The sequence below is a fragment of the Sceloporus occidentalis genome, unplaced genomic scaffold (genome assembly GCF_023333645.1).
Source record: "Sceloporus occidentalis isolate IW3139 unplaced genomic scaffold, rSceOcc1.0.p SCAF_40, whole genome shotgun sequence".
NCBI lineage: Eukaryota > Metazoa > Chordata > Lepidosauria > Squamata > Phrynosomatidae > Sceloporus > Sceloporus occidentalis.
The window spans coordinates 6,358,177-6,502,355 of NW_028317020.1; the positions used below are offsets into that span (position 1 = coordinate 6,358,177).

At 41.6% G+C, this 144,179-nt stretch overlaps 7 protein-coding genes and 3 non-coding genes across 11 annotated transcripts; 3 read left to right on the forward strand and 7 right to left on the reverse strand.

The window, feature by feature from the left end:
• Positions 1-710: 710 nt before the first annotated feature.
• Positions 711-27,601, forward strand: BICDL1 (BICD family like cargo adaptor 1). The gene is made up of 10 exons (XM_089489673.1): positions 711-1,016; positions 4,387-4,602; positions 12,164-12,280; positions 17,454-17,600; positions 18,359-18,538; positions 18,913-19,131; positions 20,160-20,303; positions 21,128-21,258; positions 22,955-23,075; positions 27,407-27,601. Exons 1-10 carry the CDS (start codon positions 711-713, stop codon positions 27,599-27,601), a joined length of 1,776 nt encoding a protein of 591 aa, XP_089345799.1.
• A 1,931-nt stretch (positions 27,602-29,532) lies between these two features.
• Positions 29,533-37,433, reverse strand: RAB35 (RAB35, member RAS oncogene family). Its single transcript, XM_089489596.1, has 6 exons — positions 37,382-37,433; positions 33,534-33,584; positions 33,087-33,210; positions 32,484-32,608; positions 30,260-30,384; positions 29,533-29,661 (listed from the first exon to the last, which is right to left on the reverse strand). The coding sequence occupies exons 1-6, from the start codon at positions 37,431-37,433 to the stop codon at positions 29,533-29,535; spliced, it is 606 nt and encodes a 201-aa protein (XP_089345722.1).
• Positions 37,434-41,888: 4,455 nt separating this feature from the next.
• On the reverse strand, positions 41,889-66,697 carry GCN1 (GCN1 activator of EIF2AK4). 2 transcript variants are annotated; one of them, XM_089489529.1, is made up of 57 exons: positions 66,680-66,697; positions 64,598-64,700; positions 62,107-62,170; positions 61,889-62,020; positions 61,695-61,803; positions 61,416-61,514; positions 61,197-61,331; positions 61,020-61,088; positions 60,832-60,940; positions 60,674-60,748; positions 60,404-60,532; positions 60,276-60,326; positions 59,766-59,864; positions 59,354-59,527; positions 58,850-59,002; positions 58,488-58,580; positions 58,323-58,398; positions 58,041-58,200; positions 57,731-57,917; positions 57,525-57,646; positions 56,894-57,072; positions 56,613-56,706; positions 56,377-56,490; positions 55,940-56,138; positions 55,692-55,841; positions 55,338-55,516; positions 54,982-55,062; positions 54,734-54,877; positions 54,479-54,606; positions 54,157-54,346; positions 53,989-54,059; positions 53,630-53,795; positions 53,047-53,241; positions 52,720-52,966; positions 52,516-52,637; positions 52,311-52,425; positions 51,319-51,498; positions 50,981-51,201; positions 50,786-50,854; positions 50,543-50,681; positions 50,252-50,448; positions 49,933-50,075; positions 49,728-49,845; positions 49,255-49,470; positions 48,929-49,093; positions 48,617-48,778; positions 48,389-48,481; positions 48,160-48,303; positions 47,327-47,596; positions 45,815-45,928; positions 45,499-45,729; positions 44,874-45,182; positions 44,091-44,187; positions 43,550-43,698; positions 42,754-42,861; positions 42,445-42,663; positions 41,889-42,014 (listed from the first exon to the last, which is right to left on the reverse strand). In XM_089489529.1, exons 1-57 carry the CDS (start codon positions 66,695-66,697, stop codon positions 41,889-41,891), a joined length of 8,001 nt encoding a protein of 2,666 aa, XP_089345655.1. The 2 variants fall into 2 exon arrangements, with proteins under 2 accessions (XP_089345655.1, XP_089345654.1); XM_089489528.1 differs by having other exon boundaries at positions 64,598-64,694; positions 66,674-66,697.
• Positions 66,698-70,294: 3,597 nt separating this feature from the next.
• Positions 70,295-70,428, reverse strand: LOC149290262 (small nucleolar RNA SNORA13). The gene has a single exon (XR_016277251.1). It is a non-coding gene; the product is annotated as a small nucleolar RNA SNORA13 (small nucleolar RNA).
• An 825-nt stretch (positions 70,429-71,253) lies between these two features.
• On the reverse strand, positions 71,254-71,382 carry LOC149290263 (small nucleolar RNA SNORA13). The gene has a single exon (XR_016277247.1). It is a non-coding gene; the product is annotated as a small nucleolar RNA SNORA13 (small nucleolar RNA).
• Positions 71,383-71,712: 330 nt separating this feature from the next.
• Positions 71,713-74,043, reverse strand: RPLP0 (ribosomal protein lateral stalk subunit P0). The gene is made up of 7 exons (XM_089489534.1): positions 73,952-74,043; positions 73,633-73,808; positions 73,453-73,540; positions 73,224-73,370; positions 72,515-72,700; positions 72,282-72,422; positions 71,713-71,869 (listed from the first exon to the last, which is right to left on the reverse strand). The coding sequence occupies exons 1-7, from the start codon at positions 74,003-74,005 to the stop codon at positions 71,714-71,716; spliced, it is 948 nt and encodes a 315-aa protein (XP_089345660.1). The 5' UTR covers positions 74,006-74,043; the 3' UTR covers position 71,713.
• Positions 74,044-84,703: 10,660 nt separating this feature from the next.
• On the reverse strand, positions 84,704-100,904 carry PXN (paxillin). The gene is made up of 11 exons (XM_089489510.1): positions 100,892-100,904; positions 93,547-93,761; positions 92,292-92,380; positions 92,085-92,210; positions 91,676-91,888; positions 91,447-91,597; positions 86,551-86,721; positions 86,301-86,474; positions 86,117-86,198; positions 85,434-85,582; positions 84,704-84,970 (listed from the first exon to the last, which is right to left on the reverse strand). Exons 1-11 carry the CDS (start codon positions 100,902-100,904, stop codon positions 84,704-84,706), a joined length of 1,650 nt encoding a protein of 549 aa, XP_089345636.1.
• On the forward strand, positions 100,903-123,765 carry SIRT4 (sirtuin 4). Its single transcript, XM_089489467.1, has 4 exons — positions 100,903-101,113; positions 120,123-120,273; positions 121,149-121,443; positions 123,616-123,765. The coding sequence occupies exons 1-4, from the start codon at positions 100,903-100,905 to the stop codon at positions 123,763-123,765; spliced, it is 807 nt and encodes a 268-aa protein (XP_089345593.1).
• Positions 117,915-118,055, reverse strand: LOC149290267 (U4 spliceosomal RNA). The gene has a single exon (XR_016277248.1). It is a non-coding gene; the product is annotated as a U4 spliceosomal RNA (small nuclear RNA).
• Positions 123,766-127,602: 3,837 nt separating the features above from the next.
• Positions 127,603-132,421, forward strand: LOC149290268 (hydroxysteroid 11-beta-dehydrogenase 1-like protein A). Its single transcript, XM_089489613.1, has 6 exons — positions 127,603-127,687; positions 127,905-128,035; positions 129,575-129,686; positions 130,425-130,613; positions 131,957-132,100; positions 132,207-132,421. The coding sequence occupies exons 1-6, from the start codon at positions 127,603-127,605 to the stop codon at positions 132,419-132,421; spliced, it is 876 nt and encodes a 291-aa protein (XP_089345739.1).
• The last annotated feature ends 11,758 nt before the right edge of the window (positions 132,422-144,179 follow it).

A 144,179-nucleotide genomic window follows, 5' to 3' on the forward strand; every position in this document is an offset into this window, starting at 1 on the left:
CTCCAAGCTGATCGCGCAAGGTTTGCGGGCCAATCGCAGCAGCCCACAGAACAGGTGTTAGTGACGTCACGGGGCTGCGCACGCATTCCCCGGGTCTTGCAGAGATGGGTGCGGGGGAACGCAGCGCAACCCGGGGCCTGCGGGGCCGGACACACGCACGCTAAACTCACACACCAACGGGCGAAAAAAGTGGCAGCATCGGGGCAGTAGCCCGGGAGAGGGGGGAGGGGGCTGGGGAAGCTTAGGGTCCGCTCGCATTTCACGTCTAGGTTTGTCCCCGTTTGGCATGATTTGGTGACGGGCTCCAGACTGGGTGTATCTGGGGGCAACAAGACCTGGCTGAGTCTCTTACAACCTGCCGCCTGGAAGGTCTGCTAGCCGCCTGCTGAGGAATGTGTTAGGCTTAGTTAGACCCGTAGAGATTAGGGGCATCGGGCACATTGACCCCTGCGCTTCCCCTTTTAGGGCCCCGTGTGGCCCCCTATGTGGGAGTGTTAGTATCAGTGTGGGTGGGTCCTACTTCCATGGACGAGTGTTGATCCAAATTGAGGGGCATCCTATCCCCCTCTAACATAGGCCTTTCTGAGACCTACCCCTATTCTGCCGGCTGTGGCTCCGTCGCCCAGCTTGGTGGCCCAGGGGCCCGCAGTGTAAGGTCAGCGCTGTCCGAGGCTCCCAGCTTCAGCACCATTGGCCTGGGACAGCGCCCCATGGAGCTTCCCATTAGCTTCCTATCAGACAGCAGCCGCCCTGCACCTTCCCCAGAGCGGGCAGAGGGCACAGACCTGGGGGACATAGACCTGGATGAAGAGCTGGTGCTTCTGGCCACTCAAGAGGACGGCGATACCGGGCAGAGTGAGGGCCCCACCGAGGAGCCCGGCCTGCTGTCGGTCATCAGGCAGAAGGACAAGGACCTGGTGCTGGCGGCCAGGCTGGGGAAAGCCCTGCTGGAGAGAAACCAGGACATGACCCGGCGCTACGAGGAGATGCAGAGGGAGCTGACGGAGCGCTTGGAGGTTAGAGTCTAACCGCTGTATCACCCAGCGCATGTGGTGCACAACTCCCATCATGCTCAGCCAGCCCCATCTAGAAGTGTAGTGCTGCTCTGCAGCTGGCTGTCCAGCTTATCTGTAACCGTGTATGCAGCTTGCATGCAGATACTTCTTTAATTCAGTACGTGGTGGTGGTGATGATGAGAATCAGAGCTGATCTGTATCCTGAGGCAGGGGTGTGCAGTCATTTTAGGCTCATGTCTTAGGATTTCAGGCATTTTTTGGGCACTATGTATTATTTTGTATTGATGCTTTAGGGGCACTCAGATATGCAGTCTTCTTCATTTCATCTTAAGAAGCCAGTGATTCAAACATCAAATGTATGTCGATGGCAAGTGTAATTTATTTTAAAGCCCCATCACCAATTAGGATTCAGCCCCTAGGCCACGGGTTTTCCCACCCCTGTATGGGGTACAAGCAGCGATGCACCACCTCATTTCTACTTCATTAAGGTTTAGGCTGAAGCAGCCATGCTGGACTATAATTCCTTTAAAGTATCGCTATCTGGCTTGCGTAGACTTTTATATGGGTTTGAAGCTATACGGTTATTTGTTTGATCATTTCGTATTTGTGAATGTTATAATGCTTTATAGAAGCCATGTGCTCCCTTTTGGGAAATTCATTTTTACTGATCAAGCCAGTTTTTCAAATATGATCTTTCCTCTGACTTTCAATGTATATAAAATGCTTTACAGAATTTAGCATATGTCTGATTTGTGATTGTTTTCATTATTAATATGCGATACGAACGCCTAATCTTATCCTATTCCCTACCAAGTGTATTTCGGCTTCCATTGATCAAAATCAAGGGGTTTTAAGCACCGCAGGACAAGAATTGTTAGGAGATAAAACAGTTGATTGGGGATTTGATCTTTGTATACGTATGTTTGTATACTTCAACTGTATACCTCCTGTTTGCGTCAAAAATAAAAGTTAAAAAAAAAACAAAAAACAGTTGATTGGGGATTGTTATCAAAACATAGAGACATAGAGATATGGTGCAAAGCATACGTTTATATATATATATATGGCAATGGAGCCATATTAGGGTCAGGCAGATAATTTATGAACTCTGGAAGGGGACAGCTATATAATAAGACAGTAACAGTAATAACGTATGATTACTATATGTTAAGGGTTTTTTAATGTATATGTTTAACCTCAAGATGCTTTTAAATTTCATGTATTCATAATAATACGATAATGTGGGTTTTCCCAGTACGGTCTCTATTCACGTAATCCACAAAGCAAAGCTTTTTTTGTGAAATATCCTTTGCTGTTTAATGTAGCGTTATCAACCCCCCCCTTAATTCTCTCTTTCAAGTCATGCATGTTCAGCTATTTGAAGAGAAACTGTAGCTGAAAGATCAGGCTCTCCTTTCTGAAAGAGCTTTAGCAAAGTTCACATGCTAACTCATGTAGTTATTTACCAAACTAAACATGATCAAAATATCCTTGGGTGATCACCGGTAGGGACGTGATGGGGGCTTTTGATCCCCCCGCTCTTTGGAATTTAGCCTGGTGAACCCGCAGAGCAATTTGACGGTGTTGGAAAGCAGCCAGGGGTAGTTGCAAGGAGGAAGAATTAGGTGGTCTGAAACAGAAAAGGAAATCATTGAATTTACTGAAACTGAAAAATAAATGCTGGATGGAGGAGGATGTTACGTTGGCCGGATGGAGAAGACATCACATTGACCTTGGCTTTGCGCCCTTGGTGAATGTGTTTGGTTGTTCATGAAAAGACTGGTGCTTATCAACAGGTAGTGCAGTAGGAACTTTCTTCCACTTAAGTACCCAACTCACATGAAGTGAAGAAGCAACCCGAGTCTTTTTATTAATATAGAAAATATATATTTGTATCATTATTATTATGAACTTTTTTGGTCCAGTCTGAAGAGAGATGAGATCAGACCTTCGATTCAGACATAAAGTAGTGAATTTCTTTATAATGTAGCATTGACCTGTATGGCGCATAGTGTCAATATTGCATTATTATTTTTTTGTTGTTTGTTATGATATAAACAAGATTTGGTAGATTTGGTCTAGCTGGCTTATCTAACCTGCCCATACATAATGTAAATCTAGGATACAAAGCAGTCCTGTATGTTTCTTTAAGGTTTGCCCCAGCCATCACTCAACTTGACTGAGAATGCGCTGAGCTGAAATGGCTTAATTCATTTGGCACAGAGATGCTGTTAGATTAAACATAGATCGAACCCTCTAATATGTTAAGCAAATAAACCTTAGCAGATCTGTCCTTTTACTATATCCCCTGAAGGTTAAGGTGCGTTAAAATATCACGTGTTTCCAAAGTTCTCAGATCCTGTGCCTGCTTTTTACAAGTAAGCGTTCTTGGCAGAAGAAGGGTTTGGACATACAGTAGTACGAGGACCTTATCATTTTTGAGCTAGTCATAGTTTAAGGTAAACTGTGATATAACAAGACTAAGGTAAATATATATATATGATATACATATATTTTCCCCATTGTTTGTATTATGTACCAAACCAAATTACATATTATGTAGAATAGAACAAAATATTTTTCTTAGGAGCCCCAACCCTCTGTCTGGTTTATCCAATAAATCCATTTGATTGTAGATGAAGCCCATGTGGGTGATAGTACACAACATATCTTACGAACAGCCACACATAAGATAGACTTCTATAAATATATATTGATGAAACGCAATCAAGGCAGACAATACACATTTCCACATGTATGACAGCCTGCGTTTTTTAGACCGTCACTGGCGTTATTGTCCGCGAAAGCTCTCCTGCCATTTTTAATTTTCTAAAAATAAAAAGATCTTTGTTCTTATAGATATAGGTGTGTTGTTTTTTTCTTTGTTGATCTGACACGTGGAGAGGCACTTAATACGTAACAACGTCTCGTCCCTGCGTGCATGCAGGGATCAAACATGTTTTGCAGGAACTTTTTAACAACTGTTGCCATGGTAATAGACAGTCGTACTAGGCTGCCGGCTCCATGTACCGATCCCTGAAAGAACTGAATTGTTGTTTTTTTTCAAATATGCTCTGCTATAACATAATGCATTTCACACAATCGGTTTGGCTCAACCATGTATCCCATAAGTCATTAGCACTGTAAGGCTGAAGAATGATAAATAATTACTTATTAATAGTCAGTGCTATCAAATGCATACTTTTTTTTCACGGTACATATAGTTATTCTTCCCAGTGAAGTGATTTGCACATAGAACATACCATAAAGTGTAGATATATGTTATACAAAATGTTATGGTATGGAAAATAATTCAGTTGAAGTGAGATCTCAGAAATGGACTAAAAGTATGTTTTTGTTGTTTCCCCAGCACCTTGAACAAGAGAAACATGAACTAAAACGAAGATTTGAGAATCGGGAAGGAGAGTGGGAAGGGCGGGTATCTGAACTGGAGAGTGATGTGAAGCAGCTACAGGAAGAGCTGGAGAAGCAGCAGGTCTGCCTGAGAGAAGCAGACCGAGAAAAATCAACCGCTGTGCAAGAACTTTCCGAACAGAACCAAAAACTCTTGGAGCAGCTCAACACAGTGAGTGGGCAGTCAGTTATAACTGAATGGGTTTAACATGCCAACTCTGGTTAATATGCTGTTTGACTACACCATTGGCAGGCAAGAGGTAGCTATTAGACTATAATCAATTTGGACGAATCCCCAGTCTGTGTCCCTGTCTCCTTTCCTGCAGTTCCTCTTCTTCTCTTGCCCCTTCATGTCCTTCTGCCTACTTTCTTCTTCCGCTTCTCAACATGTCTTATTTCTTCTTCTGCTTCTCCAAGAATCAGGCCTTCCAGCGCACTTCCATGAAAGGACAGAGCCTCTGGGCGTACCCTGTCCCAGTGGTTCTGCCCTTTTGGAGATTCAGGGAGAAAAAGATGTGCAGAAACACTCTCTTTCTCCACGAATCCGTCTTCTGTATTCTAGCCACTCAGAGTACTTCTGCAAAAGGGCAGAGTCACGGGGACGGCCTCTCTCCTGTTCCTCCAGTCAGGGGAGAGGATATGCTGGGAGCCTTCGCGCTTTTGCAGAATGGCACCGGGAGGCCTGGTTCACAGGGAAGTGGACGAACAAAGAAGACATAGGTAGAAGCTGGCGAAGAAAGAAGTACAAGAGGACGCAAAAGAAGAAGCAGAGCTGCGGGAAAGGAGACAGGGACACGGAACCTGTCAGCAGAGGAGGTAGGAAGACGTTGACAGAGCGTGTAAGAGTGGGTGTATGAGAGTGTGAGAGGCCGTGAGCGGGGGGAAAAAAACTAAATACAAATGAAATTCGGAGTTCTCTGCTTTGTTGGAGTCCCTCCTGTTTTTTGTACATTCATACAAATTGACAAAATTGGTAAATTTCCTGAAAATTTAAATTTGTACTAATCTGGATGCAAAAGTCTAGTAGCTAGCTAGCTGGTAATGGGAAAAAAACTACCTGTGGGTTATGGGCAAATGTTAGGAGCCACATAGCCATGTCCCCTAAAATTATATAGCTGCCACTTAAGTTTGTGTGCTGTCTTCCATTGATCTGCATGGATCACTTTTTGGCTCCTAGAAACATCAAAGCCATCTCTTAGAATTATATCTGATTTCTAAATTCTGTATAGATTTTTTTGGTTATGGGAAATACATTTTTACAACAGGTGGATACTGCTCCTGGAAAAAAATCCATATCTGATAGATGGGCCTCCCAGTCAGTGCTTTCACCTCTAAAAGGCAGTGACGTTAAGCTCCATCCAATCCTGCTTTCTGCCCATTTTCCCTTTTGTGTTATCTTTGTCCAGTCTGGTACTTTAAATCCTCTTGTAGTTCCCATGTGTATGGGAAGGAGGATGCTGCCAAGAATGGCTGTACTCCATTAACTGCTGATAAGAAGCATGCTGCTCAATCCTAGTTTAGAGTAAATATTGCGGGTAGAGAATCAGATTAGAGTAAATTAAATAAGCAAATATGCCAGGTAAATTGTCCGGATGGTAGAAATGACTTCGAATTATGTCATAACATCCTACATTCCCAAGGTTTGGAATTTTAGCACATTGTATGACCACTTTGTGTTAAGACATCAGCAGCCTAGATCAGGGGTAACAAACCAATCAATAAGTTTGACTCTAGCTGTTAAGCATACTGCCAGAAATCCTAAAAAAGTCTTAAAAAAACCCTGGCTCATATTCACTGTAACCTAGTGACAAAAGGTAAACTACTTGCTGGCTGTGTGTGTCCACGGATTTCAACGTCCCATAAACATATGAAGAGTAGCAATGGATTGTTTGATGTGTTCTACCCACAAACCATAGGGTATTGATGCCAGAGGACAAAAACTGGTAGCCTGTGATATAGATTGCCTGATTTTGATCTTTGTATCTGGAGAAAGCATGAAAACCAGTTGTCTGTCAGGGTGACTGGCTGGGACTGACTCATGGATGGCAGCTGTAGGATGTTTCAGAATATGCAGGGGATGTGGTTGTTTCTTATCTGCTCAGCACATGGATCAGGTAAGATGGCAGTTGGCAGCCCTGCCAGGGACAGGCTTGTAATGCTCTAAGATAACTAGGACATGTTAAAACAGGACACCCAAGAATCATCCCCTGGATTGAACTAATACGCTGTGCCATCTTACTGCCAAATCTATGTATATAAATAGTCGGAACAGATGCACATATCACATTCATTAAAAAAGGATCAACCCAAAATCCTACAGTTCACAGTTCTGTATATTTAATAAACCAATATGATGTTACTTACTGATAAAATATTCAGGATATAGTTATAAGAATTTCATCGTATATGTATACCAGTGGGAGTAGTGATCATAACCGCTTGTTCCCATTTTTGTGGCTGTTTTAGGAACTTACTCTTAGAAGTGAGTGAGAACGATAATTTTTAAAGGGACGCTCCAACCATATACACCAGCCATTGTGTGTTTTCATTTCTTTGGTTGCTATGGTGATAAGACTACTTTGAAACATTTGCACCAGAATTGCCCTGTATAAATAAACCTTGAGCATATTCAATTCCTTTTCAACACATTCAGTTGACATACACCCAAAGAAGTTAAAGTGTGTTTCGTTCCGTGGCTGGGACACTGGCTTGGAGGCCATAAAGAGTATCTCAGGGAACTTTCCTCTAACTGAGCAAGGTACCGCTAAGTTTTTACACCATGTAAAAATCCTATCACTAAAGATCTCATTGTGCAGTGTACTGCAACTGATGACCAATAATTGTGTAAGAAGTTACCAGAGCATGACATAAAGTATTCTGACTACTTTTGCAAGATATGTTGTATGACATTTAATTTTGATTGTTGCCTTTGAGGTCCTTATTTGGATATTAAAATCAAATTAGTATAATGCAAAATAATGTAACGGCATCTTCTATGTCATACGGTACCAGTTATCACATTTACCAGTGATTTTCTCATTAGATCATTGCTCACATTCTTGTGATGTCATAACGAGTGATTATGACTATTTTCTAAGGTGGCCTGTACTGTTTTCTCTTTCTGCAGCAATGACGCCTGTTGGCTGTAAGAGATGCTGAAATGTTCATCACGGTTGCTAGGCTACTGCATATTATACTGTCACAGTCTAGTGATGTTACCATGGAGATGTGTTTATTATTGCAGTTCTCTTGAGTTTAAGCACAACCTACCTGTGACATCAGAATATTACTCAGACATCACTCACTCTCCAAACATGTATAGTTGATGTAACCTTTTCAGTAATGGGGGTATGTGTGCTATAGCTAGTTTTATATATAACTGTGTTCACATTAACAGCAGGAATAATTCAAATATGTTTCCTGTAAATATAAAAAAAACCACAAGAATAAAAAAATAGTTCTTACACTTGTGACACATGTCACTGCATTTATTTAATTAATTGTTAGTAGTTATAATGTAGGGTAAAATAAGCTTTACTGCAGAGGGATAGGCTTGTTTAGTTGGTTTGTTATTCAGGAATAAACTGCTTAGTGCATAGGGTGATAGAGAAGTTCTTTTCCACGTATCAACACCCTCTATCATACTTGGAAATGGGTTTTACCCAAAGGTCCAAAGTTTGAAAAGGCAGAACATGAGATGTTCCCAAGTATGATAATAGGCTTGCTGTTCTTCTGCCAGCAGTGGCCAGCTAGTTGCCACCTTGGCTTATATTAAAGCTTATAAAACATAAATAAATCAACATCTTATTTATTTTCTGTTGACAAAGGCTTGTCTGTTGTTTGCCACTTATTTTAAAGAGCCGCTAGACTTTCAAAATATACTTGTTTATGTTCTATAAGATATTAGGGAACATTTTGAGTAGCCCATGGACATGTCAGAAAATGGTCTTCATCTTTTAAAGGGGAACAGTCACCATCCTAGTATTAAGCCTAACTGTTCAATAAAACAACCTGTATGTCATGGAAGCCGGGATCTGCTGCAGTCTGTGGCAGGGCACACGTTATTTAATCCATTTCTTGTCCCAAAGTTCTCTCCCTTTTTTCACCCCACCTTTACAAATGCTGCCAAAACCAGTTACCATTCAGCTATTTAAGGGGGAACTTCCACTGGTTTTCTTCTTTCTGTTGGTGGCATAGCTGGTTTGTCAGTAGGTTACCTAGTAATGCATTCTCAGTAGTTATTAGCTAAACCAGAGGAGCAGGAAAATGCATAGATGTCCTTAGTTCCTGGTTTTGTCCGTGTGCACAGCCCAAGGCAAATCCGGTCTTTGCTACACTTGAGCTTCACCTTTCCCAGCGGAACTTCACATGGGCAGTACTAGCTACCCCCTAATGTTGTTATTGTTGCAGAAAATAAAGCCACATTTTGGGGTTCGACCACCATTTGCTGCATATATATGCTGCAGGCTGCATGGCTTGTGACATATTTGGTGCAGCGTTCCGATCTCCAGGAGGCTACCAGGTTGTCAGGAGTAGCTTCATAAGTAGGGTCACGGGTAAGTAGTAATGTGAAACATTAAAATAAGCGATCAATTACTATTTATGGAGGCTTTGATATTAAGTATGGATTACTTACGTAGTTGATGTGGGAAAATGGTGGGAGTTCCCCTTTAACAGTAGTGAGATCATTTACTGGAAAGGAGTAATCATGCAGGACCTGAGAACAGAACATGAAGGTGCAGAGAATGGCCTTTTTTTCCAACAGATGTTAAAAGGCACAATGAATTTACCAGCGATAAGAGAAAACATAACTCATTACAGTTGGATCTCAAGGGCTTCTTATGATATCTTGTATAAGAATAGCAAGTGACGTTGAAAATACAAGAAAATCCAAATACAGGGTACAATTCATGGTATTAACCTCAAACTAGTGACTTATTAATGCAAGCGACGTGGTAACATTTAGACATGGATATAGTATCCATGTCTGCGGACACAAATTACAGACAAAGGATCCCAACTCAATGATGTGGATCATAGGGAGTGAACAGCAACAAATGTGTGGAATTGTGAAAACACTATATACAAAGTAACTAGAGTGTTATTGGCACGCTCTTTTTTTTTCTTTGCATCGCATGCTCTATACCTTCTTGATTGACTTACATTTCATTGATAAGAAAATGGATCCAGCTGTATTCATACAAGAGAAAATGACGTCATCAGGTGGAGTTGATATCTTATCTGGCCAACATGGAAAAAGATGTTAAGTTAGATGTGCTTTCAGGACCTCATAGGTCTCTACTTTTCATTCTTCTCATTACATCTGAAAATCTGAGACCTCTGAGGTCCCGAAAGCGTATGTCATTTGGCTTTCATTGGGCCATCATAGAAAAAAAAAAGATGTTACCAGCAGAAGACTCTAGAATCTTCTTTCACACACAAGTCCTGAAAGCAGGAGAAGCTACCCTGAGCCGCAGAGGCGATAAACTATTTAATCTGATGAAGTCTAATTCTGTGTAGCACGATAAGGATCTCAAACTGTTAAATTACTTTATAATTACTCTGTGGTAATTGCACTATATTAAAGTCCATCAAGATAACAAGTTTAGCACAAAGTGATTAGGGTAATTTTAATAAAAATAATTAACAAGCCTTTACCTGACACACATATTATAACAATGTTCTGAAGTCAGCTATGCTTTCTTGTAATACATTGTAACATCCTTGCGCAATACCTTGAATACAATACAATTATATATGCACTAAAAGGCCCCTCCATGTTAATTAATTGGAATAAACGTCTCTGGATGTTCTCAATGTTTTACTTAGAAATCAACACTGCGGATGGAAATACTAATTCTATTGTCAAATGCATTCTTATTCCATGTGAAATACTGATTTATTGTGAATATCTAACAGAAAGCTGGTAGCGTGAAGGCAGCTTTAAGCCATTTTGTCTCGCTTGCCTTTTAATAGAAATAAATGACCTCTACGATGTTTACTAACGTCAGAACTAATTTAATTAAGTAGCTTTGAAGCTTTGGCTAGTGAGTGCTTCCATTAATCCTCTATCCTTAACAGACAAGGCTGCAATGAAAATCAAGGTAAAAACCTTAACAGCAAAATCGTTGGATGACAACCTTAGCTGAACCTTAATCTTAAACGTTTTGGGTTTTTGAGTCAGAGCTTTCATTCTGGAAGCACTCACCAGTAATGTTCTAGACATATGAAATATGTTAAGGTTCCGGAGCTTTCGCTTATATGTATGGAATGTCGCAGTAACCATCTTCTTCTAAAGTCACATCTTGCAGTTTGCTTTGTTGAGACTCTGCTGTGATCTATTGGGATTTGTGCATAACAAGAAATTATAGTTTCGGGGAAGCCCCATCAAAAACTAAATATATTTGTTTGAGAATTAAATATAATACTGCGTACAGTAATGTAGTTTAGCAATGAAGAAAACTCGGTTTTATTATGTTCCAATAAACGTCATTAATCTGCAGAGCTGCCCACTGCCATCGTAGGCAGTCATGTGATATTATTATTATTATCAGCCACCTTAACACACGTACAACAGTATGGCTGTATGATGCGTTTGGTCATTCTCTTGGCTTTATGTTAAGTTTGTAATTGTTTTATGTTATTGTCAAGTTATGTTCTTTAGATCATGGGCTAAAGCACTGCAAATCTGCCTTTTGAATCAAATACAATAAATTCTCTGATTATGATGTTTAAAATTGACTGGGAGAGAACAGTTGGCTGTAATACTGAAATACAACTGCATAGCGACAGCAGCACAGGGGTACATAGTACATCCCTCACTTCACCTCGCTCAATGCAAGGCAGCCACAGAAAACATGGAGGAGATACTGAGAAGCAGTTGAGGAGCTGTTGCTGGTGAGGAGGTGCTGGGGAACGGCTGCTGGTGGTGGTGCGAAGTAGGTGGTGGTGCAGTACTGGTGGTGATGAGGGGCTGGTAGTGTGGAAGAGGAGATGGTGGTGGTGAGGAAGAGGTGATAGTGAGAATTTGAGGTGGTAAGGAGGTGAAGTGGTTTGGAAATGAACTGTATTTGTTATGGATGTATGTGTGGTAGGATGATTGAGTCCTCATGTCTGATGGAGCCAATATTTGCATTGTAATTTGTAGGGTCTTAGGCACCTGGAAGACAGATAAGAACCACTCAGCTTATCTAGATTACCTGTTTTCCTAATGTAAGGACTCAAATTTTAATCAGCCCTTGGTATCCTATTGGATTCTGGATAAACATGTTAAAATCCCCTTATTATATTAGCTTTATAAAATCCTTATTATATTACCACTGCTGCTGGGGGTCTGTTCGACTTTACCACTTTCTTACATTGCATCTAAGCTTCTAACCCTCTACTTCTTCTAACATTTTCTCCTTTGAAATAAACTTCTCTTCTGTACTTTGTATAATCGATGTATGTATTTAAATATTTTGATATGCATATTAAGATCCCTTAGTCTTTCCTAATATTTTTTAACCTGAAAATAAGTCAACATTCTAGTAGCCATTCACTGAACTGTCTTCAGGGTTTCATTATTATTATGTAATATAATTAACACTTATGTTTTTTACGATCTAACTTACTGATTTGGCTCAGAAAATGTTTGTCCTGATGTGAGGTTCTACTTGCCCAAAAATGTCAGATTAACAGGACTCTATTCTCAACTATTGTTTCCAACCTAACTGGAGTCCATTTGATTCCAGGCCACAGAAATGGAGAGGCAGCTCTCGCTACAGGTGAACATTCTTCAGGAAGAATTCCGTGAGAAAAACCAGTCTACAACCCAGCACATTTCACGGCTGGAAAGTCTCCTGGCTGAGGTGAGCCTGTTCTCACTTGTAATTATGGAAATTTTTGTACCGTACTGAAATAAACAAAAAGCATGAATGGTGGAGCGACTTATGGCATGTCTTTGAGGTCCTTCTTTGCAATGCCATTTCGTTAACTAGAAAACATGAAAGGTCCATAGAGTTGGAACAAAATGTGTTTTCCTGAAACTGAAACTTCAAACAAAATATGGCAATGCTAAATATTTGCATTTGTACTCCTTTATCGTATATACATGAGCACTCAGGTATATCCCAGAGTAAATATTAATTCAGCTCCTGTTTATTGATAGGTATATGCCACTAATACACATACATTCCACTTTTACTGATTAGTTTATCATCAAGTTATCAAACTGTATTTTGTCAATTTATTAATATCTTATTGTCCGTGAAACAGATGATTTATTATGTTTAAGATATTTTCAAACATGATTCTAGTTTTCAATGCTATATATACAGATATATGTGTGTGTTTCTTATCGCTTAGTGTTGCACATAAGTCGTCTGCTACCATGTCCATGCCTGTAGAATTCTGTACCTTCCACTAACCTCCTTCACCCCCCTCCCCTTCAATCAAAGCAGTGTACTGAAGAATTCGAAACCCCTTGTTTATGATGGAAGATGAATTTCACTGCCCCTTACCCAAATACTGCTGGTTGTGGGAAGGTCTTTCTCTGAAGTAACCAGTTTGCCAGAGAGGCTATCAAATATGCCAGTGCGATGTCCCAAAAAAAAAGAGTTTTGTCTAGCTCACTGCAAGGTGATGGACTTGGTCTTGTTCTCGGTTCTGTAGGCTGTTTCATGTCTCACCACCAATAAACTACTGCCAGAGAAACCGTTCATGACTTGTCAGGCTGGACAATAGCTTATGATGAATAAATAGCCAAGCACTGTACTAGCCAGAAACAGTAAAAGAGGCAATGTTTTTCTCCAGACAGGCTTGGGCCTGTACAACAACCTGTATGGCCTTGTTCATCCTCTGTATTGTCTTGAACAGTCTCCTACTGAAAAAAGATGGTAGATGCTGAACAGTATGAAAAATTATTAGATTAACTATTAAATTATCAAGAAATAGAAAGGTATTTGGTGACCACAGTCAACCATCTGATCCATGTCCTTTAGTTTGAAACAAATACCTTTAACTACATACATATTTATGATAGAGACCCCAGAATAACTGTTTTGAAGCTCAAAGGAAGTAGATGCCAAGCTCACTAAAAGTTGAGTTCAAGACAGAGCTTTAATTTGAAGTGATTGTGCCTCTCGGAGATTCCTTGTCACTATTATGGATGACGGCCCCAACAGGATTGTGTGCCTTTTAGACACAACCACTAGCACACAAAGGTTGTCGCTAGTGGATATACCTCAATCCAAAGTACCATTGCTTTGAGACAGGTCAATAATGCTTGTAAATGAGATGTGCAATTTCAGATAATTTCTCAAACAGGAATAATAGAACCGCAGAGAGGTGTCCCCAGAATTGAATACTTAACTCTTTGCAAGGAATGGGGAGATGTAGCGTGGACAGGCAATAAGGAAGTGAGTTATTCCTTAATCTGTATAATGTTCATGGACAGCTTGGGTTTTAGAAGTAGAAGAAGAGAACAAAGATGTTGAAGCTAGCAGGCTTCAGCAATAGGGCACAGGTAACAATCTTAAAAAAAAAGTTTTGTAGTAGAATTCTAAGATAAAAAATGTAGCTAATCATTTGACTGTAAAACAAATGAAACATCAAAGCAATTCTTTAAGGGTCTGGTTTGTTTATTCAGTTTCATCATTCACATTTAACAATGGTGAGCTTCTTTAGGCATGTCATGAAGGCAGACCCTTTCTGTGATAAACAACTGCACTGTTTCTATAGCAGAGGAAGAATAAGAAAATTCTGTAATTTTTAGAAATCAATAAACAGAAACTATATCGGTATTACAAAAGTGTCACATCAACAGTAAATTTACGGAAACCTTGGAAACCGGGTGGGTTTAAGAGATTACGAGTATTCATACCGAGGGAGTGCATAAGCCTTTAGTCTTTGCGTTAGAGTAAAAGCAGCAAGGAAGGACATCAGGCTCACCATTGTTTGATCCTGGATGGTAATCTTTCTGAAAAGATAAGTAGGATACATCTAACTTGTCTGGGACTTTAAAATCACAAATGAATGACCAGAATGTGAGACCATGTTTCTACAGCATATTTAATGGAAAAAAAACTCTCTATCCAGAGAGTCATATCTCTGTTCACATAACGTTTTTGTAGAGATTGGCACAATGGATGATCTATTTACGTTTATACTTCTCTGACAGAATAGCCTTAAACAGCAGTTTCATAAACATGATCCCTCGAAATGTAGTGAGGATCGATGTGAGCATAACTAAGGACAAGCTATAAAGCATATTGATTTTTTCCCCATAAATTAAAAGTTGGCTGTTGCCTTGTAGTCAACAAGAAGCAATAATGCTCACTGGTAAGTTGAGTTATGCTAGGAAAGGTTTTAAAGGCATCTGAAATACATCTCAATCAACCTTCCTGGTGGACATTACTTCACTGTGATTTGTCTGAATGTGGTGATACTGTGTGCTAAAATTAAAGGGACAATCTACTATTCTATGCAGCCTCACCAACAAATACTTAAATATGCATTCTTAACTATAGAAAACCTTTAGGAGAAGCTGCAGCTCCAAAGACCACTGAGTTCTGTGACAATTTTGACCAATTTCTGCCTATGTGTGCGGCTGGGCGGGAGGGGGGGTCTCAGACTCACTGGAGCTCTCACGTGAGCCTGCAATGGAGCTAACTGGCAGTGAGTATAGTGTGTGTACTGAACTGAACTGAACTGAACAAGCCAAGGAGGCTGCAATCACATGCAAATAGTGCAAATATGGGGGAGATTTTCACGAATCACAACATCTGTTTGTAAGGGAGCAAAAACAATAATTTAAAGGGCACACTTAGCTATCATATTCATTCACAAGTGGATATGATGGCTGACTTGTCTCTTTGACAGTATCTCTCTCAACAATCTGCAAGTTCTGGAGATGTTCAGAAAGCTGCACGGACTGTTGAAGACCTGGTATAGTTGTGATATGGCTGGTCCTCCAGCTCTTGACCTTTAGTAACATCTTTGGTATTGTTAGATAGAGGCAAGTATAAAAAACCCTCCCTAGCCAGCTGGGGTCACTTGGCCCTTATTGGTGGCATGTCTACATGCTCGTTGGCTGGATCCTATTTTAGCAAGCTTCACCCAGTGCTACGAACTGAAGTCAGATTAAAACCAACTGTTTGTGAATTATGGATTCTGCAAGGCACCAGAGGCAGGTATTAAAGTGACGCCCTTTTAGAAGTTATAAAAATGGTACTTTAAAATATATGGAATAGAGGATGAACCTTGTGAATCTATAGGTTTGTGTTTTAATAGGTTCTGCCCTATGAGCACATGAATGTATTATTATATGTCTTGTGTCTACTGCATGAAAAGGTTGAGATTGCACCGGACAAGGCTGTTTTGCACCCTGCAGATGTCATATGTTACACATAGGTTTATCTGCAACGAAACAGTTGTGATCGGGATCCGTACTGTATATGTGAGATTAATGAAATAGATTGTCCCTCAGTCACTGCATCCCCCCTTTCGCCTATTTTTACCCATTCAATCCCGTTTTCCTCTCTCTTTCTCTTTTGCCTGATACGGAGCAGCAGATTGTTGAAGTAAGTACCACTTCTATCTGGGTCTGGAGTGCATGATCAGGCCCAACTGTTTCATTCAGTCATTCTTTGTCCGCATGCAGTGTTGGTTACCATCTACTCCATGGTGCGTTAAAAGAAAAAAATATATATTTCGGTGTCTTTCCAGAAAGACTATATGTGTTCAGTGTGAAATTGAACAGTAACAGGCCATAAACCGTGTGTAAAAATATTAAGGAAAGACAATTTTAGCTCACATAACATCATTTCCTTATTATAACATTGCCGCGGGGCTTAAATCTGGTGCAGCTCTGACGTCGAGCTCAAAGACTGACCTCATTTACAGTCATTTATTAGGGAGTGAAAATAAATGATAATGTTTCCTTTAGTCACTATTTCAATAGCTAACCACATTTTGTAATGTGTGGAAATTCACCATTTCCCAACAAGTGTAGGTTACGGTCCTGTGAATTTCATTATCTCACAGATGAGATATTAATACGGCCAAGGATTCTTGGTGGTTAACAGAGTGGTGAGGACATTTAGAAGAGATCTTCTTACAAGCGTCACGCTTTTGGCATTCTTCTTAGCGCGGTCAGTAGTAGATAACGAAAGGTTGCAAGGTGTGTTTTTGATCCACATGGTTTTATTTTAATCGACAGCTTTTATTACCTAGATTAAATAAGTATTATAATTTGTGGTGATGTATTCCATCGTACAGTACAAATAGGGGATTATTCCCTATTCCTGTGCTGCAAGATTTTGGAATGCTTGGCTATAGATTACTTTTAGGTGCTTTAGTACATATGCTCCAACAGTATAAGGAAAGTGTCCTTGGACAGTCAGGCTCGTTAGTGTTTATTTCTAATAGAACTAGCCTGGATGACCAATGACTTGTTGCTCGGAATGTGAGAAACAACTCATTTGGGAGACAAACAGTTTTAATAGAGACAAACTATATAGTTACACATCCCATTGCACCGAGATCTGTACAGCAGACCCTCTGTTCCGAAGCTCTATTTGGATGTATGTCTCATTTGCATAATAATGATCATGGATTGTCTTGGCAACGCGGTCAGATTTTGCTGATTCGAAAAGCTATTTGTGTGACACTCTTGTTGTTGTTGTTTTTGCTGGCAGTGCAACACTGTACATATGACTAAGTTTAAATACGTCTGTGCCTGATTAAAATCCAAATTGCACAAGACCCAGAACTGGGCAGAGAAAGTTGTTTCAGATGAAGGTAAAGAGTTAACTGTGGGATGTAGTTTATCTTGTGGCATTCCTTTGCACTCCTACACCTCCTGCTTGTTCCTGGTCCCAGGTTGCAGGCAAATCACATTCTTTTTTAGCTCACCCCCCCCTTGTAGGGATCTCCCAGATTCCAGGCACATTACTCGCCGTTATTTCATGCTGGGTATAAATTCCCTGGTTCAGGTTCTTTCTCCTTTCTCCGTTTATCTGACCTCTGCCTTCTGACTTTCAGATTAAAATGCTTTCAGATCGGAAACGGGAGCTGGAAGAGAAGCTGAGCACCATATTAGAGGAGAACGAGCACCTTCAGGGATTAGTGGAGGATCTGCAAGACCGAGAAATAATTCTTAGCCGACAGAGTTGTGCGAAGGAGCTACAGGTATTCATATCTCAGGAGCGATAAGCCAAGTGTAAGACGAGAGGGGCCCTAGGTAGTGGTGGGGCGGTTTATCAACCTTCTCTCATGCTCTAAAAATGCATAGTCACGATGTGAACATATGCGACTAAATAAAAATGACATCTTGTTGAGCAATTTATAAGGGATTATGTGAGGATTTTATTTAAGATCTGAAAGAAGAATATGCGTCCTCTTCACCTGTTGGTAAACGACAACTCCCATATTCCTTCATCTGAAGATTCAATACTTGTAGTATTTGTATTCTAGGATTCGGATTTTGTATATATGGGAATGTTATTGTGGTGGAACTTGTCCCAGTATAGGTAACTATAAAGGTGGGATAACAAGAGACGGAAGGGATGCTTGGACTGGGACTTTATATGCGTAAAGGGGTAGCATGGGGTTTTGTGCCTTTGCTAAGTCCTAGGGAAGCACCTCGCCTAGAGGTATCGCTCTTTTTTCGTATGTTCTAAGTATTTAGGGCAGGAATAGGCAATACTGGCACTTGTCATGGACAACAGCTCCTATTATATTCAACTAATAAAGGTGTACCGACCAACAGAAGATTTCCAGGGGTCAGGGCTCTATGTCCCCATTATTATTATTATTATTTATGACTAAATGAAATTAAAACCACAGTTCTTCTGTGCTAAAGAAGGACATATCCACAGGTCAGCACAGATCTCTCACTTCGTGTAAACGTTGAACAGTGGAACGTACTGTTTCTGTTTTGTTGGCAGCTGGGAGAGAGCCAGCTTGAGTTAGAAGAGCTGAAGCATTCATACCGGCAGCTGCAGGTGAAAATGGAGGAGCTGAGAGACGAGAAGAGCCTCCAACATCTGAACAGCACAAGCACCTCTCTGCTGTCTGAGATCGAGCAGAGTATAGAGGCTGAGGAGCAGGAACAGGAAAGAGAACAGGTAAATACCATCTCCTCTGTGCGACGGCTCCAGCAGTGGGGATCTGATACTTTAATACTCCCAAACCTATCTCATACCAGGAATGTTTGTTCTGTTGTGAGCTGCTCACCGTCACATTATTTTGGTACCTTAATTAATATAGATACAAAGATCAGGATGGTAACAGTAGATATTGATAATTGGTATATTAATGATAAATAAGTTTATTACTCTTATTGATGGACTACATTTGTGTTTTAGTGTTGGTTCGACTGCCACTTAACAGGTTAAGCCACTAATGTGCTTTCGGTTGATTAGTTTTTTCTAAATTCTCGGATGGCTGTTAATATTCTTATTTCCAGCTCCTAATCGCTAATTTGTTGTTTGTATACTAGTTGCGGTTGCAGCTCTGGGAAGCACATTGTCAGGTCCGATCTCTGTGCTGCCAACTCAGAGGTAACGACAGTGCAGATTCAGCAGTTTCTACCGACTCCTCCATGGATGAATCTTCGGAAACCTCATCTGCCAAAGACGTGCCAGCTGGGAGCCTCCGTACAGCCCTGACTGAATTGAAGAGCCTTATACTGAGTGTCCTGGACACCTGTGAATCCGCGGTACATGTTATCTCATGCTTGTCCTGTACTCATCCTGTTTGGCATTGCCAAGTGTACAGTGTTACATAGTATGCAAATTTGGCTTTATAAATCCTTTACATTTACCGTATTTGCTTGATTATAAGACAAGTTTTTTCAGAGCAAATGCTCTGAAAAATACCCCTCGTCTTTTAATCGAGGTAGTCTTCTAATCAGACCTCAAATGAGGTCTGACTATAAGACTAAGATCCAGATCCCCCGCAGCGCTGCAGGGAACCTGGATCCTCCTGTCTGGTTACCTCAGCTGCTGCTGGCACTTCCACCAGGGCTTCTATCAGAGACCGCAGGTGAAAGCGCCGGCAGCAGCGGAGGTTGTCTACGCACATTGCACATACCTTCCCCGGCTGCCAGAGAGGAGAATTCTCTTCTCTGCCAGCCGGTGAACGTCCGCTTGATGAACGCAGACAACCCCTGCTACTGCTTGTACTTCCACCGTAGCTTCTATGATGCAGCACGGGCGTCAGATGATCCTCCGGTGCTCATAGAACACCCGCTGCCCCCACCAGACACAAGGGAGTCAGAAGCACTGGTAAGTTGGGGTGGGAGGGTCATTTCTGGTTAAAAGACATTTCTGGAGGCAGAGTGGCATAAAGGGGGTATAAGGGATTTCTGGAGGCAGAGTGGCATATAGGAGGGTATAAGGCATATCAGGGAGGCAGAGTGGCAAGCCTGGGGGCAGATGTGCATAACTGGGGAGCAGGTTGGTAAATAAAAGGAAATAAAAACAAAAAAATGTTTTTTTCTCAATCATAGCTTTTATTAAATATGAAAAAATAGTTTTCATGAATTAATATTTACTGGTAAAACTTTTTTCCTATAGGGTCGTCTTATAGTCAGGCTTTTTCTTTTTTTCCTAAATTAATACTCAGATTTACTCACTTTACCCACTTCTGTACCCTATTATGTTTGTCAGCGACCTGCTAATAATCATAGGACACTTTTGGTTCCATACGACTGAAGTGACACCTTGTCTGTGTTGGTCTTTCCAGAGCTCAAGAAAATCTGAGGATGATGGTTTAGAGGAACAGATCAAACGGACTAGTGAAGACTCCAGAGCTCTGCGGGAACTCTTGCAAGGTGAACAATTGAGAATGAAGCAAACCTTCAACGAGTTGCAGCAACTTCACGAACAGGTAAAACACATATCATTAAGTGCAGGAGTAACATGGCTTTCCATTATTAACTGATACAGACCATTGATTATGATATTACTGTTCCAGATAACACATGCCAAATGCAGTTTCAGTTAATCTCATCAATATTTAATATGCGATTTACAAAAATAAAGACCTTTTCAACAGAATTTCAAATGTAATTTGGGAGCTGTTTGTTTTAAAATATTGACATAGCTCTTTGGTGTTCTATTGGCCAGTAACAGAGCTCCGTGATACAACCATATCATGGTGACTTGTCGCAGTCATTTTTATAAAAGGAACATTTTCTAGCAGTTTCATGGGTGCCGTGTCCTGAAAAAGGAATATGCTGGATATGTTTGCTGCTTTTGTAGTTGTAAAAGAAAGTTGCAACTGTTTAAAAGTTGTTTAGTATTGTGTGTTTGTTGCAAAATAATGGTTTAATTCTTAATCACTAGTTTATTTTGCCCAAAGAAAACCGTGACATTAGGAATAAATGTGCAAAGAGGGCATTGGCATTAAATAAATGCTGCAAACTAGTGTGCCAGTCACATTGAAGAAAGTATCATTTGATGAAAAACCTGTAAACTGAGAAAATGCTTTTAAATGTTCACACATAGCTACTGTTCACCGGCAGCAGTGATGGCACCGTGAAGGGGAAGTTATTTATTATTGCATGGAATATATTGCTTGGAAATTTAATTTCTTTCAAAACCATTTAAAAATCAACCAATGATAGATGTCTTTATGGATATATATGGCTATAAAATATAACTAATCTTGTCTGTGTTACCAAATGGAATGATTTGCTTTTTACTTCCCAGGTGAAGCTGCTGAGTGTTGAGATGACTGCGCTGAAGAAAGAGCGAGATCATCTGCTGATGCAGACCCAAAATACTGAAACACATGAGCAGTTACTGAAGGCAATCAGGGACCGGGATGAAGCTATAGCAAAGTAATGCTCGTATCCTCTGCTACCCCTCCATATAGCCAGTGGGGTTTATTTACTAAAGTGTTACTTTGCAGGAACATTGCAGCTTCACCGTAGCAATTTCACTCCTCATTATGAAGGTCCAACTCTAATAAGCAGAACTGTAGCTAGGACTTCTAGTGCCTGGAGCAGGGTTCTAGGTCATCGCTGACATCACATGCATTCCTGAAAGTGGAAGGGGGTGCAGGGGTGTTTTCAGCAGGAGGCTCCATCACACCTCCTCCTTGTACCACCTAGAACAGCTGTCCCTCTTACCCCATGAAAGTTATGGCCCTGAGAATGAGCTTCTCCTCTAGAAAGATCTTTGCTGAGCCTTTATAATGTGTTGTTAAATTAGTGACATTTCTTGAAAGTAATTTCCCTGGTCATACCTTACAATGTGCAGGGTTAAATGGTTAGTCATTTATGATACATAATGATGTCAGTAAAAACAAATCTTTCTCAACTGTAATCTCCTACTTTGAGGATAAACCCAGCAGTTCCTTAAGCACAGTAGCCTCTTAGAAGGACCCAAGGGCTGTTGTGTGTCTGGAAGTGAAGGTTTTAGTTCTAAAGCATTGAGTTTCTCATAGAAACATCGTGTTTTGCTATGTGAAAGAGAAAGAAAGGCTCCAGCAGAATGTAGAATAAAAGAAAAGAAGACAAAATTATAGGTTACTCTTTCTGCTATCTTTTGAGGACCAGCTACTTAGGGGATAAGTACCAGACAAAGTTAAGATGACCATCTACCTATCTTCTACATAGTGGGACACTCTCTGCATTAAAAAGGAATATGTTTCTGTTAGAAGTAAATTTCTGTAGTGTAGTTGGGCTGCAATCTTCTCTCCAGTGGCAGTTGCATATTTAAATTTTATCGCTAGTATCACATTAAAAATAGTTTTCAAAAATACTGCAGAGTTTCTAGCCTTTACAATATATCCAGGCAGCTAAATATTTGTCATGTGTATGTGTTCTGAGTCTCTTATCTTAGTTCCATCTCCTAGACAAATACCCTGACTCCTTATAATACTGCTCGTGGTTTACAACTTATAGAACGGCTTAATATTTCAGCTGGCTAATAAAGGTCTGTGAAGGAATGGACTATATTAGCATCACCATAAAGAATCAGCTCAGTGTGGTGTTTGAGCATGGAACACCACCCAAAACATCACATGACTGACAACAATGGCTGACCTTAGGTCTGCAAATAAAGAAGCTTTATTGGAACAATTTTCTTCAGTTCTACAATGCTATATTACTATATATAGCACCATATTTAAAAATCTGCTTGCTACTGTGGCAACTAGTACAGTACACAAAAGTTATAGAGACAACTTTCTACCCGCTGGTCTATCGGGAGATGAGCTGGCTAGCATGGTGGTAGAAAGTGGTGGTAGAGTCCTGCTGGCAAGCAGGTATCAGGGATTGTAGCTTCACATTGCCCCTCTCTAACAACAAAAAAACAAGGGAGCACAAATTTATCTTTACTTTTAAATAATATACTTTGTAATAATCTAACCATGGTATCGCTAGATATGTGCCAACACAACTTAGCAATGTAAATCATTGTTTGTTGGCATGCAGACTATGACAGCAAAGGATGGTTTAGGGGGCAAGGGTTCTACATAACTGACTTTCAGATCTCTTTGTCTATGACTGATATGCGATCTCTGATTTTCAGGAAGAACGCAATGGAATTGGAGTTGGCAAAATGTAGAGTTGATTTGATGTCACTGAACACTCAGCTGTTAGATGCCATCCAGCAAAAACTAAATTTGTCGCAGCAGCTGGAGGCATGGCAGGTAAACGAAATTGCTAAATATATTGTATAATCATGTGATGCACAAAGGTTTTGTGTATTTAAATAAGTATTTTACTGATGTGATAATTAGCAATATACAGCACTTCTGTACTTTAATAATTTTGGCTTTACAGCCAGGGCCGGCCCTACAATGGAGCCGACTGGGGCAATTCAGAAGGGGCGGCACTTTGCCGCCCCAAGCAGTTTTTTTTTTGTTTTTTTTTAAGCGGAGGAGAGAGAGAGGGGCACCGAGTGGTTTTCGCTTACCCGCTCGGCGCCCCTCTCTCTCTCCTCTGCGGCGAGTTTCCCTGTTCGGTCTCTGTGCCGGCTTGTAATGCAGAGCGCCGGAAGTGACGTGAATTTCCGGCGCTCAGCATTACAAGCCGGCACCGTGGCAGCACAGGGAGACTCGCCGCAGGACTGTTTAAGGGTAAGTACCGGGGGGGTAGATAATGCCGCCCCCCCCGGCATTTTAAACTTCGCCCCAGGCGGCGTTAAGTCTTCGGCCGGCCCTGTTTACAGCACCTGCACTGAGTGAAGCAATTTTGACAAAACATATAGGGCAGGGGCGTCCAACCTGCGGCCCTCCAGCTGCTGCAGAACTACATCTCCCACGATGCTCTTTCAGCTAAGGGGCTGGCTGAGGAGTATGGGAGATGTAGTCCTGCAGCAGCTGGAGGCCCTCAGGTTGGATGCCCCTAATATAGGGGATCTTAATTAGATCCTCTGCCAACTAAAAGCCAAAACAAGGATTCCTCAGTGCTAATGTTAAGAGTATTTCTTGCATGCACACTAACAGCCGAGTGCCTGCAGTCAACCAGGACAAGCATCATGTATCTCAGATAAACCTTGTTTTCTGTAAATTCAAGCAACAAATTCAAAAAAATTCAGAGTTGAATTGCTTTTTAGCCACATGTTGTCAAGCCTTTAAAAGTAGTGTGGCTACTATCCTTGGGGCACTTTTAAATCAATGATCTGTTATCTGTATTACATAGTGTCAACCTTTGTAATTGCACGTGTCATTTAATAAATAAATAGGAACCGGGAATGGCAGGATGGTAGATTTAACCTATACAGTGCGACAGCCAGCTTTCCAAATGCATATATGACCATGCAAAATACCGGTAATTTAGCTAGTAAAACTATTAATAAGGTGTTCGCTGTGCAATCTGTAAGGGTCTGTAAATGTAAAATCACCTGTATATGGCCTTTATTGAAATGGATGTCATATCTACTCTGTTCATAGTTTTGATTTACTGCTTTTAAAGCGGACTACCTACCCCCAAAAAATTATACCTTATTAAGTAAAGTACGTATGTTATTTTCAATAGCCTTATACTGTTTTGATAACATTGTTCTACTTGATCCAAAGGCTATTTTCAGGGACGCTATTCTGGAGGCCAAATGGTCTCTTTAAAATTCTATGTATGAAAATACTCCATACCAACGTGGAAGTTCTTCGAATCATGACTCTCTTGTGCAACATCATTTTCCAACCGAGTCTTTATTTTTTTTCTCTGGACTGTAGTTTGCTTCCTCAGGGCTTTTTACTATCTGGCTCCTTTGGTTTCTGATCTAATGGCCTTTCACAGTTCCTGTACCGACAACTTTAGTTATACACCCCTCCTGCCTTAGAGGTGAGATCTTGTCCCTGTTTAGAGCTTCCTAGCTCTTCCATCACATCCGATTTTCATTCCACCCACTAAAGAAAGCCTTTCAGCCACCAATTCATTATTCACAGTAACTCATGTCATTTTCATAGTGTCGTGAAAAGCCAGCTATCCATCATAATTAAATTCCCATTCTACGTTACGCTATTCAGTTGCATGGATGTAGAGTTTTGTTGTCATGTCTTGGTTTTAGGTTAATACTATTATATCCATACCAGTATCACTTTATTGACCAGTATCATAATGGAAATAATGTTTAAAAAAAATCTGAATGTGAATTCTCGTTGCCAAGTATGACACACATGTGGCTCCTGTTGTTGTGCCATTCCTCTTGATTTTTCAGACTTCACTATTTTACGCTATGTCCCCTCTGTACACAGATAGTTTGCAGCAGATGCTTTTAATGCCATGCATTCCAGTTCAGACTGGAGAAAAGTCCATTAGCACAAGGAAAGTAAGGTTTGCCAGCTCCATGTTTATGTTTCTGTCCAACATATGAAACCAAATTCATGGAGGCCTGAAACAAATGAATATCTAATTTGTATCTTTAAGATACTCCGATGAGAGAAGAAGGTTGTGTCCATCTAAACATTTTACTTGCAGATCTGGTTCTTTACACTGTATGGGATTCTCACAATCACTTCTCAGATGAAGCTTGTACCTTCTCTAGTTGGTGATTAAAACATTGGCAGACTTTTCTGCCCAGTCACTGGCAGGAGTAGTTCCAGAAGACTAGATGCTGGCAATTGTAAATATCACTTCACAAAAAATGATAGCAGGGAACACTCGGCAATCTACAGACCAGTAAGTCTTCCATCAGTAGTTGGGAAATTCATGCTGAAGGAAAAGATTGTTAAATATCTGGATGTAAATGGTTCGCAAGATCAGAAACAACATGGGTTTACTGCAGGGAGATCTTGCCAAGATAATTTATTTTATGACAGAGTAACTAAAATAATAGAACAGGGAGGAACAGTTGATATAGCCTATCTAGATTTCACTAAGGCATTTGACGTAATCCTTTATAGAAAAAATAAATTGCTTTGTTTTGGATGATAAAATAGTTGAATGGAAAAGGCATGACAAGTAGTTTGTAGTTAATGATGTATATTAACTAGTGGGGTACCTCAAGGATCTGTATTGGGACCCATATATGTTTTATATTAGCAACAACATTTAAAATAATAATAACTTGCTTTGCTTCTTTAAGATGTACTATTATGTCCTATAAAATAGGCCCTAGATGACGTAGGACATAATAGTATGTCCAATGGTTTTTGCACCGGTTGGGATGTTAGACAGCCTGGGGTCTCCCCTGTCTGCAGTAGCCAGCATTGCTAGCTTCCTGCTGACTGATCCAGTGTAGTGTTCGATGTGCCAGATACACCGAAATAATTGAGAATGTCTGAACAGAAATCTGGCCATTCTCTGCTGGCAGTGTCAGTCCTAACACTGCTGGAAGCAATATTAAATGTAAAAATGTTCCCAAATGTCCCAGACCCTCCTGAAATATCGAAAGAGCTCTCCTTTCAGGCTGATCACAGGTACTGCAATCAGCAATGCTGGACATTGGCACCCTGCTGAAAATATACGTGTGCTCTCTCTCTCTTGAAAAAGTATTTAAAATAATATTAAATAAAATAAAAAATAATGACTCCAGGGATGTCATAAGGGCTACCCCATCCATTTTCAGCAGAGATCTTGGAGGTCTTAAAACAGTATATAAATAAATGGAGAAACATTTTTTTTTAACAATGTATTTAAAAAATATAAATGTAAAATTAAGTGCCCAAACATCTTGTCTCCGTCTCACTAGAAACAAACATAAAAAAAAGTATTGCCCCAATCCAAAGTGGTAGGAGAAAGTCCTATCTGTCCTTGCTAAAAATGGCAAAAACAGCTCATGTCACTTGGAAGGTAAAACCCCTGTCACAAAAGGGTTAAGCAGCATGTTTGATCAATGCTGTGATAAGGCTTGGGAGAAAACAGGGCGTCCAGCTACCTGGGATTAGCCCACCTTAACAATAATTAGGTAGGTTTAGCTTTATTGGTCAGACAGATCCAGTATAGATACGTATGTACCTTGTAGGATGGGTGGAACACTTTACTACATCCTTAGAAAGTGCTCTTGAACTAACAGTAAGGCTAAATGTATTAAATGTAACCTCTTACGTAGCAAATATATTTAGCTTAATATAGGTTCCACTGCTAAAAAGCAGCCCAGTTTACGTTTAGCAGCGTCCTCCATGTAGAGTAGCACCACACAAGCATAGGTTTCTAGGTTTGCGAGGGCCGCTTAATACCCAATTCTATTCAAATTTTTATGTCTTTGTTCAGCCCTTTTATTAACTGTTTAAGAGAATTATACATTTTTTCCCTGTTCTTATTGTTGCACTGCTCTTGTATATTAGAATATCTGGCCCCCGGGATCTCTTATAACTATAAGGCATCCTGAAGAATTTTTACATGTTGCCGACTACCACCTTTAGTGCCAGCCTGCAGAATGTATAAACCAACAGGAGGATATTGATTACCTAATGTAATGCACTTTACAGATGGTGACCACCAAAACAAAGCCTATTTGCCAACACTACTTGGGGTGGGCTGTGAATGCTCCATTTATCGTTATTTATAAAAACTTGCCCCTTTGTGTTTTGAACAGGATGACATGCACAGAGTCATTGACCAGCAATTGATGGACAAACACCAGAAGGAATGGAACCAATCTGTATATTCCTTCTCCACTGGCCACCAGGTCAAACACTGCAGCAAAGTTACTACGGAGCGGCCAGGAGAGGAGCCCATTGGGACAGAAGGAAGGAGACTCTTCTCGTTTCTAAAGAAAGCAAAGTGTTAGTGTTCAATGTCTCCTCTCAAAGTGAAATTGATTTAGAAATTATATAATGAAAACAATGACGAGTGTTGAAAGACAGCTGAATACTAAAGAAATTATCTTCAACAGGGACGCGCACCAGTAAAGACTGATGCCAACTGGAGCATCATCATCATCATCACTACACAAAGCCATTTGTAGGGGAGGTCATGGTTTAGCTGTAACTCTAAAGGCCAGGAGAAAACGGGCCTCTGGATAAGGCAGTTTACAGAAAAGTGTTCATGCTTCACAACACTGTGGGGGAAATCCTAGCGGTATCTTATCTTGTGTTCAACACACGGGTTAAATCATATCAGAGGGATAATCAAAACATTGTCGTGACACGTTCCGTCCTCGAACATTTATTTTGCATTAGAAGAAAGCATTAAGCAGTCTTTAACCATCAAACATGTTTTTGCACTTTTAGAGCACCCCATTTCACTCCACGGTTTGTTTCATTACTCGCTCTAGTTAATGGCTGCAGGATTTGCAGTTGTAGAAAAGTTTCTTTCCTTGCAAGGAACAGACTCCCTACCTCTGGTCTTCCAGACAGAGCACAGCACAGAGGAACCGTCACACCCCGTTCCTTATAGCTCACACACTGAGAACTGCTCGATGTATATAGAAAAAACAAATCAGATTTTTTTATAAAGGAATATTGCCTACAGTTTGGTTTTATAATATATGCAGAGAATGTCATATTTTAGTACAAATTCTCTTTTTTAATGTAAAGCCTCTGGAATAAAATATTTCTATGACGTTTTGGGTTTTTTCTTTTCTTACCTTTTCTCCACATTCACTGCTTTCATCATTCTCATGAAGTGACATTTATACATCTTTCACTTAGACATGTGGCTTTATATTTGCTAAATATGGTGTTTATAAACATGCCCCTGGGGGCCGGTATTACTGTGACTTGTGATTAAGCCATTCATCTCATTAACATTACTTACTGTATTATGAAGGGCCAACTCCCATACGCTTTTCCCGCACGTAGGCCAGATTTCTCCACGTATGATGAAATGTAACTTACTATGCATTATTCAAGACAACTTTACAACAATAGCTACACTACAGGGGTAAACTTTAATACAGGATGTGTACAATTACTCAGGAAAACAACATTTTCAATTCAGGACCCATAGTTCACATTTTATTAGTTTGTTCCTATTTATGAACAAGATGGTACAAAAAATTTGGCAGATTATTTTCATAATGGTTTTCCTCTAAATTTACAATGATTTTGTTTCTTTTTTTTTTCTCAGTCAGATCAAAGCAAGTAGCTGGTAACAGATCGGTATCTGCCCAACCTTTCATTAAAAACAAAAATATCCTTGTAGTTTTATATGCTGCCCTGGACAATGTAATGGTCACTTAAGCATGAATTTAAATACGGACAAAAACTAAACAGCAGAAAAGCAAATTAACAGCGAGGCCTGGTCATTCTCACCCTAACAGAGGGATAGAAACCAGGCTCAAGCTAAGGTTAAGACGCCATCTGTACTAAATCTTTAAAAATGTTGATCAGTTCATATTGACGACAGATTGGCGAGAAGAAGCCCGAAGCGATAGGGGGGGAAGCGAGGCTGGTTAACGCAATATACAGTATGTACAGACTCTTGTTAATCAGTCCATAAGGTAGGCACTGCAATTGTCCTTTCCTAGCAGACGCTCTGGACAGGAGTGACAAGGGGGACGACAAGAATCCACGACACCTTCTTGGCACAGCAGTGAAAAGGTGCCCGCGCCTCTCGATAGAAAACCTGGAGTATTTTTTTTTTTTTTAAATAAACAGCACAAGATTGACAAAATGCCCCAACCCCTGAAAAGCTGGGCACTGCCCGTGGCACAGGTACTCTTTATCCCAGGAGCGAATGTTCGGACCGAGAGCAGGCTCTCTGCGGCGTGCCAGCCCCCTAGCAGCACCGCTTCTTCCTTTTACTGTTTTTGGTTAATTTGACCACGTCGTTCTGTTGTTGCTGCTGCTGCTTTGCCAAGTTCTCTTTCTTTGCTTTCAAGACTAGCTCAGTAATGCAGTTAAACATCTAAGAAATATACAAAAGAACACAAACAACATCAAAGTCTAGTCCTAGTTTTAATCTTGCTTGAAATAAGCATTAAAATGAATTGCATACATTAAATCTCTGTCTCCATTGTGAGCATCAGTATTACCCACTAGCCCCAAGCTAAACTTAGGTTTAGAGAACGGTTGCTTGAATAAAGTGCATTTTCCTGCCTAGAAGTTCAGAATCTACCAATGGTTCCAGTGAAAGTGAATAATAAACTCATCACACACAGGGCAAAAAAATTAATGGGGGCTACTTTTTCATGCTCTGAGGCTACAATGCGTAAAAATAATGTTTACGCGATTTGAACTCCTGTTCAGAAAACCTCATCAAGAGGAGGTAGACAAATGAGCATATGAGACTATGAGAGAGAAGAGAGGACAAGAGTCATTCTCCGCTTTTGTACAAAAAGATATGCGAAGAGCAAAACAGCATCTTAATAATGACCGTTTTCAATGGGCAATAAAATGCCTTGGTGAAGGCATCAGTAATCCATGTGTAACAGTATGAAAGGCAATTTAACTAGGTTAACAATAGATTACATTTGTGTTAAAAATGTAACCGTGAAGATTCGCACCTCTTCAACATTGATGTTTTCTTTGGCGCTAGTCTCGAACAGCTGAATATCCATCTGCCCGGCAAATTTGAAAGCATCTTCTGTCTCCACCACTTTCCGGTCAGGGTCATCATTCTTGTTACCCACTAAAAGAAAAGAAAAAATTAGAAATGTTGAAGACGCCATTACTTCATTTAACCCCTTGACTGCTGACGGCATGGTGCCGTCGCTAGCAGTCCCAGTCAGGTGCTAACGACAGCACCATGCCGTCACTAGCACTCTCCTACCTTTATGGAGGTCTGTGGACCCCCATCACCACCTACCCCGGCGATCTGCCCCTCACACTGAAGGGCATCACCGGGGCCACCCGATCCGGCACGCGCAATGACACGATGACGTCACCACGCAACTTTATTAATAACTGACAATTGTCAGTTAAAGCGGTATGGGGGCATGCTGCTTAGATGCCTGTATCTCTTGTGAAAAAAGAATAAAAAAATATTAAGTAAAAAAAAAAAATTTACAAAAAAAGTAAAAAAAATGATTTGGGGGTCTCTAAAGGCAGATAAATAAAGATCAAAATTGCCTAGAGACCCCCAAATAAAATTATCTAAACATAAACTAGTTTAACTTTAAAAAAAAAAGTTTAAGTATTCTAGCTAAATAATCACTGTGATAGCCACAGTGATCATATAGCTATGAAAAGTCACATTCCCTTTTAAAAAATGGCCGATACTAAATTTTAACCCCATGATCCCTTTGATCATGGGGTTAAATTTAGCCAATGGTAGAGGGAGGCAATTTTTGAAATCTGCAAATATTATTAAAATCAGCCATTTAGCCCGTGTGGTACGTGAGTAACCATCTCATGCCTGGAGCTCCTTGCATTTTTACTGCAAAACTTATTTTTGCTGTAAAAGTGATTTTTTTTCTCTCCCTTTACCATCATTTCTTTGGGATTGTAAGGGGAAAGCATGGTGTGTGCGTCTGTAAGTGAATGTATGGAAAGTATGGTGTGTGCTTCTGTGAGTGAATCTATGGAAAGTATGGTGTGTGCTTCTGCGAGTGAATGGCGAGTAATTAGGGTTGAAGCCTTGACGTGGCATTACTGCTCACGTAACAAGTTAAATTATGGCGCAAAAACTACACCCCTTGGCGCATCAAATGAGGGGCTGCATGTGTTTTTAGTACAAACCTGGAGTGTGCAAGACACAAATGAACATGTCGCTATGGTTAGAAAAAACATTTTCTAGCCAAAGCGACAAATTCCATCATTATTTGTGCACTCAACTTTTGTCCTAGAAATACATGTAGCCCCTCATTTGAAGCTCCAAGGGGTGTAGTTTCGTGAAATGTGTACTTTATGTACCCTAATTTAACTTCCCAGATGTCTAGACCACTTTAACTTCAGATATGGCAGATTGGAGAATCTTGTCAAAAATTGTCTTAAAACATTTAGGGGTAGTGCCTGCAATTAGACAGCTCTAGACAGCTGGAAAGTTAAATTATTGTACATAAAGTATACATTTTCAGAAACTACACCCCTTGGCGGATCAAATGAGGGGCTGCATGTATTAGTAGCACAAGACTGGAGTGCGCAAGACATAAATGAACTTGGCGCTTTTAATTACATTTTTTATTTTATTTTTATAAGTGTGATATTCATTTATTTGTTGTGCACGTCAGATTTGTGATACAAATACAAATAAGACCTCATTTGCTGCGGCTGGGGGTGTAGTTTCTAAAAATATATAGCTTTGTTGGCATATTTTAACATTTTAATTGACGGCAGCCATGCATTACATTTAAAGATGTCTTTTGTGATAGTCTAATAAATTTAACTTTTAGCAATAAAATATTAGAAAAACACAGTCTACTGTTCTCAATGTCTGTTTATTTTAGACCGGTTACCTACTACAAATATTTAGCAGCACAGCTTTTGATATTAGAGTTTAGAAAAATAAAATTACAAACTAGTTTTTATTGAGTTGGAAGTGAAAAATTAAACTTTTTTCCCATTTTTGGCTATATTTTGCAAACCTGAGACATACACATATAATCTGCTGGGTGTGCTGAAAAAAAACAATATATGGTTTGTATAGTTTATTCCCAAGAAATTTACTTATAAACGCCTTTAAACGTGAGATGCACCAAAATGCCAAAAACCAGCTTAGCACCAGGGTGGGAAATGGCTTAGCAGCCAAGGGGTTTAATTATTTCTTAGTAAGAAAGTCTCCAAACTCACCTAATATCCGACATACATCGTCACAATTTTGATTTATTTCATGTAACCATCTTTTGACGTTCACAAAAGATTCCGCACTGGTCACGTCATAAACAACAATAACGCCGTGTGTTCCTCTGTAATATCTGCAAGAAACAGAGGTGGTCAGTCAAGAAGACCGCAGGAAACATATCGACAGAGATCTATTTATCAATGTTGGTGGCAAGACATAGACCCTATAATATCACAAAATGTACAGGAATAGGGACACAGTTAAGGATGGGCTGAAATAAGAGAAGCATCCAAGTACAAGCAGGCAGCAAAGGGGAAGGTTAACCAGGCGCTGAGGCTGAAAGTAAAAAGTGATCTGGCAAACAATGCTAGATGCACCCACTGACAGAACTGGTTACAATGTACTGCAGCATGGACATTTTAATGCGTTGGCCACCTTTGAAGCCACGTCCTGCTTGAGGCTTCGTTTAATGATATCACTTCCTACATGACATCGCTAGGAGGCTTTCTCTTGTCGCTCTGACATTGTTCAGTCTAGAAAGGTTCCAAACACACACACAATACCCGGACATTTGACTTCCTTTACAAGCTTTCCTAGCAGCTGACACATACGTGGAGGTGATGGTTCGAAATCGCTCTTGACCCGCAGTGTCCCAAATCTGGAGCTTCACTTTCTCCCCATTGATTTCGACTGTCCGGATTTTAAAGTCAACTCCAATGGTTGTGATGTAGCTGCCTAGGAAATGAAAATAGATGATAAAGTCGGGTGGGTAGACAATCAAAAAGAGTGCATCTGGTTGTTGACGGAAACCTCTTCTCGTGTGTCCTTCAAAACGATGCAGGTAATATTGCCGTTGTAATGAAATACCCTTGAGTCAGCAAGACATTTATATTAATAGAGAAGTCATATCTATATTGTAACTACTGTAAGTGTCCACAAGTCTTCAGATTCTTAAGTCAGTATTTGTTTCTGTAAAGCATAGAATTCTTTTTTTTTGGGGGGGGGGGCACATTTATCCATATACTAAATGATGGGGGTACACAGCAGAGTGAACATACCTGAAAATGTGTTGTCAGCAAATCTTAGAAGTAAACTACTTTTTCCAACACCTGCAAGGGAAGAGAGAACAACTGATCAAGCTTATGTGTTGATTTACACATTGATAGTAAATTACCTCCTTTAGGTCCTTGAAATAAAGCAATATATACAACATAAAATGTAATATATATATATATATATATATATATATAGCAAATTATCTTAATTTGGTTTCAAAATCCTTGTATTATATATTGAACCTATATTGTTCAGTTGATGATTGGTTCGGGCTTTGCAAGGGAAGTTGATGAGACTGGAGTGGGACTTTAGGACACAAAACACTTTGCAGATACTACAGAATTCCAAAAGGTGGAAGCCATCAGTAAGGTAACTGTGTCGGAGCAGTTTCGGCTTTTTAGAGCGCAGGTTTTCACTTTTGTATTTTAAAATAAAGGATGCAGTGCACAATTTAATACACACACATATTCACACAAACAGGCATATAACGCATGGTTTGGGGCCTCAACCATGCGCCCGTTTGTTCGAGGTGACATCACAAGATTGGCGTAACGCACGGTTGCCCTAAAGTCACCATCGCTAAATATTCCCTGATATCAGCTCCACGTTTTGCTCCTAGAAGCTTGTGATACGCTTACAAACTACTGACTTTAGGCAAAAAGCTGGAGCGCATAGAACGACCTGCTTCGAGTAGGGATTAAATCCCGTAATTCCCTCGCCACCTGTCAGCACACCTATTTGGAACAGCACCGGCACCCAACAAGCACAACGAACAATAGTCAATAGTCAAGTCAACTCTACATGTTAATACGTTATGTATTTGCAAAGGGGAATAATCATTTTATAATTGCTAGTAAGACGGAACATTAAATCAGCCCAGAATGAAGGGCTCCATATTGAAACACAAAGGGCACAATAAGAGCTACAAGCATCGCTCACTCCAAGAATGAAACCTTAAAATAACAAAACTGCTGAACCACGGAGATGAACAGAGCAGCGCAACACAGAGGAGGGAAAAGACACGCGGGTGCTCTAAATATCACTACATAAAACCCTTTTGCCCACTTGACATGGATGAACACAGGCATGCCCACCACAGACATGTACAACGGCATTGCCTGCGCACAGACGCCGGGGGCGATCATACAACATGCCAGGAGAAGGAAACTATAATGGGACCATCAAGCCTGAAGAAATGGAGCCAAACAGTACTGCTAAGTGATTCACTGGGAAACGCTTTACCAAGAAGAACAAGGATGAAGGGAGGGAATTGCGAGAAAAGGATTGTCTGTTCATTTGACCAGAGTCACTTATGGAAAACCTATAATGAACCCTGGATAATGTGGGGGGGTTTTTTCTTGGTACCCAGATAAAGGGGACCCCTAGTCATCCAATTCACAATAAAGTGCTTATGGGTGTTGGGGAGCAGAAGGCTATTATAGCATCATCGACAATAAAGAACACCTTTTGCTTCTGTAAGTCAAATTGTTATGTTATATACTACTTGTTTTGTCCTGTCTACCCATTGTACAGCGCTACGGAATTTGATGGCGCTATATAAAACAATAAATAATAACAGCCATCTCAAGCAGTTCTTTCCCTCAAGTATAAAGGAGACCCTCCATGCCACAGAATGGACAATCTGCTGGAAACAATGAAAGCAGACTCTGATAGAACCTCCAATTTAACCCATTGAAGAATTCTTCTTGGTAATGGTGGCAGTCCAAGCTTTAATATACACCATGCCTTAGGAAATCTAGTGCCAAACCTGGCCGACCACAAGAAGGAAGGCAGCCATAACCATATACAATGGAAAATATGCCCAACATGCATCACAACAGGTCAATTCCAATGGGCACATTTTCTACTGGCGCTGTTCTCCTTAATAGCTGCTTTCCTGATTACATTTGCTATAATGATATCTCTTGACAATACATTAACTCTGCTGTGGGTGGATAGAGTAAGGGTTTGGCTCGTTAATCTGCTCAACTCCACGCCTACTGGACCATGTTCCAGCGATCACAATATGGACAGGGAAGAACCCCAGGAAGCGAATGAATAATCATGTCTTCAGAGGGTGCCAACCAGAGCCTACAATCTCAACAAACACATATTACTAAACGGTGACCACGACTAAAGAGGCAAGCACTGCATCTTTCCCGTGGCCCTAAGAGACAGGCAAACACAGAGAAACATAGCTTTAAATAAGAGGTCAAAACCAGGCCTTTCAAAACTACACAATGTAACGCCCAAAGTTCTTCTTTTATAAGCAAGTTTATAGCCATCACTGTTTGGGTACAGCTGGTATGAATGAAGAACAATGTAATCAGAGCGCTATTGTTTCCAAGTAATGAGCTATTTTACCTTATGAAAATGGAAATATCTGGCAAAAAGGGGCAGAACTAATCACATTGGTCAGTTTTCTAATCCTGCTCTTATATCCATCCTTCTCACTTGCAGCACAGGAACAATAACTTAAAGGGACATTTCAGCCATCATATGGGGTTTGATGCATAGCATAACTGTGTGGCCCCTTTAAATGCCTGCAGTGTCCCCATTCCAGATGCATGGGGGGATTCTGCAGACCCCTTCCTGTAATGACCCCCCCTCTCAGTTATCTGCCGTACTAGAGACGTGTTTGGACGTTTCTGGGGGCTTTAATGTCCACCATGCAAGTGTGCGGGAAGCAGCAGCCAAACAATGGAGTCAATTGCCAGACCACAGGGGAGGCGATATGCTGCAGCTTCTAGTAAAACCAATTCATTTTGATTTAATGAATGTATTTTAAGGTACCTACAGAGTATTTTAATGCGCATCCATTGCTCAGGAGGCTACATGGGGCACTGGAGGGTCCCTTAAACAAAAGGGTAAGAATTTAGTTAATATAGTTAAGGTAGCTTTGCTTTCAATCACTGTACGATTACTGGGATGCCAGTATGGAAGGTTACACACCTTTTGAATATTTGATATTTATTACATTTACAATAGATTGTGAGCTCACAAGGGCAGGGTTATGCAATAACGTGGGTTACTTTCACTCTCCCCTATCGCATTAGTGTTATGGAGTCACCCGGCGCTCTAACTAAAGTGACACCAACACAACGAAGCCAAACACAGTTGTGACAATAACACTAGACTATTAACTAAAAGCCGAAATCCTAAAAACATTGTCTCTCTGTAAATAAAGTTCATCTCATTTGTTACAATATTCCCATTTTATCAAAAGCCATTTCAAGAGAAAACACTAAAAAAAAAACTATGAGATGCCAATAAATGCCTTTATCTGATGGGGGGCAGAACTTACAGTCAAACCCCCCTCTTTTTGTACCTTTATGTTACACTCCATTTTGGCCATTGTCAGTTTTAAAGCTCTTGTAATGCAGCATTCGGCTGATTGTAACAGTGTTATAGTGGATGGGGACAGTCATCAGCAACTGCTTGTTAGTTCAAGGTGAATTTTATAATTTAAAAAATGTTTTAATTCCTGTTAGTAGCAGCAATTAGAGTGCAAGCTCTTGGGATCAGATCTCATTACACTAGAGAAGAGGAAACTATTAGAGCAAATGAGGTATTCGGCAGTATAACCGGGGCGAGCTTTCACTTGGTGAGCCGCTGTATACCTTTATCACCGGCAATAAATGTGATGATCAGTGACTATCACAAGCTAGGCCTGGACATTAGACCGGCCGGGATTTATTACAGGTTACAGGGCGGCTGACATGACAGGAAACCGGCCACTGGCACTCCCGAGGCTCTGCAGCCCACTCCCAGTGTGTTCCTTTCCGGTACTGACCCATTGGTCTCTACCATTCAGGCCCAAGCAGAGCCAACCCTCAGCACCCGCTCTCACCGCTGTCTCCGATGATAAGCAGCTTGAAGAGATGGTCATAGTCCCGGGCCATGGCGGAGGCCTGTGCAGCTGGTGGGCCGGGTCCCGGGGTCCGCGCGCTCCGCTCCGAACGAATCCGCTTCCCAGACAAACAGCCGGAAGTGACAACCAAGACCGAGCGTAGCAGGCATGCGCGCACCCCGCCCCTGGCAGCCCCACCTGTGCGCGTGCTCCGATGCCTCCATGGAGATTGCGCGCGCCGCGAGATCCGCCATCTTGTGTCACCCCACCGGCAGAGGGCGGGGAATGCGATTGAATGGAGTTTGGTCGGTTAGCGGAATATCCGCAAACTACCTTAACATACGTGGAACGAACCGCGAGGACATAATGTACTCACCGACTCTGTCATTGTCAGAGGGATAAATAAAGGCTACTTTGAATCATTGGTCCCCTTAGTCTTCTTTAGCTCAGTATTGAGTGATTGATAACATGTAAAATGGGGTTTGGATACATTAATTCAAATAGCACAGTGTGGGGACCAAAAACACCTTGGCTTTCCCTGATGGCCTTGGTTTAAAGTGTTAAAGAGTTCATCTAGAGCGTGAGCAGGGCCCCCTATACCTGTATAGGTAATATATAGGTTTCTCAAATCTGCGTACAATCTTGCTGCGATGTAACGAAAGGATGAGTATGGTGACCGCATCGGCCATGTTTTCCAGGACACATCATTTCTACATATTGCTGACCAGCACAGATAAAATGCTGCCCTGCAGTATGTGGGATGTATAGACTTATAGAAGGGAACCAATTAGTTATGCAAATCCCATACATAAGAATGACGTGTAGTGGAAAACATGGCCGATGTGGTCACCATAGATAAAGCATTAAATTGGTCGTAGAATATTGTAGGTGCAAATTATCCCGGAACCTGCAGCTAAGGCAGCGGCCTAGAGCCCCCTTTGCTCTTGGCGAGAAGACCACAATTATTTATTTTGTGACCCCAATAAAAAACTGGATCCATCTACGTGTAAACATGTATTACTGAAAAAGTTGAATATATAATTACGTAAGTAGCGTATAGAGCCGTGTCACCGTTAGAAAAGTAATTGCCTGTTTTGGGGCAGTTGAAACGTTTTGAAGACCTATATTGTGTAGATTTTTTGCGGTGCTGTGAAAAAGTATTTGCCCCTTTCACGATTTCTTCTATTTTTGCTGATTTGTCACATTTTAATAATTCAGACCATCCAACTCATTTTAATATAAAACAATGTAAGTAAACACAAAATGGAGCTTCTAAATGAACATTTCATTAATTGATGGTAAAGATTCATCAAAACCTATAACACCCATGAGAAAAAGGTATTGCAATCAAACTTATGCGATAACTGCCAATGAGTCTTTTACGTGGCTGCGGAGGAGTTTTTGCCTGGTCTTCTCAGCAGAATAGTCCATGGTTTCAATTGAGGACTTTGACTAGACTACTCCAAAACCTTCATTTAGTTTATTTTGAGCCATACAGAGGTTTACTTGCTCGTGTTCGGATCATTGTCCAGCTGCATAACCCAACTGAGCTTGGGCTTTAGGTCAGGAACCGATCACCGGACATTCTCCTCCAGGATTTTCTGGTAGAGGGCAGAATTCATGGTTCCATCAGTTATGGCGAATCGTCCAGGTCCTGAAGCAGCAAAGCAGCCCCACACCATGACACTACCACCACTGAGTTTGTTGGTATGATTTTCCTGTCATGGAGCGCTCTGTTCCATCTTTAATTTCAAAGAAAAGCCAGCATTTTCTACCAAGATAGGAATGTGAGCAGTCAATTAGACAAGGCGTTCTGGAACATGTATCATCATATGCGCTCCATGTCTTGCTATCGATAGACCCGTATAAATGTGAAGCCTTCTCCACTCAGATCAGCCCCCATATGTATTTATTTACATGACTCAATGTTAAATTATATTTCCTGCTTCTCTGTAAGTATAATAAAACAAAGGTTTATAGAAATGACTTCGTAACCCTTTCCAGACTGAAAGATGTCAATGACTTTGTTTTTTAATTTCTTGCTTCACTTAGCAGGACAGGTTCTATTTAATCGATGTTTAGACCCAACAGGGCTGCCATGGGTGTGTCTAGCGAAAATGAACCCAATTATCAGCGGCTAATATTGTTTTAAAGCACCGTATTAGTGTTACTTTTATAACCATAAAGTCACACCATCGACATGCATTGCCAGGCATCACTCCCCCAAGGAAGGAACAGCATCACTTTGAGAGGCAACTTAATTCCAGGCCCAAGATGGTGACACACAGGCATACCCGAAACATGAAACCTTTAAAGGACAAACGGACGTGCCGGCGTCATGCGGTTAAGCTTTCGTTCTCGTGAACTGCACGTCCGTAAACACAGGAGCTGTTGTGTTACCGGTATGACCTTAAAGCAGGTACATGTCTGTAATGAAAGTTTAAACAGCCGGGAGCAGAGAGGTTTTTTATTGCTATTTCCATGCTGCTGCTGTATTGGTTCTTCTGCATTCCATTTAACTTTTGTACATGTGCCGAGACATTATATTTTGCTGACCCCTTTTTACATTTGGATTGCCCACAATAGTCAAAGGAAATCGCATAATGAAATATAGTTGAGATATACATGATACAAGTGTCCATTTAAGACTGCAAAACCTCTGTTAATTGCTTTTGAGACGAGAGAGAACATCTGAGTGCTGGTATTGACCGTTGGGATGTAAGAATAACCCTAACATAAAAGAGAATATTACTGGAAAAAAATTCCAAGAGCTCCTATTGGGGGCAACGATCTTGGCGTTCTGTTTTATATTCATCTCTATGGATGTATCATTTTGTGACGCCTAAAAAAACGGAACATTATCCAATGTGAAGTACTTGATGGTGATCGCCTGTGTTTAAAGTACTTATTTTTAACTGAGGTGGTGGATAGAGTAAGTGGGACAATATCCCAGCAGAAGTGGTAGAGGTTAATTACAGTGAGAAGATTCAAACATCTATCAGACCAAGGACCTATTATTTGATTTATTACAACAGCAAAGATGTGCTGATGGGTTCTTATCTGCCCAAAACAATTTCTTCTCCTTCCCAGCCCAATATTACTGTCAAAAATACTGATCAGATGATTTTGCTCCTTCATAATGGAAAGTGAAATCGGAGAAGCTACCATCTCTGAATATCAGACATCCAGTGGACTCCAAGTTGCTTTCAACGCAGGGGTTTGAAGCACAATATAAAATAAGTCTGTCATATGTACCTGGTGGGTCCAACTCCAAAACTGAATAGACCCTGACAAGTTCAAAAACTGCCAATAAGCTACATTGACTGAATATTAAACCGCTGGACACACTATCAAGATTTAACAACTGTACGCATGCAAAGGCAGGTTATAATGAAAACATTCAGATATACATAGGCTGAAGTTTTCAGATGGACAGAGACTGTTTGTTTTTTACCTAAATCATGCAACTGGGTAAGGTCAATAATTCTCAATGACCATAAGAGGTGTTGCATGAGTTTTGCAAACACTAGTTGATAAACGTTGGGCATAGACTAACACAGGAGAAATATAATTGCGTAATGAGCTATATATCTAGAATAATGGCAATAATGTGCGAATTAGAACACATACAACAAAGAGTTTCCTTTCTAAGGCTGTACATGTTAAATATAAAGTGATTTCAGCATGCTCCCCGAGCATCACCTCCTTGCAGGCTTGCGTTAGAAATTAACTACATGGCCCACCGTACATGCCACTGCCAAAAAAGGAACGTTTCTTGTTCTGCCCAGGGGAAGCAGGAACCCGGTGGAGTCACGTGAATGTACATCACATCACATGACCCTGCTCCGTCCCTGCTTCCCTTGGGCGGGCCAAGAGAAGCTCAGAGTGCGAGCAACACAGAGGGAAGCAGCAGGTCCCCTGCAGAAGTCTGCAAGTGAGAGATCTGCAGTTCAGGTAAGGCAGTGAGGGAGGATGTATGAATGCGTGATTGAGGGAATGAATGAGTATCTGTGAATGATTAGTACCTCAATGAGTATGTGAGCGAATCCTGAATTTTTGGTTTCGATGCATCCCTAATTTTAATGGTGGTTACACAGTTTTGCAGTATTTTATCAATGCAAGAATAGTATAATTTAACTAACATCACTTCACATTGTTTACGAGAGAAGCACATGGTTAATTTTTCTCTTAAATGAATCATATAGGTATCAAAGTCATTAAGTTGTTGGTAGATTTTTTTTATTGCAGACAATAAGCAGCTTGTCAGCTCAATAACCATTCTCCATTAAAAGCCATTTTGAACAGTGAATTCCAAATTGATTGGCAGCATCATTTCAAAAACATTTTAGGTATGAGATTCAAGGGTGTTCCGAGTAGTGCTTCTCACATGGGTTTTAATAGATTTTTTTTTTTTTTTAATTTAAAAACTCAAGAACCCAATATTTTTTTTACCCTCTTGCACTTTCCAAAAAAAAAGATGTGAAACGTCAAAATAAAATTGTCCTTATCACGTCAAAATAGTTTCATCAATCTGTTCGTCGGAGTCAAGCTGAGACGCAAGCTTCTTCAGAGACCTACGATGGCTCTCATTCAGCATTTCCAAACTGGCAGTATCCAATATCTTCGTCATTTCCTGGCAAATAAAAAAAAAAAAAGTGTATTGGTCATATTGACATACAGTAAATGCACCATTGTTAATAAATAAAAGGAGAAGGAGTACAACTGTGGCTACAAGACACTTATGTGTCAGGCAAGAGCTTTAATTTTATTCTTGCTTACGAATAAAGTACTTTAATATGTATTCTTTTGAATTAGGGTTGTCACCTAAAACTGTTCCTTTGAAAAGTTGTCATTTTTCCATCTGGCTTCTGTATTCTGTTCAAATATACTAATACCTATAAAACTATAAACAATCCCACTTCACTTATTAACGTCATATAATTGCATAAATAGTTAACTATAAGATGATGATGGTGCGTTGCATTTGTTTTTTTTTTAACAATTACGTTAAACAACATTTTCATGACATGCTCATCTTAAATACGGTTTTTCTGTTTTAGTACCTGGAAAACTTCATTTCCTGCCCTCATTTTTAGAAGGTTTACTATTGCCTGATCGCTGTATGCACGCACGCTTGTGTTTTTGTCCTTTGTATTGTCTAACAACACTTTAAGGATTGGTTTGATGGTCGGAGGTTCCATCGGAGGCAAATGATCTTTGTTAGCCCACCAGATCATTTTTTCTGCTGCCAGCTTAATATCACTGGATGGATTTTGGAGGCACTGCAGGGCAAAGCAAAAGAAAAATCAGTGTGGAGACGGGTATCGGAAAGCAGGTCAATACTACTGGGAGACATTGGTTTTCCTTCTTACCTTAATGAGGAGGGCTGACAGTTTTGTAGGTAGGTTTCCAGCTTCGGCCTCAATATAATGTTTCATAAGGAAGCCCATCGCTTTTATTCCACTCACTGCTATTGGAATCTGGGGGGGGGGGGGGGGGGGGGGATAAAAAAAAAAAAAAAGAATCAACCACCACATGTATAGCAGCAAATATAACTGGCATTTGTGGGACTTTACAATATCACTATGGTACAAATTCTGCAGACACAGAACTATTAAAACTAGACTAGCGCATTTGTTTTCATACGAATGCGTTTTTGCGCTGAATTTTACACTTTCATTCGAATAACGAGCGAACGGATGCAACATTGGACGAAAGAAGCGAAAAAGGAATGTGCTCAATATGAAAACCTTCGTTCATTCATTGGTCCTCACAGCCGCTAATTTAAACTACACTAAGAGGAGGAGAATCTTGCTATTTGAATTCAACCTCTACGCGTTTATTGTTTCCATGGCAACCGGATGGGCGCATGGGATTTCCGAAATGGAAAATGTTGGACGGATTTCGTCCGAATCAAAGACCTAGATGGATGAATTTCGTTGAATGCGAAGAAATTTTTTTCCTCAAAAACAAACACGAATTTTCCGCGGGCACCCAAGCCTAATTAGAACCACAGTACTTTAAAATGGATTCTTCCTTAGGAAGGGGTGTGAGAAACAGAAGACTGTCCCTTTAAAATTCTGTTTCCACAAATGGCAAGAGATGTTAATATAAGTGAAACCGCAATAGCGTGATATAGTTGGGCAGACGTTTTGATTATATACATACCCTGTCTGCTGCAGCATTGCTTAGCACCACTGATTCTATGCTGCTTGAGAACTTAGGAGTACAAAGTCGGCTAGCGGCCACATTTATGACGACAGACAGTGCCATGCTCCTCCCGTGCCTCACCATCCAATCAATTCCAGTAAAATCCGCTGCAAATCAGAAACAGAGGTTGGCTGTGATTCCATAAAATAGTTTACATATACAAGTAACTACTTTGGGTAAAAATAGTATCTTTGATGATGTAACTCAATAGGTTGTCGACAAACACACCGTTTGATGGCTTCAGTGGCATTATGTTAAATGACAATGCCATTCACCAAACATTACATGCTAAGCTTACAAGGCTTTAGTTGCTAAACAGGTATTTGAACATGACCCGAGACGAAACCTTTCATCTCATGACTTAACTGCGCACTACAAAGGACCAACCCCGATAAGCTTTTTATACAAGGGTACGGTTAAGTTGGACCTGTATAAAGAATAGCAAATGCAGAGACAGCTTTATTCAAAGTAGTAACTGTGTATTATAGGCAACACAAACCCAAAAGATGTTGCTGTAGAACCACAGAAAGCTCTTCTTCAGGGAGACAGGCACAGAGCTCTCCAAGACAGCCAGCAGAAGCCATACGGGTGGCATCCTAAAAAAAGCAGAAAAATAAAATGTAAAAGTGCTCATTCCCACTATGGATGATGGACGTAGGCAATTACAAAAACAGAACATAGTTTCTAAGAATATGTGATTTACCCCAAAACACTAACGGTTTCACATCTGTAACACAGGAATTGGAAAAGTAGAATTAGACTAAAAAAACAAGCATATCGTAGGGCTGGAATTAACAGAGGGTATAAAATGCTACTGAAATGAACAGGAATCTACACTACATTTTGTTCCAATAAACTTCTTTTATCTTCAGACCTGGATGGCGCTATTGCTGTCCTTCATGTGATATTCTGGATGACTTTACCTGCTCAATGACAACACTGAGCTGATGGCAATGCTAATGTGAAGTCTGTTCTCCAACTAACTTTCCATAGTCAGTGTCTGCTTGGGTGGTTACAACCGAGCCATTCTATTGTTCACCACAAAGCAGTATTTATTAGGGAGTCACGAAGGTAGCCCAATATTCCTAATAGAAACTCTTGTTAATCTGACGCAAGAAAAAAATGCGCGAGTTTCCTTTAAATATGTTACTGGATCTGAAGAACAAAAAATTAAGGAAGAAAAACACCACCATACCAAATTGAAAAAGCAGTAAAGAGCACCACGCTCACAATTCTTCAACAATACAGTTTTGAACACCAACAGGTTTTTTTAGGCAGGTACCTCATCATGCCCCAGCATCCCGATCAGCATCGTCACATAGTTTTTCCTGACTGTTGCATCCATCTTCCCTCCGCCGCCATGAATAAGGAATCTTACAGCCTGGAGCATAGTTTCCCTGACTCCAGAATCTTCACATGAGCGGATAGTGTTGAGTAATTCCGTGAAGAGCGGATCTACTTTAGTATGGATAACAATAAGATTTCCCAATGCATCAGCTGACTTAAGACGCACGGCTCTGTTGGAATCCTGCAGGGCTTTTGTAAATGTGGTTTGTAGCTGAGGAAGGAAAGGCTTTAAAGCGATGCCAACCTGCATGGAAAGGGGAATACAATTTCAGATTAAAACATTAGCGCAAAATAAAACTGTAATTTGTACTTACATATTACTTAAAATATATTGCATAGTTATTTTTATTTAATGTCTCACAGTTCTATGTCCATGATGTTTACTATGAGGGAGCTGCAATCTGATCAGCAGAGCAGAGGAAATTGTGCCTCCTGGTAGACCTCGTAATACACTTATGCTGGGATGACAGCTCCAATGGAACCATGTGGTTTTGATGTAAAATAAAAGACGTTTCCTAAAAATGCTGCCATTACTAATCAGTTTGCACAAATGACATTACCTTGCCCAGGAGGAGGCTGAGCGTTTCGAGCAGAGCCACTTTCACGCTCCAGCTGAATCGGTCTCCCAGTATACGGATTAAAGGTCCCGTTATACTAACTACAGAGGGCTTTAAAGCGTCAGCAGAGGTCAACTTAATAACCAGGCCCAAGGCCTTTGCAGCTTCTTCCTTCTGTTCTGGATTCCCGGTGAGAACGCCTTCCCTCAATACAGGAAGGATCGAGGTCACACCCTGAAAGAAAATGAAGTATTTAACATGAAAAGAACATTGGAGAGCAGCAGATCCACAACGCAAGGCATTATAGTGTATTCATTACCTTCTTTGGAATACAGAATCCAGGGACATGTTCTCCTTTAGCGTCATTTCCCACCATACGGATATCTCTATGCAGGTCATCAATTAGCATTAGCTGGGTACCAGCATCCAGTTTCTATTAAAAGATTGCACATTTAGAAGATAAGTTCTAACCCCGCGGCTGGGGGGGGCAGCAGTAAAAGCACTTATTATAACAGGCTAACAGATGGGTCTAACAGGAGCTGCATTATATACGGATATATCAGGCCAGTTGGCAAACAGGAAATAGGTCCCACATGCCGGAAATGGCTACGAACCAAATTTGTAGATAAATAAAAACCCAACGCTAAAAAAAAAAAAAAATAAGAGGATGCGAAGACACCGCTCAAAGGATCTTCACATCTACAATCGCAGTTGTGTTAAATGGTATTTGGTCCCTGCATTTTCACATTGACTACAGTCAGGTCATTAAGTGGATTGAAGTAATAAGACAAAGAGAATGAATAGCACCAAATTTGTATGATGTGCTAGACGTGCTATTTTCTCTTCAGGTTATTCCCCTATTAGCAGGAAATTCTACGCCGTGAGAGGAATTCTAAAGGTTAGGACGTTGATAAACAATTAGACCCGATATATAAATCTAGCTAACGTTGGCCTTTGCCATCAAAGAGAAGATGTCTACATGTTTCCAGAACCATGCTCCTAAATGGTTGATTACCCTGAATCTGGAAAGGCTATACAGCCATCCCCCCTAGGGCTCCACCAACCATCAAGGCACTGCTGACTAAATGCAGAAAGCTTGGCTCAGTAATGAATATTCTCAGGAGTTTTCATCCTGCTAAATTCTCTCAGAAAGGTAATTCAGTGATCTGGCATCCTCTCTTCAGCTAAGCTCAGTGTTCATGACTCTACCATCACAAAAACATTAGGCAACCATAGGAACCATGAAACTTTAAAAATGCCCAAATTGCAACAGAATGATCCTTGAGTGTTTAGAATATTCTACGGACAGATGAGTCAAAAGCAGACGTTTTTTGGGCAACATAGGCACCCTTTATGACAAAGCAAACACTGCATTGAACAAAAGTGTAGTAGGAATCAGCCACATGTCATGGTCTAGGGGTTTCCTGCATTAAGTGACTTGGTGAACTTGAAAAAAACATGAATTCTGTATAGGATTGCGAATCCTTCAAGAGAATGTCAAGCTGTTCAATTGAAACACAACTGGACTATAAAACAAGACAATCACAAGCCGAAAAACAAGACACAAAACAGGCATAATGCACACGGATACATGACAGGTCCTGAAACAAGTTCACGCGCACTATACTCACCACCGGCTCACACAAGTGTTCAAGATCGTCTAAAGAGGCATGTGCATAAAACATGCCAAGATTGCGGTGATTCTTAGACATCATTGGCATAATTGATAAGGAGGTAGGTAATGCAAACTGAAGCGCTCTTAGTGTACTAAAACAGTCATTCCAGGTGGGGCTGTATGGTACTCTATAGTTATTTTAAGTGCAATACTCACTTTAGTAATAGCACTGAGTGCATCCCAGCTTTCATTCAAAACCACACTGTTGCTGTCGTTGAAGAGCCGAAGTAAGCCAGATACGAGGCTCCTGAGATGCGCGGAGTAATCAGCTTTTGTCTTTGCACAGTACATGTTGAGTATAACTGCAGCCGCCTGGCGCATCCCCACATCAGAGCTGCGAGTGGCTTCCAATAAATCTTCAATCACAATCCTCTGTCCGGCATCATCTTCTACTGATAGTATGACAGCCTGACAGTTTGCAAGCTCCTGGAACACAAACACTTATGGCCTTAGAAATTATGTATAAGTCCTAATACATCAAGAAATAGCATTTTCTGTTTCATATTTAAAGTTACTTTCAATATACTCTATCCACACAGCATTAAGCGCATGCCATAATTTCAGACTGCCCGACGTGCAACTATATGCTTTAGGTGTTTATCTAAACCACCTCCCTATCGCCTGTTTTCTGCATCAATTAAAAAAGGAGCAACTTTAAAACGCTATTAAAAGGAGAGCAGGAAGAGAAGACTGGGATAACCAAAAGAAAAGAAAAAAATCAGAGCTAATAAAAACACCCCGGACCGTTACACATACTAACACGGTATATAGGAAGAGTTATGTGCTCGGTTCTTGTCACTTTTGTTTAGGTGGCAATTCCTAAAACAATTGGCCCCGTAACTATACCCTAAAAAATATTTGATTAAATGTAGATTAAAGACAGGAAGTGCCATGCATATTTAATTCTTCTTACTGGAGCACTGGTTGCTCACCTTTACAATGGTAGAAGAACAAGGTCCAGTGTAATGTATAAGGAAGAGTCTACTTACCACCTGCTCATTGTCTGTTCCCAGTTGTGTTTTCAAAGCAGACATGACAGCGGGAAGGATAACATTTAGATGCCTTGTGAGAGCATCCCCCGCTACCGAGGAAAGGAAAGCCAGGACTCGGGTGTTTACAGGAGGGCTTGTCAGCTAAAAGACAACAGGTGAAAATTACTGCATTTATCTACAGAGATCCATTTGTCTTCGCAGATGCCCACTCCCTCTAGTAACATACCCTGGGTACTAGGTACGGAAGTACAACGCGACTTTTTACTGCCATGACCTGTTTGAGACCATCCAGGGCAAACTCAGACATTCCTTCCTCATCCTGAAAGATATAATTACACCAGGGTTCAGAAAAGAACATTTTAATTCCTCAAATACTATTTTAAAATGAAAACACACAATAGCACGTCATTCTACAAAAAAAAACAAAACTTTGCCTAGTTTGAACTGTAATTACCAGTTGCAGGAGGAGGTACGGCAGAATGTCTTCAAGTGACTGGTAGCCAACGGTGGAATGGAGCTGCTCAAAGGTTTTGGCAGCAGCTTCTCTGACTTCTTCTAGAGGATCACACAGAGCTTTCCTCACAGTTGGAACAAGAGACTCTGAGAAAAACAGCACCTGCAAAAAGAGCCACACACCCAAAATGTATATGCTGGTGGAAACACGGCAAATAGTTTAAGTGATATTTGCAGACAATACACATACATATTAAAGGGATGGAAAGAAGCACATGCAGTCACTACGATCTCAGCCCGGGCTGTAACATACCGCATCACGACTGGTGGATTTCATTATTTCGCTTAATCCGATGCACACGCCCTGCCTTTCATCACTCTTATCAGATCTCAGACCTTCTTCCAAAATTGGAATAATCTCTGGAAGGATTTTCTCTCCCAGCTTTCGGACAAGGTCTCCAAGAGTTCTTGCCGCAATCTGGAAAACAAAAAAATATAAGTCATTACTATACAATCATCCTAACCCAATACAGGCATTCTCCTCAACTAAGCTTGAGCTGATAGTTACCCGTTTAATGGGCGAGGGAACTGTAATGTATAGAAAAATCGCATTAAAGGAAAAACTGTAGAGCTGCTCACCGTTCTCTTATCTGAACAAGTACTGGCAAGAAAGCCGAGGAGAAGGGTAAAGAGAGTGGGCAGAATTTCTCTCAGTGTGCGAGGAGTGTTTGAAACGACAATCTTCCACACATGCAAAGATGCCTGTCGAACCACAAGTTGGGTGTCCGAACGTCCCATGTACAGACCAGCTAGCACACGGTTTCTTCTCTCAGGTCCAAGGGCAGAGATAATTGCCTGCAAAGTAAAACTGGAAATTAGCTGAAAGAATCAAATCTTTTAAACCAAGATCTAATCAGCTTGTTTAATGGACAGCAGCCATATTCATAACTGCATCCCAATAACTACAGAGCCAGAAGTAGCTCTTCAAAGAAGCCTTTTTTTATTTAACTAAAACTCATCCTATACTCCATCAACAACAATGACCACATCACAGTTTTAATACGCTTTTTTTAAATCAACAAAATAGTGAGAAACTGAGCTACAAGCGTTACCTTGCTGGACTGGGCAGTGCCGAAGTTGTCATCATCACAGGCAGTTTCTGTTGTCATTTTTCCAGTGACCCCAGAAATATGGAACAGTAGATCACCAAGAAGTTGCACAGAGCTGAACCTATTTGTGATAAAACCAGGTTAATACTTATAAAGCAGCACACAGACACACATTACAAACCAAAACAGTGAATTGCCAAGATCTTACCTAATTCTCCAAAGGTCATCAAACAGGCCTTGCTCGAGCTGTGGCAGCAGAAGTGCTATTGCGGTCTCTGCATACATAGTGATTATTCTTTGTCCTGCGCGTAGGGCTGTGTCACGTACAAATTCATTCTCGTCCGCAAGGGCCTGAGTTTAGAAAACGGCACAAAATGGAGGCAGAAAAGATGTCAAACCCAGAAAAGATCCATGTAAGGTATATTCTTTATTGACATCTGTCAGGGAACATCTGTCTAACGTGTACAGGCTTTCCTTGATTGAAATGATGCAAAAAAGTTTGTTGTAGTTAGTATGAGTGTACTTACCTTCAGAATGCAGGGAATAATGGGCCCGACGTACGGTGTGAATTTCTCACCAAAGGTGATCGGCAGATAAATAAACATCATTATGTAACCGTCACGGACGTGAGGAGCAATATCTGCTTTACTTGCTGTTGCTACAATTTCTGGCATGAGTTTATCCAGTTTCTCAACTCCTAATCCAGCCATTACTTCAGAGAGACCTGTATGATGATAGATCAGAAAAAAAGTCACTATTGAAGTCCCATAATTCATCTATGTAAAATAAAAAATGACAGAATAAATCAGTTTTCCTACCTTGGGCAGCACCAGAGCGATCAACAGAGCTGTAGTCAGACGCCAAAGTGTCCATAAGCCATGGCAACAAGTCCTGGAAGCACGACTCTCCTGTTCCCTTCACCATGGCTCCTAATGCCTTCGCTGATACAGTACGTACCTATAAAAAAAATTAAAAAAAAAAGGAAATTGAGCAAACATGTATTTGCAGCAGACACATGGTAATGTGTTGGCTTATGCAAACATCTGCAGATGAATTCTTACTTCAGGAACAGGGTCTATCAGAGAAGCTTTAAGTCCAGGGACAACACTTGGAAGATAAGGAGCCAGATCCTGGAACAGAGGCATATTGAAATGAATGAAATACATGCGGAAGTTAGGGTAGGTTACCCCAAAAGGAAAATATAAAAAAGATGTCTCTACACAATGGATGACAGTAGTAGGACAGCTTATGGATACCTTCTGATCTGTTAAGGAGTACATGTTCCCAATGATCTGAGCAGCCATTTTCCTGGTATCAGTGGAGCGGTCTTGGAAGGCTCTTTGCACGATAGGCATGATTAAGGCTAATGAGGGGGCGTCAATGAAATGTACAAACTTTGTGTCTAGTAGGGTCTGCAGACATTTCTGTGTCATTCTTGAAGGATCTGTGAGCGCATCCAGCAATATGGGAGATATTGCTAAAAAAAAAAAAAAGGGAAAGATTCATTTTGTTCATTACCCATTACTCTTGTACAGAAAAAAAAGCCATATTATACTAAGACAAAAAAAAAAAAAAAAAAAAAAAAAGACAATACCTTGAATCTCTGGGTTGCGAATGACAGAACCAATTTGTCGCAGTGCCTGCTGACCAGCCTTTTGAACCTTGACATGGGAGTCCGTCAGCACTTCAGTGAGCTTGGGGACAATGTTGGGGAGGCAAGATGACAGCTGCTTCGGTGCACAGTAAGCCATGGCTCCCAGCAATTCGACTGATCCTATATACAAAAAGAAGATAGGAAGATTAAAGTCCTTGGGTTGTGACTATAACAAGTCTTTATGTGACCAATTATATGAACATTAAATTTGTTATGTTGTAGAAATTCCTGGTGTGTCCTCTTTCTTCTCCTTTCTTCACAAACGCGCACACACACCCAGCCTCCCTCACAGCCCTTAAGTCCGTTAAATTCCCAAACAAGTCAGTATCAACTTCCATGACTTTTTAATAGTTCTTGGAGGTGTTCTGTTAATTTTCTTATGAGTATCTGTTGCTATCACTTTAGTTAAACACAAGAGTTTCAGGCGTATCTCTCAGAACCAATTCAAAAGGTTCGGCCACATTTAAAGGTGAAGCTCTAGGACATTAAGACATTTGGAAAAGTCAATTTTATTTTGGAGCAACAAATCAAATCTGTTTGATTTGCCGAAACAAGGCACCTTTTTGTTAAGAAAACAGACTTCTTTTAGATTAAGTGTGTTGCTGGGGTCTCCTTTCTTAATGAAGGACATTACTTTAAGCAGGGAAACACAAGTCTATAGAACCCTAGCTAACAGTTATATCCACTATATGTGTATAGCATATTTATATAATATATACACATTCACACATAATGTCTGTATATTTTGTAGGCTGAAGTTCTGATGACTGCACGGCAGGAAAACACACAACGTATCTGACACACAAGAAAAATTATTTACAGATTTGACATATAAAAAGAAATCTCATGTCCAATCTAAACAGATGGCAGAACATAGTCAACAGCATTTGGCTTAGACAGATGTACTATAATAAAAAGACTGAAAAAATTACCAGCTTTGGTTCTCCAGGATTCCTCTTCAAGTGCCACCAGCAATGACGGCAGAACAAGCTTCACACCGTGGGCACTCAAATTACTCATAACTGCCTTGGCACATTCATCTGCCGCCTGAATAACAGCGATACAATAAAAGGGCATTCATCACAGCAATTGCCAAATAACACTGGTAAAAATGGAGAGAGAGAAAAAAACCCTTACCTCTCGTACATATTGATTCCCATCTCCAAAACATAGTAGAAGGTGTGGCAACACGTGGACAACATACGGTTCAAACAGTTTTCCAAGCATGCTACAGAGCATCTCAAATGCAAATAATGCCCCTAAAAGAAAGGAGGATGTTGAATAACGGCTATCTTAACGACCTTACATACTTGTAATAAATATGAGACAAATGACATTTACCCTCCCTACGGCGGAAGTTCTTTTTATCTTGTATGGCATCGGTGAGAGTGCTCATCATCTCCTGCTGCTTAAGGGAAAGGATACCCAACCCTTTCACCAGTCCAGCCAACCCATAGGCTGCACCTTTACGCTCTGCGTATTTGTCAGAGTCCAGAAGAAGGGTCATCAGCTTCTGAATCATTCCGCCAGCATCCTCTTTAATGGCTGGCACAAGAGGTGACAGGCAACCGGCAACAGATTCCTGAACCTTTAGGGAAGTAAGTAGTTATCAGAACCTGCTCAAAACGACTTTGAATAAATTAAACACATGCTTTTACATCGTGGTACCTGTTGTGATGGAGTGGAGAGGGCTGCTATGAGTTTGGCAACAATGGGTTTAACCTTAGGATCACTCTTATCCAAGTGTTTTGCCAATGAGCCCATAAGAATGACAACACTTTGCCTCACTGTATCATAACTGGCATTGTTTGGAGCGTCCTTCAAAAAATCTTCAAACACCGGTAATAAAGAATTTACACATTCCTGTAAAGAAACATGGATGCATGTTAAGTTAAAATAACGAGAACAAAAAAAAAAAAAAAAACTTCAGTAATTAATATTAACGGACACCCTGGTGCCTGTCCCAATAACATCCCAATAACCATCCCTTACGCTTAAGCCCTGCTCTTCTCATAATGTAATGTCTTCTCTCCATGACTAAGGTCACTGCCTGTTGCCCCGAATAAAGTGGGGAAGGGAAAGAGGTAATTTCTGGAAAATCCCAGATCCCTCCACTTCAGATGAGGCTCCTCTACGTATGTGGAGAATGGAATTGTACCAGGTTTGGATACAAACGGTAAGAGGTGGAAAGGCGGCTCACATTTTCATCAACGCAATAAATGAATACATTTGTGTAAATATTCCGGCTCACCTTTCCATGAGTATTCAGTGCAGACAAAGCAGCGTCCAACATACATTTTCTGACATCTGGATGACGATCATTAAGAGCATCAGGAACGAAGAACTGAAAGAGAGGTTTAACTCGCTCACTGTCTAGATACTGAGCCAGTTTATTCAATGCCAGAGCTATACCACACCTACGGAAAAAAAAAAGAAAGGAAGATATACAATCATATTTAATGCATATCGCCAAAATGTAGGAATCCACCAACAGCTCGACATTACAAATTACCATATAATAATTAGGACCAATTTGTGATTGCAGGCGATATACATTATCTTGTGAAAGAAATAATAATATTAAAAAAGAAGTTAATGACAAGGGCATACCTTGCTTCAAACTGATCAGGCGGAGACTCTGATATAACACGACCCAATGCATCGAGAACTGGTGGTGGCCTCTGAAAAAAAAAATATATATATATATATATATATGAGAGATCAGTATGAAGAAATGTTATCTCACTGAATACTAAATACCCTTTTTTTGAAACTTACATAGAGTTTCTCATGATAAATGTTAACTAGTTTCTTCATGACTTCAGTGGCTTGGCCACGATACTCTGCCATGGCATGGGACAAAGCTTCTGCTCCAGCCTGTCTCACAGCCTCTTCATGGTGAATAACATCATCAATCAGCAAGGAGCAGAGATCTGGCTGCAACTCCAGGCCCATGGTCTCCCAAAACCTTTACGAAAAGAAGGTTATTGATAAAATACATTCGTTCTAAGATCAAACTAACTAGTTAGCCGTTTACAGGCTGGTGGTATTGTAGGATCATGACAAGGCCAAAACATTGCATTTTTAAATTACTGCTCACCTTTCACCTTGCCTTTTAATTTCTTCCTCAATATCAAACCTTACCACCCAGAGTCTGTGCAACAACTTCAGCCCATTCTTCTCATCGCTGTCTGGAGTTGGTAAAACCATCTCAAGCTCTATGAGTCCCTGGCAAAAAAAAAAAAAAAAAAAAGAGGAGGAAATTACTGGGACCATGTGGAAAATAGAGAGTACACTGACAAAGCCAGTGAACAAAACAAACTAAGGCCTATAGAAAGGGTTTATAAAAGCATACCCGGAGAGCAGCGTCTCGCACGTTTGAGCAAGAAGATTGCAGAGCTTGCAGCAAAACATCTATTTCTTCCTGCTCCGCATAGGTACATCCTTCCCCACCGCCACAGCTTGTACACAGCGTAGTCAGCGTATTGGAAGCCAGAACCTGCAATTGAATGCACTTATTACAAACTATTTTAATTGAAACAATAATAGGCACTTGGAGGCCAAAACCTAGAACACATTTGTCTACGTATAATACAAACTCACTTGTAATCGGGGAGAGGCTGTGCCTATTACCCTTGTTAGGAGGAGAAGCATTTCTGTGCGAGGTAACAACTCTGGACCATTCTAAAGAAAAAATATCAAGAAGGGAAATTAACAGACCATTATTGCATCCATGATGGCTCATTTAACATAACACAACCTTTCAATTTTTTATTTTTTTTTACTCAAATTCACTAATTTCCTAGTGTTTCATCATAGCCTCAGTTGTTGGTAAAGTAAAACCATACCACCCAATCTCTGGTCTTGGTATGTGCTCATTGTTTTCATTCTGGTTTGTTAAACAGAATAAAGTAAGAGGCAATAAAATAATAGAACCACCCTACAGATCCAACACTTGCCTCATCAAGAAGTTCGGTTTGTTTCAATGAAGATCGCAGCTGTGAATGAACGGTGAGGATCTGTAAAGCCTGGGCCAGAAGTTCTTCTTTCTCCTCTTTATCATTAGTCGTTCCCAGCAGAACCATCTTCAAAAGTGGGAAGATATAGGAGAATGCTGGTGCAGATAATGGAGAAACCCCTGTAGACAAAAGAAAGAAAAAACAATGCATTACCCTGGTAAAGCGAAAGTAGTGTAAGGGTGTGAAGTTCTAGTAGATTTTACTTTCTTAAATTATAAAAGGATAGTCCGAAAAATGCAAAACAGTTGCTTCCATAACACATGAAGCAACATTACTTGATAAATATGCCTTCACCTGGGTCACCTTTGCGCTTGAGGACTGTAAATGAATGCAACAAATTCACAGCTCTCTTTACAGCAACTGGTAATTCTTCCTGACACCAGGCGGCATCCAGGTTACATTCCGGATTCCACAAGCGGAGGGTTATATGACCGACCAACGTTCCTAGCAAAACAAAATAGCATTGTCTTGGCCAATTCCGATAAACTGATTTACTAAAGAAAATAGGTTCATACTCTACTTCTTTATTACTCTTTGCTCACCAAATGTTTTCAAATGTGCTGGCAGGACACATGCAGCCAATGCCACAAAGAGTCCATGGATGCGAGGTGCAGCCAGAGGAGACTTTAACAGAGGCAGAAATCTGCTGGTCAGGGAAGGAAGGTGATGAGACAGACTAGGAGGGTTCTGTTGTACGATGCAACACAGCAGCTTAACAGTATAGTCCAGGTCCACGTCCAACTATAACAGACACAAACAAATATGTTATAAGTTGACTCCCTTTTGTTTTCCTTTTCTAAACTAATCTGTTTATATATATTTGCTTTTTAAACATTTACATGAAATACTAGCAAAGTAGTGCATCACAAGCAAAGTATACGGATTCACACAAAGTGCATATAAAAGAACTGTTGTATAAGTACTCTCTTTCAAAAAAATACAACCAAGAATAATTATTTGGTATTAAGGAACATCTCACCTCCAAAAGCCTCTTTCGAATCTGGCTCTCTTTCTCCATTTGGGCCTGTAACAGTTCTTTCTGTTTGCTTGTTAGCTGCAACTCTTCCTTTATCCCCTTCTTCTTCTTTATTTCCTGCAACACAAAAAAAAGCAGCCATGATGTTAAGCGCGCTTATATTTGAAGGTAGGAGTCTGAGATGTTGCACAACACCCCAAAGCGATACACATGACATTGAGATGTTATATCAGAAGTACCTCTTTTAGTTCCAGTTCAATTATCTGCTCCTTGAAAGAATATGCCTTATTCTCTCTTTTCATGTTGGCTTTCTTTGTGCTATCTTGTTGAGCACTAAAGGGCAAAAATAAAATAGAAAAGAGTGGTTATAACAGAAAAGGAATAGATGCATCATACTATGGGCTGGCAAGGGGGTGGGAGGGCAACGATCACTGGAAGACCAAGTATTTTACGTGCAACTCCAGATACAGCCATCAGGGTGTCCAGTCAGTCGTACAGCGGATGACACAAAGATCCTTACCTTTGTATGATAGATTGATCGTACAGCTCCCCTTCAGGAGTCTGCATTATGGCATACTCTTCGCGTGTCACCTGACACAGGGCTGGATTTTGCAGGGATTCCGTGATGATTCCCACCAGCCTGGGGAGAACTTTACCAGGAGAAATACGAGCCAGTAAGCCAGCGGCATTCAGAGCAGCCTGGGAAGAACAAATACATTTTATTTAACGACAGCCAGCAGAATTTGTACTGCTATTACAGTAGTACATACGAACGCACGCAACACATACTGGTACAGAAAGAAGAGGGTCCTGCCCTAGAAAGCTTTTAGGAGGTTGAGAAGAAATGAGACCGAAAGCGAGGGACTTCTTGAGCAAGGAAGGATTATATGATTGTAGTGTGACTAGAGGGTTTCTTCCAGAACGCCAGTTGTGGCTATTGGATAAGAGAATGGATTATATGATTCTCTAACTGGATTTTTAGTGCGCATATAAAGTACAGTAGAGTCTGACAAAATGAGGCTGGGAAATTCAGAGAAGAGGTAAAGCACAGGTTAAGTCAAAGAAAGAGGAGAATATAACTATAAATACAAGTGTACTGTCCCTTTTCAGTTTAAACTCAAAACACACTTATCGCAGCACAGCATATTTACCTGATCGGCAGTATGAGAAGTGATAATAGGAAGAACTTCATCAAAACGTTTGTTCACAAACTCAGCAGGATCAATCTTCATCTTGTGCAGAAGGTCCACCCAAAGGTCAGGGTAAACAGACGCTATTTAATCAAAGACAAAGTTTAAGTGTAGAACCAGTTTTGTTCGATTTTCTGAGAGATGGCTTGCTTTTATATTACACTTACCAACAGAGGGATGATTTGCCAGAAGTAATAACATTTCAGCCAATTTTTCCACACAATCTGCTTCCAGCCCTGTTTCACAAGTGAGCACATAAAGTGCTTCCTTAATGATTCTTGGAGACAGATGAGACTTTCCAGATTCCGTCGCTTCTTCAGACTCTGTAACTGGAGTATCTGATGGGATCATCACCTGCTGCAGGTATGGACAAAGGAGAATGTGCACTTTTATGAGAAATGATACTAATAATTAGCACAGATATAACAGAAAGCGTGTAAAACACAGAAGTACAAGAGATACATTTTGTACACTTACTTTACTTGAATTCAGGACAACTTTTAGCTCTGACAGGAGGCCAAACACCATCTTTGACCCACCGAGGGATACCAGCAGCTTCTTGACAGTTTGATGTGCTTGCTTGCGTACTTTCCATGAGCGATTCAGTAGGATGCTGACCAGTGCATGGTAATAGAAGCTAAAAACAGAATGGCGGCAATTACCTCTCCGCACATCCGTCATTTATTATCATTTGATGGTTAAAGTGGGGCTAACACATTTAGAGACAGCAAGAAAACACAAACCAGGCTGAAAACTTACTGGGCTTTGTTGTCAGGGAGTCTATTAATGTGATCAACGAGGAGCCTTTCAATCAGCTGCAACAATATGCAGAGAGCTAAGAGAGATAAAACGGCATGTTCGTTAATTAACCCGGCCAAGCGACAGTCCAGCCTCTTGACATATAGCATATATCAAGACACTTACAGTCTTCTGATGCAGAGGAAAGGAATTTCTCAGAGGTAAATATCTGTTTTTTTTCATCAGATAGCAATTGCCAGAAGACATTTAGTTTGGCCTCTGCAAAAAAAAAAAAAAAGGTAATAAGGACACTCACATAAAAAATTTACTTTTCTTGTCATTTAATGACCAACGTCTAAGTCAATTTGTTTACAAAAATGACAGAGTGACTTACACATTTACTTTAGGCCATGTACCAAACTGATATTTACATTGTTACTCTTGCAGTCGTTTTAAAAACTAGTGTTTGTGAGCTCAGCCTTCAAGGTTAAACTTAAATGAGATATGAAGATATGGATTGTCCCGCAAGTCACTGCTTACCAACTTACCAGTTTGGGGCTCAGCCACTGAAATTTTACATATCAGGACAGCGGCGGGCAGTGCTTCTGCCAACATAAATATCTGGGAAGTCTGTGAGGCGGCTTTCTCTACGGTCTGAATGAGCATGGGTAAAAACGCTAAAGCTTGAAGCAAAGTATCGCCTATAAAAAAAAAAAAAAAGGAAACGTTAGAATGTTAAGATACATGGTAATCAAATAAGGAAATAAAAACGTATCCTGCTTTAGCCATAGATTTACAATCCGTCACTGAACAAATCTGGTGCTTTGCAGCTCATTTATTAAATCAGCTATATATCTTTTCTTTTTTTTTTCATTTTGTTTTTACATTTGTAGCTGAAATTGCCTGCTATAAAGACACAAAAATAATATCCACCTCAAAAAAAGCATATTTAGAGGAGAATCATGAAAATACGCCTGTCTTAATTATCTATAGCAACTTTGGAGCTTTGTAAAACACACTGGTAAAACACTCATCCAAAGCAGATTACTTACCTTTGAATGAAACTAGCATGCATTGCAAGTATGAATGTCTCACTCCAGATGTGCTGGATTTGAGGCCAAACGCTTTCTGAAACCATTCTATTAGCTTCTTGGGGACCTCAGTAGTAAATCTTTGACACCATAAAACAAGCACCGATACTGCATGGATCAGTGTTCCTTCGTGAACTACAAAGAGAAAAAAAAAAAAACATGTTTCCAAGAACATTAAATTACTACAATAAAGCAATATATTAAGAGTTAAGGGATGTCAGCAGTACAAATGCACTCAACTTACAGAATAATTAATGTTTCCCCTAACATATTGCTATAAACAACCTCCACAGGTAACAATGCTTCTTTAAAATATGTGCCTATAGACCACCCCCCCTAACAAAAGAAAAAAGAAAAGAAAAAAGCCACTCACCTTCCTGCTGAAGAAAAGGAATGAACAGCTCGGAAATTATCCGGCTGAGTTCCTGGCTGGAAGCTCCAGTGGCCACATGGTGACTGAGGCTCCCAATGCCTAAAAAATAAATAAATAAATAAATAAATAAAAAGGAAAAATATGGAAAACATAGCAACACTGAAGTAAACTAGACCAATGGTACGCCAGCTGCAAAATGTGTACTTTAATATATCTTACTATAGTAATAGGATGAATTCTGCAAGGAACTATGCCACTTGGGGCAAGTGATGTGAAAAAGAATGGTGGCACAGATAATACAAGTGTGAAGAATATATTTTAAGTGTGGTATATTAACATAATTAAAGCAACAAATATGAGCAACAGATATAAGACTGTAAATGACTGCTGCATCATACAAATCACTGTCATTTTATGGATATTACAGGTGACAAGAAGGTTCTTTGGTGCCACAATTGAAACAATACAACAAAAACATGCAAACAAATTAACAATGAAGGCCATCTTCACCTGAGAGGATGCTTATCTTCTGACCTACAGCTGTCAGTTTTCCCTCTGAACCTGGAATTAAAATAGTAATTTAAGTCATGATCACACTTACACAGGCCCAAAAGTAATTAAAAGCGAGGTCATCTCACCTCCCAAGATAGCAAATAAGTGTCTTCCAAGGGCCTCAACCACAGCCGGGTCACTACACTGATGGGCCAGGTTCTGTAAAGCAACTACAGCCCCATCCATCAAGTTGGAATTGTTTGATTTTAACTGACCTATGAAGAAAAGTAAAAGGAGAAAGGAATGCAATACGACATCACAAAACTTTAGAGAGAACAGAAACAACGGAAAACCCCACAAGGAGCCACAGACACTATGCTTTGGGATCCTGGCTGCAAGAGACAGACTATACTTACCAGCAAGGCCCTTCCCAAGGTCGACAGCATATTGGCTGAGGTCAAGTGTCACAGAAGCAAACAGTGAAGAAATGGCTGGAACATAGATAATATAAAGGCATTAAAAAGGAACAGAAAACCCTGTTAACAGCCGTTAACACATTTTCATGAGCACTTACTTTCAATTACATTTTCTGGACTCCGGAGAAGAGACTTTTGCAACACGGGTAAGATCTGATCTTTAAACTCAGAATGTGTGACATGTTGAAGCAGCGGGGTACAGCTCTCCTGCAACCAAACAACATATCAGCAAACTAGAAGTTGCTAGAACACCTACCATAATTACTCAAAACGGCTAGTCACTCACCAGAATGTATTTCTGAGGCTTTCCTTTACTCATGAGAACTGCCTTTACGTAGAAATCTAGAAGGTTGTTCTGAAATAGTATGAGATGACAGTGTATTATAGTTTCTACATTTTAAGTTTACACACAGTAGAAAAATATATAGCAATAACCATGTTACGTAAAATAGGCAACACATACCCTATATTTATTAAGAACTTCCACTTCTTTGTGTTTGGTGCAGAATTGCACAGCAATGCCAAGTATACCAGCAAAATTCTGGTTTAACTCCAATGTGAATATCGTTTCCAGATATCGCTCAACAAGGCTAGGATTCTGTTGACAACAAAACTCATGAATTCATTCATACATGTATCTTTTAAACAGTCACAGGTTCAATGTAAACACACACACACACACCTCCTTCCACAAAGTGTTCATCTTCTTTGCCGAACCCTTCACAGCATGTCTGTGTGAGCCTCCCAATATCTCCATAAGGAGAAACGACTGACACTCCACCTGGCAGAAGAAATGGCAGACGTTAAGCATCATGTCAACTTAAAGGGACACAGGCACATTTATGAAAGACTGGGGAATAAGATCCAATGGTAAACAAATACTGGTAAGAATGCTTTCTCTATGTCTTTACCATAGTATGTTCTAGATGACTGACATTAATAAAGGAATAAAAATATATACCAGCTTCTTCCATGTTTCTCCTTGTTGTTTATCTTGTGCAGCAAACACAACTTTGGCAATGACACACGTCCAAGATAAGGCTAATGCTGCTGCTGAACCGCTGCTCTTACTGAAAATAGTAAAAAAAGAATCGATTGGTTAGTGCTCTTTGATTCGAGCCAATCACATGAGGCGTTAAATACCCATGAATTTACCTTGGCTCTACCGTCTTATTTCCCACTCCATAGGACTGAAGGGACTGCAACAGATTCTTTGCAGTAACATCAGGATGGGATTCAACCAGCTGCTGGAGAACAGACTGCAGAGCTCTGCGGGATGCTGCATCTCTGTAAAATCACAAAGAGACATATGGAACGTATTTCACCGGACGAAAAAAGTAAAACCAAGCAGGCGCACGGGTTTAGAAACTCACCGGTAACGATGCAAAGTGAGACAAAATAACTTGCAGAGTCCTTTAACGGCAATCTCCGGGAGGTCTGTTAAAAACATATGTTAGAGGTAATATGAAGAATACAATACTAGTACTTGCATCTTTATTAATGTGAATAACGGCTAAAAGCCAACTGTTTATTGACAAAAGAGGGAGTTGTCGGGAGGGTTGCACTTTTATCAACTTTACATTATAAAGGTCAACCTTCAGTGAGCTTCTGCTCCAAAAGTAGCTTTGATTGTCCAGTATGCAGCAAACTAAATGAAACTTCTCAAAAGCCACGGCACTGATTCAATTAGCCAGGCTCAGCTCAATCATACAATGAAATTAGCCAGAAATTGCCTTTTATAAAACACACAGTAACTTCAGGGAGATGAAATCACAACTCCCCGGCAAACACTTCCTCCAGCTCCATAAACAACACAAATGTGTTTTAAAAAGCTTGCAACAGCCCCCAGAAAGCAAAAAACTATTCGGATAAGCAAATGGTACATAGTAGAATCTACCAGTTTTGGGTTGCAGACATATAATTTAAACGGCAATATCTGTAGGTAGGAATCCTTTTAACTTTACAGATGACCTCGTTGTCTGCTGCATCGTAGAAGCTTGACTCTAATATTACAGACAAATGAAGCACAAAGCTGTCGGACGTGTAGCTCACCAAAACAACGCATAATAAAGCACTTTGATTTATTAAAAGGTTCTATTCCACATACTCTGCTAAATGAAACACTTGGAATTAAATGGAGCTTTAGAAATAACATTAACGGCACCGTTCAATGCCCAAACCACTGACGGGAATATTATAATACAAATATTTTAATCATGTAGACACTTCATTGTAAGGTGGCACAAAGGAGGCACGAATGGGCTGTTAGCATACGAACTAAAAGCTCTTAATGCTTTGGAGGGGTGAATGAAATAGAAGCACAGCTGAGGAGTAGGATGGAAAGAAGGAGAAATCAGAATCAGGACAATAAAGGATGTGTATAATAAGGGCAGTAGGGTTTGCATACTTTGTTAAAGAAAACACTACCAATAATAACAACATGTGAACAGGAAATATTACACCAGATTTAGCCAATTTTCAGTGCCCTCCACTAATATTGGCACCCTTGGTAAACATAGCCAACAGTCGCTGTGCAAAATTGTCTTTATTGTTAAACCCTTTGATCTTTTCTTAAAAAAAAATTAGCAAAAATACTGTGCTCTCATGGATGTCAAACAATTTCAAAAACCGGTTTAGCCCCCCTCCAAACAAAATGTTAAATATATGTGTAGCACAATTATTTGCACCCCTATGAAGTAAAATATATTTGAAGTATATTTTCATTGATATTTTTAGTACACCGGGGCGACTAGGAACAGGAAATTGTTCAACCATGACTTCCTGTTTCACAGGGGTATAAATATCAGGTGACACACAGGCCATTCATCACAATGGGAAATACCAAGGAATATAGCTGTGATGTGCAGCAAACTATTGAGCTTTATAAAATGGGAAGTGGCTGTAATAGCAAAAGCGTTGAAAATACCCATTTCCGCCATCAGGTCAATAATTAAGAAGTTCCAGTCAAGTGGAAATCTTATGAATTAACCTGGAAGATGACGTGTGTCTATATTGTCTCAACGCACTGTGAAGTGCATGGTTCGAGTGGCCAAAAAATCTCCAAGGATCACAGCTGGAGAATTGGAGAAGTTAGTTGCGTCTTGGGGTTAGAAAGTCCCCTAAACTGCAATCTGACATCACCTACATCACCACAAGATATTTGGAAAGGTTTCAAGAAAAAAGCCTCAACTCTCATCCAAAAACAAACTCTGGTAAACGGAAGACAGTTGAAACTACTGGAACTTCAAATAGGTCCGGGTTCTATGGTGAGATGAAACCAGAATACAGCTTTTTAGCCATAAACACCAGAGGCGGGTTTTGCGCACACAGAGATGTAGCCATATGGAAAATACCTTTTGCCCAAGGTTAAATATGGTGGCTTTTTAATGTTATGGGGCTGTTTTTCTGCCAGAGGACCTGGATGCAGTTTTTTCGGATACATGGCATCATGGACAATATCACGTGTCAACAGATATTAAATGAACACCTGACTCTGTATGGAGGAATGGTGTCAGATCCCTTGCCATGTATTCTCCAACCTCATCAGGCATTATAGGAGAAGACTCAGGTGTTATCTTAGAAAAGGGAGGTAGCGCAAACAATTGACTAAAAGGGTGCCAATAATTGTGCCGCACATTTCACAATTTGTAACTTAAAAATAAAAAAATTTGGATAAACTTTTGCTGTGTATGAAATTGCTTGATATCTAAGGGTTAAACAAAGCATTTTTCACAGCATTCTTTGCATATAATTTCCAAGTGTGCCAATATTAGTGGAGGACACTGAATCTGAAGCTCCGAAAATTAAACTGAAATCCAAGACCTGTAAAATTGGCATTTAAGGTTCCTCTCGAAAACTTCCTACCTTTTGCTGAGATACAACTTTTCAGCTCACCGAGGATAAGCCTACGTTCTTTTACGCTGGCTGTTGTGACTTTTGCTGCAAATCTCTTCAGACTCTCCTGCACCTATAGCAACACAGAGTATTTCCCGAATCAGCACCTGAACATACAGTCATCCTACAAACATCAGCTATGCTACAGGCAGAACCTATACATTCCAAAATATTCACACATTGATTTTCGCATCGCTGTAGGGCTGAAACAACGAATCGATAAAATCGATAATAATCGATAACGGAAATCGTTGTCGACGATTTCCGTTATCGATTAATCGAGTGATCGATTCGTTGTTGGAGCACTCGGCTCCTTTTACTTACCTCCGCGAGCGTTCCCCGCTTCCGCTACACGCGCCTTCTTTTAGTTGCGTTTCGCTCTGTGCGAGTGGCTCCGTTCGCACAGAGCGGTTCGCGGGGGTGGGGGTGGGGTTTCAGGGGATGCAGGGCAGAGTGGGGGTGGGGGGGCAGGCCAGGGCAGGAGACTGAGTGCAGGGCAGGGTGGGGGTGGGATGCAGGGCAGGGTGTGAGTGTGGGGGCAGGGCAGGAGACTGGGTGCAGGGCAGAGTGGGGGTGGGGGTGCAGGGCAGAGTGGGGGTGGGGGTGCAGGGCAGAGTTGGAGACTGGGTGCAGGGCAGAGTGTGAGTGTGGGTGCAGAGCAGAGTGGGTGCAGGGTGTGAGTGTGGGGGCAGGTCAGAATGTGGGGGCAGGGCTGGGTGCAGGGCAGAGTTGGAGACTGGGTGCAGGGGCACAGTGCAAAGTGCTGGGTGCAAAGTGCCAGGGCTGGGTGCAAAGTGCCAGGGCTGGGTGCAAAGTTCTGGGTGCAAAGTGCTGGGTGCAAAGTGCTGGGTGCAAAGTGCCGGGTGCAAAGTGCCAGGGCTGGGTGCAAAGTGCCAGGGCTGGGTGCAAAGTTCTGGGTGCAAAGTGCCAGGGCTGGGTGCAAAGTGCTGGGTGCAAAGTGCCAGGGCTGGGTGCAAAGTGCCGGGTGCAAAGTGCTGGGTGCAAAGTGCCAGGGCTGGGTGCAAAGTGCTGGGTGCAAAGTGCCAGGGCTGGGGCAAAGTGCTGGGTGCAAAGTGCCAGGGCTGGGTGCAAAGTGCCGGGTGCAAAGTTTCTTGAACAGTAATAGTCCACCTCTTTTCAGAATATTTGGGGTTATTTTGTTTCATAAATATTGTGTTTGGGTTTTTGTACTTTGAAAATATTGTTTTTTTATTACATCATAACAAAATAAGAATGTTAATGTAAATTTTAAGTTGTTTTTTAACATCCAGTTCATTAAATTATTTTAAATAAACAAAAAATTTGCATATTGTTTTTTTTTATCCGATTAATCGATTAATCGAAAAAATAATCGGCCAACTAATCGATTATTAAAATAATCGTTAGTTGCAGCCCTACATCGCTGCTTTAAGCAATAACGCCATCAGCAAAGTTGCCAGAATTTTTATATGGTGCAATTAGATTTTTCTATATAGTTTCTATAACAGGGTAGGCTGATTAAGCTGAGCAAATAAAATGCACTCCTATGATTATATATATTTATATATAAATTGACGCAATGGGACATACAGAATATGCCATTTTCACAATACCCCATAAATATAAAATGAAAATAATTGCAGTAAGGCTGAGGGCTAATGTTCCCAAATGAAGGAGCCTTTCTATATGTGCCTTTCTATATGGGCCTTATACTCCGACCGCATTAAATGACTCAAAACACACACAGCGTAACTATAAGTGGGTGTGTTCAATGATTTTACCAATTACAGAACACAATCAAAGAACGAAATATCAGAAGATTATTCATGCTGGGCAAACCGCATATATTCCTCATCTATGTCACGGGGGCTCTGCTTTACAGAAACCGGCGACTTTTAACCAGCCGGTCCCAGCATATCAATGCGCATGCACTGGCGTGTTATGATATCTGGTGTTACTGGGGAGTACTTATTCTCGCACACCCCCACGGTACGTAACACGGCCGATAACGTGCACACTTTAATAAACCGATCTGTACACACTATTAATCATATCAACCACTGCCACACTAACCTGCGTGTCCGCCGCCATCTTACCGGCTCTGACCCAGGAAGCTCTTGTGACGAGCTTCCGCTGCGTATTCTTAATTTACAGCAGAGTAAAGTTTTCAGAGTTTGAAGCACTAGAGATAGGAGTCGCTGCTATAAGTTGTGGTTGTGGTACATGGAAAACCTATTTTTCCGCTCTCATCACAATTTTTAATTAGTTATGTAACGTTGCCTCACGGCAGGAGAGTTTGTATTGATATAAGCGAGGTGTCGATATTAGATATGTTCCATTTTCCCCGGACTTACGTTATAATGACATCACTTCCGGTGTTCGCTATCTTGCTGGAGGCCCTGCTTCATAGATTATTAGTTTCTCGGATCCTCGCATTATATTTTGGTTGGTTTACAAAAAAAGTGATTGTCGGCTTTCAGTCGTACCACATGCCTTCCAACGTTAAAATGGACAAAGTGGGACAGTTTTGCTTTAGTGAATAGAAGCAGGGCTTCCCTTGGATATTAAGTGGCTTTGATATTGAGTTATTCACATGGTGCCAATTTACGCAGCACTTCTTACAATATACCCATTCAAGGGGTATGACAAAACAGGTACTGACACCAAGACTGTACCTATAGATTAGGTAGACAGGGTGCTGCTCGCAAGTTTACAATCTAGAGAGAATAGGGTATAGAGAAATGTAGGACATAGCGAAAGGAGAGAGATAGTGCTGTAGATGGATGTCGGAAGTTTTTAATCTAGAGAGAATAGGGCATGGAGAAAGGGGGGGGGGATAGTCCTGCATGTGAGACTTGCACTTGCGGATTCTAAATTTCTCTGAAGACATGAGTTTTGAGATTTTTCTTCTTTTCTGGAAGTTTGGTGAAAGTGAGCTCCAGAGCTATGGCACAGCACGAGTGACGTCTTGGAAGCAGTTTTTATTGCATCAATTATAGGATTAGTAAACTTATTGCCGTGGGAGGTCCGAGCCAGAACAGATTGAAAAGTTAAGGCTCCCCTGTCTGAGCACATTCACTCTGGAACCAACCCAAATTCATATCCTTTTTGACATGCATTAACATTGCAGCTACATGTAGGACTCACAGATGTCATCGATAGATGCCTTTAAATATTGGGTAGATGACTGTTAGCAAAGGAGGATATACAGGGATATAAATGGTTAGTTTACTGGATTCATTAGTTTGTTGATCTAGTGAAGAATCAGATTCATTTTTCAATTAAGGATTTTTCCCCCTTTTTTTTGAGGCACAATTGGGACCTTTGCCTTCTTCAGGGTCAACAGCAAGGTTGAAGTTGATGGACTAGTGTTTTTTTCTCAACCCAAATTACTATGTTAAGTGCGTTGGTGGAATCCACTATGCATTTGGTATCCTTCCCCGCATTCAGCCGTTTGGATTGCAGAAGATGCATTTAGCTAAATGCTCCATTGGTGGCTTGCATGAGAGGTTAAATAGGGGGATTAAATCGACTGCCATGCAAATACGCAGAAAGAGCTGCCATTAATTTCAAGTCGAGTACTTTCCTGCCGGCAATTGGCTGCTTCAACACAACCAAACCTGGCACAAAATAAATTGCCAATTATCAACAGGAAAGATCTCCTATTAAAACCAATTGGACTTGTTTCTGCACGTTAGAGTCAGCAAAGGAGCCAGCGGATGCTTTAGTGTTAATCTTGGTAGTTTTCACCGTCCCCTTCTGGTAGCGATATGGAATCTGCTGATACTATATTACGTTTGTGGCTTTCAGGACAGTAGAGCACCGCAGTATACATACACATAACACAGACTAACACTCACTTCTAAACTACCTGATTGTATGCTTGTGTGTTATTTCAAAGTCACTTTATTGTCCCATGATAACGATTTTTTTACGAGAGCTGCTGCCAGTCTTTTTATTATCCAGAAACACCATTCTATAAGCATATTGTTTAGGTAAATAGGTGTGTTAAAAGGAGCAATTGTGGCTTAGGTAGATTTTGTATATATAACCTGTTTAATACTATATACCAGGACCCAGTTTCAAGGATCTGGACCCCTCGGTCAGCCCACCCCTGCTGCTTATTCCTACTCGTTTCTTACCATCAAGAGTTTTATTACTTAACAGAGTACCTCTTTCCCAGAAGCATTTTAATTCCTTGTGCTCTTGCCCATTCCTATATCTACATAGCCCCCTATGTTTCCAGCTGCCATTGCCATATTAATATAGTGTTTAACTTGATCGTTCTCAATCCCCACTTACACTATATGGACACAAGTATTGGGACAAACCTCTTAATTATCAAATTCAGGTGTGTCAAACAGACCCATTGTCACAGGTGTATAAAATCAAGTACCTAGCCACGCAGTCTGCATTTATAAACATTTGGAAAAAACAGGGTCATTCTGAAGAGCTCATTAAATTCCAGCATGTTACTGTGATAGGATACCACCTTCACAATAAGTCATTTCGCAAAATTTTACTTCTGCCAGATATTCTACAGTCAAGTAACTGGTATTATTGGAAAGTGGAAGCGTTAAGGAACAGCAACAAGCTGGGTCACCGAGTGCTGAGACGCATGGTGGTAAAAGTTGCCAACACTCTACTGATTCCATAACCGAAGAGTTCCAATCTTCCACTGGTATTAATATCAGCACAAAACCTGCGGCAGGAGCTTCATAGAATGGGCTTCCATGGCCAAGCAGCTGCATGCAAGGCTCACATCACCAAGTACAAAGACAAGCGTCAGATCATGTGGTATAAAGCACGCCGCCACTGGACTCTGGAGCAGTGAAAATGTGTTCTGTGGCGTGACGAATCACGATTCTCTGACAGTCTGATGGGCAAGTCTGGGTTTGGCGGATGCCAGGAGAACTTTACCTGCCTGACTGCATTGTGCCAACTGGAAAGTTTGATGGAGGAGGGATAATGACATGGGGCAGTTTTTCAGGGGTTGGGCCCCCTACTTAAGGGAAACCTTAATGCTTCAGCATACCAAGACATTTAGACATGGTTTCACAAGTTTGGTGTGAATAACTTGACTGGCCTGCACACAGTCCTGACCTCAACCCCATCAGACACCTTTGGGATGAACTGAAATGGCCTCTCATCCAACATCAGTGCCAGACCTCATACATGCTCTACTGAATGAATGGGCAAACATTCCCACAGAAGCTCCAAAATCTTGTGGAAAACCTTCCCAGAAAAGTGGAATCTGCTATAGCTGCAAAGAACTATATATTAATGTCTATGTATTTAGAATGCAATTTCCCAGCTAGTGTAATGGTCTGGTGTCCCAATTATTTTGTCCTTGTAGCGTTTCTTGTATAACTTAAGCAACTTCTCAAAACCGGTAGAATATGTAGCCAGCTGACAAATCTAGCCTTGACAAAAAAAACACCTTATGTTATCAACCTAATGTGAAAAACCACTTTTTACATGTTTTTGTAAAAGCTTTATTACCATTAAAGATGGGGCAGAAAGCGATAACCAAAGTCCATAAGATTACAAGCCGATGCTGCACCTTCAGGAGAAGAAAGAAAAAATGTTAAAGAAACTTTACATTGTATTGCCCCAGAGTGCCAACTCATGAAGTGCATTTGTAATTTTATCACTTGGATTTAACTGCTCCCCAGACTTAGAATGGTTAAGTGTTTCCTCGTTCACCTGTGTCCAAGGCACAAATAAAGCAAGAGGCACCTTGGATCGCAAGGACAAATAATGTCTGCCTTTTTTGACACCACATTCATGACTTAATACAATAAATGGGTAACACAAAGGCAAAGGTACATTTTTTATAGTCCATATCACATAGTTCACTACAACAGGACAGTTTCCATAAACACTGCCTATACAGCCCCAGCGATAACAAATTACTTGAACGATTTACATTTATATTGTACAAGTACATTGAATGCAGATTAATATAGGAATGTCTTCCACAAGTCCACATTATGCTTATAACATTGTCATATTTAGCTATCCAAGAGAATGTTCCAGTTACTCTTTAAAAAATAAAAAGGATAACAGCTACTAAAAAGATTGTTGCCTGAAAGACGTCATTGGCGTCTGTGTAGTTCTGGCCCCCATCCAGCCTAGCGCTATATACTACAAAGCAGATTTATCATAAATGCAGCCTCTTCTACTTAAATAAACAGAAGTGTTACACAAATAAGGTAGTTACCTTTGTTGCATGCTTTCTTCTGCCAGCAGTCCCTTTTCCATGTATCTGGTAGAAATAAATTCAGCAACACAAGATCATTCTAAGCAGGAACTTTGGCTTTTCAGCCAAACCTCTTGCCTACCATTATGTGCCAGTTATTCCATTATAGCCTACTCTCTATATGCATTGGGTGTAAAGAAGACACAATCTCTCCATGAAAATAGATCATAGGCAAGATGGTAATTAAAGGACAACTATAGAGTCATCAGTGGGAGAGAATTACGCTTTTCAATGATCATACGTTTAACAAACTGCTCTATGTGGAACGCTGCAGGTAGACTAGCAGCACTAGGGCCTCTGAGTACTGTACTACTATCCTCACACTACTATGAAATGTATAAAATCCTGTATAACTTGGCCAAAGGACAATAGTTCCTACAAGAGTCACTGTTCCAGATGCAAGCCACCCAAGGAAATTCCACTGAAATCCTTACTAAGGCCACACATGGAATTTATATATGCCTTTTCAGACACCACATTCACCACTTAAAAATGAATGAGCAACACAAAGGCACGTCACACCAGAAACAAGCATGATTTACAAAATGACAAAGAAAAAAAAAAAAAAATTACCTTTGTTTCTAAACGTGCAGCGACTGATTTCACATTACACTGTCCGATATCTAAGTCTATATGCAAAGATCAAGACAGCTACTGAAGGCATCCCCTTAACAGAAAGAATGTTAGCACAACCTAAATTATAAAAATACCAGCCTCAAAAAGGTAACACCATCATGCCATTTGTAAAATACATTTTCAAGAGTTATTGTCAAAGATCACAAACACAGACTCAAATGTAATTTTTTTTTTTTATTGTTAAGATGGAGCAAGCCACATTTGAGAACTTAGTCAAAGAGACCAAAGCCCATATCATCATCTGATTCTTCGGACTCTTCCTTTTCCTCCTTTGCAGGTGCAGCAGCAGCTGGCGTAGAAGCCGATTCTGTAACCGGGGCAGCAGCAACAACGAAGGCTGATGGATCTGCCAAGAAAGCCTTGACCTGAAAAAATATAGAATCCAATTACCCTCAATAAATATATTAAAATACATAAAAAATGCTGTTATTAGCCACATCAGAAAATGTTCTGCAGGCACTGGTTAGCTAAAAGACCATTTTATTACTAGTCTACACGAATTTTGAGGCACCAACAGGCCACAGTATAATAATCACCTGGACTGGTATCTCAACTGTAGCATGTTAACCATTTACCAATATCAGTTTTGGACTGTGAAAGATGCCATGTTGTCTACCTTATAGGGTAAGTTTACCTATACCCTGAAAAAAAGTTTGCTAGTGAAACAAAATGTTTTCCTAAATGACCCCAGTGCTTCCAGCAACCTACTCCATTAGTCCATACACTACTAACATTACAGCAGGACACAGTAGCCTCCACAAATGCATTTTGCCTTACCTTCTCAGCCAATGGAAAGCTGTAGTCTGTTTCCACCGCAACAGCCAGAACCCTCTTGTAGCCATTAATGACGGAGTGAGGAACTGAAGCAATAGTGGGATAGCCAATCTGAAGACAGACACTTGCCACATTGCGAACACCCTACAGGAGGAAAGAATACATTGAAAAATGCTTAACACCTTCTCTTTTTATATAGAAAATGTATATTTGCCTTGAAAGAAATATGGCATTACCTCAAGGAAACGAGCATGCAGGGCCTCCTCTGTGATGTCCAGCACCTCTGGGTTATATATGCTGCCATTGTCATAAACTTGCTGGATGATTAACCCAAAGGAGAAGGGTGAAATGTTCAACATGTTCAAGAGAGTGGCTTCGCTGGCACCCACTTTGTCTCCGGTCTTAATCAATTGCACATCACTCTAGAAGAGATAATACAGCCGATTTAAACAAACTCATACTTATTCCACTGGTTTATGCAGTACACACTATATGATGACCAAGGAGAATTGCTCCAAAAACAAATCCAAATGAATTTAAGTGTTCGTGAATATTTGTGTGAGGTCACAGGCAAATGCCCAGTAATATTAGCTGCAATGCATTGAAGGTAAATAAGCAGCCTGCCTTGTACACAATCAACTCGCACCATAAAGAGACTGGCATTTCACAATGGGGTACAATCCTTTTAAGGTTACATGATAACCGAAGCCTCTTCATCACCTTTAATGAGCATTCACCTCCCAAGAATACGTTACATTCCCAGTTCTTATGAACCGCGCAGCCTTATAAACGAGGTGAGCCGTCCAGGTTTCACATCTAAAGTTTTCAGTACCCAGGTTCAAAGAGATCTAATTTGCCACTATTTAGAGAGGTGGTTCCTTTATAAGTTTGGCTAACACCCATGTGTATTACTTAAAACTGATCTTTAGCAAAGCCTGCACTCACCAAGATTTCAATGGTGCCTCTGGAGATTTTCGTGGTGATTCCCAAAGCCTGGAAGAAGGAGGTCTTCTCAGGGCCTAAGCCAGTGTTCTGGGCTGGCACAGTGACCCCGCAAGGAGCAATGGCTCCAGCACGAGCAGAGGCAGGCACCTAGGGAAAAATATCTGGTAATTATAGTTTATTTACTTCCGCAAAATATTACATAAGAAAACAAAACAAAAAAACACCTCACCTTGTTAGCCAACAACATGTCTCTAACTTCTGCAAGATCCTCCTTTGTAAAAACAAAGCCAACGTTTCCCTTGATGTGAGGGAGCAGCCTGGAGAGGAAAAGTTTATATGTATATAGGTCGCACATTAGAACACGTAAACGCCAAAATGAGCTCGGCACCGGCCACAAGCTTGCACTCACTTTTCCAGAGCAGGGTTATTCTCCAGGTGACCACGGATAGCTTTGCGCATCATGGTGTTCTTGCCCATCAGCACAACAGCTTTTCCACGCAGGGACATACGGATCTGTTGCATTTGTTTGGAACCAACGTTGTCCGCCCCCACGATGAAGCATTTTGGAAAATCATCCAGCAATTGCTAGAGTAAAGAAAAATCATTTGAGACAAAAGGAACTCTTAATATTTACTCAAGACATTGAAAGCAATTTGCTCAGCAACACATACATACTAGATATCTACGAATACACGCAACGTCAACTCTCACAAATCCCCAAAACTTACAATGATTTTCAGAAAGTAGTTGGACTTCCACGTAGCCCTGTCTTCCCTGGGCATCTTGTCAGTGCTTCCAAGGATTGCCTCAAAAAGGGTTTAAAGACAGGATATTCCTGAATAAAAAAAATATAAAGTGACAGACTAGTTAACAAAACATATCAGCTTGATCAAATGCTTTGCTCTCTGAAAACCCTCTTTTTTGGGAAGCGTACAACCTTTCTTCCTAACAATCTCAGCCATCATCCTAATCAAGCCAGAACGATCAACAACTTTGACAGATCATCCTATCAACTCAGCCCCATCCAAGCAGTCCTCTCCTACTTTTTCAACCACCAACTAGATTGTAAGCTCACCAGAACAGGGCCCTCTTTCATTTCTACCAGTTTGTTATTGTGTGTGACTTTAAATTATCTCACTGATTATAACAGCGCTACAGAATCTGCTGGCGCTATATAAAGGTAATGTGTTCGAGGCACCCAGTAAACTAATCCACAGTCCAAATAGTCACAGAGGCTTGAAGCAATTCTTTTTAATGGCGTCTCCCCAACACAAGCTTAGTAGAACGGTGAATGAATAAGTGCTTCAGTATATAGGCTGATGTGATGTTGCAGAACAGACTCTCTTTCATAGTGTAGTTAATAGCGAGCTGTCAGAAGCGGGCCATATTGCGCATGTTACACATTCCGCTGCAGTACATTTAGTCACATATACTACAATGTTCCGGTTCGAGTGTATGTTAGTGTCCCCGGGCCCATTGCCGGACAATACAAATCCTCAATGGACTATTCACGCACATGGAATAGAGTCTTAGCGGTAAGGCCCAGTTACTTTGAAAGCTATAAACCCGGAAGATTATAAAAGGTTGTACGATAGGAGCACACGCTCCCGGCAAAGATGGCGAGCAGGACCACGCTAAAGTCACAGTACATGTGCCACATAACACTAAAGGGACGAAAGGCTTCGCACATTCGTGTGTAAACGAGACACCCTGCGTAAAAATCTGAATTTATGCCGGGATCAAAGTACAGAAACAGAGCGCCTCTTATTTGGGCTTAGACTCCCGAACCAACGCACGCACGTACCTCTCACAAGGGCTCCGGGAGGTAAAAGGGAGCGCACGAAGAGAAGGCGAATTTTATATGACTGAAATGCAGCCAATCAGCGTGTACGGGGAAAGGCGGTAGCAACTTTCATTGGTTGCTGCTCGTGAAGCTGAGGCTTACGATTGGATACACGTCATGTCACACACAATCTGGCCCATTTCTTTAAAGGAAAAGGATCCTACACTGTATCGTCGACTACTGTGGAGAGCGCCACCATGGTGAAGATGCGTGTAATACACACCAAAGACGTCTTGCAGTAAAAATGACTACACTATTTTACAGTTTTGCATTTGGTTTTACTCTCTTAAAACAAATTACAAGCTATCCATCAGGAAACCATTAAAATAGTTGGGTTCGCCGGGAGAGTTTTTCCAGTCATATTAGAGGTGCATAAAAAAAGTCAGGGCATTGTAATTAGCATTCCAAAAATAATCACCATACCTCCAATGTGTCCCTTTTGTATGCATATCCCAAATGCTTGGCAGATACGTACATCCCAATGTTCTAGATTTTAGTGCCGTAAAAGTCACAATTATTACCCATTGCACAGTGCTACGGAATTTGATGGTGCTATATAAAACAATAATATAGGGCTGCAACTAACGATTATTTTAATAATCGATTAGTTGGCCGATTATTTTTTCGATTAATCAATATGCAAATTTTTAGTTTATTTAAAATAATTTAATGAACTGGATGTTAAAAAACAACTTAAAATTTACATTAACATTCTTATTTTGTTATGATGTAATAAAAAAACAATATTTTCAAAGTACAAAAACCCAAACACAATATTTATGAAACAAAATAACCCCAAACATTCTGAAAAGAGGTGGACTATTACTGTTCAAGAAACTTTGCCCCAGCCCTGGTACTTTGCACCCAGCACCCAGCACTTTGCACCCAGCACTTTGCACCCAGCACTTTGCACCCAGCACTTTGCCCCACCCCTGGCACTTTGCACCCAGCACTTTGCACCCGGCACTTTGCACCCAGCCCTGGCACTTTGCACCCAGCACTTTGCCCCACCCCTGGCACTTTGCACCCGGCACTTTGCACCCAGCCCTGGCACTTTGCACCCAGCACTCAGCACTTTGCCCCAGCCCTGGCACTTTGCACCCAGCACTTTGCACTCAGCACTTTGCACCCAGCCCTGGCACTTTGCACCCAGAACTTTGCACCCAGCCCTGGCACTTTGCACCCAGCCCTGGCACTTTGCACCCAGCCCTGGCACTTTGCACCCAGCACTTTCCACTGTGCCCCTGCACCCAGTCTCCAACTCTGCCCTGCACCCAGCCCTGCCCCCACATTCTGCCCTGCCCCCACACTCACACCCTGCACCCACTCTGCCCTGCACCCACACTCACACCCTGCCCTGCATCCACACCCCCACTCTGCCCTGCACCCAGTCTCCCACTCTGCCCTGCACCCCCACCCCCACTCTGCCCGGCACCCAGTCTCCTGCCCTGCCCCCACACTCACACCCTGCCCTGCATCCCCACCCCCACTCTGCCCTGCACCCCCACCCCCACTCTGCCCTGCACTCAGTCTCCTACCCTGGCCTGCCCCCCCACCCCCACTCTGCCCTGCATCCCCTGAAACCCCACCCCCACCCCCGCGAATCGCTCTGTGTGAAAGGAGCCACTCGCACAGAGCGAACCGCTCTGTGCGAACGGAGCCACTCGCACAGAGCGAACCGCTCTGTGCGAACGGAGCCACTCGCACAGAGCGAACCGCTCTGTGCGAACGGAGCCACTCGCACAGAGCGAATCGCTCTGTGCGAACGGAGCCACTCGCACAGAGTGATTCGCACAGACATGAAGAATACTTACCTCCGGAACGCGTCACATCCGTCACGCAGTGCAGAGCGTGTAGCGGAAGCAGGGAACGCTCGCGGAGGTAAGTAAAAGGAGCCAACAACGAATCGATCACTCGATTAATCGATAACGGAAATCGTCGACAACGATTTCCGTTATCGATTATTATCGATTTTATCGATTCGTTGTTTCAGCCCTACAATAATAATAACAATGGTTGGAAAGGACATAGGAATGAATAAATATCATAATTCAACTTACAGAAGCAAGAGGTGAGGAGGCTCCTGCTCAAACGAGCTTACAATCTAGAGCAGGGCTGGTGCAAAGATTTTTGTCACCATAGGCAACACCTCATTTTGCCGCCCCTTTGGCTCCACCCATCATACACATGACCCGCCCTCCTGCGCAGTGCTGTATCTGCAGAGAGGCAAATAAGGCAACCGCCTTGGGCAGCACATTTCAGGGGGGGGGGGGGGGCGACAGAAAACGCTGCCCCAAACGCCCATCGAACGCCCACTGTAAGTGTTCCAGCCAATGGCGCGTGCCCCCGCGATTTCTTGTGGGTGGCGCCGCAGGATCCAATTGAAACTCACTGCGTTTGCCACCGGATTGTCTCCCACATGCAGACAACGAGGTGTCACGTCGCTGTATGCCTTGAATGAATCCTGAGCAGCGCTGCCACAACAAGTTGCTGGTAATTAGCAATAGCACATTGTTTTACCCTTTTAAATACATGCCAATTGTATGTTTCCTAAACCCATTATCCCTGCCAGTGAGGATAAATCCCTTTATTATCAGCTTTCTTTTGTCTAATGTGGTAACATAATCAATAGCGCTATACAATAGTGTTACAATAGTGTTACAGCAAGCAAATAAAAGGGAATGAGCAAGTCATGGAGTAAAAGGTGGTAAATAGTTCCAGCCAGGGTTGAATTTACACTTTTCATTATTTTATTTAAAGAGAAGTCGGCACTCGGTATCCACTTTTAATGTACAGAAAGGAACAGGTGGAGTTTACAGAGGCAGCGGGTCTTAATCAGGAAGGGGTGTGGTCTTGGCAGGAAGGGTGGGCCAATTTTAGATTAGGGGGGTGCTCGAGTTTAGTCTTGCATAGGGCAGCACAAAACCAAAATACACCACTTCTCCTGCGTAGTGAGTGCCTCCGTTGTATGCATAGATCACAGGTCACCCACCCCAAAGGCCAGCCCTTGCACCCAGATCAGACACATACAACTTGCCCAGCACCCAGATTACACACTATCTTTCTTAGTACCTATATCTCTATCTCCCTTTTTCCCCCCCATCACTGACCTTGCTGAGGTCCTGTGGTGGGAGCGCGAGGCGTCAGTCTTACTGCTCCGTGGCGGAGCCAGAGGTGGATCCAGAGCATGACCTTGGGAGGGGCACTCGCTCTAACACACACATCCAGACACTCAACACTAACACACACAAACTAATATACACACTCAGACACCCACACAAACATATCCAGATACTCAAACGAACACAACCAGACACACACATACTAATATACCCAAAGACAAATGTTCACACACTAACATATCCCGACACACATGCTAACATTCCCAAAGACAGATGTTCACACACCAGTTTACATACACACTCTCACCAACAAACCCAAATGCATGTGTTTACATACTAACATACACACACTTTCACTTAACATACCCAAAGACACATCGTCCCATACTAAAATACCCAGACACACATGCTAACATCCTGGCAAACATGGCCGAAGAGTGCGTTTTCATGTTTGTTCCGAAGACACGCCGAAGAGAAGACGGTGGCGGTAAAACGTAGGCGAAGACGAAGACACACACCACGAAGATCTTCGTGATTGTCTTCGTCTACCATTCCCCCCCCCCCCCTTCTAACTTACCTTGTCATCGCGGCAGTTCATAGAAGTGGAAATCCGCAGGTTCGCCGTCACGGGTTACAGGGCAGTGCGAATGAGCCTATTGGTCGCCTACAGGGACCTCTTCTGGCATCAACCAATTGGTTGATGCCAGAGGAAGACCCTGCAGGTGACCAATAGGCTCACTCGCACGGTCTTTGTAAGTTAACCCCTGACAGCGAACCTATGGATTTCCAGTGGCATCTGCAGGGTAAGTTGCAGCATTGGGGTTTTAAAACCCCAATGCTGCAACTTACCCGGCACATCCCACTGGTCTCCCTCCCTGTTCAATTAGTTAAATGTCCGTACAAGCGACTTTATTGGTCGCTCGTACAGACATTTAACCCGGCACAGACTAACTAATTGAACAGGGAGGGAGACCAGTGGGATGTGCCGGGTAAGTTGCAGCATTGAGGTTTTAAAACCCTAATGCTGCAACTTACCCTGCAGATGCCACTGGTCTCCCTTCCTGTTCAATTAGTTAAATGTCCGTACGAGCAACTTATTAAAGTGAATAGAACAGGGAGACCAGTGGGATGTGACGGGTAAGTTGCAGCATTGGGGTTTTAAAAGTCTGCACGAGCGACCAACAGAGTCGTGCAGACTTTTAAAACCCCAATGCTATAACTTACCCTGCAGATGCCACTGGTCTCCCTCCCTGTTCAATTAGTTAAATGTCCGTACGAGCGACTTTATTGGTCACTCGTACGGACATTTAACTGATAGAACAGGGAAACCAGTGGGATGTGCCGGGTAAGTTACAGCACCAGGAGCCTAAAAGTCTGTACGAGCAACCAACAGAGTCGCTCGTACAGACTTTTAAAATCCCAATGCTGCAATTTACCCGGCAGATCCCACTGGTCTCCCTGTTCTATCAGTTAATAAAAGCTAGAACATGGAGACCAGCGGGATCTGCTGGACAAGTTACGGCACCAGGAGTTTAGCAGTCTGTATGGGCGACCCTATTGGTCGCCAGCAGGGGGCTGCTGACGACCAATAGAGTTGCTCATACGGACATTTAAACTCCTGGCGCCAGAGCGGCTTTAACCCCGTATTAACCCCTTAACCGGGGAAAACAAAGAAAAAACGAACACGAAGAATGTCCACGAATATTCGCCCGAAGAGAAGACAGGACCAGGCGAATATTCGCAGAATATGAAGTTTTTTTTTCCCCCGAAGACGAGCACGAAGACGAACACGAAGAGCCCCCTGGTGCCCAAGTCTAGTTTTAACAGCCTGGACACCCTCCTGTCAGCAGAAGCCACCTTCGCTGGCTTCTTTTTAAACCGATCACTTGTAACGACTGCCAGCATGAGCACGGGTAAGCTGTTACATAAGGAATGCCTGATCGCTATGCATATTGCAAAAAAAAACTATTAAAAACCCTTACATCCCATTGCCCTAGCATGTGAAAAGTATAACCCCCGCCACTGTTCACTACCCCCAAAACCCTTAAGCCATGAGTATTAGGGGCTTGTGATTCACTAGCACCCTTTACAGTAAAGCATGATACCTTAGGCTTCTGAATTAAATCACATCAAAAGAAAAAAATGTCCTCGTCTGGAGCAGCCTGAAATGGAACAAGTGGGACAGCTCTATCCATTACAACCGAAACGCATCCTAGTTTTACCTGGTAAGGGAGCGGAAACAGACCTGAGTTCTCGTAGTTAGATTAATAAACTCATTGGAGCCAATAAGCTCATTGATGCCACGGCACTGACTGTATTAACTTATGTGCCATCAAGCAGATTGACCAAGGACATATAAGGTGGCAGTTCAGAGGCCTTCCCATAGGGACATCCATGCATCCTCGGGAGCTGTGCAGATACAGAGACTTCACTACATTTGTTCTGGCAGAGTTACTTTGTACCGGCTTCGCAGAGATTCTTGGAAAATTTATTCAAAGACTCTCCTACCACTCTGTATGGACTTTTTCCAGGAACTCAAATGGTGGATGCAATTGGAAAAGCCTTGTGCCTAATGCCTGTTGAGGACAGTTTGTGGTTTGCTAGGAATAGACTGATCTTGAATAGGGAACAGGTCACTGTCTGAGACTGTTGCAAGTGGGTCCTCAGCTTGCTTAAAGAACACAATCACTAACAGTCTCACTCAAGGCCTTATTCCTGCCACAATACCACTTTTTGATGTCCCTGGAATAGAAATCAATGGGAATGTATGCGCACAGGGGTCTTTACACCCACAGAATTCACCAAGCCTGGAGCTGATTGGCAGTAAGGATATCTAGTTCATGGAGATGTGTTCAGCCAAATACATATCTTGCATTGCAAAATACTGGGGAACGGGCCATATGCATACTGGGAATTTTGTGAAAACCCCATGCATTTGCCCAACACTTAAAATTTAAAGGGACCACAGAGCTATCATATGCATTAAAGTGCATGGTGAGTGAAGTGTCCCCCTTTAAGACCCACCTTTTCAGGGACGTGTACGCCAACTAACCAATTAGCTGCCCTCCTTCCAACTACTACAGGTCATTCCTGCTGTTAGGTGTCGCCGACTCCATCTTCTCACACTGTAGTGGTTACATACGACTACTAACATTTAAAGGAACACTTAAAAAGGGACAATATAGTTTCACTCCCACTATAGAATAATGTATACTATGCAATATGATAAGCATGCTTACAAAAAAAATAAATTAAAACTTAACGGACACTTCTCCACCATAGTCCTACCTTTCTAGTCACTGACTGGCTGCTTAAACAACCAGTGGCAGGAAAGTGCTCTCATTGAAATCAATGGAAGTGAACGTGGTCTCATTGAAATCAATGGAAGTACTTTCCACACATTTGCACAGAGGTCTGAACCCCTCTGTCTAATCAAAAGAGTTGAGGTTTAAACTTCACAATCTGAAGGTTGAACCCCATTGAACCTCTGCTGCAGTTAGATCTTTGTCCTGTGAAATGTACAACTCAGTACCAACAAACAGTGAAGGGAGGGCGTTGAAACCACAACTCTCCTGGAAGCTCCATTTAGTTAATACACCCCAGAATGTACCAGGCTTCAGATTCAAGTGAGACATATTTCTAAATTAACTCAATATATTTCAAAAGGAAACCACACATGTAACTTTTGGACAAATACAATTGTTTCATTTATTTCATAAAAAACACAAAACAAGATCATTGTAAATTGTATTGCCATTGTCAAAGAAGAAAAACATCAAAGTCAAATTACAAAAAAATGATTTGTCATTACAATGCAAATTAAATGCATAAAATAATTTTGCAGACCACAAAAGCTGGAGTTTTACCTGCTGCCACACAGCACTTAAGTGTTAAGCTTCACATTCCCCAATCACACCCCTTGATATTTGGGTCTATTCACAAAAGGCAAAGTTAACAGGAGAGTTCCATTGATTTGTGAAACTACTTGCTTTCACAATACATTGTGAAGGGCCAACCAGAAAGAGCTTGGTTGTCACTGCATAATGCATAGTTAAATCAGCGAGTTTTCTTCAGTCTCTTCACATTGAATTATGTATTACCCAGGGCCAGCTCGGCCCTCCTTGCTGGAGAATCTTACCAGTGTTGGCTCTTTGACTATTAACAGCGCAAGCTGTTTAGATGGTGCAACTATAAATATGGTACGAGTATTATCCATAAAGAAGCAGCAAAATGGCCAAGTGGTTTATATATACCAAAAAATATATAGTCTGGAAGGAGCAATCACCCCATTTAAAGGGAACTGACACTTACTATAGCACATATAGTGTAGTGGGAATATGCTTAAGTGACTGAAATGCTCTTTCAATTAGTTTAGATGTATTGAAAAGTAGTCATGCTTTCCTTCATCCAGTACATCAATGGCTTCAAATTAATTCCCAGACAGTCCAGCCTAATGTTTACCCGGCTGCATTCTTGGAAAAATGTTACCTAAAATGTCCATCGCGATCTTCCACGCTTGAATGTCAATAAGCATACGTTTGTTTTGTTTGTTTTAGGTGATTGGACTTGTAGAGGTATATATGCAAGTACAAGCAGTCCCTATGTGTGACAACAGGTAGAGAAGGCAGTGAATGCAGTATGTTGAAAGCCAGCCACAAAACACTACTCTTTGCCACCATCAACATGATTAAAACTACATCTTCAAATATGAAGCTGAATTTCATCCTGTGTAAAAGGAGTGCCTGTCCCTTTAACACAAATAATTTCTGTATTTTGAATGCATCATGATTGCGAGACCAAAAAAATAGCAGAAGGAGTGTTGAAATCAACGAGTGGGACTTGGCTAAAAAGCAGTAAACAGAAGTCTTTTTTTTCCCAATAATATTTGTGTATATATATATTTAAATCATTTTTTATTAATAAAACAAAAACACACAAAAGTGTGTGTCAAGCAACATACTGCTAGACCAAGGCAGCTTTGACACAGTGACCTTGTGTTATCTTTGGCATCTCTAAAGAGTAACTTTTTTTGTTTTATTTTTCCAAAAAGCAAATGCTGGGGGGGGGGGGGGGGGACTAAAAATCAAACAAAACCATAACAAAAAAACCCCTATGTTAATACAAAGCCCTTAAAAGGAAAGTAACACCTTATTATAAGAAGATGACATATAAACTGCCTTTGTTTTCAGGAGACACAATGGGCAGGCATGCAAAATCACTTATGGCCACATATTTCTGTTATGGTGCCAACAATACTTTCATTACTCCTGCGGTCAAAATATTCGATGCCAGCTATCGCCTTTGGCCAAAGAACATGGTTCTGGGAAAGAAGTCAGAAGAATCAGGCAGAGGACAAATAAGTATATGGTGGATCAAATACTTACACATTGTCACCTCGTTTAACCGTTATTGCAAAACCACAGGCAATGCAAAATGCTTTTCGACTTCTATTACTTTTCTAATACTTTTCCTTTAAAATTATTGGCACAATATCGTACACAAGTCCAATCTCAAATTGTAAAACTGAATTTTACAACGGAAAAATATAGGTCCTCTAAAAATATCATTGGTAGCCGAATGACAGAAAATACCATTTACAGACCAGGACAGCCGCAAAGTATTCTGCCATTAAAATCCATGATTGATTGAAACTTGCAATATAGTCTTTAAATTAACAAAATTATCAAAATGTGTTAATACAGTAATTCCACACTAAAAAATACTGCAGTGTTAGCTGGGTTTAATTAAAGCAAAAAGACAAAAAAAATATAAAGCTAGACTCCATTCAGATTGGATGATTGTTTTAAACGTATTTTACGTATATATGCTTATATATTTATATAAAAAAGTTATCAAATTGGAGGAAACGTGTTAAACCATGCCGTCCTGCACTCATTTAAAAAGGCAAGAAATGCTGTATTTATGATAAGAAAAATGAGTGAGAGATCAGCTACTCACTACTCAGGAGACAAGTTACCAGTAACTGTCAGTACGAAAATCGTTATTGCTTCAATCCCCAAACAAAGCCATGCAGCTTCTCCCCAAAATAACCAAAGCTGTAGAACCCCGTCAAAACGTGCAAACCCCACTCCCGCTTCTTTCTAAATACAAAAACTGTACGTCGGGTTTTCCCAAACACAAGACCCTTCATTTCATGCATAGTTGAGGATTCTCTCGCTAGTAAGGTATGCTTAGCAGCCCACAATACCAGCGGTAAGTGCCATGTAAGTGGCTGCCTTGTATACCAAAAGAGGGAGGATCAGGGTTATTTCCCACGATGGGTCTTATGCTAGCAGGTATGAGATCTCTCCATGAAGCAAGGACTTGTTCAGGTGCTCTGACCCTTACAGGAGCATCTGATAACGCAATGTAAAGTTGTAGATTCTTACAACACTCCCTCCCCAGTAATCTTCCAGATATTGAGTAACCATTCTGAATAACCCACTCCCCTGAGAACAGCTGCTCACACCCACCCAGGCAAGTTTGAAATGTATGGATACAGTGCATAGATCTTTTTAACAGAAAAGCTTCACAAAGCAGTTCTGACAGTAAGGCTTGTCATTCTGCTCCTTGAATGTTCCTTTATTTAGTTGCTTCAGGCAAAACGCACATACAAAGTGCTCCGGGTGAAACTTCTTTCCCATCGCAGTGATACAGCGACCAGTGATAGGCTTCTGGCATCCAGAGCAGAGAGAGCCACGGCGCTCATGATAATGCACCTCACAGTATGGCTGCCCATCATGTTCAAAGAAGCTCCCATTGATGAAGGGGGTAAAACATTCCTGCCAGGAAAGAAAAAATTTTTTTTACTGAGTGAACAAGCCTCCCTCTAATGCACCGATGTGTGGAAGTGGGGCAGCGGATACAAACGGACAACAGAAAATGGCATGTTTGCGTGAGATAAAAGCAACACTGGGTTCTTGGTGCCTAGATTTGTTTGAGGGGTCAGTGGGGCAATGTTTGGTCATTTCCCACAGGGTTAGTCAGGAGCAGGCAGGTTCATGGTACAGAAGAGGTCCATGTGCAACAGTTGGGGGTTGATAGTGTCAGAATATTCATATGCAAGAACCTGAGAAGCGTGAATATGCATACACAATAGGAATGATATTAGAGCTTACAGATACTCAATGTGTGAGTGCCACTTGCAGAGAGATAAAAAAAAAAAAAAGCAAGAACACTTTTAAAAACCAGGCAACAAAAACAGATAGACTTAAGTTATGATTGAAACTGGAGAATCACACATACCCTGCAGACAAAGCACTCTGGATGCCATAGTGTATTCAGAGCAGAGATGTAGTTCTCCAAGATGGCATGAGTACATCCACCGCACTTGGGAGCAAACATATCAAAGTAATCCTTGCGACAGTAGGCTTTCCCATCCCTCTCATGGAAACCTAGATAAAGATACGAGTGTGTTTATTTAATAGTGTATGCACTGATCAGAAATAGTGTTTCATTACTGTATGCAGTCACGTGCATGCAGGCTTACAAAATGAAAATACAACAAGGAATTTGCACCTTAGACACACTTTGGAAGGGATTTAGCATCAGCATCATGACATACTACCCGACAACTTAACATATTGATGTGCGTGCTTGTGCAGAAACTATGTTTAGGCAGTCAAGATTTAATTCTAGTTCTATTCTCGCTTTAATACGAATAGAAAAAAACAACTAAAATAGAAGCTATAGTACTAATCTGTATCAATGTTTACATTTTTTCATTTTAACATCCACTTATGATGCTCTAAAAATCAACCTTAGGGCTTCCCAGTAGTGCAGGACAGGTCATTACATTCATGTGGGTGGCTCTTTTTTTGCACACAAGACTAACAAATTCACCTATGCTCTGAAATACAATCTTTCAAAGAATTTCATGTAAGAAAGGACTACAAGGTCAACACCCTATGTTGGCTTCTAACAATTACCTTCTGGTCCAAAGAAAGCACCACACTGTGCGCAGAAGAAATGTTCTGGATGCCATGTTCGATCCAAAGCAGTTACTACTTTCTGTTTGGCAGAAGAAGAAAAGAAAAATCACAAATGTAATGTTGTCCATTCCAACCACAACACATATTCTGGTTTTTGGGGGGGTTTCATACAAGTACTCACATCCAAGATGGGGCCATTGCAGTAGAAACAGCGGGGAGAGAAGAGGTTGTGATAGTCCTTCTCACAGTAAGGCTGCCCATCTCGCTCAAAGAAGTTCCGAGAGCCGATCTCCTCCTGGCAGTGCGTGCAGACAAAGTGTTCAGGGTGCCAAGTCTTGCCCATCGCTGTAACAACCTTCAACACATAAAAAAAGTAATTAGCAACACATATACATATCAGGATAATATACGAATATATAAGACACACTTACCTGACCAGCAATGGGTTTTTTGCAGGCACCACACACTCCTTTGGCCACCGTGGCCACCCCCAGTTTGTTGAGATCAGACTGCAGACTGCCCAACATGTTGTCTAGTTGACTGCCTGGTTTGGGAGTAGCAGAGGGGGGCGAGCTGCTCACAGACTTGCCCTGCGCCATGAACTGAAAGAAAAACAGGAATTGCCTACTGCATTAACCACACTTAGAGGGATCACAAAGGACATTTAATAATTTGTGCAAATAAATATTCTATTAGCACAGCATTCCTTCCCTTAGAGATATAATTGTTTTATATAAAGTAAGTTGCACACGTGCCATTTGAAATCATATACCGAAGGTGTGTCAATGGATGAAATAAGAGATTTGGAAGAGCCATTGAACATATAACCACCAGGAACAAAACTCCTGTCTTCTGGGAGCGACCATGAAGGACTTGTGTGGAAAGGACCAACCAACTGGAGACCACAACAAGAAAGAGAGGAATCAAATCACAAAAATATAGCAGTATATCTTCCTCACTGCATGCTGACTTAACAACATGCAAAGTTAGAGGCATCACAATGTCAGCGATGTTACATCACGGAAGTAACGCTGTCTCTACCTCAAAAGAACGTTACATGTTTTTCAGTTTACATTCGATTCAGAAACAAATCCAGGAAAAAAATATATATTTTAATATCCCAGCACAACGGGGCAATACAAAACAAGCACATCAAGAAGCACACGCGTGTAAACACCGCAGAACCATGACTGTTGAAACCTGCCTTATCAGGGACTGAGGGACTTGGTGGGGGACGAGTGGCTAGTACTACAGGCCCCCTAGAGGTGACAGAAGTAATCATCTGCAAGAAAAATTTAAGTAATTTAAAAAAGCAAGAGATTGAAACTGAAATTAAATATGAGCTTGGAAAAGCACATATCTAGAATCAAGACAGTTTACTGGAAGCACAATCTTACTGGTCTTCTTGTCATCTAATATACATATATGAGGCTTTAAAAGACACACAGTGCCTTCCCAATCTTCAATAAATAGGAACCAATACCAAAGAGGATAACTGTCAAAAACCCTTGAAATGAAAATAGTAGCAGACGGCAAACCCAACACGTAATAAGCATCATGCCTGAATTGGTGGAAAAAGTGGGTTGTCGTCTGTTTGGCAGCCAACTGAGATGCAGGGCCTGGAAGGAGGCAAAGTTCCCATAGCAAAGGTAGAGTTGGTCCAACGAGCAGGAGTGCCTCCAGGACCAGGAGGTGGACAGCCTTCTTGAGCAGCAACACCCTTAGACAGATCCTGATAATCATCACTGGATCTGTTCCAGGCGGGCCATGGCTGAGAAGGTACACTTAGGGCAGGAGAAGACAGGGAAGTGGAGAGAGGAGGTAAAGGTGGGGGAGGAGGAGGAGGAAGGAAAGAAGAAGGTTGTGCTGGGGATGTAGATTGTGTCACTAGCTTGGTTCTCTGTACAATGCCAGGAGAAGTAACAGGGAGGATTTTTCTCATGAGCTGTGGAGAATCTGGAGGTATAATTATCTAAATACAGACGGGGAGAGAGAGAAGGAAAGGAAAAGAATGAAAGTTTAAGTCGGAAAACAAACAAATACCGGGAAAACACAGCAAGCTCGAAGAGAAAATGCCAAAAATAAAAGGAACTTGACAAAAACAAAACAACTAACCGACCATGAAATCGGCTGTTTACACACAAGTATTCAGGATCCAGTTTTTCACCTATTTGTAAATCCACTAATGGGATTCACACAAAATTAGTTTATTTTTGCAGAATTGCAAGAAATTGAGTTACACTCCTTGATGGAAAATAATTAGTTCTGAGCAATACATTTATGGACCATACCGTCTGGCCACTTCACATCCAATGACTACGGCTCATTAAGCGAACAGGAGAAATCTGCACTATCCAAATGGTACAAACGTACCAAGGACTAATGGGATGTGGAACTCCAGACCCAGCGAAGCTTGTGGGTTAGTGAAAGTTTCAGGCAGGGATCGGCACCAACATTGCTTATGATGGACATTTACTGCAGTCTGTGGTGGACAATTTAATGATGTTCTATGGACCTTCACAAACCTTGCCATGGACACTGGTGTCCTTGTATAGGACATGTTGCCCATCCCTGGTTTCAGGCAGAATAACTTCTATAAAACATACAGCGGGAAGTGGAAAACAATGGAAACACTGCAGTCTGCAAATTTTGTAGAACACTTTACTCCTTTTAAATATCAGGTTACCTAAACAGTTCTTAAAAAATTGCCAAGCACAAAGGCAATGCAGCAAACAAAGGTTAAGATCAAGGGGGGGGGGGGACATTGTGACTGTTGCCTCTCCCCCTTTTTTTTTTCTGAATTTTGGTAGTTATATGTAGCCATTCACATGACAAGGACATCGAAATGGCTCATATTAGGTAAAGCCTTTGTCAGTTGACATGGTTTTAGTTGTTACACAGCAGCATAGCTTATTTTACAAGCATGCTATTAAATACTGTTTAGGTGATGTATCCTCTAAATGCCTTTATTTCAGCAATAGTCATAGCTAAAATGAAACACTATATGTACAATATTCTATTTGCGCTTGTTCCATAATTAAATTACTTGGTCCAAACAGAATTGCTCAAAAAAGCATCTTTTCTAAAACACCTCTTATATACAATGAACAACCTATAGTATACATATCCCCAGAAGGGAATTCCTCTACAGAGCACACATACTTTTAAAGTAGCCCATGCTGTAGAAAGATATCACACCATGCTTCCCTGGGTCTCCTGGATCTACCTTTTCAATCCTCTGCTCTTCCAGCTCCGTGTGTTTAGAAGGCCGGGACGTAATAATGACCCCTTCTGTCAGCCAGTTATCCTCTGGGGTCTTGCATGTTTCTTGCTTTTCTATCCCAAACCGTCCATGCAGCTCTTCAATGAGACGGTCTTGAGTTGGGCTCTTGTTGTATATGGCTGGCCCAAACTTCCGCCGAGGGGAAAGATCCCGAGACATTGGGTGCACATTGGCAGTTTCTTTAGTTCTTTTAATAACAGATTTCATCTGAACAATGAGGCACCACGTCAGCTAACAGTAGAATCCAGCAGACACCACAGCAAACTAAAGTATGCATCAACACAAACCCAATCTAATTTCAACCCTCTAAAATATATATATATATGTATACTGCACGCTGAGGAGGGGCCACGTTATAAGATATTTTCTACAAGAAACAGAACATTATCAACTGCCAAAAACACACACTTCATGCCCACACAGTGTAAATCTAAGACTTCTAAGAATTCTAGCATGCATCTGAGACGCATGTAAACTTTGAACATGCAAAGGTCGTCATGCTCTTGTCATCTATTAAATTCCTTGCTTGCCTGCCGAGAAGCTGAGATCCTTTCTCGCGCTGAGATCTCTGGAACCAACGTCTGCTGCGATTCCTTTGTCCAAGACTGTCCGATGGGTTTTAAGTCAGGCACAGTAGAGTGTGTAATTTGATGGCCACTGCTGTCATCACTGGACCTGCTGACCCCTTGCTCACCGAGGGAGTCCAAACCACAGTGACCATTCTTTTCAACCGCCTCTCCATCTGTTCCAGTGATATCTATATTTTCCCAGACTGAGTCCTGTACATCTTTGGCATCTGATAGACTATTTAACGTTAGGTCCAAATTCATATTCCCTTTTTGTTCCATCAGGTTTGACTTGTTATGGCCATACATCATAGGCTGATAAGTATATACCTGAGGGTAATCATCTTCTCTTCTCTGATCTTGTTTTAGTTCAGACACCCTCTCAAATCCTAACAAAGTTGTGTTCGTATTTGGACAGGATGCACTCTCTGCGTTGGTTACTGACTGAATGTTATTGGCCTGCATAAACCCAGAGTCCTTTGCTGTTCTATAAAAAAATGGGGTAGGTCCTTTGCTTAAAGACGTTACTGAAATGGGACGCTCCTCCTCATCAATGTGCAATAGGACAGGGGTACTGCAGCTTGGCAGAACATGGATTCCATTACTTGACACAGTACACAACGGAGTGTTGCACAGAGAGTGTTGGGGGGACGACTGGGAAAGACTGCTTTTACATACTTCAGAAACAGGCTCAGAAAATGTATGACAGGTCTGCATGAGAGGTGATAAAGAGTAAATCCAGAGAAAGGGCAGTTGCAACAAAAAAAAAAAAATAAAAAAAAAGATCCCGATTGGGTTCCCTAAGCAATTGGTTACATCCTAGTGCCCAAGGGCTGCAGCTGAGGGACACAACTTTTCAGGATGATACATTAATCAGCAATATACAGCAGTTACTGCTTGATTACATTAAAACCCAGAAGGAAACTCTGATAGGATTGTGGTCTAAGGAAAGGACCGGAGACAGTATTACAGGACACAAACAGCATTACTAACGATTTCATTACATCACAAAGGTGGATAAACCATCAGGAGGTCTGGAAAGGATATACCAATGCACCGCAAACCTTAAGCTAAACAATTACATAAAATATGTAATATCTACTGTAAGTTATAACATGCAAGAGGCCAATATTTAATCGCTATAAAAAGGAGCTTAGCAGCAAGAAAGTGGAACATAACTTCTCACATATTCAACTACAATACAGAACAGTTTCTTGAAGATCAATGGCTTAATGTTATCTGTCTGAATCAGAGGTTAGCAATTAACTGGGGCTAAAAACCACAGGAGCTGTAATTCAGCAGCCGCACGGATACCTGCTGGCTATATGTCAAACTTCGTCATAGAAACACTGGACTTAGATAGACAAGAACCGCAACTTGATTATTTTATTTTTTGCCTGGTACAAAGTCTCTGGATTTGAAAGAATTTACTGGTAAATATGTGGGGTCAAGTCATAAAAGGCAACCTTAAAATATACCTTAAAATCAGAGAGAGAGGCCATTAGTTCATCCAGCTCACGGGTAGCAGAGGAAGCAGAGATTCGGGTCTGCTGCTGCTGCTGCTGCTGCTGGCTAGGTGTGACTCTGTGAGAGTGGTTCATATCTCCCTGGGGCACCGTTATTGATGGGCTGCATGAGACAGAATAGTTATCACTAATATGTAATCCGCAAAAAAGATTTATATATCTTAAGTAAGCCAAGACTCACACTGGACTTGGTACAGAGCTTTCCAGTTCATCCAGAAGACTCTCCACACTTGGGCGGACATCCTCTATTCCTCGAGCACCATTACGCTTTGGCTTTTCCTTTGTGGGTGGCACATTTTTCATACTTGATGTGATACTGCTGTCTGAGGCAGCGTATAGAGGTGCAGGCACTACAGGTTCAGATAAGTTTCGGCTCAGATCATCTATAGGGAACAGAATGATATTAGGAGAGACAGCCCACGCTGCACCGTTGAATGACAAAAAGGCTGCCTACTAAGAGATGTTGACAATATTAATTATTAATAAATCACCATTCACCTGAATTGATGATTGAAGAAAAAACAAAAGCACTCTAAAACGGACCATACAAACACCAACACCTGAGTTATAACTCACCTGCAGACAGGCTGCCCGATGGGACTTGTTGCACAGCATTTAGTTCCAGAAGAAGACGGTCCAGCTCAGACAAGTTGCTGCCCAGAGAGGAGCTCATGACAGTGGGAGATGGCTCTGCAGATCTCTGTTTGTTGGGGAAACTGCAGGAAATAACAGAGGTCACCTCTCCGTTGAAGCAATGATAGCCAATAACACTAAATTGGGTGCATAGTGCAATGTACCTGTACACATGCTCTTCTTCTCCAACACCAGGGGATGCCACGCTCTCCTTGCTGGCAGGGGAACTGTACAGAGGGCTCTGGGATACAGCAAAAGCACAAAGACATCTAATGAAATATCAGATGCAATAAGAAACCCCTCCAAAAAAAAAGTATCCAGGTGTCTCTCAACATCTAGACACTCTGAGGAAGCCTATTTAGTAGGTGAAACGCGTATGTGCTATTTTTATTTACCTTTTAATGGTTTTTAACCAGAAAGCTGAAAATAAATAAGTTTTTTTAAAAACCATTCTTTTCTGCTCCTGGTATCCTTTTAATGTTTTAAACACGCAAGTTTATATCCTTGGTGGGGATCATTCCACCTACGCCAGAAGGTGTGAGCAATCCATTTATTGGTCATCATATTGTGAGTATATAGTGAACTGTTTTTATTTGTTTTATTCATTTTATATATACAGAAAGCACTATGCCTATTTCTGTTTAACTTTTTATGTGCACCTTATCCTGAGAACCAAAAAAAAAAAAAAAAAGAACTACACAGGACTGCTGCTAAAGATATCCCCAGGCGAGGATTGTATCGCCCATGCAAGTTTTGTGGGACTAATTGCTTAAGTCCCCAAAAAATGTGAGTACCCATTCCTTAACTCTTTACCACACGGTGCCAGCCACATATTATATTACTGTGACTTTCTTCTCCGCTATGCGCAACCACTATCTCCTGTGACCTCCAAGTTATTTACCAAGCCAAGAAGAGGAAACCTTGGCGAATGGGCTGCTGCTATTTATAGGACTATTTATTTTATTGCTGTTTTTATTGTTCTTTTACCTTCCTATTTTTTGCTGCATGTAAAAAAAAAACGCTCTACGTACGCAGGATGGCCTACCACTGACATTAATGTGGGTTTCACTCACATACATGCAAGCTGAGCCAACACGTACAGAGATAGTACTTCAGTAGAAGCAGAAGGAGGAAAAGATGAAAGCCTAATTTTCTGTTTCTGCCACAGGCACTAATTTACATGCTGTAAATGCCTTTTAGGTCTATTGACTTGCTGGTACGCCAACAAGTAACAAAAACACAAAAAGAGATTATAGTGCCCTTTTAAGTCAAGATGTATGTACACATTTTGCTAGGAGTGCAGGCCATCCATGCAATGAGGAGGAGAGGCTTGGATAAACATGCTGTCCCCCACCCTCCAAAAGAAAACAGTCACCCAGGGACTTGTACAAAGCCATACCCAACACTGCAAATAATTACCTGCTGCTGGATGTATTTGGAGGAATTGCTTTTCCAGGAATCAATCGAGTCATTTACAGTCCCATTGAGAGCTTCGCTGGTGGGGACAGGTGGCACTGAGATTTCCTGATATGTGCTATAGCCACTCGGAAAAGAATATGGAGTCTCTTCTGATAAAAACACAGGGCGCTTGGAGATATGAGAGGTGGTAGATTCCAGGTCCGCCAGTAACGCGTCTATGACAAGAAAAAGCAGGGTATGAATAGACCCGATGCAGGATATTTTCTCTTACTTTGCAGCAACTGTGCAAAACAGCATATGTAAAGGGACAGTCCCACTTAGACAACATTTTCATGCGGCAGCTATTTATTGCTCATACTGGAATTTGCGTTTGTAATAAAACAAGACTAAACCAGGACACGATACATAACAAAAAAATCAGTTGATCGTGGTTTCTCATTTAGGTCACAACAAGCGCAGTCTGTACAGAACAAGGAAGTCTATTGAAATTGACGAGCTGTTATCCTGAATGGTTAGATTCAAGTTTTCCAGTCAATGGCGGCTCATGTATAAAGATATTGCAGACACATACACAGAAAGAATTATCTAGAATGGCAATTCCCTAATAAATTCCCACAATAAACCAATCCTCAAGAATATGATCATTCAAAAATATATCAAGAAATTTAGAAAGTACACAGTAAAGTACTAGAAAGTGGCCCAGCCATACAGAAATGAAGATTTTTTTTTTTTTTTTTTTATAAGATCTTTCTGACTCTGAACATGGCAGAAGAGGAGCAATCTGCATGTTAGTTCTGGCTAGGGTGACATAATTAGAATACTGTAGGTTTTGAGTAACACGCTCGCTCATTTCCTGATTCGCCATCGAATCGCTTACTCACACAACATAGCTACTGACACGCTAGAGGCATACAGCAGAGGTGAAGGGTCAGCAGCTGGATACACACCCAGGAAAGGCTGACTGACTCCAGATCCTATCTGAGGCATAAAGGGGAAGGAGTGTGTAGGAGTGTGTGTATGTATGCGTGTGTATGTATGCGTGTGTGTGTGTGTGTGTGTGTGTGTGTGTGTGTATGTGTCAGGCTGTGGACAGACCTGGCACAGGCCCAAGCACTAGGATATCACTGACAAACGATTTGCTGTAGACTGAGTCAGTGCAAAGGACTGCATCTGCCTTGAAAAATGATTCGTACATATTTAAAAAAACCACAAAAAAACACAAAAAAAGCAATCAGAGACCCACTGACTAATAAAAGTCTATGAAGGAGTAAGATTTCAGTGGATGAGCAGGACTTCTTTACCATTGCATAACAGAAAAAACTAAATCCTCTCTTTCCACATTAAACTACAGTATATTACACCGTATTATATGCTCAAAGATAGATATTTTTCAATTGAACAAGAGTTGGACTGATGAAACGGGCAGGCGGCGTGCCATGTGACAGTGAACGAAGAGTAGAAAGAACAAGGGAGCCTAGAGTGAATTACCCTTTTACTTTAGTTTTGGACATTTTTATATTTGGAGAGCAAGTAGAACTAGAATTATTTGACTGCACAAAGCACGCTGGATTGTTAACTAGAAAGTGAATCCTGCTAAACACAATAAAACAAACAATGGCAATGCCCTTTGGAATGTAGACATCAAGACACATGATTACGACGAAGAGCACAGCCAGTTGTCATGGAAAAGCCCAAGGAACCCAGATCATGCTAGGCTGAAGCGTTTATATGACAGGTGTTCTTGGTCATTGGGAGAAACAAATAAGAGATGAAGACTATGCATAAACAATACATTCGAGAAGATCCTTATATATCTTACCTCACATCCTTCTCTAGTAACCCCAAAGTCTAATAAATTTACTTGAGCCACAGATCTTGTTGACAGAGTCCAAGATAGAATCCCTTTGTTTTAAGGGAAAGGTTGCTAACCACTTAAGTAAACTTATTTTACCAAACAGGAACCAGAGACATCTCGTCAAGATGAAGCAACAAAATAAAAGAGGAATTAACATGACAGTTTGTCAAGGAGTGTCATGCTTTAGAAACATTCACCCAAACAAACCATGAAGAGCCATGAGTGTTTGGCTCGGCAAGGTGCTGAGGTATTCTTCAAAATCACAGAAAATATGCACAACAAACCACTTGTATTGTGCGATCAAGATATGAGGTTCTTCTACAAGACCTGAGATGAAGGGCCAACTCAATTGTTTTTATTTGTTTTTTGTGTTTTTTTGTTTTTTTTTTAAATTAAAGACAGCATCTGATCATTCAAATCAAAAATATCCTTAATTCTCGTGTAGGAGGTTTGTAGAAATTGCAATGCCAAATTAAAGGTCTGCAGGCTCTCATGTAAGGATATATCTTAATATCAAAGCGTTAAGATTGTGTGCCAACCACTCTCATTTGCATACGTTAACCAAATTCTACTTGCCGCGACTCGACATGCTGCTATACATTATTTAACTCGCAGCTCCTTTAGTAGGAAGGCTTAAAACCATCACTAACACTTTAACTACGTAAACCTGAACATTCTTGATTAAGTCAATCGATCACATTTTGATGTAGGAAGTTATGTGTAGGATGAATTAATGGAATGCTCACAAAATGCCAAAAAGAAAGAAGGGGGTAGATACCATAGGATCACATACCACAACATTCACTTCAATACTGCCCCCAGGGTCTGTTTCTATCGCAAGAGAAAGATCTGTTGCCTGCCAAACACAGGCTGAAGAAATCGGAACATTCCCTGCATGTTGGCACTCGCTGCATTTTGACATCATCATCATCATCATCTCGCAGGGAACTTAGGGAGGGGGGGGGCGCTGCTACATCTATGAAAGGTCCACAGTTTAAACTTGTGGTGCAAGTTGAAATCTCCCAAGGTCTGACTCACTGCTGGCAACTGAAATCATACTAAACAAGGAATACAACTCCTTGATGCTAGTTATTAATCACTAAATGACGAAGGGCATGTGCTGCTGTTCATAAGAGGGAACATCTGCAGGCATCTCAGAATCTACAAACAGATGCACAGAGCAGAGATCCAGCCACGGAAAGTGAAACAGAGCCCCCTGTGTCTCCATGCCCGATAGACTCATTACACTCCATTACGAGCTGAAACCCAATCCCCTGTAACTTCATCCACTCACACAGCGAGTAACGGCACAGGAACGGGAAACCCCACATGCAGCCAGAAAACCCAAAATACCCGGGGAATATATTAGACTCAATCTAAAACAACAAATCCCAGGAGGCAGGTAGCTACGGCTCCTAAGATTTTCAATCTGGCTCCTAACTTTTTTTGTGCCTTCCTGGCTCCTCGGACATATCACGCTGGTCCCAGATTTGTCTGTCTGATTCCTGATTTTGACCCGAACAGAATGGGCTAAAGTGATATATGCAATACCGAACACAATTTGGTTGCAGAAATGTTAAAGGGAGGGGGGTTAGACTACCTTCTCTCCTTAACTATTAATGACCATTGTTTCCACAGGTAAGATAAACAAAACGAAAAGGAGAAGCTGCTTACACCCAAACGTTCTCCAAAATGTTGCAATGTTTTAGTGTAACATCGGGGGGGGGGGGGGGGGGGTGTTGAAGAAATAAAAAAATGTTTATCCATTAGGAAAAAAGGTATATGGAATGTATTTTTCCATGACATTTATAAATCGACCAGCATGTGGGAATGATTTTCCGCTGTAAAGCCACACAGATTTCAGAAGACTTGTGCATTTTCTCCACGTCCTTAAAAATTGGGGGGGGGGGGGGTTCTGCTCTTACCAATAAATCATGTTTCCGGCTGTATAATTGCCCTTATTTAATAGATCGGCTTCATGCTACATCAGTATTCCAGGTGTTCACGGACCATAACCCTTTGCTGAGCTTGCTTGGGGTTGCAGCTCGAGGAGAGTTAGCAATCCCCAGCTGTGTCCTAGGTCAAGAAGGTTATTTAGAGTGTAAGCTATATATACACACACGTTTCCCCTGGTTTCACCGTTTAACGTTGCTGTATACCGCCCTTAGGCAGCGCGTGCCAGCAAAGCAGAGGCCAACAGGACGAGGGCTCCATTTTCACATCGCTCCCAATGAGCAATGCATCTATATATAGGCTTGTCTGCCTTACAAGTAACCTGCAGAGGTAGAAGATACGCCGCCGACATGATCCATAAAGGCTCGAGAATATGGCGTGCAGCCTACTACCTCAAGCATGCAGCCAAACCAGCCCCAGTGAGGTAATGAAGTGATAACTCATAGTACTTTCAGCATGAGGACAAATACTTGGAAATGGAAGGAAACACCGTCCAGCAATGCGAGGAAGCAGGCCCTTCCTCCCACACCCCTCCGTCTTAAGCCAAGAACTCACCCTCCATCCCACCTATTACATACCATACAGCGAGCTGCTTGCTTATCATAGAGTGAAACCACATAGAACAGGCAAACCAGAGCGCACGCAAGCCAAAATGTCACACGTAAGAGCAGAAACCCTCTTCCTTTACCTGCATTTCAGCATCTGAACGAATCAAAATCACTTAAAAATACATTGGTTGCAGTATCGTTGCAGTCACAACTTATCGTATGTGATGTAATAAGTGGACTTCTGGCAATTTCTTTACATATGCACATGACTTTGATACGACAGATGTCGCCTAATTTTAAGGGGGCCGATGCTATCCAAGAAAGTATTACTGGAAGGGTAGCTGATATATGGAACTGCCTTAGAGCATTAGTGCCGCTTTAAGGGAATTTAAGTGTGCAAGGGATAGGTTTATGTATAACCATCATAAAAGACAAGATCAAAGAACTTTACAGCAGACTAAGCCCCCTAAGGGGCGCTTATCTGCCATCATCTTTTGGGGAAATGTGTACAGCAGGGCTGGACGAATCCATATGGAGACATATCCGAGGGCATGCTTCATACTTTTAGAAGTCTGTAAGAAGTACACCCATTGCGATCAATTAAAGCAGCACAGAAAGTTGGGAGCCAGACCTAAAGATCTAGGAGCCACGGCCGGCTGTCTGGGGATTTGTCAAGCCCTGGTGTATAAAACGGGGTCAGAAAACTGGCAACTATGGAAACTGTTGAAGTCAGCATGGAAGAACTACAGCAACAGTAAGCGCGAGTATTACCAGCCAACATATTGGCGTAACCTTATCTGTAATACAAGCGGGATATAAAATTAAACTGCCCCAATCTCCCTTCTACTACTACGAAATATTAATTCAATAATATGGAACAGAAATAGAACATCCCACTAGTCCAGCAGCTTCCTACATGGCAAACAATTCATCAAGTCAAAAGCAGTTTAAGGGATACTTTATCACAAATATTAATAAATTACAATAATGACAATCATTCAGGGAAGAAACGTGATGGAGAACATCGGGCATGTACCCCGATGTGTAGGACATGGAAACACGAACGCACGATGACATAGACAGTCACACTACCGCACACACATGGCAACAGCAGACGTGTCTCCTGCCAAGACTACAGACCTACATTACTCTTAATTAAAAGAAATTTCACGGGCTAGGCGGTACAGATCAGCAATGTGAAATAACACGCAGCTTCTCGCCCTACTACAAATCCGTCTATACGGCACAAATAAAATCTGCCATGAAAACAGAGAGCTACAAGACGTACATGGACTTCTGTCACTGGACTACAAGCGGCTTCTATAGGACATAATGATGGATGTGTATGTAGCGCACATAACAAGCAGCGGAAAGTTTCTGCTGATTGTGCACTTTGACTATTTGCACTCAAATAGTGCTTTATAGAAACACAGAACTTGATGGAAGATCAGAAACATTCGGCCCACTTAGTCTGCCTATTTTTCCCCAATGTAGAGAGTCGGACCGTATTCACTCCTTGGTGCGAGCTATGCCATGCATGTCTAAATTCCTTCACTATATTAACCTTTACCACTTCTGATGAGTGGCCGTTCCACTTATCCAACACCCTGTCAGTCCTCACATTACATCTAAACTTTTTTCTTTTGTATTTAAATGTCTCTTCTGTCCTTCAAGCTAAACATATAGGGATCCATTAGTCTTTCCTGATCATTTGTATTCTGCAAACCATAACCACAGTACTGATACAGCATAGACACAGATGGATAATACCATAGGAAATTTTGGTTACTTATTATCGGCTATTTGCATATCACGTATCTGTCACTGTTTCCAATGTTTTATTTACTTCTGTATGTGATAGACACATTGTATTAAATTTATCATGAGGATGGGTATCTAACTATTTTCTCAGGATACGCAGGATTAATGCTTCCAATTATCTTATCTCTGCCATATTGTTAAGTTCCTGATTAGTTCAAACAGCCTTCCTAAGGAAGGATGAGGACAAGGGAATGAATTTTAGGACAGGAAATCCATTATATACCGCTGGCCCCACCACTCTGAGATGCAGATCACATCTTCCAAGGGATGCAATAGCACTGATTGGCAAATACAGTATATGGCACAAGGTATAGGTAATTTTAGAGTCATACATTCAGCCAGTTGCCCTTTACAAAGATCCACTCTATATATAAAAAAAAAAAAAAAAAAAAAAAAAAAAAGAGGCTCTAAGCATAAAAGAAATCGGAAATGTATAAAGCAGTCACAAAGTGCAGACCGATCCCAGGAGCATCTCAGATCTGCTACACAGAGCAAGAATGCCCCACAGCATTAGTAGCTGGATAAACACAGAGAACATACGCAATATAAAGAAAAAGCCACGGCTGTATAACCGCAGATGTATTAAGCCCTGTGGAAGAACGTGTTCCTATTAGTTACGGAATTAGGGTCCCACTGACCCCTTAGGTATTTGCATGTGAAGGGTTAATGGATCCAAGAGTGTATGCAAGTACAGTATCCCTTACAAACATACCTGTAGGAGTGAGAATTTACATAGAAAGTAGTGAGAAAACACACATGTTCGCTGGTTCTTCACACACATTAAACTCCGTGCACACATACTAAGGAGTAACCCTAAGAGTGCCGATAAACTGAGACATACGCTGATTAATAAGCATTCTTAAAAGTGAACTCGCCCAACCGAAGGGGCTAATAAGACAAGCCCAGGTCCGCACAGCGTTACCGAAACCTTAAGCAAAGTTCTGGACCGGGTGACACTTGCCCCGCTCCCCCAGCAGCGAGCCCAGGAAGACACAGATAGAGTGCGGAGGCCAAACTAACCCTAAGCACACATACTCCAGTCACACAACTGTGTTCTAAGAACGCGAAGGTAGCCTGACACGCAGGTTACCCTGCCGCCAGAACAGCTTTCACACGCGGTGACAGCTACACCGAGCAGAATGACATGAAGGGATTAACCATCACCTACCCAGATCGTCCATGTTGCTTCTCAGGCCGGAGCGGTGCCCAGGAGTCGGTCCCAACTTTCTGACCACACTACAGGCACGCGCCTCCGCCCCCTGCGTGCGCAAACCCGACAACGTGTGCAGCCAGCCGCACCCCACCCACCGCGTACGCGCGCCCGCCCGCCAACACAAGGCTGCTCACCCCACCCTTTTGGATGCCCGGGTACTGGCATACCTCTGGGCACGTGCGTGTGATGCGCGCTCCCAGTTAGCCACAGCCAGAGTGTTAGGGAATGTAGAGTAATGGAGCGAAATTACGGATAATAGCGGTTGCTGTGTGCAGAACATGTCAGCCGCATGTAAAGCTGTAAGCCTGAGAAGGGCGCGGTAGGAAGTTTACCCCCTCGGGCTATAGGTATTGTCATACATAACCACGAGAAGTATGCGTGGCCCCGGGTCGGTGTTACTGTATCAGTCACAAGCTGGGAGGTGGTTTTGTGACGTTATGAAAACGTATGATGACGTTAACTAATTACACACGTTCGAGCCACTTACAAAAATAATCAAAGAAGTCTGTAATCGGATATTAAATAGTTAAAGAAAGCAATGATTTTTAGACTAAGAGACCTCCTTTCCAAATGTATTGGCATTGTGCCCTCAGTCATAAGGTCTGGCTGGCTACTGTACTTATATGAATGTATTTATGGTACTTCCCCTTTGTTATACTGGAAACCGCAAAGTACTTTTAGTGCTAAATATGTGAAAATAATCATATAGGCCCAGACTGGCCAAATGGGCAAATGCCTGGCGGCCGATGGCACACGTACTTTTACTACTGCACATGCACGTCGGATCTGGTCCCTTAAGTTGTGGGCCCCTGCCTTTATACACACAAGCCGCCCGCTGCGGGAATGTAAGCATGTACTGTGTAAATCTAATGGAAGAGATCTTCACCCCAAAAAAACAATAATCACTAAATAGGAAAAACTATCATATTTATTACCAAAAGTAAGAGTAAGTAAGTGATCTCCCTTGATAAAGATGAGTTCGGTCGCTGGGGATCTCTCTTACACTCTCCACTTTCCTGTCACTCTCGTGTTTGCCTATATATCCATGTAAGTGCTTTATACGCTTCCTCTTTTGGTAATAAAAATTATATTTTTACTATTTAGAGATGGTGTTAAGAATTGTTTGGAGTGCAGCTCCCTTCCTTTAGATGTGTCTGTAATTGAACCTGTTGGGTACAGGTGGGAGTTTATTGCACCTTTTTTGCTTGAATTTTTACACATATTCTTTGCGTTTTGGTGTCACTCCAATAATTATCATCGGTTATATTCATAACATAACATCTTCAAGTGACAGTAATGATGTTTACTTAATTACTCTAATTCTCCAGCCTAATGAATAACAAGAAGTCTCTAACGGGTGCATTTTGCTAAGAAAAGGTGAAAATACTTTAAAAATATATATATACAACTTCTTACCGAATGTGAGACGAACAATACAACACAAAATGGGCAAAGCACTGGTTTTATGCATTGTTGTTTTATTGCTTATTACGTCTCTTTTTTTATTTACTCGAAGACAGCTTCAGGACCGGATGTTTGGAATCACGGAATCGCTAAAGCAATGGAGAATATTAAGGGGGAAAATGAGGCTTTACACCTTATCCTGTCCATGAACTGTTACGTTCACCCAAAGCGATGGGGGTTCATCGGGAAGGGGACATACCCCACAGTATCAGATACTATATCTATGTATCATGATTGAGATATTCACTTTGTGCTATGATGATGTGAAATTCTGCCTTACTAAAAAATGTTACAAAAAATGAAAAATCAATATATATGTTTAATGCTATCAGAACTTTTTAAATATCGCCATTCCATTTTATTCCCTCATTCCTTTACAGTTGCAGATTTGCGACTCTTTGTCCTTTTAATGCTCAACTTAAAGACTGCTGGATATTATTCCGGTTCCGAAAATAAAAAATTTAGAAAGTTGTGAGATTCTAGCAGATTTTGGATTGTATTGGATTGAGCTTGCAGCATATTTGTATAATATTTCAGCAAATATCTTTACATTAACTATGCAATCTTCCCATCCAGCTGCTTTTTGCAGAAGAAGCTCACCTTCTTCATGCATCTTGCAGTGGTGATTAAAGCCCAGCTTTAGTGTATAAACTAACCCCCCGAGTGCCTTTATATTTCTCCAACAACACCATTGAATATTCGTAAAAGAAATACAATTCAAAAAAGGGTTAAGTGCAGGACCTTGCAAAAATTCTTTTAAATAAGGCTGAATCTTAATTGAAAACATTCATTCACATGAGCTTAAAAGTATAAATCTGCAAGGTCCTGCACTTAACACTTTTGACTCTTTTAACTTAAAGTATAAACCAATCTATCAAAGACATCTCTGCTGGATTAAGATGTCATTAAGTCCTAGGCAGGTTACCAAACTAGGGTCCGCCATGTTTGCCCCAAGGGACTTTATTCACTATACATGTACAACATTAAGCTTGATGCAACAGTGTAATGGTGGTGTGACTTGGAGGGCCCCTATTTGTCCAGTATAATCCACATTTTGTGACAGAATTTCTTTTAGAAGAAAAGTCAAGTGTCCCAGGGAGCTCCTAAACAAACGTATATGAAAATACTTTAGAAGTGCTTTCATATGCAAAAAAATAGAAGAACACGTGTACTTACTTTAGGCAGAAGCTGCAGAAGCAGGGCCCGCCTCACCTCTTGTCTCTGTAAGTCAATTTGTTATGTTACATACTACTTGTTGTGTCCTGTCTATCCATTGTACAGCGCTATGGAATTTGATGGTGCTATATAAAACAATAAATAAAAATAATTCTCACCCCCCATGTGCTGGCGTTTCATGCCACTGATTGGCTCCTTAAAGCAATGGGAGCAATGGAACCCCCATAGCGTTCACCAATTCAGCGCTCGAGTTGACTAGCAGTAAGTATATCATGCGTAAGGAGATGTGCTCTTGTGGAAAATAGCAGGGGCGTGTGGGAAGGGGCAATTGCATATGGGGGATTATAGCAGAATCCCTCAATGCATTGCTAGGGGGCATCACAGACGTTTAAAGGGACCTCTCAGCTAGCATGTGTATTAAAGTGCATATAATGGCAGGAGTGGCCCTTTAAGGCAAACTAGAAGATCAGCTATCAAACTCCCAGATTGGGACGGATGGGTCTGTAGAGTCCTATGCTAGAATTTTGCTACAGTGCCATGCTGCATGAGTATGGGAATCAAGAGTCTGTGTTCAAACCCAAAATGGGTATTTGTGATTTGTTTCCTTACTCTTTCAGCAGAGCAGAGTTTATTGCTGGTTTCTGCGGTAACTCACTAAAACATTTTCTCTTTAAAATAGAACATATCTTTTTATTGTGAAAGGTTAAACTTGATGGATTTATGTTTCTTTTTCATTCCCAGGCTACATGCCATAAATCTTGATCACTTTGTTGCAGTGATAGCAGGAGACTGGGGACCTTTTAGAGGCTACAGGTTGCTCACATAGCAGCCATTAACCATTAAATGACCTCTGTAGAAACAGAGTTTGCTTTTTGCATCAATGTTCATCATGATTTTTAATAATGCTGTTTCTTTTTGGATTTACATTGTATGCAACATTAAGCAACATAAAACTGACCAGAGCTAGGACATGGACAGGTTCCTCGTCTTTTCTCTCCCGTGGTGCCTCTTGCCAAATGTCTGTTCTGCCTATTGTGACCCTGTCTGCTTATTGTCACATAACCCCAGACAGGTGAAGTTGCAAAAATATGAAGAGTTTGCCATGGGGATGCATATATTTCATAATGTTTTATAGGAAGCCTGATGACACAATAGGGCAAGAGGGGCTGCTGCCCTCCTGGAAATACTGGCCTAGGCTTGGCGAGAATATACAACTGTGTATTATACCAGCAGATTCTGGAGTACTGTGTAATGGGTTATATAGACAATAACGAATACAAGCAAACACAGAAAGGGGGCTTTGGTTATTAGAATTGGTAATTGTGATTTACACCCAGGGCCGGCCCGACAATGGAGCCAAGTGGGGCAACCGCTCCAGGCGGCACTTTTGAAGGGGCGGCACTTTGCCGCCCCAAGCCCTTTTTTTTTTTTTAAAAAGCGAAAGAGAGAAAGGGGTGCCGAGTGGTTTTCGCTTACCAAGCTGTCAGTACCCGCTCGGCGCCCCTCTCTCTCTCCTCTGCGGCGAGTCTCCCTGTTCGGTCTCGGTGCCGGCTTGTAATGCTGAGTGCCGGAAGATTTCCGGCGTTCAGCATTACAAGCCGGCACCGAGACCGAACAGGGAGACTCGCCGCAGGACTGCTGAAAGGTAAGTACAAGGGGGGGGGCGGAGGGAGAGGAAGGGTAGATAATGGGGGGGGGCGGCAGGGACGGAGGGAGAGGAAGGGTAGATAAGGGGGGGGGGCATTTTAAAATTCGCATTTTGCCTTGGGCCGGCCCTGTTTACACCCCTAATGTATTCTACCTACACTATCAATCAGTTATGGCAGTGTCACTAAATATAGAAATGGTGCACATATATAATAAGTGAGCATTGAAAAATGAAAACATTTTTACTGATTTGAACTCAGGTTTAGATTTACTTAATTAGATCCATTTTCTCCTGGGACCCTACAGCGCTCATCCAAAACAGTTACAATCAGAAGAACATTGTGGGGAACTGAAACTGCTTATCCTAGAAACATTATCATACAATTATAATCGTTTTGTACATATAACAAATTAATAGAGCAATATTTGGTACATTCCCACCCACATGGAAATATACAACATCTGAAAAGCATTTGATGCTGAACATTTCTCAATACAAATTAGTTTCATCTGTTAAATTCTCAGAAGATAGGTACTGGCTTATTATCTACGTCATCAAGAAGGGAAGTAACACATTGAAAATAAGATAATTATACATATAATATACTGGATGTATATGATATAGATTTTTCTAAAAGCCTCATGAAGAACTGCATTTATTCAATTTTTTTTTAGTGAAGTAGAAAGTATGGAATAAGGTAAACCAATTTCTATATTATTGTAGTGATAAACTTGATATGGCGGGCAGCTGGACACTGATGATGTCACACATGCTCAGACAGTGAGGTGTTTGCAGATATGCGTTTGCCAGCTTATGGAAATGATAGCTTTGCCTGAGCTGATTTTTAGCTGAATATAAATGGGAAACCACTCTGGCATCTATTTATCAAGTTGCTGTTCTGCCAAAGAATGTGGCCAGAAAAGAGGGTAACATGAGTTATACATCAGTATACATTTCCAAGTTATATTCATTGAGGTTTGAGAGAGCTAAATTACTCACGCAGAACCGGATCCAATTACCTGAGACTTCACTGCTAATGAATTTCCCTTTAGACTTTAATAGAAAGAGTTGTGATAAAGCCACTCAATGGAGTTTATTCAAAGACTAGAGATATAGTTCATACACAAGGCATTCTGCGATCCAGTGCAGAACACAAGTATACACTATATGGACAAAAGTATTGGGACACCTGACCATTACACCAACAGGGATATACAGTGGTATAATCTGTACAATCAACATCTTTCACATCGTAAACATTCAACATTTGAGATAGGGCTACTGTTTAAGGGGCAGTCTTGGCAGCATTCATAGAAACATTTTGCAGGGCAATGGGAGCATGGAGCAGCTTAGTTTTTTTCATTAAGGAATTGTCGAGTTGGGTCTGTATAACACAGTATGCCCACGCATCCCTTACAGTTTATAACATAATGAAGCACTGCTGTCAAACAAGGCTGTATTGGTGTATAAATGTGTATTTTAAAAAAACAAAAAAAAGAGTGCTGTAATATAAAATAATACCTTCTTATTGGAGTAATGTTCCATTTTAAGGATGCGCTTTCGAGAGCTTTTGACTTGATAAAGGGAGGTTTATACTCTCCATAGCTTGTCCTTAAAATGGAATGTTAGCCCAATAACACAGGTATTATTTTATATTGCAATACTCATTTCTATTTTAAAATGTACACGACTGTAGTCACACATCTATCCCAAGCTGGATGTATTCATGCATTAATGTTTGTGCATCCCCATGGGCACCAGGTACGAATAAAGGTATGCTTTCTGCCCAGGCCCGACAATGGAGCCGAGTGGGGCAACCGCTCCAGGCACTTTTGGGGCACTTTGCCGCCCCAAGCCCTTTTTTTTTTTTTTTTAGAGCGAAAGGGAGAGAAAGGGGCGCCGAGTGGTTTTTGCTTACCAAGCTGTCAGTACCCGCTTGGCGCCCCTCTCTCTCTCCTCTGCGGCGAGTCTTCCTTTTCGGTCTCGGTGCCGGCTTGTAATGCTGAGTGCCGGAAATCCGGCGCTCAGCATTACAAGCCGGCACCGAGACCGAACAGGGAGACTCACCACAGGACTGCTGAAAGGTAAGTACAGGGGGGGGGGCGTCAGGGACGGAGGGAGAGGAAGGGTAGATAAGGGGGGGGGGGGCATTTAAAAATTTGCCCCAGGCGGCATTTTGCCTTGGGCCGGCCCTGTTTCTGCCACATATTCCATATATTGTGGTTTATGAACAGGGTGAGGCAGTAGGCTGGTCTAAAAGAAATAAAGACAAGGAAAACCCAAAAAGCATGTGATGGAGAGGAAGTACTCAGATATCAGTTATGAATGTATTTGAGAAACACTGCACTAAACATACGACATTCCCCTCATAGTCTACATGCAGGCTGTCTTTCCTGCAGGGTAAAATGGACAATTACCTACAGCCCGTCGACACTCATGCAGTGATTGCATTCTAACTAAGAAAAGCTGGTTGACATCATACTACTGAACTGAAACAAAGCTTTCGTTATGATGTAGACAATGGTCTTTTTGTACGGATCCTATACAAAAGTGTTGTCATATAGCCCCCTTTGAAAAAAATACAACCCCTAGCTATATGCTAAAGCACTGATTTACTAGCAGCTGAATGGATAGTTGATATACCCAGTAACTTTTCTGAAACATGGAAGTATTTCTTCTCATGTTAAGATGAAAGTGTCTTTTTCCATTATAACCACCTCCTACAGAAAACTATTAACCCACAGAATTACCCTTTTCCTACAGAAAAGTATTAAATACCATAAATATTTAAAAAATGTTTATTCTTCATCAAGCTGTTGATATTATGATGGTAAGCTTCACTTAGGTCAAGCACAATACATTATCCCATCATTCAATGAAATGTTGCTTCTTGCATTGTTGGTGTTTTGTTGGGGGACGTACTGTTGATTTCCAAGTTTTAGATCCCCAAGAATCACCATGTTTTGGATTTCTTTGTCTTTAGTCTGTTGTGCATAGATGCAAGTAGCTCTGGCCCCTTAAGAGTAATAATTATTAGGTTACTGGTTCAGGAATGGGCCCTCAGCTCTTGGTTGATACCCTCTGGGAAGAGTAGACTATAGAAAAAACAAAACAAAAAAAGGTTTCTTATTGTGTCCAGTTGTACGATCCCAGAGAACCATTTATGGCGTGTTTCCTTTAATTATATATTTATACACTCAATTATTCCTGACCCTTTCTATAACACGGAAAATCTACCAGTTTACTCCTTTATATATAAATAAAATACGATTATATATATAGTCATCTTTTTAAGGAGCTTTCTTATCACATCATGCCTAGCTAATGTAATCTTTCTTCCACTAGATTCTGCCTCTAGAGATTTTAGTCTGGCACAGTGAAGGGCCAAGTCACACTTTCCGTTTAGCTGTAACAGGGATTTCATACTGAGTTACATTGAGTTCTTCAGCAGCTGATCAAACCCCTTCCCCTGCAAACAAATGATGAGGGAGGGACGTGTAACAAGACCCTTACTTTCCTCCTATAGACGCTAATGTAGGGACAATTTCAGCAAATGTACCAGTGGCTTCTGCTACAGTATAGTAATATAGAAAGGAGAAGACACTTGAAAAAAATGATACTGATACATGTTGACCAAATTCTTATACAAACAGGGTAGCAAAAATGATAGGCGGACAATGGCGACAATGTTAAAGTTACTATTTTGTTTTGACTCCTATGTTTATCCCTGTCCTGCCCCAGCAGCTAGGACTACACTAGTTGCTTGCAACCACAGGTTAGTTGTTGCCAGCCATCACTTGCTACCATGGCATGCTGTGTGCTGGGATGCAGAGTCAGCTCTACCGCATGGAGCAACAAGGTGATTGAGGGTCCTGCCACCAACTTGTCTCCTATATCAACAAGCAAATGTATGCAGGGTGGTGTGATTGTCGGCCTAGCGTGGGCATTCCTATAGCAAAGACCCTGGAATGACTGTACTTTTGCCCCGCTGTTAATTCACACCACCTCCAAGTAAACTGCATTTTCCATTTATTGTAGTTACACAAAACAGTCTGGTAGTTGTTAATCCAGAATATTGTGGTTGCAGTTAATCCAGAACATGACTGGAAACATAAATATCATAAATCACACAATATCATTACCTATGCATCGTTCACTATAGGAAATGCAGTCAGGGTAAAAATAACAGAAACCTGATATGGATGACGAGTAAACTGCATATGGGGATAAAATAGGAAGCTTCTTCATCACTTAAAAAAATCCTGCAAGTCTTTCCCAGAAAACAGCTTGAACGCTACTTTTATTTACTTACTTCATTCTGTAAATGAAAAAAGATGTGGGAAAATGCTGTGGGCTTGCACCCACTCACTGCTTATGTTGGGAGCAGGCGGGTATACTTTTGTTCTGGTTGGCGGAGGAACGTAACTGCTTAGGCCTGTACACATGTCCCGAAGCCAACATCTTGCCAATTACCTTCATCCAAAGAGAACCCTAGACACAAAATATGGGGTAAAGGTATTGGCAATAGTTTTATTAGCACATTAGCAAACAAACAGAAGGAAAGATTAGCGACGTGTATGTCCAGCAGGCAAGATAGCAGCAAAGAGGTGGCAGCTAGTTGTGCTGCCCCGGGTTAGGCCTAAGCCAGTGCCAAAGATTAATATGGCACTGTTTAAACTACCTTGCAACATTATAACCAGAGTCATAGGAAGGATAGACAAGACAAGAAGGGCTGGAATAGGTGGGCAGACATGTTTCCCTTCCACAGGGTCAAAGGGGAACCTTTATAAAACTTTAGGAACTTGTGCATCTGTTGTAGGAGGAACACCATCTAGGAGTTATCAGAGGTGGTTTTATGAAAGCATCATATTAGCCTGTAATAGTAATTGTTATGTCAAGGAACAGCCATGCCGTTAAAGTAATGAGATGGAAGCTTCATCCAGCTTGTGGACAATCAGGGCAAAAATTATATTCCAGGAACAAACCATAATTCCTAATATTTAAAATGTCAAATGGAGCAGACTTTTGTTTTAGAAGGGTGGCTAGGGGTCACAGCTTTATCAATAATTTTATGTGACCTAGTAATAGCAATTTGTATGATAGGGAAATGCATTTAGAAAAATAATAATGTATTTTATTTACAGATTTTTTTTTATAATCAATTAGTCACACACCTAATGTACCTCTTGAAGAATTCAGCCCTTACAATTATTATATCAGCTATTCCTTCTTCTGTAGCTCGAAAAGCCAATGGGAGACCATGGAAGGCAACTATAGCACAACTAGCTGCCCCAGAGACTTATCATTAAACAAAATATCTGTATAAAATCACATTAGAATATTATGTTGCCAGGAGGGGAGTCTTTCAGCCGTTTAATGATAAGCATTCCCAGAGGCTCCAACCAAGGACAGGTTAATAACATCCTAAATTTGCAAGTGTAACTGTATATTAGATTGTGGACTGGACCCAAGTTTCAGACAAACAGAACTACAAGCTTGTCTTGTAGTGAATATGGTAGTCAGCGTACAAGCCGCGGAGGGCACACAAGGATACTAAGGACAGGAGGACCTGGCAATTGTGGGGGTGACACAGAGAAAGCCCAAGTAGCTGTGCCAAGACCACCATAGGAGGTAAGAGTGACATTAGATAGACATTGGAAAGCACATAGTAATATATACAATGTGACAGTGTAAACCCCAGGGAGATGATTAGCATGGCATCTGGGTACAGCTGCTATGCAGATTATACATATGGGTCCCTGGGGCGGAGCAATTGGAGAGCAGGTTGGGCCAATGCTCCGTTTCCCCATTTTGTGGAAATTCCATGCCGGGTTTTCCAGGAGGCAAGAAGTCTGCAGGATCCGGTCCGGGATTTCTATGAGGCCGGCATCAGACACAGGTGCTGGGCATTAAAAACCCCTGGAGCCTGATACTCAGAGACTGTTGGGGGAAGAGGATGTTTCCCTGTGCTCCCAGGGCAAGGAGAGGCCCTGAACAAGAAGACCATCCCTGAGCCAAGTGAGGCAATACCTGCCTGGACATTTTGTGTGCTGTCTGGGGGAGGTTTTCCAGAGCCTGGCGTAGCTGGGTCTGGCTGGGAGGTTAAGGTAGTGGGTGATTAGGCTGGTCAGTCTGGACCAGCATTGTTAAGTTAGAGAGGGCTCCAATTGGGAGCTAGGTGTTTATTTTTATGGTTTGGTTTTGGGGTTTGCGTTAAAATAAAGTGCTGTTTTGCAACAAGCTGGTGTTTTCCGACTCTGCCCTAGAGGACTGTGCTTAGAACCCCTAAATGCTACATGTATGGCCCTCATGCTACAGGGTTTGTCACAACACATACATACATACATACATACATACTCCTTCTCTCCCACACTTACCCCCTTACTCCACTCATATCTTTCTTTAAGATTTATTTTTGCTTTGGGTTTTACTATACTGACAAGAATGCAGCAGGTTCATGTAACTCCACTGCGTTACTTCCTTCTCAGGCTGGTCCAAAATTGTTCACAAAGGGCTAGACAGGCCATTTCAGTTTTATACTATGCTTGTCATGTTGATGGGTTCCTGTGCCATCAGTACCTGGCCAGCACGAGGGCCCTGAGCGATGAGTATTTAGCCTCCTGTGTGATCACAACTTGTGAAGCCTGGGGGAGCGGCTGTGATGTGCTGCAGGAGGCAGGGCTACCTCAGTGCCAGGTTTAAAAGTCTAAAAGTGCAGCTTACAGGTACCATACTTTGACTTGTATGACTAACTGCTTTGTGTACCAAACCCTGGCTGTGTCTAACCATCCCTGCTACATTAACACTTCCCATCCTGAAACCTTTGCCTGTGATTCATTTACTTGATGCTGCTGTGCACTCAATGACTACACTTGAGTCTCCTTATCCCTTACGAAAAATTACTGCAGTTTTTTGGACATGAAAAAACTGCAATACTGCACTTTTACTGCAGTATTACTGCACATTTACTGCAGTTTTACTGCATTTGTACTTCACTGTACTGCAGTTTTACTGCAGTTATTTTTGTACGGAAGTACAAATGCAATAAAGCTGCAGTACATTGAAGTACAACTGTAGGTTTGCAATATAAAAAAAAAACTGCAGTAAAAGTGAAGTACAAATGCAGTAAAAGTGCAGTATTGCAGTTTTTCATGTCCAAAAAACTGCAGTATTACTTCAGAAAAACTGCAGTAATTTTTTCGTAAGGGATTGTTGGGAACATCTAAGTCCTTGCCCTCTCTAACTTGGGGTTTAACCCTTTGTTGCAGAGTCTCAGGGAAGAAGAACTTCTGCAGAGAGTGGTTGTTGTTGACAGCAGATGTGACAGTGTTCACTTGCCCCATTATTATTTCTCTTATACTTAGCTGAATCACTGAAACGGAACTGTTTAATGTCCCTGGGAGCCCCAGTAAAGAAGGCTGACAATTAATTCTCATCCAATCCCCAAATCACTACCCCTTCATTGCCCAAAATACCACAGATGAAAGGAATATTTTAAAGAATTCTTACTTTGTTGGCACGTTTTAGCTTAAATTCTCTTACTGTATTGACCTCTGCTAATTCTTCTGGAAGGCTGTTCCACTTATAGACCGCCGTTTCAGTTTTTACACTATGCTGTATTGCCCTTATTATTTCTCCTATACTTTGCTTTATCCATTAAAAGGGGCAGTTTAATATCCATAACAGTCCCACTAAATTAAAATGGCCAACACATCGCCTGCATAGTATATAGCTGGGGGGCTAGCAAAGGGGCAAATGCATAATGTAGGCTTTCTGTAGACCCCTTCCTGCAAGGGGACACCACATTATTATTATTATTATCCTTTATTTATATAGCGCCAACAGTTTACGCAGCGCTTAATACAATACATAAATTCAAGGGATATGACAAGACAAGAATTGACAGACTAAGACAAACCGATACATTTGGTGGAGAGAGCCCTGCTCGCAAACTTACAATCTAGAGGGAATATATAAACTTAAAAGGAATTTTCAGCTGTCATATACATTAAATATATGTACATATATATATATATATATATATACTGTATGGTTGGAGGGTCCATTTAATATATATATGAACGTTTCTATCATGTTCAACTTCTCTTGCATTTTATCTCCAAGTTAAATTATGTCTATATGCTTCTGAAGATGAGACCCACAGTAGTGCTCCAGAGACACACCAGAGACTAAAGTAAAATAAACACCTCCATCTTTCTGCTGCTAATGTCTCTCTATACAACTTCTACCCAAACTAAGGTCTTGTTTAGATAACCTGTCTACCATTAAACAATAAAATTTATTATTGCGCTGAAAGCTAAATTCATTTCACATGTCCTAAGGGACAACCCGTATACCAGTTACATTACTGTTACTATTGTTATTATAAGTGTTTAATATATGTTATGTGTTTTTTTTTTTTTTATCTTACTACGCACTTGAACTGTTCCCATGTGGACATCAACTACTGAATACTTTGACATAGTAGGTGTAAGACATTATTTATCGACACAATTTGGAAGTGTATGTCACACAGCTATTTTCATCGGCTACGTTCACAACTCTCGATAATGTATTTGGTAGGGGACATGGCGTAATAATGACCATTCACTCATCGGTCATTATAGTATAATGTATACACAGACAATATACGGTTCCAAATGACTGATGAATTCAATGAAACAAACAAATATTAGCAATGCAAACTTTGTACAAGTTAGGACAGTTTGTATTCCATTGAAAGGGCAAAATGAGAAGAAAGTTAAGGAGAAGGGTGACATTTTTAGATACAGGGAAAGATGAGTCTAGGCGGCTGATCCCAAGTTAGCATTCAGTTGTTTTAATTATTTTTAGAATGGGGGAGGGAAGAGTATATCTTGTAACGTCAAAATTGTACCAAGTAGATGTCTATTTCTATTTTAGTTTAAAGGAGGATTACTTGTCAGGAAGGGGCTCTCCGATTAGTGGGCTCAATAAACTCATAAACCAAGCGTTCCCATTCTTGCCATTTTCTAGGGAAGCGCAAGTACAGCAATCATTTTTAACTCTTTGATGATGAGCAATTTGTTGGTACACTAAGATAACTTTGTCTTTTGAAGAGCAATGTCAGGGGTATAAACTGGACATGAAACTTCCTCTGTGAGCGGGTTTTAGGATTTGTGTCTCCGATTAAGCTTGTAAATTTTCATGCATAGTGTGCAAAGTGATTAGGGACTTGTTTCTGTGATTTTACACACATATAGCAGCTGATTCTTCATTTTATTTTTGTGTCATATATGAAATTGATGCTTAGCGGAAGTTTGTGGCTGCTACTAAAACCAACTGACTGCCTTGAGTTTATTCCAAGACAGAATATACATAGCATATACAAGGCAAAAATCCCACAAAACAAGCATAACCATGCCCAGGTTCATCAGAACCAAGGACACTGGTGAGAGCATCCCAGGGCTCCCTGCTGCCACAGCCACAACCATTTGGGCAAATGTGGCATCAAGCAGGCTGACCAACAGGCATAAAGACATTGCATGGATAGCTATTCAGGGAGCCCTCTCCTAAGGACATTTATACATGCCAGGGAGCTGCCCACAGTGCATTGTGGAGGAGGAAACTGCCCTTCGCTTGTTCTGGCAGTGCCAGTTTGCACAGGCTTTGTTGAGAGCCCTGGATCTGAAACTAAAGCACTCTATTGTGAGAAAGTACTTGTATAGCAACACACACAATGCGCTGTTGATGATGCTTGGTGTATATTATGCTGCGTAAATTATGCTTTATGTTTTTCCAGGAATTGTCTTGTGCTGAGGAGGGAACAGGTCATAGTCCATGACTGCCACATGCGTATTAACAGCCTGCTGAGTGACTGCTCTCTTATGGACAGTCTAGAGGAGGAGGAGGACTAGTCCCGCTTCCCTCCTGACCCACTCTCTTTACCCCCTTACCAAGCCCCATGCCCTAAGCTGCGCCACAATACTCATTGGATTCCTGATTTTATGAATGATTGTACTGATGGGTGCTTAAATAAAATTTAAATTAAAAACAATGTCTGAAGTTCTTCTGCCCACCTCCTTCTTCCAGGGTTTTAAGGGGGTTCAGGATGCCTTGCTTCAAGAGCTTGTCAAAGAAGCAGTCTGGCCCAACGTTGTCCAGCAGGGTTGAGTTTGAGGGTTTCAGCCTCTGTCGCTGGCTCGCTAAATGCAGTCAGTTCTTTGACCATTTTCATCATCTCTGTTTTGATATCATAGGAATTTAGGGGGGGGTGAGGCAGATGTCGGGGCTGTTTTCTGATGGGAGCTCTTATGGGGACTCTGGTCATCATCTTCCTCCTTCCTCTGCTACTTGAGGATTCTCTTCAGCTGTTGCTCCAGAGGAGTGCCTGCAGCAGGTGAAAGAGGAGAAAAATGGGTCTTGGGAGAGGGGGCTGCAGTGGCAGAGTAGAGGTTAGTGCCACTACAGTTGGGGGTAAAGAAGGAAGGGGGACCTTGGCTTCCTGGTGAGCTAGTGTAGCTTTGATGGAAGGATTGGCTACTGGCTGTAGCAAATGCAAAACTTTATATAGTCCTGCAGCTGCCTGTGCATATGCCCTTGTTTTTTGGCAGTGCTTCATTCAGGCTGCATCCCTGCAGAGGTTATAGAACATTCTTTTTACACAATTCTTGATTTTGTGCCCCACCACTTTACAGTTCCTGCCGGTTTGCTCTTCGCATTTCTTTCCCTAGTGTCCAGGGTTACTGCACTTACAACAGGTTTCTGGCCGATTCTGATAGAAAAGAAGACCAAGAAACTTACCTACATTTGTGGTAGGTGTTGTAATCCATAAGGAGAGAGAAAACCACAAGGGATCCAGCAGCATCTGTTTGCTCTAGGTGTCTATCCTGCTGTTCACCTCTTTCTGCTTTAGTACCACTGTCTGTTGCATCAAAGGTTTTTAGGGTGGGAAATCCTCTGAGGCTCTGCTGCTTTCTTTGGTCCCATTGGTGGGCCTAGAGGAGCAGTCTGGTTCGATTGAGTTTATTCATATACTAGACATGCATTTTATATACAAGACGTGGTGCAACACAGCCCAGAACACAGACATTGACAGCTTCACCATCATAAACACTCATACATTTGTAAGCACTCTACTTTGTTGCAGTACAGCATCAACAAGTATTTATACATTAGTCTGTAACATAACAACAGTGCTCAAAAACAGTAAGAAAATTAAAACAGTTTATTTATTTATTGAAGCGCCGAGGTCAGTGGCTCCAGTGTGAAGAAAACAAAAAAGTGCCAAGTGCCAAATCATACCATAAAGCCACGGTGGACACCAAGTCCCCTTCTCCATTTCTTTGGTGTTTGCACTCTACAAGGGATATGCGACCCCCTCATTCCCTCCCCGGCCAGAAGGCCTGCAGAAGGGCCAGATCTTCTTGGTCCCTCCCTGGAAGGGTAGAGACCCCTGAAATCTTCAATAGAGAGCTACTTATCTCCACTCCGCACCAGAAAAGCCAGGACCTATTCAGTGGATCCCGGTCCACCAAGACTTTTCCGTGTCTTGTGTCAAATCTGTGCTGCGTCGTAGTAAATCATATAATAATAAAAAACACAAAAACAAATAAAAAAAAACACGTGCTCTGTGCAAAGAAACAGTGCAATCATGGTGAAAACAATATTCAAGCGCTTTGCAAAGAAGAACCGGTGACAGTCTCGGGGCAGCAGTCTGACCCAGTGCTTGGAGGCAGAGCTAAGGCCCGGAGAGTTGAGATTCTTTCATTTGTTCCTAGTTGCTACCATCTTATTTCTGGACTCTTTGTCAATGTCATACCTTGTTAAGCTGGGAAGGGTTGGAGCTATGCAGTGAGAAACCCAATAGCAGCAGTCTACATGAAGCAGAAAGCCCAAAGACTGACGCCATCCAATAGTCATGGACCCATGGATAAGATAATTAATATTAGCCAAAAGAAGCAATCTTTTCTTACTCTTCTGATGATGGTTGGCGCTTTATTATACATTACAGACTAATGGATAAGTGATTTTTGGTGCTGTACTGCAACACAACAGAGTACTTTAGGAGTGTTTTGATGTCTAAGGTGTATCGTTTTTAATATTATTGACTATACACACGTTATGCCTGTATATACTTGGTGAAGCTCTCTATGTTTGTATTCTGCACTGCGTCACAGCATGCCTAATGTATGAAGTGTATTTCTTGTCTATAAATAAACTCAATTTTGTTAAAGCAGCAAACATAATGTATGTTATTTACCCAATTAAATCTACAAACATGTTTGCTTGTTATATACACATTATTGTGATTGTTAGCAATACACTAAGCAGCAGCATATGGCAATGCTATATAAATCTATACATAAATCAAGTAATAATAATGTCAGCTGCAATACAAGCATACCCACCAGACAATCTGAACTCCTAAGAAAAAACACACAAAATAAAAAAGAGGACCAACTCCAAAACAGAGACACATGGGGCATACATTAGAGCAGAAATTTACATAAACCCCTGCTTCCCCATCATCTCCCTTACAGTTTTACCTTCCTCAAAGAAATCCTTCCAATAAGTCAAGACACCCCACATACTAAAGCTCAATAGAAAAGCCTTCACACAGAAACGCAAATATAATGCACCTTTATCTCTATCGACCAATGCACGTATATAGAACCATTACTTTCATCTGTATTTGACCCGATCATTCAGTCTCCGTGGAGACTGTCAAAAATTGCCAGCGCCGGCTATATTTCAAGCCGTCGCGGCGGGGTATTGGGAAAAGTTTTCAATTAGCAATAATCGCGCCTCGGATAAACCTCATTGGCTACGATACTGCCACTGCGCAAAGCTAACGTTGACAAAGCGAAATTCCTCCCCATCGTATTCTGCACCTTAGTAACATCACGGCGACACACCTAACATTATCGGTCCGCTTGATTTTATGTAAAACATGTAGCTACACACATCAACCGACCGAAATAGTAATCTCCTCATCAGAAAATGATACGTTAACTTTAAAAGATGATGCCGTTTATTCAGATACAGTGCATTCTGGGTATTTCATGCAGATGAGGTGACGCACGCTGTGACGTATGTGCCAGTACTGTAGGTGTCGCACGGTGCCCTTCTATCCCCTGCTGGGTAAACTTCCTGCTTCTGGTAAGGCGTCCTTCATTGGCGTATCCGGAGCGCAATGACTGTAACTAGACAGTTAAGCGGGGTATTCCGCGATTTACAATTACGTTTATAGACAGGAATAATAGGAGAGCAGCCGGTCCACCGTGATAACGTAACCAAAGAACTCTGGAACATAGTACTGTAGACACATAAAGGGTTACAGCGGGTCGAGTGGGCTTTTCTCTCCTTGGCCACCCCTCGAATCCCGCGGGTTCTGCTTCCCATTATACCCAATTCCAGCTAGGAGTTCACCAACTACCTCATTGTGAAGCGCTCTGGGCTCACTGTAGCCCGCTGTAGAATAGCCCCCTATCGCCAGCACTCGCTCCTGTGCTTCTTCCCAATGAAACTATTCACTACACCGCCAGATGAGGTGAAAAATCCCTTCAACCTGCATGTGAAAAAGGGCGGGAAGGAATAAAGCTATTTAATAGCAGATTGTTAACGTGCAATTTTCAGCTTATTGCAATTCTTGTTTAGTAAATAAACCCATTCTAATGTTCTAATGCAGTACATGGTAACATGGAGGAGGAGGATCTGAGGTGGGTCATTTGCTTTGCAAACCCATTGGAAAGCAGGAGATGACATTATGGTGATAAGCAGTGTACTTAACCCTTTGATGACACAGCCCGTACATGTACGGGCTCACAACAGCTTGCTTGGTGCTGCTGGCCTGGATGGAAATGGACACGGGACCAATAAATAGATAGAGATCGATAACTAGAAATAAACAATAACCACATTTTTATTTAATTTCATCAGGATACTATATTTTCCTGGCCTATAACCATACGACACAAATGGAGGATACAGCTGGGAACCTAGTACACAAACCTTATTTGGTATTTGGTTAACACTTTCAAAGGATTTGTTACCAAACCAAGAAAGAAGAATGTATCGGGCAAGGCGATGCTTGCGTGTTTTGGCAGGTTGGGAAGAATGGGATAAGGACCGCTGAGATAGATAACCAGTCCTATTTTAACTGGAAATAGTTTTAGCTGAATTTTGGGCATTTTCAGTAAAGCAGAAAAGCATTTTATGTAAAACAGCCTGAGAATAACCGTTGCTGACTGACATTGTCTAGTAATATTCTGCACGCTACTCGATGTAGCAACAATGTCAGAGTTTGCAGCTCTGGAGATGTCAGTTTCCTTACATGGAAGAGAAATGAAGAAGTGCTTGCAAGCGTGATTACCCAAGCCAATAACACAAACAATTCCTTCTGCGTGTTGTGGCCATGACATCATCGGTTTTGATGTTTTGGGGAAGAAACATTTGTAGGGTTCTCCAAAGGTACCTGAAGAGTTTGCAGTATCATTAACTAAAACTCTGATGTAAAAAACATTCTAATCAGTATTACTGTTTCTTCTTGAATAATGCATTGACGATTTGTAAGAAAGCCGGGTGGGGGGGTGTAATCCTCTTTCAGACCCCCTCCCCAAGGTGAATGAAACATTGTATGCCCACCTCAGCCAACTCTGACCTTGTGAGTTCACCCCGGCTGTGTCCATCCTTACATCAGGGAAGTCAATGCTGCCCATTCTGTACTGACTTTCCCATATTCCCGCACTTGTGCTTATCACATATTTATCATATGCTTTAATGATCTAATAACTGTTACGGTTCTCTTCCAGTTGTAGGATTGAAGTATGCACGCAAGGAACGTTTTGTGGCCGCGCTTGAGATGCGGTGTACAGATTGTTTTACAGCACAAGTGTCGCTCCCATCTTGCATTGTCAGAGTATGTTCCTGTCTGCGACCCGGTTAATCCAAGGCACGTTGAGCAGCTCCAGCATTTCCTATCACGCTCCCGGAAGCTTTTTGTCATGACAGGAGCTGGAATTTCCACTGAGTCAGGAATTCCGGACTATCGCTCTGAGGGTGTGGGACTGTACTCAAGGACAGAAAGGAGACCCATCCAGCATGCAGAATTTGTCAGGAGTGAAGCAGCGCGTAGACGTTACTGGGCCCGGAATTTTGTTGGCTGGCCACAGTTTTCTTCCCACCAACCAAACAAGGCACACATGGCTTTATATAACTGGGAGAGAGCTGGAAGAATACATTGGCTAGTAACACAGAATGTGGATGCACTACACACCAAGGCTGGGCAGCGCCGCATGTCTGAATTACATGGATGCACTCACAGGTAGATAAACTGAACGAAGCACTTGTGTTGTTTCTCCTGTTCCCATATGGGAGAAGTCAGTTGTTTACAAAATAGTTTCTCAATGTCAGTCATTACAGGGGCACTACAGCCATCATATAATGGAATCTATACCTGTAGGAAAAAATAAACCAATTACCTTTAGGAGAAGCTGTTCATCCATGGTCAAGTTTTCACGCCACTTTTAGTTTGTGGCAAGAAAGCAGGAGTGTAACTAGAAACCACAGGACCCCAGTGTGAAAATGACCCCAGAGGCCCTGGACTTCACAACCAACAAATCTCAAAGTGCCACCTTTGCCCCCAAACAGTTGTGAGTGCCATCTTTGCCCCATCTTCTGCGCATATGTAAAGTTTTTCAACTAAATTATTGAAAGACAAAACCACAATTTACAAACAAAAAAGTGCAGCTATCAGTGGTTTTAATAAATTAATTTAATGATGCTGAGAGCAGGGAGCTGACAATTTTCCATTACTCCTGGTAACTGACTGTATTTCCCACCTGTTTCCCTTCCTTTTTTTTACTACGTATAGACCAATGAGTTTTCACATATGGTTTACCACTTTCTATTTGTCTTCTACCTTTTTCCTTTTGTCTGCAAAAGGGTAGTATGCCTTTGCTGTCAGGCAGTGATTGAGAGATCTAAACTCCAAGAGAGGTTCATGGTTCTTAATCCATCCTGGAAGGAGGATTCACACGGAGTGGCCCCAGATGGTGATGTCTTCCTGACAGAGGAGCAGGTGGCTAACTTCCGTGTCCCAGAGTGCGAGAATTGTGGTGGAATTCTGAAACCTCAAGTGACATTTTTCGGTGACACAGTGAGCCAAGATTTGGTGTCCTTTTTGTATGACCGCTTGGGACAGACAGATGCCATGCTTGTAGCAGGGTCTTCGCTTCAGGTGAGTGAGAGGCTTTATTTAAGTGTATGTTTGTAGCATCTTGTAATTTATTCTAGAAGTATTTTAAACTTGTGTGACACTTTTTTTTTTTTACAAATTGCTTTGATATTCAGTACATAAATCACATTAGGGTTTCTAGATTAAAAAGAAAACACTATAAGACATAATATGCAACATATTCTGGCCTAGGCCGGCTAGCTTACAACGGCAGGTCCAAGGAGGCCAAATCACACTCTTGGGCAATCTGCCTCTTTGCATTGCCACTGCTTAACATTTACACTATGGAGGACAGCAGCGAGGAAGGCTGACACAGAGGAGTTGGCACCCAAGGTAAATACACTGCTGTATATGTATAACTAACCCTTATAGGCTATAGGTGGCCTTAATAAGTTAGTAATAAAAGCTGCGGGAGTGACTGTAAGTATGTGAGATATCACATTTCATGAAAACTTCACAAATAGGTATAGTCTTATAAGTCATCGACAGTGGGTTGTGTATTCCTGTGTCCAGGGCCTGGAATGCAGTTACATAGTTTTGTTTATTGGTTACTAAAGCAGTATGTAAATATGTTTAATAAGAACTTGCAGAACTGGTTTCTACAATTCGAAAATGTTCTGGACCAACCTTAATATTAAAATGCTCTTCATAATTACTGTTAGGAAGAAATAACATTATGGAATAATAACTTTATGGAAGTCATCAACTGCTTTGAAAATAATTTGTGATACCCTTCTCTATACAAGGCGTCCTCATAAATTCCTGTATCTAGTTTATCTGGGAGAGCTTTAAGGTCCCATTCTGAAGAGGAGGAGTGTGAGTCGGCTGGCCTGGGGCAGGGGGCACATGCACCTGGGCTGATCCAAAATCTTTCCAATTCTTGCGGAGACAGAAGGGAATAGGGGCTGAAAAGGGTCATGAAACAAGGCAAGGCTCCTGGCAGGGAAGGGTGTGAGGTGTGAGGAGTGTGTAAGTGTGTGTTCCTGTGTATGCATATGTTTATGTGAGTTTGTATTATATGAGTTAATATGTTAATATGAGTGTGTGTTAGCTTGGGAGTACGTGTATGTGTTGCACTGAGTGTGTATGTTAGTTCCCTTAGGATTTTGGTCCAAGTACCGTGAGGGAGTCTTGTGGTTCAAGCTGAGCATGCATCTGATTTAGAATGAATCTATGTACTGTTTATCTTACCAAAAACACTCTAATAAATCTAATACAATACATGAATATCAAAATAGACACAATATCACACACTTAAAGTCCAGTATTGGGAGCACAAAACATATAACCTGATGTGTTTCGCCCAAGGGCTTCTTGAGAGGTTGTTATAAATCACAGGTAAGTAATTAGTGATATATATATATATATATATAATAACCCTAAAATCATTTTTTTCTTTTCCTTTTATATGTATGTATTTGTGGTTCACATACAATATGAAGTGGGAAAAGGGATAAAAACTATCCAAGTATCCAAATTTCCAAAAATAACCAGCATAATGATTAAAATCATACAAATGTGGCAAGTAAAAAGTAACCCCAAGTTGTCTAGCCAATATAGTTGTAACAATGTAGTTGATACAGTAAAATTGATGTCATTTACTTCTGACACACAGTGCCTTAACTACAGGGGTCGCAACTGCCTCCAGGGGGCCCGGATGACTCCTGCTACCACTTCTATTTCTACATTTTCTTTAAGTAACTTTGGTACTACGGTACTACATTTGGCCTTCTCTTTTATGAGCAACTAAAAAAACATGCTCACTGATAGTAGCTAGCTGGGATTATTTATTCTTCTCTTGGATATTTTCCCTCCCTCGCTGGCGCAGGCTTATACGGGATAGTCCCAGCCTGGCTCCTGCCACACCGTTCCCACAGACTTTAATCGAATGGATGGACATCTGGTTACAGCTGGAACATCTAACTAGTGAGCAGTAAACCAAATATATTTTGGGTAAACAAAAAACATGTCTAATGTGGTCTAAGCATGTTCCTCGCTAATCCCTAGGGATTGGTATACTGCTAGAGTTTTATCATTTCTTTCACAAGATGTAATAAAAATGTTTATTACTGAGCTATGGTCTCCATAATGTCTTGAGTTCATAATTTAAACATTGGTAATCTTGGTACATAAAAATGACATAATGTTGAAATTTTTATTATATGTTTTGACCAGGTTTACTCTGGATACCGATTTGTGCTAAAGGCAAAAGAGAAGGGCATTCCTATTGCGATCCTGAATATTGGACCCACCAGAGCAGATCACTTGGCAGCAGTAAAAGTGAACTCTCGCTGTGGGGATGTCCTGCCACACATACTGCAGTGAGATCCATATAAGAAGAAAGTCTACGCAAGTATACATTCAACGGAGATGTTTCAATATTCTGAGTATCCAGAAGGTCAAGTTGCTATGTTCATCAGCTTAGACAAGAATAACGATGATTATCTGAAACAGACATTACTAGTAGAGGGTTCTGCTGTACAGGGAATGGTTGTATTCTGGAGTTCCATTATTTTCCGCTTACTGTCGAAGATATAACATTTCTACCTCAGTGGCAGGTTGTTCCTTACCATGATCATTACAGGGGGTTTAAAGTGTTCAGACAATGCTTCTCAAAAGCATTAATGCCAAGGGACGCTATATTATAATCTCTTTTGCATCAAGCTGTGGAGGGGCTTCCATTGGGTTCTGAATCATCGTGTATTGGGTGCTATCAGGCCTGAGAATCTCACTGTGGGGGGTTTCGTTGTGCTATGCATCGGGAAGACCGGGTTAAAAAGGGACTGTTATTGGGTCTAAGTGAAACTGATTAAAGGATTGAAACCGAATGGCAGATCATCATGTTTACAAATGTAAAACAATGCTCCATGTATAGATTATTTAAGAAAACACCGTCACAGACTATTGTATGAAAACAGCTAATTTGTATAAACATTACAAATGTATTACAAATGTCTAAGTGGTTCAGGTGGTCAGCCTTTGTAAGAGTTAGTCCGCAGAAGTAACCTTCAGGCCCAAAACTGATAGATAATACTTGCTCTGTCATAGACTGCTGCTGATCTTTGCATTGAAGCTATGGTTGTAATTAATCTTAGGATGTTGAATTCTCAAGCCCATGCTAACTTTAACTGATGGCTGCACAGAGCTAAATGGATTACACTGCACATAGGTACAGCCCTGGAGCTAGTTTGGGCCTACATTTCATACATTAGGTATGCTGCGAAGCAGCGCAGAACACAAACATCAACAGCTTCACTTCGTAGATACAGGCATATTATATGTACAATCAACGTCTTTCACATCATCAACACTCATCCATTTGTAAGTACTGTGTTACAGTACAGCACCAAAAAAAGAATTTTATATTAGTCTGTAACATTATAAAGAAGGAAAATGAAAACAGTTCCAGGGGTGCAAAAACAATGGTATTGTGGCATGCTTGACACCTGGGGTTGAGTGGTTTAGATGAGAGGTGGTTTAAGGATTAGTCTTCCTCCTTGAGAATGTCATCAATGGCGTAGTCTTGAAGCAAGATGAGGGTCAACCTGCAAAAGTCTCGGAGAGACCCAGGATCAGACAGTTCCTAGCAAACCACAAAGTTTCCTTAACACAACACATTAGGTGCCAGAGGGGGCCCAGGTCAAAACGGGACATGGAGTTCCCCACAGAGCCATTTGAAGTGTTTCTCAGTGTCCTACGCACACAGTTGCACACAAAGAAGGCCCTTTGAAGTTGGTATTTTGGGCACTCCTTTGCCACCCTTGGAAGGGTCCTTGTACATGACTGCATTTTATACTGTCTATTTTGGAGCCCCAGATGAAGCAAAAAACTATCCTGGTGATGACTTGACTGACTGTGGCCAACAGGGGCCATGCCTGAGCATGGGAGCAATCTTGCTGCACAGAACCAGAACTTTCCCTGGATTGTAAGGTCTCTGAAGCTCCACAGTCCTATCAGCCGTTTGACTTTATTCAGTCTCCTTCCCTGGTTCTTTAGGGCTGTACTATGTGCACCAAATCAGACCCCATGGATTTTGATGACGGCTGAAGCAATGGTGATGGGCAGACAGGTCTCAATGCCTGGTGAGTGTAGTCTCTGACATCCCCCAGTTGACCTTTGCGCCTAAAGCTTTGCCAAAGTCCATGCACATCTGAATGGAGTGGCCACCTGCTCAGAAGACACGTCATCTGTGTAAACAGAGGTCTCGTCCTTGTTCCTTTCTCCTGGTGCGGTGATGCCCTTATCTCAGGATAACATCTGATGCAGTCTGCGAAGAACTCCATGCAACAGATGAAAAGGAGAGGTGAAAGAGAGCAGCTTTGATCAGGTAGCAATCTAGAAATGGGTCAGTTTTACAGCTGTTAACTAGCACCAGGCGGTAAATGTCTCGCTAAATAAGGTCAATATATGAGCAGAACATCTCATCTAACCCAAACCTTCACAGGGCCATACCTGTAAGCTCGTAAGACAAACAATCAAAAGCTTTCTTCTGGCCAAGATTGACCAGCCTGGACCTTGTGATATCATGGATCACATCTTTGATAAAAGTTGCATTTCTCTTTCTTCTCAAGATTCCCCTCTCTTGCATGGAAGATGATTCACATGGATTCCTCCTCAAAGTGCCTTTTCAGCCCCCTTTGGTCTACTTATCTCCCACCTTTCAACCACATTACTGAAGGTGTAACAGAGACTGCAACTTGCGCTACAGCCTTCTGAAGTCCTTTTTCCTATGAGAATCCCATCAGGGTGGCTCTATGACCAGTTGATGGAGCCGGCCCCTATTGAGCCCATAGCCTCCCTCATGGATGCCTCCGTGCCCATCTCCCTTAGCAGTTTGGAAGTCTTGTCCAGCTTCTCTACAATATCAAAGGAGCTATGTCCCTCTACCTCGATCGAGGAATCCCCCATACATTTACACAAATTAAGGTGGTCCTTGGAGGCCTTTGGCTAATGGACCAAATAATGTTTGGCACTATGTCACAGCAGGAAGAAATAGGGATGGAATGAACAATTCTTATCTGTCATCAAATTTTGTTTCAATGTACGATTATATAACATGGCTCCCCACACAAATAAAAGTTGAATTAATTTACCACGCAATTTTAAGTCATCAGTTGTCTTACCCAAAAAAATGTCATTATATAAGTTATGGTGGGTAAAGGTGATGGTGGTGGGTATAGAGGCAAAAGGTGATTATTGTTGACCTTATTTGCATGCGCCTATCCAAAATCCCTTGTGGTTGTGGCAGTGCCATGAGATTTCTGAGGGAAAAACAAGCCTTCCGGCTGTCTGTAGATGTAGCTTCTACTACCCCCAAAAAATTTGTGAGAGAATGTTTGTTTACTTTCTGTTTTTCTGCATTGGGGCCAATGTCATGACATCATGTCACCATTGAATACATTATTTTTTTATATAATTTAATTCTACAGGAGAACAGCAACAGGGGGTCATACTCTAAGACAATGATTCCACAAACACAAGCAGGTCTACATCACAATGATTTAAAAAAAAAAACCCACGTTTTGGAATGGCCTAGGCAAAATCCAGACTTTAGCCCAATGTGATTCCTGCTTGAAAACCCTCAAATGACCCGGAATTAAACTGGTTCTGCATGAAGGCATGGGTTCCTTCATTTTGAAACAAAAGTCTCCAATTGTATATGTACTACAATATACAATACCTTTTTACTGGACCAACATTCCATTTTAAGGATAAGATTTCAAGAGCATCAACCTCCCTTTATCAAGTCAAAAGACAACTGTGCAGGGGTTAAGGAAAATGATAGAGACTGATAAGGTATAGATCACAGCAGTTGATGGTGGACAGAAATTAGTTAGTCAGTGGGACTAATTTGGAGGGATAGAGGGGTTGTATACAAAGGCTCTAAACATGTATTATGCACGTTTGTATTATTTGTGCTGCTTACAGACACCCGCTTGATATATTGCTGCACAAAAGCAAGGGAGGAGTTGGTATGACCCGCAGAGAGCTTAATAACCAGAGATACGTTAACCTACAGAACTTCAGTCATGTCATAAAACTTATGTTCCTCATTGGCTGAGTGACAGTGACGAAAGCTAAATGACAGGGATATTGCAATAGCTATCCTGTCCTGAAATGCTGCTTTTCACAGATCCAGAAAGATAGCAGCACATTGACATCATGGTTGGAGTTAAGATCCTGGTTGTCTCTCTCCTAGTGGGGATCTCTGCATATCATTTCTTCATCTCAGAGACCATTAGCTACGGTAAATATTAAACTTAAACTATGTCTGCTAAATGATGGGACCAGGAAGCCATTTTATTAACATATACTTTAATGCCTATTATATCATTAGAGGTCCTCAACACAGTAGGGACACAATATGTATATAGGTTGAACTTGATGGACTTTGGTCTTTTTTCAACCTTATGAACTATGTTACTATGTTACTATGTCTCATACAAAGTAAATGGATATTGCAGGGATGGTCTATGGGAAGCGAGTTCTTGTAACTGGATCCAGTACGGGGATTGGGGAGCAGATTGCATATCAATTTGCACAGATGGGAGCACACTTGGTGCTCACAGCAAGAAGAGAGCAACGTCTTCAAGAGGTAAACAAGAGACACCTGGATTTCACAGTGCTGTGCTGGCAAAACTGGTGCAAGAAGAGGGTCTTTCATACCAAGACAGTATTCTTAACTATATATACATATACATGTATTCTGTGTCCTCAAATAATTCAAGCAGCTATATTCGGAGACATATCTTGGCTGGGTGTTGCACTAGGTCTGACCCAGGGCAATGCCCCAGCCACCTCATACCACTTACTTCTTTAGCACCATCTACCATGCTAAACATTAACGGATCCAGGGGCGCAACGGGCACCCGGACTTACCTCTTTATCTCACTCAGGAGGAGGTTGCGTTGAGCAGGGTCACATAACGTGTGTGGGGGGGTTGTCAGTCCGTGAACATGTGTCTTTGAGTATGTTTGTGTGTGGCTATTTTAGTGTGTAAACGTGTGTGTCTGTCTGGGTTTGTTAGCTTGTCTGGTAGCTTTGAGTAAGTTAGAGTGTGTGTCTGGGTATGTTAGTTAAAGTAAGTTTCAGGGTATGTTATTGAAAGTGTCTGCCAGTCTGTTGGGGTGAGAGTGTGTTGGGGGATTTTCGTGTGTGAACATGTGTGTTTGGCAATGCTAGTGTTTGTGTCTGGGTATGTTAGTGTGTGTGTTAGTGTCTGGGTGTGTGTTAGTGTTAAATGTCTAGTTGTGTTACCATGCATGTATGGATGTGTGTCTTAGTTCTAGTGTCTGAATTTGTGTTTGGGTGTGTGTTAGTGTGAGTGACCTTTCCAAGGTTAGGCTCTGGATCCACCCCGATGTTAAGCGCAGTGACATGAAGCTGTATGTGTGGCATGAAGTAAGGTCATAATGTGTGTGCAGAACAGAGTAAGATCAAAATGAAGATTAAGCGGATAAGCAGGGAGGCCCAATAAAAGAAAACAAGGGGATAAGGGGAAAAGCAGGGTCAAAAGCCGATCCAAAAAGATCAGGTCCTTAATTGCTGCAGGGTCGAGTGTTGCCGCTCTCGGCTTCCCTCGCTGTCCAACATACAATAATTTTATAGAAAGTATTCAAAGTATGTATAGAATATAAAAATACAATCTTTATTAGTCTTTGTAAAAAAAATCCCTAAAGTGCAGTATAAAGAACAGAATGGAGGTAACCGTTCGTACGAAATGCGTGAGACATTTGCCTCCATTCTGGTCTTTATATTGCAATTTATGGGTTTTTACAAAGACATAAAGATTCTATTTTTAGATTCTATCAGACTTACTTTGAATACGTGGTCGAATGTGCTAATTTTCTGCTCGCTTTTATCAACAACCATCATAGGTTATATCGGCCCATAAAAGTCTAGGCCTGGCCTAGAGTAGAACCCAGCAGTGTTCACCTTGGAAAAGAAATACAATAGCTTCCTTGTGGTATCCCAATACTATCCTCAGTCCCACCACCACTCAAAGTTGGTGGCTCCTATGTGGTTATCAAACAGGGACAGAGATACCTCTGAGTGGTTACCCTAATCTCTATAGGGACCTTATCATCAATCTTGTCTTATCACCTCATTTTTGGATGTTTTCTTTGCTTCCTAGGTCACAAGGAAATGTCTTGAGTTGGGAGCTGCTTCTGCGGATTATGTTGTCTCTGATATGACAAATCTGACATCCGCACAGGAAGTGGCCCAAATAGCCAATAAAAAGCTAGGTAAAATGTATTTATATATTTATATATTGTTGGGGTGATCAGTATTAAACAATAACACTTAAAGGTAAATACAGTGATATATTCGATACCTACACAATTTAACTGACATCTGGTAGTAGCACATGAATAATTTTACATAACTTACCAAACTGAATACAAGACTCTACTGCACCACCAGTGTATATCACAAAGAAACACTCCCACCATTTTTGTACGTCTCAATGAAGAGAATTGCAAGGAAACAAAATACGTGGGACGAAGTGCTGAGGCACGGCCATTGGGCGGTGCGGTGGGTGCACACCGGCCGCTTTAATTTAATTGGGCGCCGGCGGCCTGACTTCCTGACGACGGCCGCTTTCAATCCCGCTCGCAGCTGCTCAGCGGCTGATTTGAACTTTGCGACCGCACAGCAGCCGCTTTGAATGTTGGTCGGCCGGCCGTCATGGTTGCAAATGCATGCGGCTCAGTGTTTTACCCAGGGGTCGGCACCAACATCATTCATGGTGGACATGTACTGGAGTCTGTGGAGGACAATTTAATGATGTTTTATAGACCTCACAAACTTTGCCACGGACACTGGTGTCTTTGTACGGACACTTTGCCTATCCCTGGCTTCACCTATATGCATTGGATCTAAACTTCCAACAGAGATACTAGTGGTTAGATTTGTAAATGTTAGATCTTAATGCAGGCCGCAGCAGCTGCACTGAGTACTCTGTTCTTGTTTCCTACTTCCAGGCAGTTTGGATTATTTGGTTTTAAACCATGTAGGTGGATCAGGATCATTTGGAACTTTTCAGGGTGACATGGATTCCTTATTAAGCTCCATGACAGTGAATTTCCTGAGCTATGTCCAGCTTACCGCTACAGCCCTGCCTGCTTTGAAACAGTCCAATGGGAGCATCGTCATTATGTCCTCTTTGAGTGGTAATGTTTGTTTTGGGTAGAGGCATGTAATTGCATATGTATACATTTTGAATTACAGATTGCATGCATGGGTATTTTTTTGTGGGTATCAATCAATTTCCATTGAATAGCTTGTTTGTTTCCTTGTAGCTTATTATTGCATAGATGTATAACTGATATACCTGCCTGGGTGAGTGAGTCTCAAGAACACACAATGATTGCACCATGAAGGGCCCCTGTCTCATATAACAAAAGGAGTTAGACCAATCACCTATAACATTATGACTACCTGCCTAATATTGTGCAGGTCCCCATTTTGCTGCCAAAACAGCCCTGACCCCTCCAGGCATGGACTTCACTGACATCTGACGTTAGCAGCAAGTCCTTTTAATCCTGTAAATTGCAAGGAGTTGCGAGGTAGGGCCTCCATGGATACATCCTGGTGCCATGTGTTCTGCAGGTAGGCAATGCGCACGCACCAGGCCATCCACGTGATGCAAAAGAAAACCAGGCCACCTTCTTCCATTGCTTTGTTGTCCAGTTCTTATGCTCACATGCCCATTATAGGCACTTTCGGCAGTGGACAGGGGTCAGCATGGAAACCGTGACTGGTCTGTGGCTATGAAGCTCCATACGCAACAAACTGCGACACCTCTCTATCAGAGCCAGCATTAACTTATTCAGAAATTAGAGTTACAATAGGTTGCCTGTTGGATTTGACCACACGGGCCAGACTTTGCCCCCCACGTGCATCAATGAACCTTTTCCTTCCTTGGACCAGTTTTATTAGGCACTGATCACTGCAGACAAGGAATACTCTCCAGTTTTGGAGATGCTCTGACCCAGTCGTCTAGCCATCACAATTTGGCCCTTGTCAAAGTCACTCAGATCCTTAATAATGTTATGGCTGATTGGTGTCTGTTACAATATAATTTACTTGGGTGGGCATACAGGTACAATCAAGGGTCTGAGGTAAGTGCCATTTACAGATGTTCTAACAATTGAATTTAATTCATTGTGAAAAGTTGAAATAAGTGGTAGGGAGTTCCAGAAATATGGAGCAACAAAGCTAAAGGAGCGGAGAAGCCCCTGCTATGGATGAGACATAGAGGGCATGTAGGTGGATGACATAATACAGATGAAATAAATAAAGCACAATGCTCAATGTCTTCATTCTTAATCCGTGTCCTGGTTGCTTATGAAACTAACTACTAAAAGCAGGTGACTTGTACGTAATGTGGCAATAGCCCTACGCCTTTAGGCCAGTTCTCTCCTTCTCTGCAAAATCTTTACCTTCTTACTCTACAAGAATATGGTCAGAATTCTCTTGTCTGAAGCCAGCAAACTCTGATTATTTTGCACAGGTCGCATTGGCGCTCCATTTACTACCAGCTATTGTGCAGCTAAATTCGCTCTGGAAGGTTTTTACAGTTCTCTCCGTAGGGAATGTTCCCTTCAGAAAAATAACATATCTGTAACGGTAGCCGTGCTTGGATTCATTGACACAGGTGAGGCAGACACATTGTGCTTACTTGTAGTTATTGTAGCAACGTCCTTTGTCCTCCCGAAATTAATAACTATGTCTTACTCTTTATCCCCTTGTTTACTCCACAGAAAATGCAGTGAAAAAGGTTGGTGACAAAGTGACCATGACAGCTTCACCAAAAGAGGACTGCGCCAAGGAGGTAGTTAAGGCGGCAGTTCTGCGACAGTCAGAGTTGTTCTATCCATATTGGAGCATTAAGCCCTTGGTCCTGCTGAAAGACTGGGCCCCTGAATTTATGGGGAATTTACTCGATAAATTCTATGTCCTAGAAAACATTAAATGATAACAACAAAATATCCACACCCTTGTGCATCTAGCTTGCGTGTTTGGTTTGCCTTTATGTGCTACAGGCAATACACTTAAAATAAATGTCATTTTTTTTAACACATTTCCTTTAACTGAAATCTATTAAGCCCCATCCAACGTCTTCATACACTTGGCGCCACCTACTGGCATTTGTCTTATTTGTCTCATACAAATAATATTTCAGAATTAATTAGAAGAATTACCGTATTTGCTCGATTATAAGACAACCACCCAAATCTGAATATTAATTTAGGAAAAAAAGAAAAAGCCTGAATATAAGACGACCCTATAGGAAAAATGTTTTACCAGTAAATGTTAATTCATGTAAACTATTTTTTTTAATAAAAGCTATGATTGAGAAAAATATTTTGGTTTTATTACCTTCTACCGTATTTGCTTGATTATAAGACGACCCTGATTATACGACGACCCCCCAAATCTGAATATTAATTTAGGGAAAAAAAAGAAAAAGCCTGAATATAAGACGACCCTATAGGAAAAAAGTTTTACCAGTAAATGTTAATTCATGTAAACTATTTTTTTTAATAAAAGCTATGATTGAGAAAAAAATATTTTGGTTTTATTTCCTTCTATTTTCCAACCTGCCCCCCCAGTTATGCACATCTGCCCCAGAAATGCCTTATACCTCCTATATGCCACTGTGCCCCATGATATGCCTTTTAACCCTATATGCCACTGTGCCCCATGATATGCCTTTTGACCCTCTAAATGCCACTGTGCCCCATGATATGCCTTTTAACCCTATATGCCACTGTGCCCCATGATATGCCTTTTGACCCCCTATGTGCCACTCTGCCTCCAGAAATGCCTTATACCCCTATATGCCACTCTGGCATTAAGGGGGTTAAAAGGCATATTATGGGGCAGAGTGGCATATAGGGAGGTTTAAGGCATTTCAGGAGGCAGAGTGGCGTATAGAGAGTTAAAAAGGCATTTCTGGAGGCAGAGTGGCATTAAGGGGGTTAAAAGGCATTTCATAGAACACTCTGCCTCCAGAAATGCCTTATGCCCCCATTTAACACTCCCTCCCCCTCCCTCCTCCAAACTTACCGGTGCTTCTGACTCCTCTGTCATGTAGCCGGGGCAGCGTGTAGAGCTCTACGCGATTCGCGTAGACAACTTAGGCTGCAGCCGGGGAAGGTCTGCGCGATGGACGCAGACAACCCCCGCTACTAGCCACACCTCATCTACACGCTGCCCCGGCTACACACCGGGGACTCAGAAGCACTGGTAAGTGGGGCGGGGGGGGATCCAGGTCCCCTGCAGCTGTGGGGTAGACGAGCAAATACGGTATTAAACGCTCGTCTACATCCACTAGGCAAGCCCAAAAAACATGAAGTGCTACCACAATTACAGGGGATCTTGGGTAGGCATATGCAAACAAGGTTAACAGTGATCACCTTTTTTGCCTCTATACCCACTTTATACATGATCCAAAAAGACAGCAATGAAACTCAACACATCATTTATGAAAAACAATATTTCTGTAGTTAGGTGCTTAAACAGGAGGGATAAATGTGACATCTACCAACTGAACACAAGACATAATGAGCTTTATTTAACCACCAAACCTTCATTGGAATGAATAACACATGGTTTGGGATTCAATGACCTATCTAAAATCAAATCCTCAAGCATAGTAACTAGACAGTGAGAAGAGTGTGTAAGCATGTGTTTTCCCATGCAGGTTTTAATAATATAATGAACTGAGTTGTCTGTATTAAAAGGGGTTTTCAATCAAAATTATGACATTTCAGCTTCACGCATTGTGTCATGGGCCACCATAGACTTTGGGCCTCAAGGTATCTACTGAACAATAGCCAGTAAATACATTTACAATTCATGCAAGGGTGTGCAGTTTCTGTGAAATGTGCATATTACCATCAAGGAACATAGGGCATGGATTTAGGTCACTGGTTCACAGTATCCTATATCTTTTGGGCAAGACAGTATAGTACACGGATATGAATTTAGGCTGTTATATTACTCTCTGAAATAAGAATTACAAACCTTCACGTGGATCTGTGAAAACTGCATGGGTATCCAACACCCTGACTAACTGGTTAACTCACTAATTTGCACTTGGCTGTGAATGTTCACTGCAGGTCTCTGCCTCCAAGATCTGGGTGCCCTTTTTTATTTTGTAAGTTGTGTCCCAGTAATGTTGAGTGTTTTTAATCGTTTTGAATCTTTGTATTTTATCTTTGGTATTTTTGTCAGTAACTGATCTGCTGACAGATAAAGGGTTAAATTATGGTTTGTTGGTAGAATGTAAGGGTAGAAATGAAAATTCCCTTCATGGTGAGAAGCCACAAACTGTCTCTTTGGGCTGCAATTTTTATTTAATTTAAAAAAAGGCTAATGTTAGCCTCCCTCCCAGGACCTTTACACACTGCCTTTACACACACCTGTCCATAAACACACATATACACATACACTGCCTTAAACAGCTCCCGGTCGTCCTCTTCTCACCCCCGGCAGAAACGCCGGCACCGCTCGTTGGAACATGAAGCAGCCGCTGCTATGGCGACGCAGGACGCGATCACGTCCCGGGCGTCAGGGAACGCCCCCCCGGGGCTATTTAAACCTCTCTTACCTTGTCCTCAGTGCTCAGTTATACTGGTGCTTCCTGTATCTCGTGAGCCCCTCCAGTATTCCTAGTTGCTTTCCCGTTTATCCTGTCCACGACGCCCTCCTAAGGGTAAGCCAACACATGATAAAGTTTGCCTAAGTTCTTTCCCTAAAGACGGTTCTCCTCACCTATACATCTCCTTGTTTTTACAATGGACCAATAACTCTACTACCGTTTCCGCTATCATCGACTCTGGAGCCAGCAGTTGCTTCATGGATCAGGACTTCGCCAAGCAACTGAACATACCAACTTTAATCAAGTCGGCTCCTATACATATCCAAGTGGTTGACGGGTCTCCCCTATCTACCGGACCTGTTACACAAGAAACATCACCACTCCATGCACTTTTAGGGAATAATCATACGGAATATTTGAACTTTGACCTTATCCCATCGCCCATGTTTCCGGTGATTCTTGGCCTACCCTGGCTATGACTCCATAAGCCTACGATTGACTGGTCCAAGGGCACCCTTTCCTTCCAATCTCTGTTTTGTCGCAATCATTGCCTGACGGATCACCCAACACTCCTGTTGCTTCCCGATTGTTCGTCCTCTCCTCCTGATCCACATCTTCCTAAACAATATGCAGGTTTCAGTGACATGTTCGAGAAGAAGGGAGCTAACACACTTCCTCCACAAAGGACTTATGATTGTCCCATTGATCTCCTCCCGGGCGCTCCCACTCCTTTTGGCAGGATATTTCCATTATCAGAACCCGAATTACATCACCTTACGGACTATATTCAAGAAAATATAGCTAAAGGGTTCATCCGACCATCCATTTCTCCAGCAGGTGCAGGAATCTTTTTTGTGGAAAAGAAAGATGGGAGTCTGCGACCATGTGTAGACTATCGGGAACTAAATAAAAAAACAAAAACAGATATCCATTACCTCTCATTCCAGAACTCCTGGATCGACTTAAAAACGCTCGGATATTTACCAACATTCACAAAGGGGATGAGTGGAAGACCGCCTTCCGAAGTCGATATGGACCTTTTGAATACCTCGTAATGCCCTTCGGGCTGTGCAATGCCCCTGCTACATTCCAACACTTTTTTAATGACGTCTTTCGAGATTATCTGGATATCTTTCTGGTGGTCTAGTTGGATGATATCCTCAGATTTTCATCGACCCTATCTGATCATCAGGACCAGGTCAAATTGGTTCTCGAACGCCTACACACACATCACCTTTATGCTAAGCTGGAGAAATGCCAATTTGAAGCCGATCGGGTAGAATTCCTGGGGTTCATCATCACGCCTGGAAACCTGCAAATGGACCCTAAGAAGGTGTCAGCTATCTTGGAGTAGCCGGTGCCTTCTGATAAGAAAGGGGTCCAACGTTTCATTGGCAAATTTATTCTGAATTTCTCTTACGTTATTGCACCCATCACCAGATTGACCCGTCAATTCTCTTGTTTTGCATGGACACCGGAAGCACAAGATGCTTTTGATGCTCTGGAACAGCACTTTACTACTGCTCCTATCCTCATTCAACCCAAGGTGGCTGAACCTTTTCATTTGGAGGTGGACGCTTCAGATCTAGCGGTAGGAGCAGTCCTGTCTCGAAGACATGGGGAGAAACAAAGATTACACCCTGTGGCTTACTACTCGCATAAACTCACCCCGTCCGAGATGAACTATAGTGTGGGGGACAGAGAATTACTGGCCATAAAACAGGCTCTGGACGCCTGGCGTCATCTACTGGAAGGGACTAACCATCCAGTAACGCTATATACTGACCACCGGAACCTTGAGTATCTTCGCTCCGCACGGCGACTATGCCCGAGGCAAGCTCGGTGGGCTCTCTTCTTCACCAGATTCAACCTACACATCACGTACCGTCCTGGATCACGCAATACCAAAGCGGATGCCTTGTCCCGGTTACCACCTGTATTGAGTCGTCCAGAGACCCAGCCAGATACTATTCTTCCCTCCAGTCTGTTTCTCACCCACCAGCCATCTCTCATGGACTACATTAGCTCCTTATCCCGTAGAGCTTCAGTCCCGAGAACAAATCCTCCTATTCGTCGTACCCGAAACCTGTTATATTATCGTGATAGGATATTCGTACCAACCCCGGCTCGTTTAAAGGTATTGCAAACCTGCCATGATTCTCTCCTCTCCGGACATGGAGGCGTTAAAAAAACCACAGACCTTGTTCGACGCCAATTCTGGTGGCCTTTGTTGGATCAAGATGTGACCTCATTTGTCCGTTCATGTACCACCTGCGCTCGTACCAAGACTCTACGCAGAAAACCAGTGGGTCTCCTCCGCCCGTTACCCACTCCTTCGGTTCCCTGGTCTGAAATCTCTATGGACTTTATTGTAGATCTACCACCCTCAAAGAAACACGACACAATTATGGTGGTGATCGACAGGTTCACCAAAATGGCACACTTTATTTCCACCATTGGCATCCCCTCCGCATCGACCACCTTGTTCCTGGATACAGTGTTCCGGCTTCATGGATTACCACAGACCATCACTTCAGACCGTGGGGTACAGTTCACATCTCGTTTCTGGAAGGTTTTCTGCCGCAATCTGCACATTCGTCCCACCTTGTCCATTATTTAAGATGTTACACCACGCACCTTCAGAACGATTGGCTCCAGTTGCTCCCTTCCGCAGAATTCACCTACAACAATCAGAAACAACGTTCTATAAAGATGTCACCGTTTTTTGCGAACTATGGTTATCACCCCACCATGATTCCTGGTCTGCCAACTGAACCCACAGTCTCTGGAATTTCAGACCAAGTCACCGCATTAACGAGGCAATTTCGAGTCCTGAAACAAAATCTGATCAAGGCTCGTAAGGCCTACAAATTATATGCGGATCACCATCGTTCCAGTCCCCCTACTTACCACTGCGGCGACAAAGTCTGGCTATCCACAAGTAATTTGCGCCTGCAGATACCCTCAAAGAAACTGGGACCTAAGTTCATTGGCCCTTACAGCATCACTAAGATCATTAATCCAGTGACAGTACAGCTGAAACTACCCTCCTGTCGGATTCATCCTGTATTCCATGTATCACTGGTCAAACCATGGGTGGCCAATCCTTTTCCTGACCGGGTACCTCCTCCTCCGGCTCCAGTTGTCATCGATGGAGTTGAAGAGTGGTACAAAAGATTATAGATTCCAGGATCCATCGAGGGCATCTTGAATACCTGATACAATGGAAGGGGTATAGCCCGGAAGAAAAAACCTGGGAACCTGCGAGTCAGGTCCATGCTCCCATGTGTGTTCAAAGGTTTCACAAGTTACATCCTCTCAAGCCAGGTCATCCACGCCCCCGGAGGTCGCGTCTTGCGGGGGGATCCTGTAAGGCACCTACCTTAAACAGCTCCCGGTCGTCCTCTTCTCACTCCCGGCAGAAACGCCGGCACTGCTCGTTGGAACATGAAGCAGCCGCTCGCGCACGCGCATCCTCAAACAGAAGGTGGCGGAGGTTTCTAACATCCACCAGCTCTGTGATGTCATCATGGAGGACCAGTGGCGTCGGCAGGGGGGGGCCAGAGGGGGCCATGGCCCCCCCTACATCATGCTGTGCCCCCCGGTGTGCCCCCCCAATTGAAACGCCGGCTTTTTTTTTTTTTTTAATAGACCCGGAGGAGAGAGTGAGAGGCGCCGAGCGGTTGCTGAGGAATAAGTTCTGAGCAACCGTTCGGCGCCTCTCACTCTTCTCCGCGACCGCGAGGCCTCTTCCTGGTTCGCAGTGCCGGCATTTCAAGCCGAGCGCCGGTATATGTCGTCATATCCGGCGCCCAGCAGTGAAGCCGGCAGAACCAGGGATACAGAGACCTCGCGATCTCACCGCTGGACAAGCCCAAGGTAAGTGAACTTCAAAGGGGGGGTTAGAAAGTTAGGAGGGGGTTAGAGAGAAGAGGTAGATAGGAAGTGAGAAGGGGTAGATAAGGATAGATTGGGAGGGAGAGGGGGTAGATTGGGAGGGAGATGGGGGTGGATGGGATACATTGGGAGGGAGAGGGGATAGTTAGGATTGATTGGGAGGGAGAGGGGGTAGATAGGATTGATTGGGAGGGAGAGGGGGTAGATAGGATAGATTGGGAGGGAGAGGGGGGTACATAGGATAGATTGGGAGGGAGAGGGGGGTACATAGGATAGATTGGGAGGGAGAGGGGGGTATATAGGATAGATTGGGAGGCAGATGTGGTAGATAGAGAGGCAGATGTGGTAGATAGGGAGGGAGATGTGGTAGATAGGATAGATTGGGAGGGAGAGGGGGTAGATAGGATAGATTGGGAGGGAGAGGGGGTAGATAGGATAGATTGGGAGGGAGAGGTCTTTATGGGACAAAAACGGCGTACGTTCAGCTGTTTGGGGACAAAGTTGACATAATGTGTAACTTAGGTGCTGGTCAGGTTCTATATGGGCAGTGTGGACACCAGGGCTGGCTTTGGGGTGTGTGACCAGTGATCTATGCCTGTAATTTAGGGGGGTTTATCTATACCTTTAATGCAGAGTTTATATGTAATTTCCAATTGATTTATATCTGCAAAGCTGGGTTTTGTGTCATTCTGTTCATCTGTATCGGCTATATTTCCATACATTATTAATGTTTACCTGCAAATATAGGATTTGCATGTCTTATTCAGTTGATCAATACCTGGAGTGCTGTTTCCATGTGTTGATTATTTGATCTAAACCTTCAGTGCTGAGTGTACATGTGATTTCCAGTTGATATATACCTGCAATGCTGGGTTTGTGTGTTCTGTTGGTTTATACCTGCAATGCTATGTTTCCATACATTATTTATGTATACCTGCAAATACAAGGTTTTTTTTAATCTCATTCAGTTGCATGTGCTGTTTCCATGTGTTGTTTATTTGATCTATACCTGAACTACAGGGTGTAAGTAAAAGAGCGCTATGGTTTAGTGAATGAGGGGACAAAGGGACTCTGGGGATGATTACAGGGGAGAGGACCTCTCAATGTCACGGTGCAGTCAGAAGGAGGGAACACTGCACTGACTCTCACTGTCTTCCCCTGATCTGCAGTCAGTGTGGCAAATATATTGGCAGCAGGGTCTAATATTAATATATATTGGCTGCAGGGGCTAATATTAATATATATCGGAAGCTGGGACTAATGTTTATATATATCGGCTGCAGGGCCTATTATCAATAAATATTGGCTGCAGGGGCTAATATTTATATATATTGGCTGCAGGGACTAATAATATATATCGGCAGTAGGGGCTAATATTAATATATGTTGGCAGCAGGGTATAATTTCTATGTATATCGGCAGCAGGGTATAATATAAGTATGTATCCGCAGCAGGGGCTAATATTAATATATATCTGCAGCAGGGGTTAATATTAATATATATCTGCAGCAGGGTCTAATATTTCTATATATCTGCAGCAGGGTCTAATATTTATATATATTGTCAGCAGGGGCTAATATTAAAGAATGAAAAATAACTGTCACTTTAGCTGTTATTTTGAAATCATATTTTAATCACAGTCTTTACTTCAAAGAGATAAGTGCATATTATGTAGTTAATACGTCTAACGTGTGTGTATATATATATATATATATATATATATAAAGTGTATATGTACCGTTTTATAATTGGCCCCCCTACTTTGGTCCCTGGCCCCCCATGTGCCCCCCCTAAATATGAAACCTGGAGACGCCACTGTGGAGGACTGGAAGAGGACTCCAGTGGCAATCTGTGAAGCTCTGATGAACTTCATGCCCTAGAGGGTTAAGGCAGTGCTGAAAAATAATGGTGGCCACACAAAATATTCACACTTTGGGCCCAATTTGGACACTTCCACTTAGGGGTGTACTCACTTTTGTTGTCAAGGTTTAGACATTAATGACTGTGTGTTGAGTTATTTTGAGGGGACAGCAAATGTACACTGTTATACAGGCTGTACACTCACTGCTTTACATTGTAGCAGAGTGTCATTTCTTCAGTGTTGTCACATGAAAAGATATAATAAAATATTTACAAAAATGTGATGGCTGTACTCACTTTTGTGAGACACAGTATATGTGTGAGGTTCGTCTTACCAGGGGGAATCCGGAATGCAGGAATGGAACACACTTGCTCAAAACAGAACATGCACAAGGGGCCTGGTGAGGGTAACAGGGCGCTTGGCAGTGTAACTGTAAGCACGGGTGGTCAGAAGGAAGCCGTTTAGTAGACCAGGGTCGGGATGCCAGAGGTACACAGGAACCGTTGAGATAGCCGGGGTCAGGAAGCCAGAGGTACACGTAGTCGGTATGGTTCGCCAGGGTCAGGATGCCAGAGGTACACGAAGTCGTAGGGAGAGCCGGGGTCAGGATGCCAGAGATACACAGAGTCATAGGATAGCCAGAGTCAGGATGCCAGAAGTACACGAGAACCGTTAAGCAGACCAGGGTCGGATACCTGGTGGTTGCCATGGCAACAGGGGCGCCGTCTGGGACTTAAATTAAAACATTGTTTGTTTTTTTTGTAACTTTATTTAACATCCTCCATGTTAAATAAAGTTTTTCTTAACTTTATTTAACATGGAGGATGTTAAATAAAGTTAAACAAAAAAAAACAGGTGTTTTCATTTAAGTCCCGGGCAGGGGCACCGAGGGGTTGCTCGTGAAGTTTTCAGCAACCGCTCGGCGCCCCTCACTCTCCGTGACTCCGTCGCGGTGCCGGCGTTTCGTGCTGAGCGCCGGAATTATTCTGGCGTTCAGCTGTGAAGCGTGCACCGCGGCAGAGCGGGAAGACGAACGTCTCCCGCTCCCACCGCAGGACTCCGGCAACAAGGTAAGTAAGGATAGGGGGTAGATAGTTATAAGGGGAAGGGGAAGGGAGGCAGTGAGAAGGGGCAGAGGGGGGAAGGCAGTGAGAAAGGGCAGGGGGGGAAGGCAGTGAGAAGGGGCAGAGGTGGTAGATAGTGAGAAGGGGCAGAGGGGGGAGATTTTTTCCTTTCTTTTTGGGGGGATGGGGGGGCGCCAGAGGAGTAGTCCGCATAGGGCGCCAGAACACTTAAGGCCGGCTCTGGTTCCGGTAATCCATGTCCTTAGTCTGCTTGTCTGTTTGCGGGCTTTCTTGTGCGTCATCTTTAGAAGAGGCTTCCTTCTGGGATGACAGCCATGCAGACCATTTTGATGCAGTGTGCGGCGTATGGTCTGTGCACAGGATGACCCCCTACCCCTTCAACCTCTGCAGCAATGCTGGCAGCACTCATACGTCTATTTCCCAAAGACAACCTCTGAATATGATGCTGAGCACTTGCACTCAACTTCTTTGGCTGACCATGGCGAGGCCTGTTCTGAGTGGAACCTGTCCTGTGAAACCATTGTATGGTCTTGCCCACTGTGCTACAGCTCAGTTTCAGGGTCTTGGCAATCTTCTTATAGCCTAGGCCATCTTTATGTAGAGCAACAATTCTTTTGTGTGAGAGCGATAACACCAAATTTAACACACCTGCTCCCAATTCACACCTGAGACCTTGTAACACTAACGAGTCACATGACACCGGGGAGGGGAAATGGCTAATTGGGCCCAATTTGGACATTTCCACTTAGGGGTGTACTCACTTTTGTTGCCAAGGTTTAGACATTAATGGCTGTTATACACTGTTATACAGGCTGTACACTCACTACTTTACATTGTAGCAGAGTGTCATTTCTTCAGTGTTGTCACATGAAAAGATATAATAACATATTTACAAAAATGTGAGGGGTGTACTCACTTTTGTGAGATACTGTATACACGTACACTGCCCTTACACACACCTGCTTATAAACATACATATACACATACACTGCCCTTACACACACACATATACACGTACACTGCCTTTACACACACACGTATACACATACACTGCCCTTACACACACACATATACACGTACACTGCCTTTGCACACACATATACACATACGCTGCTTTTACACACACATATATACACATACACTGCCCTTACACCCCTTTCTCCCCATATCTTACCTCTTCCTCTAGCCTCCCTCCTTCATCCTCCATCCTCCATCCTGTGGTGGGAGCATGAGGTCTCTCACTTCAGACCTCGCTTTACTCTAGTAGCAGTAGCTAATACCGCAGGATCAAAAAACATGTGCTTTGTGACCCAGCTGGGCACCTCTGTTACTGGGTAAATATGTGCCATGCACTTGCTGCACCCACCTTAACACTCCTGTATGTATATCTAAACATATTAGGCAAAAATGACTAATGCCATTAGCCCTGTTCACAGAAAAGGGATGCAAAGAATTAAATCCCTAAAATATTGAATCAAAAACTGGAAATATTAAGGACTTCTAAAATGTGATCTTTATTATTTACAAAGTAGGGCAAATGGTGGATAAAGTTCTAAACCTGAAATTTTATGGTAAGATATATCATCTAAGGTATAGGAACAGTCTGGAACAGATTTGAATGTCCTGCTTATGCACACTTCCAGACAGGGTCCTTCTAAAGCTCTACAAGCTATCAATAATTAAACTTAAACATCATGGTTACAAACGTGAAATAGCTATCAATAATACCCCTGACTCGGCTTTGTCAGGGGTATTATTGATCGCTTCTAAATAGAATTTGATGCAGAAAAAAATTTACACTATTTATAAAAGTCCTCACATTCTTTCAAATTATGTTTAGTTTTCCTGCAATACAATCTTTTTGACAGCTGCACTTTAGCTCAATGTATTGTTTTTTAATATAAAGATATAGAATTTGACAAAAGAGCCATTAAGTGCTTCTAATCTGGTCTCGTTTTAGATTCAGGAAAGTCATTTGCCAATCCCATGGGCATGCGGCCCACAGGACATAAAAGTGCAGCCAACCTGAGGGCCGTGTGGAAGTATATATATATATGTCCTGTTTAAAATATAGTGGGTGCTCCTGCTAAAATACATATACATTGACAGTTACACATACTTAACCTAACACACACTTACACACTCATGCTGACACATAGTCCCACTGTTTTAGATACACATTCATTCTTCCACATTAATGCTAACATTTTGCTAAATATTGTGCACCAATGGTTCCTGACAGCTATAATCCTTTAAGAAATGTGAGCCTCCCTTAACGTTTTGT

Excerpts from the sequence above, each read along its gene's own strand:
- BICDL1 (XM_089489673.1), top strand. The coding sequence starts at position 711 with ATGGAGCTTCCCATTAGCTTCCTATCAGACAGCAGCCGCCCTGCACCT. Across the intron at positions 1,017-4,386 it reads AGCTGACGGAGCGCTTGGAG|CACCTTGAACAAGAGAAACA; the intron begins GTTAGAGTCTAA and ends TTGTTTCCCCAG. Across the intron at positions 21,259-22,954 it reads CGGGATGAAGCTATAGCAAA|GAAGAACGCAATGGAATTGG; the intron begins GTAATGCTCGTA and ends TCTGATTTTCAG.
- RAB35 (XM_089489596.1), bottom strand. The coding sequence starts at position 37,433 with ATGGCCCGGGACTATGACCATCTCTTCAAGCTGCTTATCATCGGAGAC. Across the intron at positions 33,585-37,381 it reads GCTTATCATCGGAGACAGCG|GTGTTGGAAAAAGTAGTTTA; the intron begins GTGAGAGCGGGT and ends CTTCCCTTGCAG. Across the intron at positions 32,609-33,086 it reads TTTCGAACCATCACCTCCAC|ATATTACAGAGGAACACACG; the intron begins GTATGTGTCAGC and ends TGTTTCTTGCAG.
- GCN1 (XM_089489529.1), bottom strand. Across the intron at positions 61,515-61,694 it reads GAGAAACATGGAAGAAGCTG|GTGGAGTGTCAGTCGTTTCT; the intron begins GTATATATTTTT and ends TTCTTCTGCCAG. Across the intron at positions 51,499-52,310 it reads ATCCTGGAGAACCAAAGCTG|GATCAGTCGAATTGCTGGGA; the intron begins GTAATTTTTTCA and ends TTTTGTATATAG.
- RPLP0 (XM_089489534.1), bottom strand. The coding sequence starts at position 74,005 with ATGCCCAGGGAAGACAGGGCTACGTGGAAGTCCAACTACTTTCTGAAA. Across the intron at positions 73,541-73,632 it reads AATAACCCTGCTCTGGAAAA|GCTGCTCCCTCACATCAAGG; the intron begins GTGAGTGCAAGC and ends TTTCCTCTCCAG. Across the intron at positions 73,371-73,452 it reads ACATGTTGTTGGCTAACAAG|GTGCCTGCCTCTGCTCGTGC; the intron begins GTGAGGTGTTTT and ends ATTTTTCCCTAG.
- SIRT4 (XM_089489467.1), top strand. The coding sequence starts at position 100,903 with ATGTTGCTTCTCAGGCCGGAGCGGTGCCCAGGAGTCGGTCCCAACTTT. Across the intron at positions 101,114-120,122 it reads ACTGGCATACCTCTGGGCAC|AGTATGTTCCTGTCTGCGAC; the intron begins GTGCGTGTGATG and ends TTGCATTGTCAG. Across the intron at positions 120,274-121,148 it reads CGCTCTGAGGGTGTGGGACT|GGTAGTATGCCTTTGCTGTC; the intron begins GTACTCAAGGAC and ends TGTCTGCAAAAG.
- PXN (XM_089489510.1), bottom strand. Across the intron at positions 86,722-91,446 it reads CCTCTCTCTCTGATTTTAAG|TTCATGGCGCAGGGCAAGTC; the intron begins GTATATTTTAAG and ends TTTTTCTTTCAG. Across the intron at positions 85,583-86,116 it reads TGCTTTCTTTGGACCAGAAG|GTTTCCATGAGAGGGATGGG; the intron begins GTAATTGTTAGA and ends ATCTTTATCTAG.
- LOC149290268 (XM_089489613.1), top strand. The coding sequence starts at position 127,603 with ATGGTTGGAGTTAAGATCCTGGTTGTCTCTCTCCTAGTGGGGATCTCT. Across the intron at positions 127,688-127,904 it reads CTCAGAGACCATTAGCTACG|GGATGGTCTATGGGAAGCGA; the intron begins GTAAATATTAAA and ends TGGATATTGCAG. Across the intron at positions 130,614-131,956 it reads CATTATGTCCTCTTTGAGTG|GTCGCATTGGCGCTCCATTT; the intron begins GTAATGTTTGTT and ends TATTTTGCACAG.